At 40.1% G+C, this 133,983-nt stretch overlaps 2 protein-coding genes across 2 annotated transcripts in view; one reads left to right on the top strand and one right to left on the bottom strand.

The window, feature by feature from the left end:
- Window positions 1–3,963, top strand: part of GADL1 (glutamate decarboxylase like 1) — an 81,271-nt gene extending 77,308 nt beyond the window's left edge. Inside the window, exon 15 of the mRNA XM_017818044.1 lies at window positions 1,263–3,963. Within this exon, the coding sequence (XP_017673533.1) occupies window positions 1,263–1,436 (174 nt within the window). The 3' untranslated portion in view covers window positions 1,437–3,963. The remainder of the gene's footprint in view (window positions 1–1,262) is intronic.
- Window positions 3,964–18,698: 14,735 nt separating this feature from the next.
- TGFBR2 (transforming growth factor beta receptor 2) lies at window positions 18,699–77,266 on the bottom strand. The gene is made up of 7 exons (XM_017818047.1): window positions 77,156–77,266; window positions 49,314–49,485; window positions 47,451–47,641; window positions 33,735–34,534; window positions 32,212–32,353; window positions 24,547–24,674; window positions 18,699–20,188 (listed from the first exon to the last, which is right to left on the bottom strand). The coding sequence occupies exons 1-7, from the start codon at window positions 77,247–77,249 to the stop codon at window positions 20,009–20,011; spliced, it is 1,707 nt and encodes a 568-aa protein (XP_017673536.1). The 5' UTR covers window positions 77,250–77,266; the 3' UTR covers window positions 18,699–20,008.
- Window positions 77,267–133,983: the final 56,717 nt, after the last annotated feature.

Below are 133,983 nucleotides of genomic sequence, written 5' to 3'. Positions count from 1 at the left end.
TGAAACAACTGTAGTTTAGACATGTACCACTAAAGAAATATGGGAAAGCTAGGCTGTTAGTGTTGAAAACCTTACCTGTTTCTATCTAAGCAAATTGTACGGGACTTGCCTACTAATATATGCCATAAAAATAAATCTCTTAAGGTAAGGTTGGCATCATCATTTTCCTTTTGCAAATCAGGTGTTCCTTTTGCAAATCAGGTGATAGTATCTGGTCCAAACTTCTAGGTCACACGCCTATGTTCTTGGTTCAAAGTCAAACCATCACAGAAAGAAAAAAAGGAATACACTGTTCTGAAATACTGTGATGTTATTACTAATATATTAAATATACATAGAATATATTAAATATATAATATATTAAATATTTTAATAATATATTAAAATGCCAGACCTTTTAAAAAGTACTACTTCTGTCAAGTTACTTATTTGTTGAATTTGTTGAATTATGTCTTCCAAGGAATAGAGTACTTAGTCCAGCAATTCATTTCAGCTTATGACCTATTTCAAGCATGACAACGCAGAGCTACTCACACACCTAAAGTTAAGCACAGGATTAGTTGGCCAAAGTTTACAGCCCTGCTGGGATAAGATCAAGTGCTCAGCTATAAGGACCTGATTCTGCCAATCTCACTCACGTTTTTGTCTGCAGTAAGACACCTGTGAGATTTCATTCTGTGCAAGATTGGTATAGACAAATGCTACTTATGCCTAAATCTAAGAGATGAAATCTTAAGCTTCAGAATCAGACCTTCTCCCTTAATAGACTTCTTTGACAGATTAAGTTTCACAAAGGTACAATTGAGAATGTCCTCTAGGGGCAGCTGCTTTGCAGATGTGGTGGGAGAAGGGCCATCAAGGGAGAGAAGTCATTCTTAGCTTAATTAGTACAAGGAGACAGACCCTGCATTTAACTAGCTGTGACTGGGTTCAAACCTTTGATCTAAATCAGGAAGACTAGGGACCTTAACCCAGTCTTTCCCATGCCACAGATGAATGCCTCAAACAGCAGGCTTTTGAGGGGTTTAGATCTTGCTCTGATTCTTTCAGGAGTCCCAGAAGCTGAGGGTCTCAGTGCAGTTTGCCTCTAAATCTGCAGGCCTGAGCTTTGCTGTTACTTGGAGCAGGCAGTGGGAAGACAGGCAAGAGGTGCAAAACTCAGACACTTCAAAAAAAACATTTTAGGTCACAAAATACAGTTCTTGCCCAAAAATGCTATATTTCTGAGAGTGACATCAACCTTTTTTTGTGTCTACTTTCAGGTTGCTCCTATAATTAAAGAGAGGATGATGAAGAAGGGCAGCATGATGCTTGGGTACCAACCTCACCAGGGCAAAGTCAACTTCTTCCGTCAGGTGGTGATCAGCCCACAGGTTAGCCGAGAGGACATGGACTTCTTGCTGGATGAAATTGAACTTCTTGCTAAGGACTTGTAGCTGTAGATCGACAGCATCAGGTGCTGCTCATGTGTGATATTTATGGAGAGAGAGTGGCAGCAGCATTCTGGTCTTATTCTGTGAAAGGTAGTAAAAAGCTTGACATATAGTTTGGAAACTCGTATAGATTGAAGTTGAGAACTTTGCAGGTAGAACACCCCTTCACTGGAAAGTATTTGCTGATGGGGGCTGGGACAGGCTGGTGCTTGCAGCACCATTGCTGCCATTCTGAGAAGTGTTTCCTTGGGCGCACTTCTGCAAATGGTATCTATGTCCCAGGGAAGGCAGCTATTTTCTGGGCGCCTGTGCACAGTGTAGCTCAAACTGGTCACTTGTGTATGCAGGCAATATTCCTCTGAAATTGCTGTGAGGAGTGGTTTAGCTCAGTGAGCCTTAAGATGCTAGTTAATTATCTACTCTGTCAATATTTTAGTTTAGTTGGTAATTAAACTGATAAGACTGGAAATTTTGAACTTATATGAAGAGTTCCTCAAGGGCTCTAGCTAAGTGGATTGCCCAGGTTTTCTGCTGTGAGCACAGGCAGACTGGAATGAGGCTCACTGCAGTCACCACACTGGGAGGTTTGCAGGAACCTCCTGCACAAAGTCCTGAGTAACCAATATTGACCCTGCTTTGACCAGGTTAAACCAGGTGACTTATTAAGGTCTGTTCCAACCTACAGGATTTTGTGATTCTAGGAAACACAGTCATTGGGTCCAGTCAGTGTTTGCCAGTGTTGTGCACCCAAAATATCACCACAGCTTTAGCACAGCTGAGAATATTGGAATAACACTTAGAATTTCTTAACTCTTTGTTAACAAGAGTTACCTACCATTTCTGAACTACTGTTTACCTTCTTCTATTTTTAAAGTATAAAGATTTATTTAGAAGCTTTTAGATGCACTTTAAAATTATAACAGAGAAAAAATATATATTTACCCTAAAGATGCATATTTTTGTGCATAGTGACTATATATTAATAATATAGCAAAATTACTTATTTGTCATTATTTGTTTTGTATTTTGCTACAGATTTGAGATGACTCGATCTTATGTTATCAGTATATAATTTGTAATTTGACTCTGAAATTACAGTAGTAGTGATCAGAGAAGGTCTTCCTGTGATTTTAGGATACGAACAGCTTGAACATTTTTGGTCAATCTTAGGTTAGAAAACTAAGTTCTGCACTTTGTGTTTGTGTTAAGAGTTAAAGTATGTCTTTCGTCTGTTTTTATTCTATAAAAATGATCTATTTTATAAAGATAGAAATTTATTTCTTGGGATGAAGTTCTTGCAGCAAACTAATGGAAATAGCCATGTCTTTCACCTTGTAACCAACATCTGCTTAAGTCTAATGTTTTGATGTTTGTTCCTTATTCTGTATTTGAGGTAGCACTGACCAACATGAACGTTTCTACTATAATGTTTTCTGTCCTGAAAGCTGTCTTTAAACACAACACTTCCTCGTTTTCATTTCCTACACTGTACTAGGATCCAACATTGCATGAAATTCCTACTTCCAGTCTCCAAGACGATGGTGTGAAAAGTTTAGCAAGGCCATGATAACCAAGGAGGTCGCACTATCAGAGCAGTAGTTAGGAGCAAGAATCATCCTGCAGCCCCTGACAGATGCCTTTAACAGTGTCCTGGAGGTGAATACGCTTGTGCTATCATAGTGATCTAATGAAATTTAAACCAAATCCATGTTGATAGTAATATAAAAATGAGTATCATAATGTGGCCCCTGTATTTTGCCTTTTAATACTCACAAATCACTCAATCATTAATTGGCTTGTCTTCTGGCTGTACCAGCTACCAGGATCTTGGAAAGCCCATACCTAAATTCAGGGCCCGTGAGGCTTATTTTGCCTCCTGGTCACTCTGGGTGGAGTGCGAAGTACACAAGGAGTGCTGGATGGATGGGATGACTTTGCTGCTGCTTCCTGAGTTTGACAAGATTGTTATCCCTTCTCCTTCTTTTTTCTTTTTGACCTTGAAGGGAAAGACAATACAGTGTCAGGATGTTTTGTTTATGGTGAGTACTTGATTTTTGATTCATGAATAGGTTATGACACCTTTCATCAGCACCACCACTCTCAAAGAAGTGTTACTGTCTTGTTTCTCTTCATGTTTTTAGTGCATTTCTCTGTTTCCAGATACTGTAACACTTATGGCACATGTAAGACTGAAGTAACAACAGTTTGTTTCTGTAACAGTAGTGGCTATAGTATTTTTAAATGAGAGCAAGCTGGAACTTCTTTTGTGTTTGCAGAAAATAGGTCTCTGATCAACATGTGCACTGATTTCTTCAAAGCTATAGGTTAACCTTCCAGTGTGATGTGAGTACCTTATCTAATCTCCATATAATTTGTATTATTTCTGACCCTTTATCATGTCCCAGGTGCACAATATTTCAGGACTAATGTAATTTTCTTATTGTTGCTTATTTAGGATTAGTATGTACAAAATATCTATTTTGTAGCTGGTGATTTTAATAAAAAGTGAAGTAAATGACAGCCTTATAAATATAGTCTGTGTTTGTCATTTGTCAGTCTGAACTGCAGAGGTATATATATAAAGAAGGTAGCTATGAGCACTCCAGATAGATAGCACTTCAGCTTTAAAATGTGAAACCTGGTTTGACGCTGCTTCAGGATGTGGTTTATCTGTCTGCTGTGCCCATATCATCTTTAATAAACGCTGTGGATGAAAACATGTCACAATTTATCTTACTCTTGCTTTCAAATGCAGAAGATAAGTTGTCTGCGCAGAAATGCATTTAATTTTTTTTTTGTCCATTCTAGCTAGTTGAGATTAGCTCATGAACTCCTGCTCCGAATTACTGAGAAACACCAAATTCTGGAAGTAGTGAGGTACATGCATAAATCAGTGTAGAACCTGATCCATTGGTTGACTGTAATTTCTTGTCTACCCCTAATAATTTTTTCAATAGAAAAGGAAAGAAATACTTAGACAGAAGGGATGCTGAGGCAATTTTTACTCTTGGTTGTGTGGCTGCATCTTGGGAGACCTTTGGGCATTTTGTGATGGGCCCATGTGCAAAAAATCACTCACATAAATCAGTATGCCTAGAACCGGTAGACCCCGTCTTAGGACTTCTATTATGAGTTTCTGTGATTGATTAATACTAATCATTAGAGTGTGGTTATGTGTGATTTTAGTGCTTCTAACTCCCACTGGTGTAACTGGAAAACCTTCCTGAACTGGGCCCTGAGTTTTATGACTGGGATCTTCCATTTTAATACCAGCAGTTTTGCACTCTGAACATCTCAGTTTATCTAGTTGAGGTTTGTGCCCAGAGGTTTAGATACATCTTTATTTCTGTGAGACTGAATTGAAATGTATTTTCATTTGTATCCTTCAATGGTTCATTAGGATGCTTTTCAAATAGCATTTGACCTTGTCCCTAAAGGACAAGAAATGTCCTTTGAGAAAGGCATGGTAGAACTGGTAGAGTATGTAAAAACCTGTTATGTTGCCTGAGGCTTCCTCATATACACAGATCACAGCATTAATTCATGCTCAAGTAATTTTTACTTTTAAATCCTTGTACCTTTATAGGACTTACAAAACTGATATGAAATGTTGAAGGCAGAGGAGAATAATTCAGAAATATGAAATGTTAAGCTTGCTCTCTCTATTATGTCACATGTGAGCTCTGTGACAAGCCAAAAGTAAGCCGAAAGTGGCATTTGGGTCCCACTCTTTCAACAGTGCCAAAACTGCCCAGCCTCTTTTCCCCATTGGCTGCTTCCATGGGCTTTCAGCAGGCGAATAAAGCTTGTTCATCCTGGAAATCAGTTGCTGTAGGTAGGGCCAACTCATACCTGTCCTCCTTTCTGTGGTGTAACTAGTAAATGCTGATAGTTATTTGAGCTTATAAGCACTGTGTCTAGTTCAGTAACTGCTAAATATTACTACTGTTACATCCTGAAATAATGCAATTGCGCACGTTAATTTTGTCTTAATTGCTCATGCTAATTGCAGGTTAGATGCAATCAAAGCAGCACTGCCTGGCAAAAGCACTGTGAGCACAAGAAACGCTGGTGGAGGGGTTTTCTTTCTTTAAATTGAATCTAGTCTCCCACAATTACATGGTTTTGCTTCAGATGTACAATTAGATGTTATTACTCTAATTCTGTAACTACACAATAATCAGCCAAAAATTACTTTGAGAAACAAAACAAAACGAGGAAATTTGCACTGCAATAAGGGGAGTGTCAAAGGTTTCAAGGCAAACCCACAGAAGGAAAGAATGGTCGTGCGAGCGATTAACCTCAGCTAAATCTGTTGTACGTGGCTGTGCCTTGTGTCTGTGCTGCAGGGGTGGAGTGGGGAAACCGTACCAAGCAAAGGACTTACACATACCCTGGCGCTGCAGCAGTCTGCCCCAGCATGCCATGTCCATCCACTGTCCTAGAGAAGCCCTTTCAGAAAGCTGGACGCTTTGTACATGCTTACACATTAACGATTTTTGTATATATCAGGGTAAAGTTTAAAGCAGTCTCAATAATAAAAGTGACACTGAAGGGGTAATCTTTAAAAGGTCCAACAAAGATGACCACTTTCAGCCTTGGTAGCTCATGTGCAACTAAAAAACAATTGATCACATTTTTAAAATCTTTTTAAGAAAACCAGTAAAATTTTTATTTTATCAAGGATGAAGGCAAATAATAGAAAGTGAAGGATGGAGACTCTTAATAATTCTGTCAAACGCAGATATTCTGTTTTGATGGAGTAGTTTCTTTCAGGTAAGTAACTTGTACAAAACTACTTAAAAATAGAAAGTATGATGAAAGCACTTGCCATGAAATAGTACGGGCCCATGGAACGTAACATCTGCCTTTGGGACTGTGTAGTCGATATTGTCCTCTGCCCAGCACTGTTCTTCCAAGAGACTTTTACCCAGCTTGTCATTCTGGGAAGTGACTCCTTAAATCTGGCATGCACTGACATTGGCAGCTTTATCCATACGGATTTTATTCTTCCTCTGTTTCTGTGCCCTCTCTCATGCCTGTACATTTTTTCATAGGGATATTTTCAGTATTTGGAGCTACAGGGAAAGTGCAGCAAAAAGGGTAAGATTGAAAGCTGAAGCAAAAGCAGTGCCAGGTTGGTATATTGATGTGATGTTTTGCCCTCCTTTTCTCCTATCTAGATGCTCAGACGACAATCATTCACTTCTCTTGGAACTATGGAAACACCAAAATCGTGACTTCACGTGGGAGATCAGTTTAGCCTTGTGAAACTGAATAAGACAAAGAGTGGGAGAAAGAAATGTTAGTTGTTCTGTTTTACAGATGAATGATACACAAAGAACTTAAAACTTCTATTTTGTGAAAACTTGCACTGTGGCTTTAGGAAAATTGTTGAAGAAGTCACTACCAGGAGACAGTAGTGAGTGAAAAATGGGACATACTGAGATACAGGCTTAGCAGAGGGAAATGCTACTAGACTAGCCAGAGAGATTTCTGGGAATAGAAAAATTGATTTTCTAGACTGGACTCTTAAAGTATTTGCTGTTGTATCATTTGGGAAAACCTACATAAGATGGGAAGCAGGACTGAAAAGGTAAGGTAGGTAGGATTATCTAGTGAAAGATGAAAACAAATAATGGAGAAAGTTATACCTTGGTATTGATCCTGAGCTAATCTAACTTCATACTTTCATCGCTAACCCTTCCAGAAAGATCAGACGTATGTTCATGAAGTTTGCTGATGAAGCTATGCTGGAAATTTTAGAGTTTGACATGCATGAAGAACTAGGTGATTTTTAAGAACATGTGGCAGGGGAGACTAAGTCAAACAAAGTGCAAAATCTTTGAGGACTTGCAAAAAGCTGCAAGAACTTCTTGGTTAGAGGTAGATCATGTTAAACACGTGCAAAACAGAAAATTGTGGAGATAAGTATAATGATAGCATAAATGGCAGTGTATGAGCTAAGCCTAAATGACATGTAAATAAAGTCAACCATCCAAGAAATTCAGTGGTAAACATCAAAGCAGATCTAGCCTCTCATCTGGAGTATAGCAGGAAGGAAACGCTATGTGGGCAGCAGGCTCAGTGGCTGGTCCAGCTCTGTTATCTCAAGCTGTGAGCAGTGAACAGTGAGAATATTAATTGGTGCTACAGAGCTAAAGCACAGCACTGCAGAGTTGTGTGCTCCATCTACTGGTGTGTCCTCTGGTAACCAACTTGTTCCACACTCAGGATGTCTCTTCCAAAGAGCGCTCCTGGGTGTCTCACATGTGGCAGAGGAGGGAATTGGAAGTAAAATTTCTTGAGATTTTTCAGGCAAAAATGACCAGAATGTCAGAAAATATTGCTTTGATTTAGGCAGTCTCCTGTGAAAACATTGAATTTTAATAGATTTTAGGGAAATATATGCAGACCTGTGATTATTTCTTGTCATCCTGCCTAAATAGTGACCAGAATGTATTTCCATGCTATGTAACTCATGATGACACTGGGGTGTGTGTGGCATCCAAGCTGAGCAATGAAGAACTCAGGGCAACATAAAAAATTCACTTTCCCTATTTTGAGCCTCTCAGTTGAGCAGTAATTCCTTACCCTTTCTTTTTACCAAGGCTAAAAATGGAGTCAGGATCATACAAGCCTCTTGTATGGCCTCTGAGTGCTCAGTTTCCAGGCTTGATTTTTTCATAGAACCAATATACTGAGTTGGAAGGGATGCATCAGGATCACCAAGTCCAACTCCCAGCCCCACACAGGACACCCCCAAGAATCACATCATGTGCCTGAGAGCATTGTCCAAATACTTCCTGAACTCAGGCAGGCTTGCTGCTGTGATAACTTCCCTGGGGAGCCTTTTCCAGTGCCCAATCACCCTCTGGGTGAAAAAACTTGTCCTGATATCCAACCTAAACCTCCCCTAACTCAGCTTCATGCTGTTTCCTTGAGTCCTGTCATTGGTCATGAGAGTGAAGATATTGGTACCTGCCTTCCTCTTCCCCTGTACTCTGCAATGAGGTCTCCTCTCAGTCTCCTCTTCTACAGGCTGAAGAGACCAAGTACCCTCAGCCGCTCCTCATATGGCTTCCCCTCAAGACCCTTTACCATCTTCATTGCCCTGCTTTGGAAGCTTTCTAATAGCTTAATGTCTTTTTTATATCGTGGTGCCCAAAACTGCACACAGGACTCAAGGTGAGTCTGCACCGTTGCAGAGTAGAGTGGGATCTTTATTCTGAAGCAATCCAACTGTTGGGGTTTTTTGTTATAATTTCCTTTCCATGAGAGGTATCAAGTGTTCTACAGGGAGTTGCAAAAGAAGATGTCCTGCCTTTGTGCTCCAGCATATTTTGGAATTTCTCATAGAACAAAATTTCCAGCTTCTTGACCGCTCTGAACTCAGACCTTTGGAGGCACAGACTGAACAGAGACCTGCAACTCCTGCAGCAGGAAAACATCTCAAGATGTCATTGACAAGATATGACCTCATCCTGAGATAGGATCAGTGATGCACTAGAGAACTAGTGTCTAACCTTTGCCTAGTCTATGATTCATGACCAAAAATGCTGGACAACCTGCAGCCTTCCCATTATTTCATAATGGATAATCTAGATTTTTCCTTCTGTGCTTGATCTCCACCATGATTAGGACCAACATGTATTTTTCTTCTTTGTGACTTCTACATGTTCAAAGAATATAATCTTATTACCCTTTGTCTTCTTTTCTAGTCCTGCATTACAGTATTCCCATTATTTCATAATGGATAATCTAGATTTTTCCTTCTGTGCTTGATCTCCACCATGATTAGGACCAACATGTATTTTTCTTCTTTGTGACTTCTACATGTTCAAAGATTATAATCTTATTACCCTTTGTCTTCTTTTCTAGTCCTGCATTACAGTAATTTGTCCCATTTTACCTCGGAAGCTATATTTGAAAGTCTGCTGATTATTCTGCTGCCCAAAACAAGACAGAACAGTCCTCTGTAATCTCACCAGGTTTTAAGAGTGGCAGGATCACTTTGCACATCTCTTTATACATCACAGCGTGATGTTTGCCCTCTTTTGTAACAGCAAGATGTGATTGAGTCTTGTCAGGTTTGTGATCCACTCTGAGCACTAGCGCTTCTTTGGCCAACTGCTCTAAGTGGCTTTTCCCTATTAGATATTTGTACATTTAATTACTCCTTTTTAAGTGCTCCTACTAAAGAGGATAATATTTTTTTCAAAAAATTTGTTCAATCTGTCTAGAACAATTTGAATTGTCAATCAGTCCTGCAGCACACTTGCAGCCTCTCATAGCATGATGCAGTTTGTCCAAAGCATGTATTTTTGTCCATCACCTAGACCATTACTTAAAACACTGAATAGGAACTAGACTAGAGTGGCTGCAGAACCATACTCAATGCTGCCTGGGGGTCTGTATAGGAACTATTATGTCTTTCAAGCCAGTGCCCACTCTGCTTGAATTTAGACAGCATTTCCCTAGTTTGTGAACAAGAGTATCACTTGATGTGATGTTAAAAGCCTTACTAAGCTCAAGACATACAATGTTTATTGTATCTTCTTCATTTTATAAGAGCTACTGCTCTCTAGGGAAAAAAAATCATGATGAATCCATTTTGATTCCTACTCTCTTCTCATTGTTTTTCAGTTGTCTTCAAATAGTTTGATTCTTCCCACCCCTTGTAATTTTCAGAGACACAGGAAACTGAATGGGTTCTCCAGCTCCTTTTGCACCCTTTCAAATGGTAAGTGCCACCTCTGCCCCTTTGACAATGTAGGAGCAAGCTGTGCACCCTCAGAAATCCTCAGTGGGTCATGTTCCAGCTCAGAGGGTTTGGTCCTTTAGTGGCTGAACCTCAGGTTGGCTGTGGATGGAGCTGAGCCTGGAGGGTGCTGGAAGTCCTGTTGAGGCCATGTGCCTAGCTGCTAACTCTATGGGAAAGAAAGGGTCTGGGAGGGGAAGACGGTGGAGCACCTAGTCTTGCCTTGGTACAGAGTCATGGTGTTGCTGGGACATGCATTTGGATTTGGAGCCAGACGTGTACTCCCATTTTATGCAGGGAAGTCAGAATAGTCAAAGAGAAGCTTGAATAGATCTGAAATTGTGAGGATGAATTTCACCCAGATCAGTCAGGCTGAAACAACGCAATATACTAAGCATTTTCCACCCTTTTCTTATCCTGTGCTATTTCACAAATTAGGCTTTTATTGTTTGATCGTAGCTAGAGAGAAGTTTTTCCTGATGGGTTTAATTTTCTCTGTTTTTTTTCTTTTTCTTTTTTTCTTTGTTTATTTGGGGTTTGTTTGTTTGTTTGTTTGGGGTGTTTTGTTTTTGTTTTTAAAATGTTTTTCTTCATAAAACATACCTTTAGTTTGCCAGGTTTCTTTAGAACTGGAAGGCAAAGATAGTGCTCTGGTTCTGGAGTGTTGAGCCTGATGAGATAATCATGTAGGAGATATGACATTAAAAAAAAAAGGGCTACTTTCCCTTGCCTGATTAAGAACCCTTTCCCCATAATTATTGTCTTAATGAAAGCACAAGATGTGGCTCATAATACTTATGATTTCATTTTAATTTCTTCTGGAAAACAATTAAAGTAGTTATTTAAAAATGTAACTCTTTCCATAAAGTATAGCAAAATGGAGTCAGAAGCAGATGCAAGTTATTCTTCAGAGCATTTGATATCCTCAAGTTAATAATTTTATTATTGCCAAGATACGTGTCTCAAGCAAGAAGTGTGTTGCTATGAAGGTGAGAGGAGACATTCACTTGGTAGCATTCATACATTCCAATTGCTAATGTGTTGGCCCCACGTACAGAAAAGGAGATGAAAAAGATGAACATCATTGTTTGACCTGTCTGACCCCGTATCCGAAACTTCTTTCATGCATTTGTGCATGAAATAAATTTCCATCTCCTCTAGGAGCTAACATGATTGATTTTGCACATCAAGGCAAGTAGTGTAGAAATAGAGAGCTCCAGCCTAGCCATCATGTGTGGCAATCAGGCCTCAGCAAGGATTGTCAACATGTTCATTTGAAAATCGAAAGGCAAAAATTTCTTTGTAAAAATCCATTGTATTTCTTGCTTGGACTTTTGAACCAGATACTTTGTATTATTAGCACCAATGTAAAGGCACTTAAAGAAAAGAACAACCAGTCTTTAAGATAGTCTATGAGCACTCTCCATTTGTTGGTGGGAAAAGCACATCATCTGTACTAAAAATCTGGCTACAATAATAAGTCAAATTACTGAAGTCAAATCTACTGACCTCAGCAGTGTTACAGTGGAGTGAAGGGATGATCCTAATGTGAACCCATGAAAGCACATGGAGTAGGCTTCTTCTCTCCAAATTTCAGCTGTCTGACTGTTTGATGCCCATGCTCAGGCTCTCTCCTGGCTCCCTGTGCAGCCCCACTTCCGTGTGGCCCCGGGCAGACCCACTCTTGCCTGGCTGTAGGAGCCAACTTTAGGCCAAGCTGTTGATGTGGTGAAGATGGTGAGACTCTGCTGAATTGCTTGCTTGCTCTTGGGAGATTTTGAGACTGTTTTACATTAAAAAGTGAACCTTGCTCTGCCAAATAATAAAACTGAATTGGACTCTTCCTCAGATCAGGAATGAATTTTGTCTGGTTGTGTGTCATAGCTATAGTAAACAGTTTATACTTGGGCAAAGGCTGTGTTTAAGTATGACTGAATCCTGTTTGGTTTACTGTGATTAACCTAAACAATTTAGAAATGTTGAAATAAGTTAATTTAAATTCTTTCCTCCATTTCCTATGGCTTTTTTCAGGTTAGGTTCTTAAAGCAACTATTCCAGAAATCATTTCAAGGCAAGCAAGTTAATGTTAACATTCTTGTATTAAAATAAAATTGTTTTTTCCCTCACCCCCCATTATTTAATAAGGCTTACATGTTCTTTCCAGATGTACAGAAGCTAAGCAACCTGCTACTTAATAGGAGATGTCCTTTTGCTTAAAACAAGGGAACATTCCTCAATGCCATTCAAAGCATTACAAGAAATGGTCTAATCCCCTGCAAGTTGCTTCTGCAGACTTCTCCTCAGTGGTGAGGCTGAAGTGTTGGTGATGTCATGTCACAGAAAGACTGCTCCTGCTTCTCACATGGGGATTAGTTGAGCAAAAGGGGTTGAGCCAAAGCACATGAGCAAATCTGTGTAAAACTGTACAAGGCTTAACAACTGGAAAATTAAAAGCGTTGGTATGAGATTTATGTTCTGTCAAAACCTTTTAGCTAATTAAAGGTATGACCTACTTTCTTTTGCCTCCAGAAGCACTGGATGGTTTATGGAAAGCAAGTAAATTGCTTGAAGAGAATCGGTACCTTGGCTTTAATTTCACCAAAGGAGGAAACATCACCTTTCCAGAAATAAGTCTGGATTCAAATACTAGCAGTTATCATCTTTCACTTGCTAAGTGCCTCTCTTATGGATGGGCTGCACCTGAATATGTTGCCTGCTAACCCATGTGCTGCAAATTATAATTCTCCTTGGTGGCAGCACCGCATAGCTGTTTTTCTTGGTGGTGTGAGCAGATGGGCTTTGTGTTTTCTTGCACTGGATTCTTTCTCTGACAGCCTCTAGTTCAGTTTTGTTGGATCAAAGATGAAACACTGTTTTTGTCATTCCAGGCCCTGTGTAAAAAGCTTTGTTCTTTCAAAAAATAGTGCTTTACTTTAAATGATGCTCAAAAAATCACTGCGATAATGCGCTGAAAGAGCCCAAAGTAGGCTTTGTATTTCCATCTCATTCTCTCAGGCAACAACCCGTGGCACTTCTGGGTCTGGGGAGGCATTTCTTATACATTGCCAAACAATGTATTCCCAATTTAATACAGATATCTTTATAATCTTATTTTACTGGGTAGTCAGAGCATAGACAGCCTTGCTAGATGAGTGCAGTGATCCTGTCAGCATTCACATACACATATAAGGAAGTCAGATAAAGACCAGCCTTAAGAGCCAAACATTTGCAGCTACAGACAGACAGATGTTTATCTGAGGAGAAGTTTATACTGGCTTCTGTTTGAGAACTAGAAAGACAGTTTTCACCTTCAAGTGAAAGCAGGAATTAGATGCAATCCATACTTTCTGTAAAACATTTTCTAACTTTAAATGGTCTCCCGAAAGGTTGAATCATGAGGACCCTATTTCTAACAGAAGGAAATCTATTTCTGGAGCTTTTTGTGCGGCATGGAAAGCGGCGCTTTTGGGCTCTGTTGAGGTGGGGGGAAAGCTCCATTTCTATAGCTTGCCATACAGCTCTGATAACAGGACCTGCATCCAAAGTCAGTTTAGCTCATTCAAAATAAATAACTTCCCTATACCCCACACACATGCATCTGGGGCTGAAGCACTCTGCAAAAACGAAGACATTTCAAAGGTTCTTACGTTACAGTGGTGGGGGGATGAGCTGTACAATACAGAAACACCTGCTCACACAGGGCTGGAAATGTTAAAGGGGTGTTTTCATTCCTGGCTCAGTGGGTGGGATTCATGGGGAGGGGTAGAGTTGAAGGTGAAGTTGGTGGGGCTAACGTGAGTTGCTTATGTGAATAACAAACTGGAGGAAGCTTCACTTCAGGGGTGTCAGGAGGGAACAATGTGGTCGTCTTCTCCAGAAAGATAAGGAGACAACTATGGTCTGAGGAGCCTCACTCAACCACTCGTGGAGCGGAAAGACAGAAAGCCTGACTGGAAACGTGACCACCATCTCCATAAAAGCTGGTTAGAAACACATCTGATGTGTAGTTCTTTTTTGCTTACCTTTCTCTGCATTGCGCCTGCCCTAAATAAGCAGAGTGGCAGTGTGTTAAACAGGTGTATGCAATGGGTTTGTTTACTCAGGTGCTGTTTCTAGAGACGGACAGTCCCTGGTGGTCAGGGCAGTCCCTGTTGGGGTAAGAATGAGGCCGAGGGGCAGAGGGGTGCAGGTGGAAGGGCATGGCTCCAGCCTGAGCAGAAGCAATGGTGAGGTGCCCTTTAGGAGGTTGTGAAAGGCAAGCTCGGCTTTTAAACCCAAATATCTGGTTCAGGTCTTGCTTGGAGACGCAAACGCAATGAGAGAAAGACCAGCATCCCAGTCCAAAACCAGAGGCAGGAGGGAAGTCACTGCAGTCCCCATTTGGGCATCTAAAGGTGCTGAGGAAAAGGAGTGGCCAGGCGGGGGTGCTGACACTCTGGGCTTGAAGCCATGGATGGGTGAAAAAAGAATGCAAGGTGAATTGCTTTTTGTTTCTTCCATAGAAAGGCCTTGCTGCAATGGAGCAGAAAGAGGGGAAGTGTTTTCAGCTGTGAGTGCTCTCTCCTGTGACACGCATGAGATGATTAACCCTGGAAGAAATGCCAAGGGTCTTTGCTCCCCCTTGTTTCACATAGCAGTGTACTTGTGTAAGAGACATTTCAGCAGGGAGGGTTTAATCACGCCAACTCAATCAGGTGACCATCTAATTTTTTTAAGAGTTTAGCTACCTAAATGAAACTGTCTGAAGATATGGTTTTATCACCATTATAACTGAGCAAATAATTCACAATAAATAATTTATGAGCTGCCTTTTGCCTTTGCCTCTTCATGAAGTGATTAGATGGTGCTCAAAGCATTCATTAGTCAAGAATTGTAAGTCTATTTCCTGGGCTCGGTCCTCTCAAGAGCCTCACAATTTGGCTGTATTTCAGCAATCCACTGACTGTCTCCTCAGTTTTCTGCCCATGAGCAAGGCTGTTCAGCTGCCAGAGGTCAAAAACAGGTGAGATCTGCCAATAGATCAAGGCATGGTGAGGAAATGTGCTCAGGACAACCAGGCTGGGACACCTTGGGCTCAAGCCAACTCGGTCTTATGGGTCATGCTGGGAAATGTAACCCAGTAGGACACAGGTGCCTGAAAGTAAAAAAAATAATCAAGCACCAAAATCCTGCAATGAGGTGCATCACTTATACGGACCCTGAATGAAACTGGAATTTTTGCCATTTCCCCCAGCAAGAGCTTTCTCAACATGCACATGGTGTGCGCCGACTTGCAGGAATGTTTGCCAAGTAATAAACAGTGTGAAGGCAGCCAAACTGCCATTCATGAACAAGCAGACAGTCTGGAGCAGAAATCACTCATCTTCTCTGTGGCCAGAGGGAAAAATTGCCACAGGCAGCATTTTATTAGAAACATAATGCCAAAAGAAAAAGAAAAAGAAAAAGAAAAAGAAAAAGAAAAAGAAAAAGAAAAAGAAAAAGAAAAAGAAAAAGAAAAAGAAAAAGAAAAAGCAGGAGAGAGAGAAAGAGCTAAGGATCAGGAAATAAATTAATCAATGTTCTTCTGGAAGGAAAGGAAGCCCTTCGGCCCCAACACAGCTGGCTTGACAAGAGGACAATATTGCAGGTGCTCTCCATGTGGCCCAGTTTTTTCCAGGAGCATGCAGAATAACAGTGTCTTAATGCCTTTCTATTTCTTTTTTTTTTTTCTCTCCTCAGCAGCTGGGTCATAATTTTTTTCTCTTTTATCATTCGTGTCTATTTCAGTAGAATAAGGGGGTGAATGCCCCATTGTGCTGGAAATGACATGAACTGGTAACACAGAGGCAGGCTGCACCGGGAAACTTCACTATCCAGTATAGACCACTGCATGGTTCAGTAGTAAATCCAAGGTCTGCCTTCTGCATTGCACAGCTGAGCCTCCTTGCTGTGAACCCTGGTGATAAAATGCTGACTGACATGCTAATTAAGAGCTGCTTACAGCAGGATGTTGAATACAATATATAGGATAAGAAAGGTAGGCAAAAGCCTTAATTGAAAAAAAATTGTTAAAAGTATATAGTGTACTTAATTTCAAGGATATTGTGTACTTCAAGTCTGAAAGATCTGTGGAGTTTGCCTGCTACATTTTTAAAATTCATTTTATACTTGGTTTTGCAACACTTGCTGTGTTATGCCAAAAGGACTCAGACTTTGGGCCAGTGTAAACAGGACATCAGGGCTTGAATCTCTGCCGATACATGGCCAGCGGTGGGCACATGCTGGGGCCAACCACAATGATGCTGGGCTTGCCTAGACCTCAGCAGGGCGCTGTTGGAAACACAGAGGTGTGGGTAGTGAGGTTTGCATGCCTGTAGGGAAACTGAGAGCTGTTTCATACCTGACAGAGAGTAGCTAACTTGAAGAAAGAGCTGGTCACCTGCAGCTGTCTGCATGAGGGGCACCGAGTAAGGACCTTCTTCACAAAGGCCCCATTTTGACAATTATAGATTAAATGTGGCCGCTGTGCTTTGCACCACAGCTGACATTGGCTATGTGTTGCTCTGTTCAGAGAACCAGGTGCCCAGGGAGACTGTGAAATCATTAGCACTGAACATGCTTAAAATTCCACAAGGTCTTGAGCAACCTGATTCAAGCTTCATATTTTGATTATGACCCTGGACCACAGAACCGGCAAGGACAGGGACTGAACTGGATACCCCTGTCAGCCTCAGTTATTCTGTGATTTTGCTTGACTCATGAACAAAGACATGTGGGTGCCTCTTTAAGGCAGCCTTACTTGAAGGTTCAAAAGAAGATATTCAGTGCAGTCAAGCATGAACGCTAGAGGAGGTTTTGGCACCAAAATATAATCTGTGAAAAAAATGGCGTTGTCCAGAGTATACCAGATGCCCACTGGTGGACTGCACTCTATGTAAAGGCTTAGATTCAACCTAAGTCACACTCAAGACAATTTGAAGAGGGCAGAGGGAGGTATCTTGCTCTTTGTTTATGTGGTGCTTGTGTTCAGCACGTCTTCCATGGGAGGGGTAATAGCTTAGAAGGGTAAAAGCTCTGAGCGGAGAACAGAAGCTGTAAGGCACAAACACATTAATCATACACTTCTCAGTGACACAGATATAGTGGGCTGTCTTCTGGCTCATTTTAACATTAACATCAAAATGACTGAGGTCTAACTACTGCCCTATCACAGAACCACAGAATTCATTGGGTTGTAAAAGACCTTTAAGATCATGGAGTCCAACTGTTAACCCAAAACTGCCAAGTCCACCACTAAACCATGTCCCTAAGTGCCACATCCACACTGAGAACTGAGCGATCTGCAAGTAGGACAGCATCAGCTGTAAACACTTTTCTCCCTCCCCTCCTCTGAGACTAGTGAAGGGATAGCAGTGCAGGGGCTAAGGGGGCAGCAACATTGGGTATCTGCTACTGCTGTTCTGCTGAAGGGCGGTATGGTCGCTTGGAGAAGGAGTCATTAGCAAAGCAGGATATATGCACGTTGGACACACTTTAAGCATGACATTCAGGCCCCTGGTATGAAGGAATAGACTTCAATAATTTTAGGATAGGGTTCATTTTAGGAAGAACCCTCTCCCTATTCTGGATGCTTCAGAGATGAAAGACAAGCTTGACTTGGTGTTATTTTATTTGCTCCAATAAACGTTTGATTTATACAAAACACAACAAGACAGAAAAACCCCTCAAACAGTTTACAAATCAAGTTAAGTGTTTGAAACTTTTGATATACAAGAGTATATATTGCTCACATTCCTATTTCATACATGATGTACAGGTGAAATATTCCTTAAAAGAATAAAAATTTCCCTTTACATGTAGTGTTAAAAACCCCCATAAAAATGTCAGTATTGTCAGGAACTACCACATGCCATTCCTTGACTTTCGGTATGGATGGAGGAAGAGAAATGGGCCCTGACATTCCACCTGCCTGGATATGCCCCCACCTGCAGCCCCCACCTTTGCCTGTGGCCCTGTGAGTTTACAAGAACATTTCCCCCCTATAAAATTTGATATAGTATCCTCTGAATTCCACTGTAGATGTGGATATTTTGCCCTGCACTGTTTAAATATTTCTGAGTAGTTTTGTTAAAATGAAAAAAAAAAAGCAGTTACAAAACCATTTCAAATAAAATAAAATATTTTCCATCATAAATCTTAACTCCTATTTGAATACATGATTCCTATTGAGTTGCATGGCAACATCTTCTAGTGACATATTGATGTTTATCTGTCAAATGTATTTAAAAAATCACACCAGATACATCTGTCCAGGACTGGTTTGTGCTGGCTGAATTTCTGACTTCCAAGGCCTGATGACATCCCATGGGGAAAAGTGGCTAAATTACTGCAAAACACCTAAAGACAAAATTTTTAGCGCTCATTAAAAACATTATTAAAAACACTGCTGTCATTTTTATAGGCCCAATGTGATGTCAACTGTCTTAAACATTTTGGGGAACTGAAAGAATGTAAGCAATGTCCAAGGGATCCTGTTGAAAAAAGTCTTTCTTGGTTTTTGGTTGTGGTTTGTTTTTTTTTTTATTTCTTCTGTGCATTGCTGACGTGCTGAGACAGCCCTAAATGCTGTGGGCAGGATATGCCATTAACCTATTGCTACAGAGCTTTCCCTCACCTCCAAGGTCTTTTTGCAAAAGTAAAGGCACCAGCTGTTGTCTCTTACTTTCGAAAGTATGGAACACAGTCAGACTGTGGTGTATCAAGCAATTAGACATGCTGTACAGGGAAAAGAGAAGTTTGATCTTACAGCAACACAATCAAGGTAAAAGGAAGGGAAAAAAAATAGTACTGCCCACACTCAGAATGCACAGCAAATATAAAACATCTGCTTGGATTGTTGCTGGCTCTTGTGTTCTGTATGGTTTGGGCATGGGGATGGGAGGAGGGGAAAGCTCATCCTGCTCATATTTTGCAACCTGCTTGCAAACAGCATGAATTCAAAGCAAAACAAAAAAAAAAGTACAACAGTAACGACCTCTGTATCAAAACACACATGTGGGAAGGACCAAACCTCCTCACACTCCTGTTCTGGGACACTGTGAGGACGTTGGGGTTACGGTGAGAGGAAAAAGGCATCCCAAAACTTTCCACAATGTGCTGCAGACAGGACCATGTAGGTACAATTGCAAAGTCAAATTGGACTGTCTGCTGCGAGACTGCTCCTGCAACTGTGAACTGCAGGGCCCCAGCCAGGTGATCACAGCACATGCTTTGAAAGTCATCTTTTTATTGCATGTTATTCCTATCTTTTTGGCAGAGCGCTTAGTGCACAATTGCTGGTGTGGTGCTATACCAGTCCCCCCAGGCTCCTTCCCTAAGGGGAGGGATTTCTAATGCACTGGTCATTTCCTGGAAGCACTTTTTTCTTTCAGAGCATGAATGTTTATAGATATATAGATAGATATATATATATACATACACACATTTTTTATATATATGTATATATATATATATAAAAATAGCAATTTTGTAGTTATATACAGGCATTAATAAAGTGCATAATGTTATTGGCTATTTTCAAATCTCATTTCCTGAGGAAGTGCTAATATACATAGCTCCTCCTACGACATGATGCCGGCTGCCAGTGCTAGGGTAGGACAGCTACTCCCCAGCTTTTAATTCACAGAATACATCTCCCTGTTCAGAGCCTAAAGGGAGTAGTGACAGCCTCAGTCCTCCAGGAAGCAAGTCAAGGCACTGATCAAGACTTCTTCCTTTGCCAAGGCGAACACGTCTAGGAGTGACTTCCCTCCATTTTTGAGCTCTCAGGTACATACTACTTTGCAGTGGTCACAGAGCCATCTTCAGGGATCTTCTCCTCCGAACAGCTCCTTCCCGAGAGCCTGTCGTGGTGCTTGAGCTCGCTGAAGCGCTCTGCAACACACTGTGCTGTCAGCCGGGCCTCGGGGTCGTGGTCCCAGCACTCAATAAGAGTTTCACACACCATCTGGATGCCCTGCAGGGAGCACAGAGAGAACAGCCATGATGGGGCCAGTCACCACCAAAACCCACGTGTGAGAGCTGCTTTAGTGCCCTCAGAAGTTTAGGGGGTTACTCATGTGTGTCCTGGAGGTTCATTATGGTCTCTGCTGTGTCTGTCATGGGGGTATTGTTTTCTTTTTTTTTTTTTTCCCAAAAAGAAACCCTACTACAATATTTTCAGCACGTTAGTTGGCACTGTCATTTCTGGGCATGTGTTCTAAAACATTATAACAAGAACAATGATGCTTTGGACTAGTGCTATAGAATCAAGTAGGGGGTTTTCTTAATAAATATGATCAAAATTCTTCGATAACATGACTTCCTACTTAACCCATGCCTTTGAGTGCCTGAATTCTGTTTGGGTTTTTCATACAAAATTCTGATTGCCAGCAATATCAGACCGTACATCAGCTTTTTATGAATTCCTTGTGGACTATCTAAATCTATGTGCAAATATGGGCCACAGTCCCAGAAACACTTAAACACGTCATTCACAGTTATAACTATTTAACCTTCATTTCAATTCTGATTCACATGTTTACAGGAGCAAAAAACCAGTTGCATCTCTGTAATGCATTTTATAAACATGAGGTATTTGTCAGGAAACTGTGTGTTTTGCTTTATGACACTAAAAGCCCATTAAGTAGGATTTATCTTAAACTTCTCGTTTAAAAAAACCCAAAACATTTCACAACACTGCATTAATTGCATAATTTACCTAATTGGCGATGTTGACTGATGTCAATGTTAATAGCAGAATGTTATTGTCTGTATACAAATAACATTAGTTTTATGCTGTCATTGAAACTACTAGCAGTAAATTAAATTAAATATTAAACATTAACTTGAAATCAATAGTGCAGCAAATCTCATTAGGGGAGGGGTGGGGGTAATTGTAATATGTAAAGCCATTCCAGAATTTTATCACGATGAATAATGAGTTCATTACAAAAACAAGACTGCAGAGGAAGGAAATGAATATGAAAGAGCTACTACAGTAAGAGCAACTTCTATGGAGTTCAAAGCAGATCCTCAGCTGCTGCAAACTGTCACAGCCCTGAGGAAACTGATGCATCACTGCATTTTAGATAGCACAATGTGAAACACTGATGGGATTCAGGCAAAGGGAATTAAATCCACCTTCATTAAATGTCCTCTGCATGTGTTATCAGGCATCCACTCCCTGCATTCAGCTCTTAGCTGAACTCTTTTGGAGCCAGCTGTACCCACCTTGGTGACACACAAGCATAGGTTGATGTGATGCCTTGTACTGGGGGCAGACTAAGGTCTATCTTTTATACAGGGAAGATATCTGTGAAGTCGAATGCAGGATACCTATGTCCAAATCCATGATCTTTTTACTTGTTATACAAACCCCGAGGTGGTGAAATTCACAGTGTATTTTTGCGCTCTACTCCAGTACCTTGAGCTGCAGCCCTCCCCACACACAGCCTTGTTTCCATGAGAGCAGCCACTAGCCTGCCCCTATGCCTGAGCACCATGGGATCCTGAGCCCAGTGTTTCTCTAGCCGAGTGCCCTGGGTATGCTGGCACACATGAGCCTGCCATTACAGCTGGCTGTGCATGCAGTGAGCTCCTGGACACTTCTCTCCAAGGCCTGGCCAGCAAAGCAGTATTGCCTGGCTGTACTGCTGCGAAGTGCAATGCCCTGCAGTGCCTGCAGGAGTAGCCCTGTCCCCAGTCTAGACAAGTCTCTGAGCCACCTAACACTGCCCCAGGCCTGCTTTAGGTTCCAACGACTTTTAGGGGCCTTCCTCACCTTCTATTAGACATGCATCATCTGACTCTTAACAAACACAGAACAGAAATATTTGCTGACCACTTCTGCCCTTGCACTAGCATATTCAATATTTTTTTTTTATATCCAGCAGCATATCAGTACTAAGCTAGATTTCTTTTTGCTTTTGAGAAAATTCTGATTTTCCTCAAGTTTGCTGACCACAGATCTTCCTGTTGTTCTTCTGTTTCCTTAGCAGTTCTTTAACCCTCTTTACCTTTATTTTTTTCACAGGTGAGACCGTGTCTTTTAAATATCCTGAGAAATATCTCACACTGTTCCTAATTTTAAGAATTTTCTAATATTTAACTTTTTTACTCTCAAATGAAAAGCTCAGTTAATTGCTTTGTTAATTGAGCTCTTCTAAAGTACTATATATGTATTATCAGTTTGGACTTTGTTTTGCCTTTATGGAAAAAAAACAACTGCAGTCAGCTCATGATCCCTTTTACTAGCTTATTGACAATTTTGATAAAATTTCTGCAAAAAGTTATTTTTTCTGAAGATGAACAATAGTATAATCTCTCCTTCCCAGCTAAGCTGGTAATTTAGAAGATGGTTGTACCTATGGCTTCTAAAAATGTCAAGGGCTTTTAGTACTGGTAGTATCAGATATCCAGGTGTTCCTCAAAATATAGTTTACTCCCTCATTAAAACCCCCTCCTCAATAACCTTACTCTTCACAGCTGAGTACATAAGGAACAAGACCCTGGAGTGCAGGAAGGGGTCGCACTGTGCCATAGTCATCAGGTGGCAGGTGTTCATGGTTGGAAAGATAACTGATTTTGGCCACTCACTTGGCCTTTTTTAAGTAGATGTTAGACTATGATTTTAAGTTCCCAACTGGAATGAAAAAGGGAGTGTTACATTGCTCCTGATGGAAATACTAGGTGATCTTGCTTGCCTGGGCTTTTATAAATGTTTGTAATACTTTTGTTTTGTCTGTGAAGACCACTCAGCATATTTTATCGACAAGTGGAATGACCAACCATCATTTCCCTGATATGATTCACATTTTATCTCTACTGATAAAACTGCTGAGAGCAAAGGTGAAGAAATGCATGCCTTTGGCTTGTTTCCATTCTGTTTCACCTACTGAGAAATCTACTATTGCCCGGTGCTTGTGAATGGAGAAGGCTGACAAAGTGCTTCATGATACACAAGGGAAATGGACTGCTAATGCATAACCTGAAATAAAAAATCAGACTGGCTTGCTGAAGACTAATTTCCTATTTTCTTAAACCTGTCAACAGTTGGAATACAACTATGATTGGTCTCCATGATAATGTTATCTCTGCAAATAGGGCACTGTTCAAGTTGTTTTACCCCATTCCAGTCAGAGCATCCTGCTACAGACCCTTCAGCAAAGTTACCAGTGGTGAATGGAGAAAGGGGTCATGCTGCTCTTGGTGTTGAATAATGTTGAAACCAGTCTGACTCAAAGTCAAACATTCTGATAGTGAGATGAAGGTGTGGTAGACCTGGTAAAATACCCAATAAAGGAACAAACAAGTGATGCTACTAATAACTTATCTAAAGCTGCTGAACTGACACAGCTGGCTTGGAAACACCTGACTGACAGTCAATCACTTTATAATATAAAAGCCCAGTCCCACTTTTTAATGGCAGAGTCTTCTGACATAGCCCTTCTTGGAGTGTGTGTGGAGATACCTTCCCTTGAGTGGCCATTCCTCAAGGTTACTCCCCGAGGCTGAATGGAAGACATTTGCCTACAGTTGTTGGTTGGTATGAGTGGGTGACATCAGTCTCCACTTAATTGTTTTTGATAGATATAATATAATTGCTTCAATGTAATTGCTTCAGTATTGCTTCATAATGCCTCATACTATACTAGTACTTCTATTCTGTGTAATAAATAATTCTAAGATCTTTTTGTCTAGTCTTATCATAATAAATAGTTTACATTTATATAAATATACCTAGTTTGCCATCCTTGATCCTGCGGAACAAAGTTGTACAATGGTTCAATTACACCTACATAATCCTTTAAATATAAACTGTTGACAAAATCTGGGGCTAAGATTGGATCCAGCCACACTTACACTCCTCTCTGAGAAGGAGTTTAGAAAGCAAGGGGGTCCTTTCTGCTCCCCTGACTCAATGAGAGGGATTCTCTAATAAATTTTGTCTGAAGCTCCCATTCTGCCCACAACAGAGGCCCATGTATGAAGTTGTTCTCTTTGACCTTTTAGAGCCTACGCAGTGTGCTTTAAGGGTTTAATTATCCTGTGGCTCTCTGGATGATTGTTGGATTTCAGGCTTCCAACGTTTCTCTTTTGATCACTTTTAGATTACACTGGTGGGCAGCAGGAATCCCAGGGCTTTGGGGCAGGCATGGTGCAGGCACCGTGGTGCCTGAACCATGGCAGCACCTGTGTCACCATGTGACAGAGCTCTACCCCGTGCAAAAGAGAGGTCCAGCCTTTGGGCAGGACACTGAGTTAAGGCTCAGGCTTCAGGCAGCAGCTAAATGTATAGTGCAGCTCCCAGTCACTCACATGTGGTGCTCTTACCTGATGGTTCAACCAGGAGCTGGGGATCTCAGGTCGCCCTCTGTCTCTTAGGACGTTGTCCTTCATGCTTTCTACACAAGGGTGTTCTCGCACTTTGGAGCCGAATGGGGGCTCGTATTCTTTCACTTCTGACAAGAGAAAAAGAAAACACAAGGGTATTCAGCTGGGCTGTGCTGCTGCCAAGACTGAAGGGAGCTGGCTGTTCTCTGGAGGAGTAGGAGCTACTGATTAGCTGCTCAGTGCCACTGTTCTGCTTGACCAGCTCCAAACAAAGCAAAGCCAGTTGGCATTTTTAAAAATGTTTCAAATGTGTTTCTCCCACACTCCCCCTCCCTCCTCTTTTGTTTCCTAGCCAACAAAACAATTTTCATTTAAACCCTTTAGCACATAATCATATTAGCAACAGTTCAAGCAGCAGAGTAACCTATAATGGTTTGTGAGCCTTTCAATCTCTGCTGAAGTAAAACACACAGGATTCGTAAGGCGAGTTTTGCTTGAGCCAGGATTGCAAGAACTGGTCACCCTTAGGTTTCCTGGAGTCCACACACACTTACCAGGTGAAATATAAACTGAAATCTGTCTAGGTAATGATAGATGTGAATGTGCAGATTGCTAAGATGAAATAGTTGCTTGAAAAGGACAAAGATACAGTAAGGAGCAATGCTGGAAGCTGGCATACTACCCTTGTTTATTCCTGAGCCACATTCCTTTGTAAAAAGTAGTAGTCTGCTCTTATTTTAGACCTCTTTCCCAAAATGGGTCAGTTTTGGCTCATGATGCAGGGGCCACATCTTCTTGAAGGCGCTGATGCCATTCTAGTTTTTGTTTGCATGTTGCATATTTTCTTTGCTTTTCTTTGGAGAGAGAAAGGAAGAGGAGACATATGGGACCTTTGGAGAAAACTCAAGAAATCTCTGAGAGCGGAAATATTATAGTAGATGCTGACACAGTGTAGAAAATGCTGTGGTTTCTTTGGGAACAGATGGAGACTTTACTCCCAGGCCTAATGACTTGCTGGTATTAGATAAAGATTTATGAAGCTGGCCTGTTCTGTTGCCTCTTATTTCTTTCTAGGAATTAATTGAGGGCAAGAAAAACTGAAGTGTAATCTACAAAGCAGTCTGGAGAATGCATGTGAGTGCCTAGATGAAGTGTGAAGAGAGATGAACGAGTCGGGAGACACAGTACCATTGCATAATGCTACAACCAAAGTTCAACTGTAGTGTCCAGTGTTGCTCACTCCTCTCAAGGTGTAAAAAGAAGCTCTGAGAAAGGTGGTAATGATTAAAGGCCCAGAAGAAATAGAAAGAACCTCTAAAGCTTGGCTTTGTTTACTTTGAAGAGAAAGGTAAGGATGGGATCATATAAAACACTACTGAAAATAACTAATGATCAAGATAACACAGGTCAGATCCTTCTGTCATGTCCATGATAAAAGCAAGGTTGTACTGAAGATAACTAACTTCGGACTTTTCTCCAAAATCCTAGAGCCAAGTTACAATAACAAACATTTTGGAAGGGATATTAAACCTTGTGCTTCAAATGTTCCGCATTTAGACATTCAGCTGCAAATAACTGTGTGTGCAGCGCAGCAGATCACTCCACAGATGCCTCCTGCAGAGCTCTCCTTCCTTCTTTCTAACTGGTGCTGACCACTGTCCACACAATGCTCTGGAGAATGGTTGTAGTCTCCTATCTTCTCATACATAAATCACTTTCTTTAAGACTCAAGGGCCAAAGTCTGCTTTGCTTTCTTTCCTGCACAGGAAGGCATACCAGTTTCACCCACATTAATCTGAGTTTGAGATTACTTGGCCAAAGTAAATTTACAAGACTTTAGCCCTAAAAGTGAATTGGGAAGTTGCCATCTTGCTGGTCAGACCTGGGTTACTACACAGTGGATGCACAATGATTACAGTGCAGATATCTCTACTTTCAGAGCTAACCAAAATATTAACGTTTGCTGGGAAAATTTAAATAGCATGACCTAGATGGCCATTCCCTACACCATCTCCATCAGTCGTGGTTTAGTTGTGGTAGCGGTCATGGACACCAGCCAAGGCTCTGAGATCTTGCAATGTAAAAAGACAGAGGAGTCTGTATGTCCAACAGAGGGAAGCTGGTGCTGTGGTGCTGACTGGTGCCCTCTCATTGACTTAAATCTGAAGGTTCATGAGATGGTTCAAGTGGGGGAAGGGAAAGCCTTTCCTGGGAATTGACAGGTTCATAATACATTTTCCCTGCTTGAGGAATTGTTTGTATATTATGAACATTCCTCTTCCAAATATAAAGATTGAATAGGTTTTTCACGTTTGGGCTTTCTGTTTTGTTGTTGCTTTGTTTTTGGTTTTGGTAAATAAAGAAAAGCATGCAGCATCTTCTTGCTATTTATTACTTCTTCTTTCCCTTGGCAAGAAAAAAAAGCCCACTAAATCCTCACACAGTAAGTCATCCTTATGTTGTGGAATCTCAGGTGTCAGACACATTTTGCAGTAATAGCTGGAGTTGTTCATGGATCATGTTTACGTGCTACAGTAGATATAATAGATGTCAGTTTGAGGTAGGTTAAGATGTTTGGGCCTATGAGTGGCTGTATAGAGATGCTGATTCTATTTTTCATGTCTTGTATGTTTCTTTTGATTGGTTTTAGATCAGCTGGGCACTAAAAATGGCAACTGGATGAAGTACTGTAAATACGTCAGGTACCATGAACTACAGCACCTTTAGCATTCAATAATGGTAGAGGTCCTTCAACCTTAACTTCCAGCATTTAATCTTTATGGTTGAGAGCTGCCATGCACTACTAACTGCTATACCTCTAGTTTCCTTTGACATTGGCCTGGCTGAAACTCTCAGAAAGGCTGGGATGGGATTTTTAGCCCCAGAGACATTACTGAAAATCTATTTGTTTTGCGTGATGAAAGTTTGGCTCTCTCATGTGGTCTTTTTCTACTCCAAGCTTTCTGCAGTGAAATTCTCTTTCTTTGAGTCAGAAGAGCACACCCACAAACAGTGTTGATGCTCCCTCATGTGATCTATCTTGCTGATTTCTAAGGGACAACTTCTCATGCTGGATGTTGAAGAATCAAAGCAGGAGCGAGGTAAAAATCAACTGTGAGGCACAGCCCACAGTAGTGAGCTTTTGTTCAGGAACTTCACATCCCTTTGAAATGCCCCTCCCTTTAGAGTTAAGAGGGGACAGCTACAGAAGGGATAAATTAGTTGATGGCGGAGCTACTGTGACAGCTCATGCACACACACAGGTCGTGTCCTTCAGATAGTGTCTTTCTTCATATTAGAGCAATTTGGGTGTTGGATCTACTAGCTTGCACTAGTTGCACAAAGGGAAAATAATGCCTAAAGCGGAGGCTCAAAAGCTGTTTCAAGGCCAAGTTTAAGGAGCTGTCAAATGCTTACTTCACAAATTTCTCTAGGTTTCCCTCTTGAGGTGAAGGATGTATTGGGATGGGTGAACTCATTGTACTGTTTCCCTCCCACAGACATGTTTTAAGTGACTTCATATCTGATGATCAAAGACACAGGCACCCTTCTAAAGGTTTGGGAGTGCATGAGCTCTGCCACCAGTGTAGGGTTACAGGCTGCTTAGTCACTGTTTGTTGAATTCTGAGGTGGGAAATTAGTGGAACACAGAGCACATCAGTGCTTGACATGGACTGTAGTAACCTTATCTACTGCTACATGGGCTTGTTGAAGGATAGCACTTGCTACCTTACACATAGTACTGTGGTGACACTTTGAGAATTTCTAGGACATAGGTGACTGCCATGGGGTGAGGCTGTACTGTGTGGATCTACAGCCGGGGTTATACGCCACCAGAAGCCAGGGCAGTGCAGACATGCTCTAATTGGGCTCCACTTCACAGAAGGAGAAATTTAAATCAGACCCCAGCTGCAGCGACCTCAGGGCCCACTGTGCAGGCACAGCCCTACTGTACTGGCTATCTAATTGCTCCCTGCTGCCAGAAATGTCTCCTCTCCACATTGATATGAAGAAGGCTAAACATTTCGTGAGTTACAGGGTGCACAAGTGTTTAGATGCCAAACTGTGGCTTTTGGCTGACTCTCACTGAGTAAGCATAAGATTAATCCTGGTTTTATTCACATGAAACACAGCTCTGGTAAAGCAAGGCTGCCATTTCAAAAAAAGCCCTGCTACTATACTGAAGCCAGCCAGCACTCCAGGCAGTACAATACTGCACAAGCAACATCACCATTTTCTGAAGGGTTTCTCTTCTCCCTCTTCACCAAACCTGTGTATCCAGAAGTTCCCTTTCCTCTCTTTCTCCCTTGCCACCCCCAACAGTCCCTCACCTATAGCAGTTGAGATACAAAACAGATGGTTTTCTTTTCTTTCTAGGAGGCTGTCAGAGAAATTACACTTGTCTCAGTCACCAAAGCTGTGTCACTCTGAAAGCAAGTGGTTGAGATGAAAATTATATTTCTTGCAACGTGCAGCATCTGGTGCACAGCTGTTGTGCTGAATGAAATACCAAGTTAACAGCAGCGTGTAGCAATCGAAGTTCTCCCCAAAGTAGTATTTCTGAGTTTCTAAATATGCCTCTTAAATTATACTCTGGTGAAAAATCAGTCAAACTTGATCTTTGCCTGTCTCCCTTTCCCTCGTGCCCCATTTCTGCTTCTCCATATTTAGCACAACAAAGTAACAATGAACAGCATGGCCTTTCTCAAAAGCTGATCCCCACCTGCTTATTTACTACAGCAGCTTCACAGTATGGATTGTGCTGCTGGGTATTTTTGTTTAAATGTCTGCTGACTGAAAAGCCCTGGCATTGCTTGGAGACTGTGTTTGACAAAGCTGCTGTAGTGAAAGGACTTGCTCCATCACCTCCTACACTCACTGAACACCTGCATGCTGACAAATGAATCCCAAGAGCTCTCTTTGTAAAAGAAATAAGTCACTGTACCTTTACCTGGCTGAATGGCAATTAGCCTCCCTTCCTTGCATGCTTCCCTCCCTAACTAAAGTTGCTAATGCTGCTGCCTCTGCTTAGACTGCCACTCTTGCCCTCTAAATTGAAGCCAAGCCTGCCCTGCAAAGATGGTGCCTAGATCTTTTGGGCTCCTTTGAAAAGGCTATCTGCAATCAGGTCAGCCTACTCCAGCGTGTATGTGAAGTCATTTTTCTCATAGCCCAATAGTTTAGGAATTAAAGAGGGGTGTGTGTGAGCAGAGGCAGCTCCTTGGGAAGGCTGCAAGGAGAGGAGGGAGTCTCGTAAGTGACAGATGGGAGTGGGAAAGCAGAGGGGGAGCTGCAGTCATGAATCACTGTAAGGGTATTTCACCAGCTGGCTGCAAAGATAGCCAGACTGCACGAACCAGGGGAAAATCTAAGAAGGAAATGAGAGTAATGGTGCAATGCTGTTGCAGCTCAGTAATAGTGACAAGTCAAGGGAGCTACACCCTGGAACTTGTATATAACTGCTCTAGATGGAGATGCTAAGCCCGAGTTCCACCCCCTACAGATCTGCCCAAGTACTCCTCCTGGGGTTTTGCTGGGGACCTCACCTCTGAAAAGATTACTGAAATAGGGAAACAAAATTCAAGAAATTTGATTTTGGAGATGAGAATTACTGAGGGATGAAATGAATAGGGGAAAATCAGGATGTGGGTGGGGGTTAACTATCACCTTGAAAGCAAAGGGGATGCTGGGTTAGAGAAATCTTTACTTTTCCTGAAATAACTTCAGCTCTTCTTCCTAAGGTTAAAGTGGGTCAGTCTTTTCTAGCTAAACATGCTGGTGATTTTCCTTCCTTATGAAACTCCCTTTATATCCTCTTTTAGGCAGTTGCCTTCTGAGAACAGCAGCAATAAGGTTTGTTTTTGCCACCATCTCCATTTCACCATACTCAGCAAATATGAACAGGAAGGGACTCGGGCATCATCAAAGATAAAAGATTCGCAGTGAACAGCTCATATTTATATTAATAAGGTGAGTTTCTAAATGCAAGAAACAGAGAGAGCTCAAGAGACAGAGCAAAGTTCTTTTTTCTCAGGTTTTAAATCTCCTCAGCCACATTTACAAAGTGCTAATGAAAGGCTGAGGCTGTGCCAATGCTCTTAGAAACAGGCACGATCACGACTGTTAAATATGGATAGGTTTGCCTTGGAATATGTCAGACTGAGGTTCAGTTCCCGAAACACCACATGTTTTTTCACTGAAATGTTTGACTAGAAAAGATCTTTTTTTTCTCCATGCTTTTAGGCTAGCACTTTCTGCACACATACTCGCTTTGTAGCTTTCCTGGCAGGGTGCAAACAGGGGCAAATCTGTTGCCCACAATACAGCCCACCCAGCAAGACCAAACGTTGGTCAGGCATAGCGGGAGACTGAGATGGATGCATTCCTTCCTCCTGGCACATGGACATCGTGGTGCAGCCACACAGTCATTGTGCAGAGTGGCTTCAGAGACTTCCCTTGTGGTATCCCACAGATGTTGGTAGAGAAACAAGGAGCAGCTATGCACTTCCCAATATCCATTGGGATATTGGTTTCCCTCCTGTACACTGTGTTCCTCACAACATACTGCTCTAGCATGCAAGATTGTCCGGTCTCTGTGTCTATGGCAGCCCTTCAAGGTGGAACTGAGCGGGGCCTGATGAAAAGGGAGCCTTTGCGGTTTTGGAAGATGGCTAACAAATCTAATAAGAGTTGCATATCTTCTATAATATTCACATTAGTGTTATCTTTCACAGCCCCACTCCTTAGACTGCCTGTGTGAGCCCTGGATTGTGCAGCAATTTTTTAGAATGAATGTTAGACAATTCCAGCAGGCTGAAGAATTTTATATGTAACTTAGTCTTATTTTAGTTCCTGAAGTAAGGTGAAAATCTTCGAACATAGCATATGTAATGCAGATATCTCAACAGCAAGTCTTCTGATTTCTAGCACATACAACACTGGGAATTCTGGGGCAGCTTTAGGCAAAGGAGAAATCGAGATTTTGTTTCAGTGAACAAACTCTGAATATGAACAAGCATAGCAGCTTTTCCTGAAGCTGTTCTGATAGTCAGTTCCAATAATTTTTATTTTGTTACTACACTTAATACAGCAAACATCTCTTGATTTCTCATATGAGTGATCTCTTGTGACATCACAAAGCAGCAGCTGGTGATTTTGGGAAAGCAGGGAAGTTTCTATATCACTATGATGGCTCTTACTGAAATTATCAATTAGTAATTGTGACACTTAACTGGCCCTTACTACATTTGAGAATTAACATTCTATGAAAGTAAACATGAGGCAGTTATCGCTTCTTGGTTTAAACATTTCCTATTGATTTGTTTCAAATCATTTTGGGTGACATCAACTAGACTGAGTCAATCCATGACTACTCAGTATGTCAGAGGAAAACCAGACTTTAATAATCCTTAAAAGCGATTTACCTAATAGCAGATTTATCTTTACAGCAATTGAGGAGTAATTTTCTTGTGTGCTCAGGTGCTTGGCCTTCAAGCCTGCTCATGCACGTGTACATCTCATGCTCCTGAAGGATTGTTTATTTACAGCATCCAGATACACTAGAAAAACTGGTGAGATTTAAAAAGAATCACCCTCTGCCAGACAACCACAAGAGCATGTCTGTCTCAACATTCTTTTAGAGATAAGAAAACAGATGGCACTTACCTCCGACAGCATTACAGCGAGATGTCATTTCCCAGAGGACCAAAGCCATGGAGTACACATCTGTTTGTTTGAAGGACTCCATGTTCTCCAGGTTCATCCTGGACTCCAAAACCTCAGGGGCCATATACCTTGCTGTGCCAACCTACAGAAGAAGAGATCAAGGAGAGCTCATGAGCTGAAATTGTAGTTCATATTTTGGATTCTGCTGTGATTTAACTTCAGCTTTCAGGAAAATGGTGCCATTTGACATGTATCCAAAAATTCAGGCCGTAGTTGGCACAGGCCATATTTTCTGCTGCCAGGGGAATCTGGCATTGTCCTGACTACCAACTTACTTGCACCTCTCTTGGTAAGGAAAAACAGAAAGCAGCCCTTTTTAGTTCCTTAATCAAATAATTTTGACACTGACAAGTTTTCTCGCTCTTTGGCTATTCACAGATAAACTCTGCCCTTAGGGCCTGAAGCAATTGCTGCAGACCAAGTGTCTTTCAGATGAGCAATAAACATTTTGTATTGTTTTGCACTGCGTATTATAGTGTTAGCTGTTTCTTTTCTTGGTAGGCTTAAAAGGAAAGTACATGCAGGCCTGGGAGAAGAAACACACAGATACTGAATGCAGAAGCTGGTTTCGATTTGAATCGAAACCAGACTGAAGAGTTGCCCCTGAAAATGTTATAAACCAAAATATTAGTTCAATATGAGGCAAAAGTCAGTGTAAATGGACAGGCTTTTATGTGACCTATGTATAAAAATATGAATACAAAAATACACATATAAATACATGTATACTTTAATAATTAGGAATGAATTAAGTTAATAAATGGTCTGAATTTATACTATAGAAGTTTTCATTAGAAGAGAGAATCTTTAGAGATATACTTGAAATATGTAGTCTTGTAAGCATTCATAAACATCCCCCTGGCATCCCTGTCAAGTAGATGAGTATTATCCACGCTACCCAGTTGAAAAAACACAACAGGGCAACTATTTTCATTTGACATTCTTACATTTGCTTGCATGTAGAGAATGTACCATAATCTTAAAGAGTTTTTTTTTTTTTTTACTTTTAAAACTATTATCTATTACTACTTATCTGCTTAGACCTTTTGAGGATAGAAGACTGACTTCACATATACTGGGGTAAACCAGGAGTGGGTCTATTCACAAAAAAGCATAATGCCATCAGACATGAAAACTGTGTCAAAACCTCACAACGTGAAGCAGACCCTGAGTGTGTGTGTACGTGCACTGCAGCAGCACCATGAACAGTTACTAACAAGTTCACATGTGCTCACTATAAGTGAGAGGATGGCTGCATCATATACATATGCAGCTCTCTAATCATAACAAAACCTACATTGCACTTCTCTCAGTGTTGCTTTAATGTTTAGAGCCTCTTTGTTTATAAACCTGTTTGCATTAATTTTTAATGATTTTAAATAAAAGCTGCCATAGCATCTTATGTTTTTTTTTTCATCTTTTCAGCCCGGGAACCCTTCCACCCTTTCAAACTTCTAACTTACCTGCCCGCTGTTAGCCAGGTCATCCACAGACAGAGAAGGGTCCAGCCTCAGGGATAACCCAAAGTCACAGAGACAGCAGGTTAAATCATTTTTCACCAGGATGTTGGAACTCTTTAGGTCTCTGTGTACAATAGGGGTTTTGGGACGACCACAGGGTGTGTGATCACTATGCAGATGGGCAATCCCTCGGGCCAAGGACCCACCCAGTTTCCAGAGGTCCTCCCAGCTGATAATGTGCCGTGTGAGATATTCCTGCAAGTTTCCTTTAGCATGGAAGGCAGTGATCAACCAATACTGTTTACCAAGATCTGTCTTCCGCTCCTCTGCTGTCAAGAACTGGAGGATGTTCTCATGCTTGAGGTTTACATCTGAAAAAATGTCTTTCTCAGTTTTCCAGGAGGCATATTCTTCATAGGGGAAAATCTTGACTGCCACAGTTTCATACTGTTCTGATGTGTTTTGCTTCAATTTGGCTTTATACACTTCAGCAAACCTTCCTTTGCCAACAACAATGTCCAACTCAATGGGCAGCAACTCTGTGTTGTGGTTGATGTTGTTGGCACAGGTAGAGCTGATGTCTGAGCGGTCATCATCTAACATAATGGCACAAACATCACTGCAGTCCTTATGTTTCCTGGGCTTAACATTTTTTTCCCATGCCTTGTTGAGTTTCCTCTTCTTATGAGTGCGGTAGGCATAAAAGATAACAATGACAGCAACAGAAATCACCAGTAGTGGGACAAGACTTATGATTGTGACTTTGGAAATTTCGTCTTTCTCCTGTGGCTTTTGAGGGTCGTCTGTAAAGAACACAAGAAATACATTAAATTATATCATAGGTTTATATATAGAGGAGGCTGACAATAATTATAACTTTTATCCAGAATGCAATATATTATCTTCTCCACTAACAGTAAGTAATAAAAATTGTTACTGCCTTCTTGCTTCAAAATGTTATTTTGTATATAGGCCTCTGCTTACCAGGACTTCCCTGTCTGCTTATTTTATAAAAAGCCAGAGCTGAATGAGAAAGAACCTAATGTAATTTAGTAACTTTGCTCTTCTCTCAGGCTTTAATGCATTAGGGATGAAACCTCTTCTTTCCTGAATACAATAGACAAAGTTTCTGGCACTTACTCTGTCAGTGTGTTCCTGAAAGATCTGCTCATTTAACCAGTCATTATTAGAACACACTAATTTTCCAAGATAAATAAATAGAAAATGCAACTTGCGAACTCTCACTTTCCCGGTTATCACTCCAGATCTAGTACATTTTAATATATTTTAGTAGTAAAGTTATCTTCAGAAAGCCTGTTCACACAAAACTTGCCAATATATATGGCAATATTCAGGCACAGTATATATGCCTGCATACTTATCTGAAAAGAAAAAGCTCATTCTCATACTTTGATGTATGTGAAAGACTGTTGCTAGAACAAATTCAAACACCTGCATGTAAACAGGTATGTCCAGAACTGTCACCCCACCCCACGTACTTTTGCATGGATTTATGTATCTGAACACTTCCTCTGTTTGTCACTTGCTGACTGTACACTGGTTGTCCCGCTGTAAAGCAGTAGATGGTTCACTCCAAACTCCATGCCTGGTGCAGTGCACACACTAACACATTCTGGGGTGTAACATATAGGAAAGAGAAGAACAACAGGGACCTATTCTAGAATAGGGAGATATTCCAGGAAAAGCATGAATCATTATCCTAGAGATGGGAACTGCCCTGTCACCTCTAAAAATTACCTTCTAGTTCAGTATTTCTTAGGGAAGATAAACAGTTTAAAAGGGAACAGTTTTATTCCAAAAATAGATTAAAAGTGGGTCAGAGTTTATTTGAACCTGATTTGATCGAACACATGGAAATGTCTCAGTCTATTTCTTCCTTTTGAGTTGGATAAAATGTACTATATTGTCTTTGCATGAGGGAGGGGATTGACTGGAAGAAGTCCTGGGAGTTAAACCTGAATGGACTAAAACAACTGAAGCTGCAACTGCAGTAGAGCAAGCGGCTTTTGTTGGCAGCACGGCACTCTAGTGGATGCATACAGCCATGTCACTGACTCAGGTTCTGTGCATCAGGCCAAATAAGTCAATATGAAAAGGAAACGTTCAATAAGCTCTGAAGGGAAGCTGTCACTAACTACATTAGCCACAGGCCTCTATTTCCCCTACTCAGTGCCTCTCAAAATGAAGGTGAGCAATGCTAAAAGGGACGGGAGAAAAGAGTTTACAATTAGAACAAGGGGTACCTCTGACCCTCCAATTTCACTTGTAATCACTATTCTGTTTAAACCCAGTTGGCAAGCAGCAGGAAACATGAGCTATTCAAAGGCAGGTGACAGGACATCTGAAGAGTGTATTCTTTTTTTATTTGGAAAAAAGCTGAATCCTGAACCAGGATGTGCTTCCTCTGTTTAAAAGGTTCTCCAACCAGATGTAGATCGAATAATTAAATCCTAACCTCTCTCATAGGATTTCAGGGAAGAGGAAGTGCCTTTCTAGCACTGGCATTCCCAGTCTAGCACAGGTCAATGGCATGCACTAGCAGCATCTACAAACAAAGAATATATTTCCTCCATTTAAGCAAAAGATTATTTTAAGTCAATCTCTCCTTCCAGATCTATACAAACCACAAATCCTTGTTCTCCAGTGATTTCTCTTGGCAACAAGATGTTAGTAAATTTAAAAATTCTTAAATCTAAAATAAAAAAAAACCCAAACCTAAAAGTTCATCACAAGTTACAGGCACCATTTCTGCTTTTCAACTTGTTATAGAGGGGGAAAAAACCTCAGGTTTTTTATGGCCCTTACAGGAGGAACATATTTAGAAAGTCCAGTGTCACTGTCAGTAAACAGAAGATTAGCACTGCTTATTCCCATGTGCATTCTTTGTTTTCAGAAAATCTGCTTTATAAAGAACTTGGAAAACACCTCAGTGGAGTAGAACAGACTGCTTTGTGGGACAGTGGTTTTGGAGTTTTGGCTGCAAGCAGGCCACAACTATATGACACAACTGATCTGTAACAATGAGAGAAAATTATTTTTTTGAACATTCAGGGTTCTATTTTGTTGGGTTTGTTTTGGTTTTGTTTTTTATTGGCCACAGAAAAACATTCTTTGGGCTCTGCCCTTGGAACAGAGTAATATGTCATCTGTATCATGTGGTATACTCTTTTACAGAGATGAACATGTCTTTTTAGAGCCTTTTAAGCCCTTTTTCTTAGCCACAGGGCTGCAATATGTAGACCAGATATTTGAAATACAAATGTCTTTCTAAATGAGTGACAAACCCCCCAAGATGCATATTAGTTCTCTCAGATTTCTCCCCATGAGTCCAAGCAGTTGGAGGTAGCTGGAAGCATTTTCAGATTTGAGAAGTAACTCACCCAAAGCCCTCACTCCTTGATTGTTATGGCTACCTGCATGAGGATTTCCGATTGTTCCTATAAGGCCCTAGAGCAGGCTGTGTTATTTTGGCCTACATCTGAGAACTCTCCAGGAGACTTCACAGCCTCTTCAGCTCTTTCTCTTTTTGCACAAGAGAAAGCTCTGCTTGTGGTGCAGGGGGATTTCTGGGTGGAAGGGAAAAAATGTTGATGTTGCAAATGTTACTTGAAAAAGAATGAGAAAAAAATTTAATCAAAGCAGAAGCTGAGCAGTTTGGCCACTTCCCCTGAGCACTGTATCATGCTGCACCCCTGCTGCAAAGTGACACATCCGCTTTGGCACGGTCCCTTGGAGGAAGCAGGGGGTGAAAAGCATACAGCTACACATCCCCACCTAAAGCAGCAGGGATGAAGGCTCTGCTAATTTTCTGTATTTAATACACCAGGCAAGTCCCAGTCAAGGTTTGGGAAGTGCAAGAATGAGCACCCATCAGGGTGTCAGGACTGACAAGGCTGAAGTCTGAGCTTAGGAAGGGACTGAGCTTCCTGACAGCAGAATTAAAGGAGGTAGCAGGAGCAAAGAGCTGGTGGCACTGAGGTGTGGCCTCAGCAAGACACTTCTGGAACTGCCTTTGATTTTGACTGATGATACGAGAAGAATCAAATCAGCCATTCCAGCACAAGCTAAGGATGGGATACTTCTCTGTTGAATCTGTGTACAAAATCAGGACAGGATCAAAATTCAGAGCATAGCTGTATGTTTTCATAGTGGCTAGCCAACATTTTCTGGCTTGACTACAGGAATCTAAGAATAAATACATTCATTTGCTTATAAATAAATACACATGACTCAAACCCCATAATTTAAAAAATGGGTGTGCAGCTTCCTCTTTCTGAGCATGGAGTGAGCAAAACCCAGCTGCACAGGCAGGCAAGGAAATGGTTAAATGAAGCAGCCTTTCATGTTTTGCAAACATGCTCCTAAATAACTTTCCCCACCCAGAACTATTATTTAGTCAGATCAGTTCTTTCTTAAGCTTCAAAAGAGCCTATTAATATAGCATAACAATAGAGAAGTTGAGCTAAAAGAGAGCTTCCTGTATGCAGTTTAAACTAAGCAGGAGCCATCTGCACAACCCTTAATGTTACCTAAGCCTCGAGGGAACAGAACTCAAGTGCCAAGGAAAATGAAAACACTGTACAGCCCCTATTCAGTCATGAAGCTTCAAAGCACAAGAGCCTGTAAATTCTTTAGGTTGGATTAGGTGCCTTTGATTGAGCTTTAGTGTCACTGAACTTTGGAAACAAGAAATAAAACAATGGCAATGAAATGAGGACACACACTTGAATGCGCAGGGCAGCAGAATGCCCTGCCAGTACTGACAGAACTACTTCCTTGCTGTCTGCTGCTTTTGTGAGTTCTAAAGTTGCTTTCTATTGAACTGCTAGTGAAAGCCACAGAGTAGGGCAAGAATAAATTTCATATTAGCAGAATTCAGGTTATACATATCCATAGTGACGTATTGCGAGCTTGTCCAGTGTCTTAAAAATCCCCAGAAGCGCAAAGTCACAAAACTTGGTTCCAGACTCAGGACTGTGATCTAGTTATTTCGCAAACTCCCAAGACACAAAGCAGCCCTTTGAGCTGGAGGACAACTCCATTTTTATAGCAATTCTGAGGTTTCAAAGTTTGGTTTGAATTCCACACTGGAATAAAAACTAACACTTTCTGAATGTTTTTGCTTAAACAGAATTTCTGTTCAAATGTTGCAATTTGGCAAGAGGTGTATGTGAGTGCTGAATCCCCTCCAGTGAGAGAACTGCTATGGACTACGGGAGCTTCAAGTTCAAGACCTGCTCTTTTTGGTTCAGGAGAGAGCTTTGCATCCCTGAGTACTCTGAATTAGAAAAAATGTGAGTTTGAACCTTAGGTGTGTACTGATTTCTGAGCAAGGCACAAAGCAATAAAATATGGAAAAGCCTGCCCATCCCTTTAGTGCTTCTGGATGAAAGCTAGTTCCACAAAATGCCTCATTTTCAGTGAAATGAAATTTCCTCTGAGCAGCTGTTTGGGGTAACTTAATTTATCTCTATTGAAGAATCCTTAAGTGAAAATGAAATTCTGTCGCTGTATCTCCTGTACCTTCCTGATTTTGGTCTTTTTAGAATTAAAATTGCTTGTAAATCTTCAGTAAAGCATTTTTTTGATGGAAAACATTGATTTTTAAAAGAGAAACTCTGCTTCTGACATTCCTATACTTTTCCCTGAAACCCTTATCTTGATGAAGAAAGTGGTCTGAAAGTTGATCTAACTTTTAAAAACTTCTGCTAGTTTTACAGGCATCGTTTTGGAGGTTTTGTGAATGGGGATGGGGAGTTTTATAGGGGGTTGGGAGGGTGTTTCCTTAGGAAAACTGTTGATCGTGACTTAAAATACTTGACAATAATCAAATGCCGCACCTCAAACTAAACTGTAATTCTTTATCTTGATAGTTTCTTGGAAATATTTTAATTTTCCATACTTGCTGGAGATGAAGATATTGTTTTTTAATTTAATAGGAAATCAGTTCCACCCCTCACTCAGCTCTATGCTGAACCAACTGATGGCAGAAGACAGAGATTACTAAATTTGAAAATCAGAGTGGGTTCTGTCTTGCTATCCAATGGAATATAAACCCTGACATTTCTTGTAGTATTTCTTGAAAGTTAAATTCCTTCAGCAAATTCCTGAATTTTAAAAGAGCTTTTTTTGGATTAAGTAAACCAAGTCTGTCAAGGCCAGTAACTTGTGCTTGAGCTGCATGTCTTCATCTTTTAGTCTAAAAGGAATATTACCAGGTTATCCAAAACAGTATCTTGTCTCCTGGAGAGGCACTACCTCCGGTAGTTGATAGGTCAGCCTGGCCTACTACAGAATCATAGAATTGTTTAGGTTGGAAAAGACTTCTAAGATCATCGAGTCCAAGTGTTAAACCAGCACTGCCAAGTCCATCACTAAACCACGTCCCTAACTGCCACATCTGCACATCTTTTAAATATCTCCAGATATGGTCACTCAACCACTTCCACAGGCAACCTGTTCAAATGCTTAACAACCCTTTTGGTGAAGAATTTTTCCCAACTATCCAATCTAAACCTCAACTGCTGCAACTTGAGGCCATTTCCTCTTGTTCTATTCCTTCTTAACTGGGAGAAGAGGCTGACCCCCACCTCACTACAACCTCCTTTCAGATAGTTGTAGAGAGCGATAAGGTCACCCCTGAGCCTCGTTTTCCCCAGGATAAACTACCCTGGTTTCCTCAGCTGCTCCTCATCAGACTTGTGCTCCACACCCTTCACCAGTTCCTTGCCCTTCTCTGGACACACTGTATCACCTCAATGTCTTTCTTGTCATGAAATAACAGAAAACAGGACTCGAAGTGCGGCCTCACCAGTGCTGAGCACAGAGGGACGATCCCCAGGCAGCTCTCCAGCCAGTCATCCCCAAGCTTGTAGTACTGCATGGGGCTGCTGTGATCCAAGTGCAGGACCTGGCACTTCACCTTGTTGAACATCATACAATTGGCCTCAGCCTGTTCAGATCCCCCTGTTGAGCCTTCCTACGCTCCAGCAGTTCAACACTCCCACCCAACTTGGTGTCATCTGCAGACTGGCTGAGGGTGCACTCAATCCCCTTGTCCAGGTCATTGATAGAGATATTAAACAGGCCTGTCCCCAATACTGAGCCCTGGGGAACACAGCCTGTGACCGGCCACCAGCTGGATGTAATTCCATTCACCCACACGCTTTGGGCTAGACCATCCAGACAGTTTTCTACTCAGCAAAGGGTCCACTTGTCCAAATCATGAGCAGCTAGTTTCTCCAGCAGAAATGATGTCAAAAATTTTCTAGAGTCTAGGTAGACAATACGTATAGCCTTTCCCCCAAAGATAGTAGAAGTAGCAAGGTAAAGCAATCTCTAGAGCCTGTTTCTAAAGCTATCTTTCTAAAATACTGTCATCCACATGGTTCAGAATTTTTGCCCTAAGGATGTTTACTCAAAGGTATGGGAACTCATTCACTTGATCTTTTGGGTATTTGGCCACCTGAATGTTGCTCTGCAGTCAACAAATGGCTAGCAAACCAGATCCAGCTCTCAGAGCACTTAATGCATATCTTTGCCCAGTGCCACCACTAACATCTTTTCCTGACAAGTAGTAAGGCAAAAGCATGAGCAGTTTTGGAGACCTGTAGCGCACTCACTGCTGCTCTCCCCTGCAGGCCAGCAGTTTCGCCCTCGGCATGTGACTACCCAGGGTATCAGGACCCAAGACTTCTCTGTAATACCTAGGGAAAATCCCCAGTTACATGACCCAGTCATATGTGTTACATGTTGGAAGAGTCATGCATATACATCTGTCACCTGATGGGAATGGCTGCATCTTAGTCACAGGGGTGGGAGGCAGGCAACTTGATTGCCTCTGGGTGTCTTACTTCAGCGAAAAGGCTGGGCAGCAATGATGTAATGGATATTTCATCTATTGTAAGCAGAATTTCGTTTTTCAACTGATTGCCAAGCATGCTATTCAGCACCCAGGAGGTTTAAGAAACTCTTAAGCTCTAAGACAGAACAAATAGTTTGTTGCTGTTTTTATTCCCTCACTGCTGGCTAGAAAGTGTAATTCCTTGATTTGCTGGCACAGCACTCCTTTGCTTAAAATCTCCCACCCCCAGATGCATTCCCTTCTTATCTCTCCGATTCTAACAGATCATTTCACTGTGTCTACATGGCATCTCTCACACATTTTGACTTTTGTAGCTCAGCTTTCCTACTCAGTGATATGAGAGCCGACATATTCTAAATTTACATGATGTGACTGTTTTTCTGTGATACATGGCTAAGTTATACAGCTTGGGTGTCTGCTGCTGTTTGCTGGTGGTTTTCTGGAACAAATCAATCTCTCCAGTTTCAATATGTTCCAACAGATGCCACACATTAACCACTATTTTTATTCTCAGCCTGAGTTTCACCCCTCCAACCTTTCCCAAAATATTATGTTGCCAGTGTTAGTTACAGTTTGTTTCTGTCTGTAATTATTAAAGTCTCTTCCATGACAACCTGATAAAAGGTTGGCCACATTCCCACACTTATTAAGCTCTCAAGTGATGCAAATTGTAACAAATATGCCAACCAGACTGGAAGAGTGCTGCCTAGTTTGTTTTTATACAAATTTGTAACCAAGCTGGAATGGTTATTTTCCTAGGAAGCAAACAATATAAATAATACAGAGCAAACCAAAATTTTGGCTTCTTTAGCCTCTTTCCATTCTATTTCCTTTCTATCCCACTAAGTGATTCAGACATTCAGCATTAGACAGCCTCTCCTTTGGTTACACACAGCTGCAGGCACTGGGTGGGACTCTTGTGCCTGCAAATACCTAAGAGGAAACATGGAGAACAAAGCCAATATACAAGCGGTGAGAGGCTGTGTGACACGTTATGTAATGCTACTGACCTCTTTTATGGGGCAGCTGGAAGACAGTTACCTTCTGAACATGTTAGTTGGATAACAGAAAAAGAGATTAATGAAAGCCTTTGTTAAAATCCACTTGGAAGCAGTCCAGCTGTAATCATCTCCCTTCTGTTGTTCCTTGAGCACCGGACAACTCATCACATAAGTATTTATGGTCTCATGACTGTGCACAGATCTTAAGTCTGCTCTTAAGTTTGAGATCCTTCTATGTAGTCAAGTAAAATCACTAACACTTTGACTCTAGTAAGGAGAGGAAGAGGAGAGAAAGAAAGGAAAAGACGGGCAACATGTTAGAGACAAGTGAGAGATATCAAGTTAAGGAAACTCTAAAACATCATCCATATCTCCTGTGATCTGGGCATAGGACAAGGCATTGCACAGGCATGCTTGCAGTGCTTCAGGCAGCAGAACAATATTAGCTCTCCCAGGTAACAACCATACACAGTGAGCAACCACAGCACTTGACACACTGCAAATCCATAGACTGTAATTTGTTCAGGCAAATGACTCACCCACAATTGATTAATCAAATACTTACATCTCTTACACTCTCAATTAGACAGTTTTGTGAAACCATGATCAATGTGAAGATTGTTAGCAGCACAACACTCTCCCTTCCTTGGCACACTTCCCCAGTTAGCTTCATTATTCTCATAAACTCTTGTTGACCTGCTGTTCATGTCTATCACTGAAGTTTTGATACTCCAAGGCAACTATTTGGATGATTCAGAATTTGTACACATTGTTGCTGCTACAGATTTCTCCCGTATTTGGGTGAGGTGGGAATGCCCAAAATAATGACCTCATCTTGCAGGACATGAGCAATAAACATAGTCTACCTGAACAATCCCACAGACACCTTGGTTTCAAGCTGCATGAAGATCAGCATACCATGGCAAGACAGGTGATGATAGAATATTACCGCCATGTAAGTTATTAGAATGAAACAACTGTAAACCAAATAGAGCTGTGTTAAAATCCTGTTTCCAGATTTTGAGTACTCTGCATTGTTTCTTGGATTTGTATTTGATGCCCAGGATAACAACTGCATATATACTGACAACAGTACTTAAAGGATTTGTTTTCCTGTTTGCAATGTCCAGTGCTGGGTCACCCTTTTGCACATCACTGAATGAAAGTGCCTGAATGAGCTGCATAAAAGGAAGAAGTTGCATGGCATAGCAGGCAGGTCACGCACTTTGTAGCCAAGGAAATGAGATTCCTGCATATTACTAAGATTGCCTAGTCATCTCTGCCTGTGGAAAATGGGTGAGATGTGGGACTGGAAAGGGCCCTGTCCTGCTTGGTCCTTTTGGGTAAACAAGCCTTGACCTCAGTCAAGAAACTCAGGATTGTTAATAAAAAACAACTTTGTTAGACAGTTGTCATGCTTGCACTGGCTGATGAATAGAGGCTGGAAGATGGTGTGGCAAAGGGAAGGCTGAGGAACAGAGCTTCCCAAACATCAAGGGAGGACTGAGACTGTGCAAACAACTACAGATAGACCTGGTTCATCACAGTAGGTCAAAGCATAAGAAAGTAAAGCAAGATGTAGAAGATCCACTAGACACAACCAGACATCAGGGAGGAAAAAACCCTGGTAGTCTAGCGCTCATTTTTTCCATGACAGTAGGGCCAGGCCTCTGTCTGGTGCCTAGTCAACCTCTAGCCACCCAGGGCCTTTTCACCCTGATTTTAGTTAATCTTTTCCAGTGGTTTTGCTCCCTGGCTTTGCCTTCGGGTAACACTGACATTAGACTTTTGAATAAATAATAATTACAACACACTGGCATTGAGTTTTGCTGTGAGAAGCATTTTTCCACCACAGGGCTGTAAGTCGCTTGCCAGTGATTCACAATTTTGTTTGGCAAAAAGGGGATGTATTAACAAACAAATACACAGTAGTCAGATTTACAATGGTTACCTGTCTCCTTTATATTATTTCTCCAAGAACTATAGAACATTGTTTGGAGTGATTCTGCACACAGTATTTTCGACGAGGTGCCTGTGGCCTGAAACACCAGGGATCTGAATCAGGGTCAGCCCCCTGATACAGCAGAACTACAGGCATGTTTAGGTGCATATCTGACTGTGTCTTTCTTATTTTGCAGAATGGCCATTTAAATGGAAGTCCATACAAGAAATAGGCATTTAAATTGGATGTAACTATTTCAAACATTTCTAAAGCCACGCTTGGGTGAGTCACAACACCTCCCAGTACCCAAAACCTTTAGGTGTTTGTGTCTAAAAATGGAGTCATGAGATTTGCCCTTCACATTCAAGATTGATATGAGCCAACAGTGCTATAAACCAATTCTTCCATAAGCAATAACAGCCCAGCTGTGAATCACTAAAACAGTGACTAACATCAGGTGGAAATTAGAACTTGTTGCCTTACCCATAATTTTCTTTCTTACCTCAGAAAAACCAGAAACAAATTAAATCTGGTCTGTCTCAAGTGTGTATGCAGGAAGAAGAGGTAGAACACTAATCATTCATAGCAACAGCTTGAAAGGAAAGGCTGTGATTAACAGGTGAAAAATTACAATCTTTTTTATCATCTCAATTTCTGATAATAAATGAATAAAATCACTGTTTGATCAGGCTTTTTTAGAGTAGCTTTTGTCTGCTCTCTAAAACTACAGAATATGCAAAACCACTGCAAAAAATTCTTGCTCTGGTGGACAAGAAATGTAGAGTAAAAAAAAAAGGCAAGAACAATGTATGGAATAGATTTGGATGACAGTCATTCCAAAGGCAAAATTATTACAGGCTATTATCTAGTTGTCTGGAGGAGCCATGGACCAGCTGGCTGTGATGTTCTGCTCAAAGTTAAACACAGACAGGAAACCGCATGTCTGATACTGTAAAAATCGTTTGTCTTCCTGCCATGGCTAACCAGGCAAGCAACCCAATGGGGCTGTTTTCATTTAAAAGAAACACTAATCCACAACAATAAAAAAAGGAATGACAAAGCCTCAATTCTCCCCCCTTCCGACTGGAGTTAATGCCTGTGTTTGTGAATGAACTGGAAATGTTACAAAGTGAAGTTTTACATTATTTTAATTTTTGTCTGTAGTTATTCACTTAATACATATGAATGTAGCACATGGTTTTCATGAGTCACCTATGGTGCTTACAGCACATGACCTAGAAGGAAAAGCTCCACTTAGAGGAGTGAAAGGAATTAGGGCAAAAAGACTGGGTTTAAATTTATACTACTCCTTTTAGGCTACTCTGGAGATATGAGCGAGGCTGCAGAGTTGCTGGGAATTAAGGCACTTGGTGTTGAATTTCTAGAACAGTTTTCATAAACATACACACTGAAGACACACATTTATCACGGTGATTGCCTTCAGCTATACAGCTCCAGGAGAAACAGCTATAAGATGACTAATTCATAACAAATTAGCCAAAATCCACAAGGGTGTGGTTCATGCTGTACAAAAACACTAGACAGCTAACACAGAGTAAGATCTATTCACTGGGAATACATTCTCTTAAAAAAAAATCTAGGCAATCTGTTAGAATTAGGTCCTGGATGTACCCCCTGTGCTCACATCAATACCAGTATATACTCCAAACTCTTTAAAGCTCACCCACGTAAGGGTTGGTCACACAACCACAGATCGGCAATCAGGTTGTCTGGTTTCAAATCAGGCTTGGGGAGGGAATAAGGAAGAGCATGGGACCAGATATGGATAGACTGGGCCAAGACTTGCTAGCTTTCTCTTGGCTAATTTGTTGTGGTTTTGTGACCTAAACTAGTTCGCCTTCTTGGAGGACTGGGAAGTGAGAGCTGGAAGTCACTCACACAGTTGTCCACCTCAGTGCAGTCACGGACCATGTTTTCCAGGAGTAGAAACAGTGTCCCAACCCTTTGTTATCTCAGGTAACGAGGATCTAATTATATCCTGTTCTGAGGAACCTACAGGCAATGAAGATAGGTTCTGTGTGCTGCAATCCTTTAGAAGTGTGTGCACACAAATTTCTCCTCAGAAGGCCTCAAAATTGCCTGCAAGAGACCTGACTTTGTCTCAGTAAAAGCATCACTATGGGATCCAGCAGGCAGGAGAAAATAAAGCAAGGAGTGTGTGTGCGGACCCATGCACATTCTTGTGTGCAGCATGAGGTCCACCAGCCCTATACACACCTGCACTGCCTTTACTATGTTTGCAGTGGGCTGAAGCAGAATGGGGACAGGTCGTGATTTGGTCTATAGTCAGATTTCCCTGGTTTAACTGAACCCACATACACTTCCTTTTGCCATAGTAAGAGCGAGGTAACACATCCCCCTGAGAAGGAACCTTCTAGCTACTTCATGCCCACCACAGAACAAGGGCAGGTGGTCAGTTACAACAGAGAATCTGACTTAAACTTCACATTCTATCAAGTTATCAGTAGCATTTATATAGCAGATGACACACTATGGCAATACAGCCTTTTAGAAGAGGCAAGACCTTAAATACAGAATTTGCCTCTAGTTTAGGTATTATAATGTAATTAGCATATGTTGCATTTTGGTCTGTTAACAGAACAAATGTAAACGTCTTGCTTTCCTCTTTAATCAGCTTTAAGTGCAATGTCTCGGGCTGACTATCAGACTTATTTCAAAAGGAGGACAGCCTGGCAGAAAGAAATATCCTCTGAACGCACAAAAAGAAGGTTGAGATTTTGCAAGATTCAAAAGAGACCAAAAGAGCTCCTGCCACTAGAAGTTTTCCTCCACAAAATGCAAGTCCAAAGTACATTGGTATTACACAGTTGCAAGGAATGTAGGAATGCAAGGTAAATTATTAAACCTACCTGATGTAAAAATGAGCATATCATTGCATTCTTCACTTGTACAGGAACACATGAACATCAATCCCCCATCTTCCTTCTTTTCCCTCATCAAACACTTCTTTGAGTTGTAGTCATCCAAAACATGACCATAAAGTGGTTTTTGGGGATCATGGCAAATTGTTTCTAAGGTCACATTTTCATCATTCTGTCTCCTGAAAATGAAAAGGAGAAAACTGAAATCAAAGAAGGAATATTTTACAAAGGGAGCAGACAGGACTGCACCTGCCCAAAATTTGCCTCTTTTGAAAACATAAATAGCATTTAAAGAGTATCATGTATTCTTTTCTGTCTTTCCTGAATGGGGCAGATTTGGCTGTGTCTGGACTCCTCACATTTGTACAATGGCACAGCTATTCCTGTATCATATTACCACAAAGCTCAGAAGAGTGCCTTTGGAAATCTCATCCAGAATTATTCAAGCTAGTGTTCAATGAACTGCTGTGAACTTTGGAACATACTTTTGGTTTTTGTGGTCACTGAGCAGACAGTAAAAATCTGTGTGAAATTATGATAAAAAGAGAATTATTTCCTCAAAATCTGAGGAATTTCTATTGAGTTGGCCTTTTATTTATTTTTTAAGCCTACAATCAGCAAAATTTCTGCACTGCACTGAAGGAGTTATCTTTATATTTTAAAAAAACCTAAACAAATAGAAAGCAAACCCCACCCCAATACCAATAATAAAACTGATGCAAGCTAGAGTTGCCTCACTATCAGCTGACAATCTGAAACATATTCCTGTATTCTGTCCTGGTCCATAGATTTCATTTCAGTGACAAAAGACTGAAAGGCAAAGAACCCTTTAAATACAGTTCTTAACTCATTTGCCTTTTGAATAAACGACCATGAAAAACCTGGAACATATCTTAAATTGCACTATATCTTAAAAATCCCTTTTTATGGCAATAATAGACACTGATCACTTATTAAAGAAGCACAGGACGAATATAGAACAGCACACTGGAACTGGAAATCAAATGTCTACTTCCAATTACGCTGAACATCTCTTCAAGTCAATGGACACAACTAATCCCTCAATAAGTGAATTAATTATGTCTCTGGGTAAGGGCTTCTAATTATTCTCCTAAATCAGCAGCAATGCTGCAAACACACATTTCTGTTCCTTTTGTCCAGTTATGAATTCATTAAGAGTGTTTCTTGTTTTCCTTGGTAGGATTGGATTCCCATTTATGGAAGGGCAAAACCTCAGTTTTTAGACTGGAACACAAGTTTAGAGTCAAGAAGTCCTAAAGAACTCATTTTCATAAACTCTTGATTTCTTTGAATCAAGACATAGGCTGTATAAAAGGCATCATGCCTACATCGAAGTCACTGAATACACAGAATTTTGTTTAACATTCAGAGAAAGTATTTCTACCTGGAAATTTACATGGCCATAAGCCTCCTGTTCTATCTACATAATAGCCTCCTCCTATCTACATAATTTAGTTCACTTTGAAATCTACCAGAGAATTGTCTTTCTTCAGCAAATGTCACCACAATACTCTCTCGAGTCTCAAATCTGTTTCTACTCTGAGTGCTGTGGGTGGATGCAGCTTACTGGTTTGAGCAAAACCATGCCTCTTTTCCAATAACAGCATAAGCTGCAACAGAACTGTTTTAGAAGAAAAAAGTCCCCAGAATATTTCATATCAGAATTGTTAACCTCAAACAACTCTCAGTATGCTGACCACAGATATGAGCGGGAAAGGAGAGAGCAAAGCCTGGTGAGGGAGCAGGGACATTGTGAATATCAGAGCAGGAAAGTACTAATGGTGAATTAGAGTGTGCTCCCATCCCCACCTGTATGACGAAATAACTTACCATATAGCAACACAGACTTCACTAGTTTTCTCACAGATAGAAGTGATGTTGCAGTTGCTCTTGCACTGATGTTGATTTGAGCAGGTTGTTACTTTAATGTCACAAAATTTGCACAGGTTTGGCATTTTCAATCCACTTTCCTTATTTCTGTCTACAGGTGACATAAATTCCGCTTAAGAAAAAAAAAAGAGAAGGAAACTCAATAACGGTAAATTATCAGATTGCATTATTGCTTATTAAAAAGATAAGGTTTTCAGCAGCAGCTAACATTTCCTCCCACCTTAAATTAGAAAATTTTTGATCTTTCACAGCTACCAATTTTCTTTACAACAAGGCAAGTGCCACAGTGTCAAGACCAGGTTAATTAAAGTGAATTTGAAAAGTGAAATAAGCTTCTATTGACTTCAGAGGGAGCAAAAGTTGCTTTGTAATTTGCAGAATCAACTTTTTCCAAGACCAGTTTGCACTAAATAGTTCTCTGCTGGCATTATTCACAGGCAGCATATCCCCACATATAAAATTGCCAAATTTGATATAATTTGGCACTGTGTGCCAAAGTGACTGTGGATAGCTTAGTGAGAATGCACATTAGCTGTGTGATGAATTTTGCAAGTTTGTCTTTACTAACCTAAGGCATAACATAGGTGTCATCCCTAGTCTGACTACTGTTCACACAGAAAAACACAGAACTGGAACTGCCTTTCAGCTTAAGGTAGATGGTCGCAGGTGAAACTCAAGCCGGATATGCAACAGGGCATCTCTGCCTCTCATGTAATCTACTACAGGAGTCTTACTGGGCTAACTCAAGGGGACTTGAACTCAGACTAACTTGCAATGACAGCCTGTCTTGTAGAAGTCTACTTTGACCCAACAGCTACATTTCTGCACCCAGGCATTGAATAATCACTTGCTTACTGATTCTGAGTCTTAGTACTCACCATCTGCTTCAGTGTGGCAGCAGTAAGGAAAGAGGTATTTTTTGTACCACTGTATGAATTTCAGGAAACTTACTTTTAGCTCAAAAACTATTTTGAAAAGCCAGTGTGACTGTAAGGAAGAGAAAATGCTGACACAAACTTCTTTCTAAAGCTAAAATGAACATGCAACTATCTGAAGTGGAGCAGACAACCAACAACAGTTTCAGTCTGACTCATTTTTTAATATAATTTGAAAAGTAGGTTGGATGACTTTAGGAGATACTGGGCTTCATACAGCACAGGCCTTCTCTTGTAGCCACCTGCGTGTTAAAACTATGTTCATACTGCTTTCTGTGGCCAAATGTTGCTAGTCAACCAGTAACAGGCAACCGGGGATTTGTAATTTCCCCCTCTCTCCTCAATTAGCTGAGAAATCAATTTTTTCCTTCTAGAACTTCGCTCTTTACTACCATTAGAATATTTTATTACAGGAAATAAATATACTTGATTTTTCCAGAATGAAATAAAAAGGCCTCTTGCTAACATTTTCAATGGATTTCTGAGCCATTGTGAGGGACTGAAAGAAAAGTTTTCCCCTTCCATCCAATCACACATCTTTCTCATCACTAGCATGCTCTGGTACTGATATAAAGTCTCTGCCATTGGAATCAATGGCAAAACTCCCAACTATTTTAATGGCATAGAAGAAGGTCCTATGCAGAAGGGATGGTTAGGGTGAGCTCACCGGGTGTGGCAGTGCACTTCCCCCCACCCCCCACCCCTGTTTTTGGCTTAAGCAATAGCTAACAGCAGTGGCTGTGATGGCTGCACCTGGCTTAAGTTGGACTCTCAGAAGACAGATAATAACACAATAGCTAAGGGCCATAAAACTTACTCAACAGCACAGGGCTAGTTGAGCATGCGCCAACCAAAATACAGCTGGTATGCAAGTATTATTGCAAGTATTATTGTAAGTCAATCATCTTACTCCATAAATAGGGAACGGCCCAGGGTCCGCTGAGCTCTCCTGTGCGGCAGTGGGCTGCACGCCAGGATCTCCCCTTGAATAGGGAAGCCCCTCAAGGTTACTCTCTGAGGTTGAAGGAATCCTTATTGCATTAAATACTCAGTAAGTGCATTGGGAATAAGCACACTGAAACTTATCTTAGCTAAGTGAGATAAAGTATTGCTTGTGCACATATAATCCTTTAGACATAAACCACTGACGAAGCCTAGAACTAGGTCTGGATTCAGCCACACATAGAAACCCCTCAGAAAGGGGTTTAAAATACAAGGAGGTCCTTTATGAACCTCATGACTCAACTGAAGGGTCTCTCTGACAGTTTTGTCTCACTTTGCCCTCTGTGCAGTAAATAATCAAGTGTACCTTGCCATCAAAATTTGTTAAAGCACTGTCACATTTACTATTAAACCTTGCTAAAACTCTGGTTTATGTCAATAAACATTGCTACCTCTTACAAGGGAGGTGTGTCACTCCATTCACGACACTGGGAGCACTTAGATGGGTGGAGAATGTTGGTACTATATTATGGTCTTGCAGAATTTTAAGCCCCAGGTAAACATTTCTTGTTCTTAATTATATGTGTTGCAACAACTCTCAGAAGCCACGAAGAGGAACAAAGCCTCACTGAAGTAGGTGTGGTAGGATCTCAAAAGGTCTTGAATCTAGCGCTCTATGAAATATATGTTAACATAATCATCATTATGGCAAATTGTTCATCTCTTCTGGATGGTACCTGTTATTCAGCACAAGCTGAAGAGAAACTAATAGCTGTATCAAAGTTATCTAGGCTACAGTAATGATTGAAACAACCTGATAGTGAAGGACTATCCCTCTGCCCAGAAAGAAACAAATCTATGGTCTTAAAAGCCTGGATGAACAATACAGACCAAAATTGAGGGAGAGATGAAGTGACTCACCCAAATTTACACAGAAAACCTGTGGCAGGATGCACTACTGGCATAGGGGAAAGACATCTGCTGCTCAAACTGCAAAGACTTTTGCTGCATCTACACTGCTTTCAGCTCTGAGTTCACATGGTTCTGTACTTCACTGGCAGCTGTGTCGTGATGGATGCCTCTGCCATAACCATGACTCAGTTCTCTCTAGTGCCTGCAGCACTGGAGCCAAAAGCCACATGAAGGTGGGTCCTTAGGTGAATTGGTTCAAGCACATTGTATTTGTTGAGAGGCAGGGCTTGTCACTATGCTGTTCCTGGCTATGCCAGGTTCTGCCAAGACTCACCCACTGGAACAAATGGATGAAAAGATGTTTGGACCTCTTCCAAGGAGGAAAAAATAAAAAGCCCCCTGGAAATCAGCAATCTACTGTGAGGTCACAAACCTCACAAACCTTAAGTTTCTAAGTTAGTGTGGTAGATCTTAATTTAATCACTAGCAACAGTAGCAAAATCTGGGCACTTAGGGCCAAGTAATTTCTGATCAGGTTAAATTACTGGCAAAAGTTAATGGGGTTCTGGGACTTCCAGAACTGACTACACCCATATTTTCTCCCCAGAATTCTTGTAACAGAGGCTGACAGTTCAGTGCCTCTCTATTCATGCCTCTGGGCAGTTCAAGGTAATGGATAAACAGCCCAAGTAGACAAACTTTATTCCATGTTTCAACATTTGATTTAAAGTGAGACTGCAGTTTACCTTTCCTAATATTAACATAATGCTCTAACAGGTGTTGGTGTGCTTTTCATCACTACAGCTTGGCCATACCCACTGTGATAACCCATCTAGTTCTAAACTAAAGTTGAGTTTGACTTTTTCTATCTGATGCTGAAACCAAACACTGCAAAGGGCCTGAGAAGAAATTTGGAGTCAGATGTGAACCTCATTATCACTCCTCTGATCACAGTCTGGTACTAGACTGAGCATTTAGAAATCCTGAAAACTTGGTCTCCTTCCAAGTCACATGAACTCACCCCTATCTCTAATCAACAAAATCCTGCCTGGAGAATGACAAGTTGGTAGGGTTCCTCCCTAGGAAAGTGTATTTACTCATTCCTCCAGGGGCCCACAAGCAAGGAGTGACTCACTACCAGCAGGGCTGCTCTTCTTCTTGTAGTCACTTAAATGTTCATTTCTCAAAATATTTGACTATCCTGCTGCTCACTTCATACCCCATGAGCAAACTCCTCAAGATTTTCTGCTGTTAAGACAACCAAAGTCAAACACCACGGACAGTAGCAACCTCTGATTTTGCATTAAAAAAATAGTGGATATAATGGAAAAGTCAACAGATTTGAACATGTGAAGGAAGCCATCCTACAATGTGTGCTTGTCTCCAAAAATTTGAATTTGCCATCTACTGTCTAATGTTAGTTTTCTTATTTTGACATCTACAGGAAGCTTAATTCTAGCTTTCCTTGCTTCTTTGTCCATGGAGAGGGCACCAAATAAAGACTGCAGTTTCTTGGCTATGAGGCTTTCAGCCAACCAGTTCTGCATAGATCAGTCACCATGGTTAAAATGCATGGAACATGCAAGCCAACATGTGGCCTTGATATTATGGAAGAGACACTAGAACGGACACATAAGAAATATCTACTCCATGGACTGTGGTGGAGCCAGGCTTGCAGGACAACAATTCTGCTCTATAGTTCACATCTTTATTTATGATTTCTCAGAACATTATAACAGTACACCTCATCCAAAGTCTATTGACTGTCCTGAAGTTGTTTGCTTTGCCTCTGTTGTTTTTTAGATATGTAACTTTCATTGAGGCTTAAGGCAATAGTTTACTTTCCTATTATATTTTAGTATCATTACAGAATTCTCACAAGCTAACAACATTTAAATAAAGCCCAAACCCAGATACTGTCTTTTTGGGAATATCTATACTGGAAAACTTTTTCTGTCTTAGGATGCATTTCAGAAACAGCAGCCAATGTCTCTTACTCCTATCTTGTAAAATGCTGTCACCCCACTTCTATTCTCTCACCCAGTGCCTCTGGCACATGTATACTTATAAAATAATATTGCTGAGCAGACAGATCCCATCTCTTAAAAAAAATTAAAAGAAAATTGCTGAGAGAGATATTGGGATGGGAACTCAGCTAACTCAGCAGCTGTGAAATAATTCCACCTGATGGGAGAGACTTGAATTTAAGACTTCACTACATCATGGAAATCTGCAAGGAGGACAATGTCTTTGTCAGAGAATCTTGAAGCAGATTGCCCTTGTTCTCCCAAAGACCACAGCTCCATGACATCATAATCTCAGTGACTGAAAAGCAAGTAGCAGCTATGAAGAAAATCGAAACTGTATTACCTTCTCATTCAACAAAAAGACATCAGGTTTTGCCAGGAACAGTACTAAGCATAGCATGATTTACATTTTGACTACCATCCCCAGTACACGATCTATAACCTCAACAAACTTTGACAGTGATGGAGACACACCAAAGTGGAGAGATGATGGTTCAAAAGTACATTCTTTGCCTTAAAGATATTGATGAATTAATTGCAGGAGTGAAGGAGTCAAGGAAAATGTATGATCCAAGCTTTGCTTTTAAGACCTGGATATATCCTGATGGCTATTCTTAATTATACTGATTATGTTCAGTGCTGTAATACATGGAAAAAAAGACGGAACCATGATCAATCCTGAAGATAAAAAAAATTATGAGTTACAAAATCACAAGACTAGCCAGAAAGATTATGGAAATAAAGGAAGGGGAAAAAAACAACAAAAAAGCCCCGAGCAATCAAAAAACAACTGCTGGGTTCTCCTTTACTTGCTGTTGCTGGCTGTACTCTAAGAGTGTTTTTTGAGACATGTTTTAAAACTTTGGCCATAAACAGAAGGGTTGGAATTACTGTCTAACTAAAAAAATGAAAAGATAAAAAGAAAAATAAATCACTGGAATCCACGAGGTTGATCTTCAAGAAATATGTCAGCTATTGTATTATTCATCATACAATCACAGGAGCTGGCAACACTGCAGATCACCTAGTAACTCCCATCATAACACCTTTGGGGTAACCCTATGAAATATGTGTTTTCAATTTTTCAGTTACAGTTGCAAGTTCTAAGCTTAATGCCATTTGAGTTGAAATGTAGTGTCACTGGTACATACTCCCATGCTTGCTATGTGAGTATGAGCTCACGTAGTTCATACTGCCTTTGACACTGCTTTGGGCTGCAGTACCTTGTCTCAACTATGAGTTACTCCAGCAGGATTACCATGGATACAGGACTTTCATGATTTTGTGACTGTTTCTATTAAGATTAACAGCAATGATTATCAACAGTGCTGAAACAGCCTCTGTAAAGCCAAAGAGCTATCTTTTACGTACAACTAAAATACATCAGAGGAAAACAGGTTCCATGAATGTTTAACCCACCAGATATTTAATTATCTCTGTGGTAGTACTCCAGTACTGCAGTAAACCACATTCCTACAGATTGTTTTACAGAATCTTTCAGCCTCGATTTTAGTTACAGATCAGTGATGACCAGGGAGCACAACAGTTGCCTTAGCCAGTACTTACAGATGTGCCTTTAAGTGTACCAGTTGAACTTTTGTTTGCAAAGCGGGACCTTTGTGTTGCTTTCGTGCATGATCAGACCACATCAGGGCTGATAAAAGCCAAAATAATTTCCTTTTTGTAAACACATTTCTTTGCAAAGTACTTGGAGGAGATGCATGTCATTGCTTCACCCTGTCACATAATGGCTTTTGCTCATCATATGAAAAAAATGCAAGTAACACCTATCAAATGACAAGAGTACAACTGTGAATGCAACGAGATGCACGTACAGCCCTGAAACCCATCCTATCACAAAGCAGCCCCAATGAGTTGAGCAAAAAGAATGATTCAGCAGGGCCCACAGGCTTTTTTCATGTTTGTGTGAGCTATGACATACTTTTTAGCCATGACTGAGAAGTCTGCTAGGAAAGAAGAGGGTAGACTAGGTAACCCCTTTCTACCAGCTAGACTCAGCCAGCAGCAGTTTGGCCACCCCCAGCTGAAGGAAGGCCAAAGCAGAAAAACTGGTTCACAGCAGAAAGACACTGATGGACTGCACCGAATTTGGGAAACCACCACTTCCCACCTACCAGCAGATAAGGCACAGGGGAAGCTATGTGCAGAGGGAGAAGACAAAAGGAAAAGGAGCAGGAGTTGGAAAACTTCATTTAACCTGCAGTGGAAGTGCCTGACTTTTAACAGCAAGTGGAACTGGCAAAACTTTGCTTTAGGGATTGCTGCAGGCACTGACACAGAAACAGAATCAAATTTGGCAGGAGCTGGGGGGAGGGACACGTTCAGAGAAAACAGAGAGGGAACAGCATACTAAGCTGGAGATCTTGAAGATAAAAATAATTTTTGTATTTAAATAATTGAAATAACACTATTTTTATCTGCTGTTTCCAAAATGAGCTATCATTAGCAGTTTTAATCATGGGCTGGGCTCTTCTCTCTGGTACAGGGCACAGCAGTGATCTGCCTCAAACATGCCTAAGAACAGAGCTCGCTGCCATGACTCCTGACTGACAGTAGTCCAGGTCAGAGGAGACTCATAGTCCAGGTCATAGAAGCATGATCACATTCTGAAAACAGGGAATAAAAATAACATTATTGTGATACCTCAAATAATGAGATGGATTTTTACCTATGGATTTTTACCTTGCAGCTCTCTTCCACATTTTCTGGCCACTGTTTAGCACTCCATGGTAGGCGGAACAAAAGAATACTGTCTCTGGGCAAAGAGGCTGAAAAAAATCTAAATGATGGCTTCCCATAGGGCTCTTAAATGGACATTTCATCTTCCCTGACTTTAACCCGCAGCCTCCCTAACACAGCTGGTAAACAGCACACAGCACTGCAGAATCGTAAGTGATATAACATGAAGATCAATTTATTCAACTATGACCACAGGGTCTAGCGTTTTTTTTTTCCTGCATAATGCATTAAATTGGGAATTTACTGGAAGTTGTGTTTACTGTTTAACCTGTCCTGTGTCTTCAGATATACAGTGAATATTGAATACATCAATGCTCCTCTGATTCTCAAAATAAGCAAAACTAGCTTTCCTACTTTGTTGGAATAAGCATGATTCATGGTTCAGAACTGACATTTGCATAACTAATTCTGACCTGTACAATAAAAAGCATATCTTGCATCTTCACCTCCTTTTGTATTCTCATCTGCTCAATGAAAGCTGCCATTACTTCACTTGAAACAGAGCTCAAAGAGCATAAACACTTCAGCTTTATACAAACATTATTTTTCCAACTTATAGGGTCTGAAAAGAGACAGCAGTGATTCAAGCATTATACAATTATTTCTGTGGCACTTTTTCATGACAAATGAGTCTCTGTGAAAAACCCCCCAACATTTAAAACATACATAAGTAGGAACAATTCTGACTCAGAAAAACATAAATGTGTCTCCACTCTCTGCTACAGAACCTCAACAATACAAACCCATGCAATTGCATCTTCTAAGCAGTTTGAATGGAGTTTCTGAGCCCATTGTGCCTCTTCCTTCAGCCAGTTAAGAAAGTCTGTTTATAGTAACATGCTTCTCTTCACTCCTGCTCCCTTGACACTCACATCACCAACAATCTATTTCAAAATATGATAGGGCTCTTCATTCTTCGTAATAGCGATGGGGAAGGTGAATCATTTGTCCTGATGGAGGCATATATTCTCTCCAACAGCTTAATTTATATTTCTTCTCTTTATCTCTCTTACTACAAGAGTAACAAGGAACATCCACCTTAAAGAGTCATTTGACCCTATTTTCAAGGGTCTATTTATTAAACTCCCAGTTTCCAACAGGGAAATTCAGGAGTCCACCCAGTACAGGTGGGACAGAGCTTTAGAACATTTTCTAATAACATTATGGTTAAGCTATTTCTATTAGCTGTTAACTATTCCATAGAGATACATCCTGGCACTTCAGTTTATCTGCAAGACTACTGAATGTGCTCAATGTCAAACTCAAAAATTCAAGAGGTCATAAAAAAATTAATCATATTCTTAACATATCAGTGGTGCTTATCCAAAGGCATTCCTTTCTTACTTACTAGCAGTCCTAAATGTCTGTCTTGTGATATCTGCTTAATGCAAATGCAATCTTGTCTGCCTTTTTAGGTGCACTCTTAGTAGAGATGCTACAAGTGGGATGAAAGCAGAGAAGTTTTGAAGTCTCAGGGCATCTTCTGCTAAACCTCTGGGCAGCAGAACAGATTAGGATCTATGGTAGAGGCAAAAAGGCTGATTTCAAAAGTGTTAGGAGCTTCCTGCTACATTGTATTGCCAAACCCTCCCGTCCTTCCCATGGGGAATTGCAGCTGTGGTACTTGTGATGGACAGAGTAGGTGGGCACATGGGTACAGTTCCCATTTTTCCCTTACACAGACGGCTGTTGTGCTGGCTCATCATCTGTAACACCACAGCACGCTGTGCAGATGGAGCCTGGCCCTCAGCTCCCACAGACCACTGCGCAACCAAAGACACACAGAAATCAAAAATAGTAACATGCTTGGCCAAACACTCACAAATGACACTCTTATGGGGTTTTACTCATATTTAGTATACGGTCTCATCCTGCTTAACTTTCCAAATAGCTTCAAGTAACTAAGTGCTGGCCTGGTATACACACACAAGTTTAATGCATTAAATCAAAGGGGTGAAGGTTTTAAAGTTTTGCATGTGGATCCTTCAAATCCTTTTAAAGCTGATTTACCTTGATACAGGTTGCATTAGGAAGAAGTCTAGTCAGTCTCAAAGTTGAGAATTACAGCACACAAATTTGTAGTGGTTTACTCAATTACTTTTAAATCAACTATAAGCTGAAGAGGTCTGAATTCTGTATGTGAAAAAAAGCTTGACTATCTACCTGCAGCGTTTTCAACAATAATAAGGAAGGCTGGAGAGATAGAAAAAAATCATTGCTTCCAAATGCAAAATGGAAATTATTTGAAGACTGTTCTCTACACTGGCAGCATGCAGCAACTCAGGTGGCAAAAAGCCAAATCTTTCTCCTGAAAATACAGTTAACTCCTACTAAAGTTAACCCTTGCTACAGTTAAACTCTTGCCAAATGTATGTCCTTCATTGTATTCAAAAGAGCAGACTATGGTAACTAAAACATAGAGAAAACTGTGTAAATAATATCTAAAAGCAGCTGCTGTGCATTACAAAGAGTTATTACAGACGAGTAGATGTTTATCAATACTGTTTGTTCACTGAGGAGACAGGCAAACACTAGCAAACCCTCTCTGGTCTCAGAGAAACCTCCAGGAAAGATTATGAAATATGTTAGTTTAGGGGCAGACTTTTGCTTGCTTTTTAAAGTAGTGAAAATGAAGCATAGACATTAAGACTGTGACAAATCACACAAAACAGGAAATTTAAAGTTATGCCTGACTCCCCCAGGTTCCCTTTGATACAGATAGGTTATTTGGTGAATCAGAAAAAGTATCACTCTTGTATTTGCCATTTTATGCTTTTAATTTTAATTTTTATTTGCTTTACAAATATCCCCTTAAAACTACCAACATACACTTTCCTCACAGGTTTGGAAGTCAGAAAATCATACCCATCCTCCCTTTTGAAAGGCTCCTGCCACATGTAGCTTTCTAGAGCCCTCAGTAGATCCCTCCTTTGTGGATGCCATGGCAGAGCCCCCCTCACACTCACACACCTTTTCTGAAATCTTATTTTTAAAGTTGTTCCTTTTTGATGCAAGAAAACATATATTTTGAGAACAACAATTGTCTGCCTCATGGAGAAGTCTTCAGACCATTTTAGGAAAAATCACTGATTTGTTTCTTAAGCAGCGTGAACACAAAAGATCTTCCCTTTTCTCCTTCTGTCTGGTGAGGCCGTAGAGAAATATTTGCACAAACAGTTCCAGTTTGCAAAAAACAGCAGTCATGCCCCCCTGCTCATTATTTGTTCACATCCCTCATTGCACTTTCTCTTCCCTCACAGAGGAATCAAACTGCACCTTACCACACCTCCCTCCCCCTCTAAAGGCCAACTTGACCCAGAAGAGTTCTCCAGTCTAGACGTCTATCTGACAACACAAACACAATGAAGAATGTGGTATGAGGAGCGGCAACCCACAGCTAGGGTAATGAAAAACTGCATATTTCAGCAGCAGTAGCACTGCTCAAGGCACAGAAAAGTCTCTGTGGATCCATGGCTGCAGTTACTTCTGGGGCAAGATCGCGCTGCCCAGCGCACCAGGGACATGGGGGAACCTGTTGTTTGCTGCTATCTCCAATCCTACAGTCTAGTTTAACATGTTACTTGCCCTGAGACAGGAGATGTCACAGCCCTTCCAGGAGAGGAAACAGGGGCTCAGTAGTTAGTCTGTTCTGCCAGGCATCATCACTGCAAGGGCAGACGGGACTTGCTTAGGACTCATCCGAATGGGTTATACTTTGGGCAGCACTCCAAGGATCGATGTTTCTCCCCAGAAATATTTGCAGAAGCCCCTCAGGCCTGATAGCTGTTTAAATCCACTTTGAAACAAGATTGTAGGTTATTTTGACTTCAAAGTATAGAAAAAGGACTTCTGGTGTTTCAAGTCATAGACACCTGAGACATCTGAGAGGACAGGTACTACTCTCTGTGGCTGTTTCTTCAGCTGTACAGAGACCGAGGAGATGCCTCCTCTTCACAGGATGCTGAAAGAGTCAGAAAGAGTCTTGTTTTTAGAATATAATTTTTTCAAGAGGAAAATTTTAGAATATAATTTTTTTTTTAGAATAGAATTTTTTCAAGAGGAGAGACACAGAATGGACAGGGAGTACTGTGAAGCACCTCTGATGCAAAACATCTGATTTTGCTGCAGTTCTGTACTGTGAACACAAAAAATAAAATTCAACCAGTCACCTCAATTCTGCATTGGGGAAAAAATCTGACTAACGTTTACCTGACACTACCACTACTCTCAGGAAATGCTCTGCAAAACCACACAAAAATTTCGTCTTTTGCTCTGAAACTTCTGCTGAGCTGCAACTTGTATCTCTGTTTTCAAAGAGTCTGATTCTGCAATTTTTTTTCTGAAAACTGGAAACAAAATCCTGTGGACCAAAGAACAAAACTTTAGTCAAACAGAGCCAAACCTAAATAATAGACTTGGAATTAAAAAAACCAAACACACAAGGCAAAAATAAATCAAAAGCAGTCTTAAAATATAACACAGTAATTGGAATGGGCTGCATCTGTTCAAATATCGGTTTAAGTGTCACATTCACAAGTAGGAAATACTTCATAATTATGAAGCATAAGGGGCACAAATGGTATAAGTAAGACATAATAAGATTTTAGGTACAATGGCATGGTTTGGAGCATATAAATTCCAGGACTGCTCTTCAGTGTTTTAATTTTACCTGGACAGAGGAATTCGAACTGAGGTTCCCCACTCTTTTTCCATGCACAACTTCATATTGAACCTCTGTATTGGCCCTTCACAAGTATACCTTTTGTGTCAACTGCTGGAGCACATTCAAGTCATGAGTTAGGGGGTGCTTTGTGCCTCAAACCAGAACCCACATTCTTTCAGCATGATTTCAGCAACGTACACAGCCAGGACTGGAAGTGACTGAGCAAACTGGCTTCAGCCTCAGCTCTTAAGGCCACCATAAGCAAGGATGAGGTCTGCATGGCAAGAGTCTCTATCCCGTACAACAAAAAACTGTATGTGTGTACACCGGTGCTACTGAACCAAACCAGAATTTCCATGGCATTTTATAACACACCAGTAAGTACGGGGAGAAGCTGTGTGCACACAAAGACTCACAGCTGCCCAATCAAAATAAGCATTTAAATGGATTAACCAGACAACTGTGCTTTCAAACTTGCAATCGTTACACAGTTACATGATTCAGAGGGATTTATAAATATTTGTTTTTCCAGATAAAAGGAGGATACTGGCAGGATTTTTTAAAGTGCATTCACTGCCACTATCTGTCCCTCCCAGCTATAAACAAACAAATAAGGAAACAAAACAAAAACAAGGATGTTATGCACGCAAAATTTTTAGTCACAATTTAAGATTTGGGGATTTTGGTTTAAGCTTAATATAAAAAGACAACTTACTAATGTAAGGAGCATAAAAGGCCTAAATTTGTTTAGCTTTTTGAAGATGTCCAAACTTGAGGAATATTTGAGAGATCTGGATTTAAGTTAAGGTATATCCTCTGACCAGAGGATATTCCGACTATGGTACTAGTTTACAAAATAATCTAGAGATTCTGGTAAAACAGAATTCCATGCAATTTCTTTCTCTAGACCTGAATATAATCCACCCTTCCTAGTCTATTTGAAATACTGTTTCAAGGTAAAAAGTCTCATTTAACAAGTCCACATCCTTAACATATACAGAGGCTCCTCTGTCAGTCACTGATGGGCAAACATGTTTATGTGGAAGCTCTGTTCAGAGCTCCTTTTTACTGTGAGAAGCCATTTTCCTCCAAGAAAATAATGTTTATGAACCATTCTGTCCCCACACAGCAAGTTTTGAATGACAGATTCAGGAAAACAGTATTAAAAAGAAATTACTCTTTCATAATCCATCAGCTCAGCTAAAATAGTAAACCAGAGGAAAGTTAGACTCGAATGTAATCCCTTAGGAGTAGAATCACTTTGAATAGATTTAAGGAAAAATACACATCCTTCTCAAATTCAGTACCTTGGATGGTTATATTTGTCTCTGTCAAGTTACATGCAAAGAAGTAGAATAAGAGAATTTAATACCCTGGGGATATGTTATCTTCATAGATGTATCTAACTTCCACAACTGTTAATGGGACTTGTATACTGAGCATTGAGAAAAGGGCGTATGCATAAAAACACACACTTCTAATGATATTCAACCTCAGGAAAGCTTTCTTTTGCTGACTTCTGTTGCAGAAATCCTACTGCTGTGGCTTGCTGCTAGTGAGTTATCAGATTTCTTGGTAAAGAAGTATCTCTCCCAACAAAGCAACATCTCCTTTATCTGCCAAATTTGCTAACGTATCCCCACGGGTATTAGCTGTTCCTTTTAAAGCATTTGCAAATGACTCCCTCCAGTTACCTTTGAGACTGTGAATCACTAGCTGGCAATACCATCCTGCTAAAATAAGGGAACAAATAATTGGCTCCCTCATTTCTACTTGAGGCTGAAATTTTACTGGACTTAAGGTGAAATAAAAGCCATGGGTGAAACCTGCCCATTCTGAAATAAGTAGCTGTTTTACCCCTAAATCTGTCTCCTGATAGTTCACTGAAAGGTCCTTATCTTTGCCATTATTCCTAAATCACATGCAAACAATCAATTCATTATACTATAAAACTGAGTATTTTAAAGACAATTGCTTCTATCTGTGTGCATGGTCCAGCAGGTAAGCCCCCACATTAAAAAATTAACCTGGACACTAAAAAACTTGCATGTAGGAATATAACAGTTCTCACTCCATACAAAAATGCATTACTCACTGCTTGCAGCAGCCAGCCCCCAGCAGGGCTGGCATTACAATCTAAGGTGAAGACATTCCCACATCAGGTGCTGCTCAGCAGGAAGGGACTTGCCAGTCTAAAATGTTTAGTCTACCTGCCTGAAGATGTGTGAGAGACTGCAGGCTCTTATACTTTGTTTATGATGAGGCAAAATAAAATTGTAAATTTGAAATGTACACATGGAGTTGGTTTTCTAGGGTTTTCCCCTCCCAGTTGCTTTAGATACATGGGTAACGTAAACTTGGGTAGAGACCTTTCTCAAATCTTTCTTTGCGAAGCCCAGCCATGATGCTTCAGATACAGTCGTTATTACTGTAAATCCCCTATTTCAGTTCTCAAGCTGTATCTTTAGTCATTCTTAAGACCATAATCTTTCACCAGGACTTCAGGACAGCATATATACTTAAAAGCTTTTTTAGAAAAACTAATTTAAGTGTCTACAAAACAATTCCTTCTACTGAAAAGAAAGCTGGGAAGAGATAAGACCGAAACAGAAGAGCAAGGATATCAAGCAGCAGCTCAGAACCTACCACTGCCTCTTGATTTTCATCCAAATATCTCAAACTTCATCCAATTACTTCAACCATTTTTTTTCTAACAACTGAGAACTATGAAAAGCAAAATATGATGACACTTCATAAACTTTTAAATGGTGAAGTTCATTTCTGTCACAACGTAATGTTCCTCATTCTGCTACTGCAGGATAGAAGATGTTTACTGTCACATATACTAGTTAAATTTAATAGGATAAGACCTTCAGCAGATGCTAATCTGTGATTTCTGAGTGTTGCTATGTCAAATTATACTCGTTGATGTTTAACAGTTTAGAGTCATTGAATGTTTCTGGATTTTGGTCATAGCACATCATCATCCTTCATCTGGAGGGCACTTATTCAACTGTAGAAATCAGTGATAGTCTGCAGGATGTCTAAAGCCTTCTACAATATGCCTTGATCATTTTAATCAAATGCAAAGTGGATTAGTAATTATGTCATGAAAATACTACTTCAACAACTGTCATTGCGGAGGCTGTGCATAACATGGTCATAGCAGCTGAACCACTCAGCATCCCTTTAAACACCAAGAGCCAGTTGCATGTTTTGTTATGGTTTCTGGTGTAACTGTTCAGTAACATGGGCAGCTCATTCTCTAAAGCTGTCACTTCGGCATTTTTCACAAATACTGCACTCATGTAGAACACAGCATGTTTCTAAAAGTGTTCTCATAAAAGAAAATAGAAGCTTTCCAATCACAGTAGTAGCTTAGGATATACCAGAGGAAAGTGTTCCATAGGAATAGAGACATTTTTTTGATTCCTTGGATGTAAAATTTTATAAGCCAGCTCGAAACTTGCACACTCGTGCATATTTGAAATATCTCTGTACAGCATTAGTTAGCAGAGCAGCTTAACTGTTTGTTATTTCTGGAGATGCTAGTCTTAATTCTGAGAGGGATGTGAGTGATACCATCCTGGTGGTGGTAACCTGCTGTATCACATACTCATAGGTTACAGGACCTCTGTGACTCTATGGATGATATTCCCAGTCTGGCCTTCTGCAAGTGAAGCTATTCCACTCAGTTAGTTTTGCAAAGCCCTAACTTACCTGGGTATATGTTTAACAAGCAAACCCCTGTCTTGATTTAGAGATTCACATTGGAAAGTCCATCACATCCCTTGGCAGGGCTCTAATAACAAAAGTATCCTATTTGTTAAAAATGCACACTTTGTTTCTGGAGTGGTTTCATTCACCTACAGCTTTCATTTGTTGGAAAGGATCTTCACCTTTCGTAATATCCTCCCCCAGAGAGTCTAACGTATCAAGTTAGCACAGCTTAACATGTTGCTTTTCGTCAACTAACAGCAGTAAACTTCCACGTGAGCTCCCCTACCCACAGTTTAGCATACTGGCAGAGCAGATTTAGCTAGGTTGCACTACCTTACCCTTTCCTTGAGGCAAAGGCTCCCAGTTACTGGTGTTTGTTATTTGTAGTATCTTATTAAAGCATGGCAAAGTGCCTGCATATCTGACCAAAACTGTACCCAGCCACAGAATAGCAGCTGTAGTGACTATTCCTAATTCTTTTGTTCTTCATATGCTGAAAACCACAACAGTCCATCATTTTGAAAAGGCAGGCAATCCTTAACATTAAACTGTTATCAGAAAATGCTAAAAAGACAGCATGGTTCCCTAAACAAACAAGACCTCCTCCTTCCCTACCATCTGCAGAGCTAAGGACAATAGATCCCTGGTAAAAGCAAACTACATCTCAGTTTCAAAAGCACAAAATGGAAACTTAAATCAAAACCCACCTTTTGAAGGGAGAAGTAGTGATTCTATGGGTAGTCTAACTACTTATGTTAAGCAACAGCTTGGAAAAGCAGGTGTCAGTGTTTTCTATTTCTAGGAATGTGGTAATGATAGTGGTAAATGTGCCTTGTCATTAACTTTCAAGGGTAAGATATTTCAAATAATTAGTGGTTTGCTTCTAGCATTTGTTACCCACCTTCACCCATGAGAAGGCCAGCATATTTCTGACTTCAAACCACCAGTAGGTATGTGCCTGATAATCATACTACAAGTCACCAGAACAAAAAATCCTAGTTAGGGAACGTACAAATTTGTTGAACCATGAATAATACATATGTGGACAACTGAGGAAAGAGTTAGGCCTTAAATGGTCAAAGAGTGGCAAGTTATGAAAGCTTCCTTGCACCTCACCAATTTCATAGCACACAGCCTCTTAACCTGAGAAAAATAGGGGAGAAAAAAAGTGCTAATGTCTTATTGAACTTGACAGGGTGTTTGAGACTGATGAGAATTTCTGGATGCATTGAGGACTTTAATCCAGAATTTCTTTTCAGAAAGAACAGTGGTTATGACACTCTTTGAACCTCAATTTCCAAATCACAATAGAGAAGTATTGAAACAATCTCTGTTCATTAGCCACAAGTTTTATAACTGTCTATAGAAACTGTAATTAACACATCATAGCATTATTATTTGCCACCTTAAGCAGCACTAGTTGAAATTGTGAAAATCCTAATATAAATAACTGTACTGAAGTTTAATGGTGGCATCCAAAATACAATGGATGAAACTGTTTGGGTCTCCGGAGAGTAAGAGGCTTCTCATTTCCTAGCTCATTGCTTTAACTATAGGCCAAGATGCAAAAGCTGTAGTTATAAGTGACCAACAAATCTTGTCTCCTCCTCCCATGCAAAAGAAGGAGCCTCTAATCACCTCCAGTCTGTATAGGAGGAGCTTTCATGTCTAATACAGATACTTTGAAAAATTGCATATTTTTAAACAATTCAGTGGGATATGCCCAAGTTCTCATTCTGAATCCCAGTTCAGGAATATTGGTGATTTAATTTGAATCACATTTTTATTTTCCTTTATACACATTAAAGGCAGGGAACATATACATACAAGAAGCCCTAGGCTTCTTCTTGCACTAATATTCATGATATCACTGTGGCTTCAGGGAAGAGTGGGAACAGCAAAGCCCTCAGCCAGGCAGAAACCTCAAGGTAAAGGTATCAAATGTGGGAAGTAAGGAGTGTGTGAACAAGAAGTTGATGGAGAAAGAAAAACGAAAATAAAGAAGCACGTTTTGATTGTATTTTCTTTTCCAGAGTAGTTTATCAATCTCTTCCTGCTGAATGTTTTCCTATATCTATCATCCAGAGCAAAGATAGGGCAGATATGGCTTTAGTTAGAATCAGACAATGTAGTATTCCTGTTTATGTGCAAACTTGAGCTATGATAGCTTTGAAAGCCTGATGGTCTGGTACTGTATATACCAGATGAAAATACTACAAATGCAATAAAAGGATCAGCTTCCCAGATTTTTTACTTAAGGCATTCCTTTGTGGTAAAGCTGGGTGAGGAAATGGAAGAATAGACTGAGGGGAAGAAGGAAAATTCAATAGCCCAGAAGCATGTATCACTGACCTAGTTACTTTGTGAAAGCTTAAATAAAGAGGCTTACGAAGTCATGACTATTACATGGTCCCCTCTGATCTTTTCATGGGGATGAGAAACGGTTGTTTTCAGTTTAGAAAGGAAAAAAAGATTCTGTATGTAAAGTCTCTCTTTGTTGTGCTATGAACTCCCTGGAGAGAATATCAGCCACCCTGCAGGGGCTGGAATAATGAATGAATCCATCAGGGAACAGGCTTTCTTCTCCTGTGACATGCTTTGGGGGACCACCCACACACGTCAGCCTTTTCTCTGCAAAGTGCTGCCTCTAAAGTCCTGTCTTAGCCAGCAAGGATCCTTCATTCCAGAGCCCTTCATTGAAGGGGTTTAGCTACTCTCAGGCTGAGGAGTGACATGACCATGGGTCTCCCACTTTCAGGGCAAAAGCTCTAACCACTGTAGGAAAAGAAGGCAAGGCAACCATGAAAATCGGTAATGGGAGCTGTGGGGAGGTAGAAGGGACACAGCAGGGCAGCTGGCCAATTGCCACAGCACAGTCACTGCAGAATCATAGATTTCCTTGTATGCTAGAGACAAATGAGAAGGGTAATTGCTGCATGCTTTCAGGCAGAGCCAGTCAAAGGAAATAAAAGATCAACCACCACCTGCAAATGACAGCTCTTCTCTTGAAATCTTCATTGGTTCCTGACTGTAGATTGACAAATCTCTGCTGTTCAAAATCTCATTAAATTCTTCCCATTAGTGAAACACGCAAAGATTTACTTCTTCATTCCTGCACTCTCTCTATAAGTTACTCAAGAAGAATGGGACACCCTGAAATCACTACTCAGTCATGTTACAGGAAAGCTTAAGATAGCTATGGAGCTGAGAGTGAAGCATCTGAAGTGGAGCCTGAGTTTGCACAGTGGACTAACTGCACAGTGAGGAATATTTTAAGAGACTATACAGTTGGAGAAAAAAACTGGAAAGGGAAAAAGATGTAATTCCATCTATCCTATTTCCCCAAGCATGCACTTTAATGGACAGAAATTATTCACACACTCTACCATCCTGCAGTACTTGAAGGTACGCTGATGTAACTATGACTTCAGATTTGCTCCAGCCACAGAGTTCCTAAACGCTATGGAAGTTGGTCAGGACAGCCAAGTAACATTAAAAGCGGGGGAGCAGCCACAATGGTAAGAAATTTTGTCTCCTTTTGAGCACTAAGACCTTTCTGAAACTATTGCTGAAGCTGTGCTATCCAAACTGCTGCTGTACTGCAACTTCATATAACGAGTTGTCAGTAGTATCTAAGCTAGTAATTAGACTCAGGGATCAGACCAGATCCGTATCTCAAGACACACATGAATCCCAGACAGGTGCTTCTGCTTCCTTCCCTGAAAATAACCAGAAGTGATAAACCATTAGTAATCATCTGTGGTCTGCTTCAAAGTTCAGCTTCTTGTACAGCAACATTAAAGATGTGCTTATATTAGTTACTGAGATGAAATCTACAAAATTGCCATATTATCATCCAAAAGCCCCAGGCACCACCTAACCATGCCAATAGGTGACGTATACCCATGATAAATTTAATTCCATTCTGGGCGGCAGAATCCACAGCAGGATTAAAAACAGAGGGAGCTGGCTGACCTGTATCTCACATCTAAAATATTTAGACCCAGAAGAACTACAGGTCAACACTCGGTAAACCTAACCGAACCCCCTTTTCTTTCTAAGTCAATACAATGAATACCAGCTCACTTACGCCCCGTCTGGGTGAAATGTTAAACAAAATTAAAAACCATGTCCATGTTCTGAGGAGGTGTTTGCCCCTTGGTCCTCATTTCCCATTCTCCACTTTTCTTCTTTATTAACTACACCAGCACTAGAAGCTTAGCAGTGATGAGAGAGCTTCACTTGAGGCAGTTGACAGCTTAGGAAATGTATAGAAGTGTTTTTAAAGGAAAGGCCTGGTCTCAGTGAGAACCTTACATATTTATTTTTTTTTGGGACTACCTATCCCAAATCAATTCATCTGCATCCTCCAAAATTCTCTTCCTGTGACTCTGTCTGGGCAAAAATACTTAACGATACCTTACAAGAAGTTTAGAGTCATCCTTTTTTCCTTTACTGTCTGAAATCTCCTATTCCTAATGTTCTGAGGACTTCAAAAAACTGCAGGCAAATTACTCTTTTGCTCCAAGAAAGAGAACCAGATCACTCTGGCTCTTGCAAGACTGATACCACAAAAGCCCTCTCGAGGGAATTACAGCCTCATAACATACAGTTGCCTATTATTTATTCTGTGGCCAGATTCTCAGATGGTATAAATCAGGGCAGGTTCCTTGCCTTCAACAGGGTAAGCTGATTTATGCCAGCTGACAGTCTGGCCCTGCATGAGTTCCGCTTGCACAATGCTATGTTTTAAAGAGACCTGTTAAAGTGCCCCAGGCACGTAAGAACCACGCTTGGGTCTTTACTTGGAAAATGTTGCTCTGAGGAGTAAATCTGTGAGACCTTCCCGCTGCCCTCTGAGTGTACTGTTCAAATTCACTTTTCTAACAGAAGGAAGTCTCAAAGCCCTGACAGAGCCACCACAGCCTTGGGAACAAAATATAGGTTTTCTAATATCTCCTGCATAGACCATTTTTTTTAACTGAGCTTAAATCCTGCATTAAATGAAGCTCACAGGCAATGTTTTGGAGGAACTGATCAGCTGCACAGAGGGCAGAGGTGATCTTTCAAAACTTGTATTAATGGTCCCTATAAACAAGCTATAAAAAATGTGGTGTGATTTTCAAATCACTGGCTGAACTTATGGCTTTGTCTACTTGATAAATCTTTCCTTTTTACCTTAAAACCTTGGAGAAGAGCAACAGCTTGTTTGAGGGTGTGGGCTGTGGGGTACAAACGGAGGATAGTAGGAAACAGAAGACAGCTTTCTAATGCCTCTGGTTTCAGATTGCCAGATTCAAAGGCACAATGTTAATCCAGGTGTCATTGTAGTGATGTACCTGCTGTGTTGTAAGCTGGAGGATGTTTTAGAGGAAGCAGACTCTTCCATCTGTTCCTGAAATCTACTAATTTCAATCAAATTTTTGAAAAAATACCACTTTAGGTGAGCAGAGAACTGGAATCCTGGAATCAGACTGCGAGGACTGTTAGTAATCAAAACTGTGGTTACTTTGCATGACAGAAATTTCTGAATACAGCTTGTTATTATGATATGAAACAAAGACTAGAAGACACCAATCATTCAGAGCACTGCCATTCCCACCCAACAAGGAGAAAATGAACCCATGGCTACAGGTCAGCTTTAAAAACGCTGCCAGGAAAATGTTTTTCCTACCCTACAGAGTGCTTCAACATTTCATACATTTTCATATTCACAACCAGAGTGAAACCAAAATCATTTGAAGTGGTGGGTGTGGGGATGTCTGTGCATGCATGCACAGCAGGAGAGTGAAAGCCCTCCAACATCCTGGGGAGAGTGGGTAGGGGGAGCTCCAGTTTCAACTGTGAATTCTGTGAGTCAGACCACGCACTTGAGCCTGCCTTTCTTCCATTGACCAGTGATTACTCTAATTATTGATTAATGATTATTGCTTTTTTTCTGTCTATCTTTCTATATCAGAAATTCCGCTGTGGACTATGAAAGAAAAAAAAAAGAAAAAGAAAAAAAAAAGAAAAGGTTTCCTGATGAAAGTTTAATGGAAACTGGTACATTTCCACAAATTGTTTCAGTTTTGACAAATCAGCATTTTCCCATGAAAAACAGTGTCAAAAACTCTCAACCAACTCTAATTCTAACCAGATTAACTCAGGGATGAATGCCAGCAGGAAGTTCTTTCTAAATACCAGTTGTTTGAGCAAAGGAAAACTCCTCCTTCCCCAGACAATCTTCCCAGAGGTGAAAAGGCTTAAAAACCCATATGAAAAAAAGATAGGTAGTTCCAGCTGTAACAATTACAACGGCATTCACAGTAAGAGAAAGAGCAAGGAAATGGCATATTAAAAAAAAATACACACAAACATGGATGAACCAACAACTAGTATTTCCCCTGACACTGCCAATGTTACTGTTTCTTAAAATCTAAAACAGTTGCTAAACTTTGCAGCAATGCAAACTAATGGACATTAATCTGTATGAACTGCAGGGCAGACCTCTTAATACACGCTTCAATTTAAATTCTGCTTAAATCCCTAGAAGCTGATGGAGACACACAAATGATGGCATGTGATATAAATGGTTGTACTCAACCAATGCCAGTGCTACTGCTGCGTCATTATGTCATATGAAGACATAATATGAAAAACAACTGTTGAAGACTCAGATGGGTCACTGAGAACCCAATTCTGCAAATATTTAACAGACTCAGATGGGTCACTGAGAACCCAATTCTGCAAATATTTAGTACTGACTCATTGCTTACAGTGGCACACAGATCAGTAGCTTTTGCCTTAACTACAATGCTCTGTCCCAGTGTGTATGCCCACTCCTTGCTGTAAAATCCCCTGTAGTAAGAAGTTTCTCCACTGTTTCTTAATATAATACTTATCACTTCTACCTGCCAGTGAAGTTAAACTTCAAAAGGACTTTGTTTGTCAAAACTAAAGCATACTCTATGATTCATTTTAGTCTATTTTAACCTTCCAGAATTAGATTTCATAAAAAAGCACAAGTATTTTGTTATCACCTTTTATTTTATTCTTGATTTAAGAGTTTAAAAAACAGTCCTCATTATCCTGTAGGAAAAAAAAAAAAAAGAAACAGAAACCCTTCTAACACCAAGAAGATTTAAGGTTAAAGACCCAGTAAGTAAACCAAAATCTCAGCACTAAGTCTCTTTGACTAGGACTCAGCCAGTTTTGTTTTTTTTTTAATCAGGGCTGGCTCTCCACTACTTCATGGTGGAAATCCCTTGTACTCTCCAACATCTGCACAGACTGGTTGATCTCTTAGTCAATTTTACTGAGTTTGCAACACTCTGGCAACACAAACTATCTAATCTCCCTGGGATGTACCTATCTGGATATTTCCTCCAAGTCAAAAGGCTCCTATGTGGCAAAGGAGGTGACGCACTACTGGTCTCCCATCTGCCTCACAACATCCTTTCATTCCTCAGCTCACCAGGTGCCAGAAGGGCTGTGGGAACCATGGGCAGATCTGGAATGTAACAGCTCACCTGCCTCCTGCTGATCCCAGGAACACAAAGGTGGTTGGTAGCCTTGCCTTTCACTGTACCACCAAGTCTTGACTGTGGCCATGCCAGTGTGGAGATTGCATGGATCACTTTCAGATCAAAATCTGTCACCGCACTTGTGATAATATTTCATACCTAGCTGATACAAGTGCACCCTGCTACACAGAATCCAAGAGTAACAGGTTAGGCCCCACTAGTTGGTTTTGCTCGTTCTAGCTATACAGAAAGTAAGATACAGCTCTTCTAAGATGTGACAGAGAAGGCTAGAAAAGTACATACAGCCCATACATACATTATTGACAAAAAAGTTCCTATGCTATAAACGCAAGAAATATCACCTTAAAAATATCTTGCAGAGGAAATATAAGCATCGGAAACTCCAAAAACTGGTGCTACTGGAATACTATGCTTTTTTCCTTCCCCTTGAAAGAGCAACTCCTGCCTAAAAGCCTTTGAAAAAAACAAGCCCACAAAGAAACCCCACAAACTAAACCATCAGGAATTTTTCTTCTGGTAAGAACCTGACACCATATTTGCTCCTAAATTCTGAGTTAACCTTGTCACAGTGACAACTTTTACCAGGGACCATTATAGGACTCTGTATCTTTGAAACTAACAATTCATCCCAGAAAGGAGCATTTAACTTTGAAGCAATGTTGTTTGGCTAAATGTAGGTTATCTAATAGTAAGTATTCACAAAATGTAAGTGAAAAAATATTACAAATATGAAAAAATCTGAATTATCTCATTACCCTTTTTTCTGAAATTACTTCTGAAACTGTTTCAGGAAACCTGTTATAACTCTATGTAACTCTACTAATGCTAATGGAAATATATTCATTTGCAGCAGCTTAAGATCCAGCTCATCATTTTTTAATAGAAACCATTCCTATATGGATTCACCACCTGAATATTATAGAAGCATGTTAATGCCAAGGACCTAAAAATAGCAATTAAATAAAAGTGTTTTTCAAAGTCTTAGGTATAAAAGCCTTAAAATTCAAAGATAGCCCATAAATAGAAGAAAATGAAATAATATCTCTGATCTATTCCTACTTACCTCCTGAAATACCTGAAAAATTGCCAGTTTTAATGGGGGGCAGGAATGCATTTTAGACTTAATCGTGTTATAAACATGTTCCATCATGTTATGAAATGTTTTTTCTCCTACTTCCCTCTTGCAAATAACTGAAACTTTAAATTTGATTTTCACACTATAAAATTAACTAATTATGATATAGCTTTAAAAAAATTAGAGACACTAAGGCACATAGAGTTTGGCTGAATGGAAAAATTAAGTTCCTGATGTTCAGAGATGAAAAATTATTACACAGATGATTCCAAGAAACAAATTTCTGCTTATGATAATCTAAATACAAATTACAGATTGAACACAGCAGCATCAATTTTTTATGTGGGTTACTGCTGTTTTGCACTGCCATTTATTGATTAAATGCTCAATATACTATTCGCAGTCATTCAAAAAAATCACACCTTGTCCCTTTACTCTATGGAAAAAAACTTTAATTTTTTGTTTGTAGTACAGGACATGAGAGCATCTTTTTCAAAGAAGATTATTCCTATTAAGCCTGTTCATGAACTTGTGGGTTTGTCCAGAGTCTTTATGGGAATGTGACATTCCTGTTTAATATTTTTCTGTGAAGAACATTAAAATGAAATTTTGGCTGGGGCTTTATTAACCTATCTAACAAAAGTCAGCTGGTCAGTAGGCTTACCTGGGAATTGAGCTCTTCTGAGACTGATGTCTCTCCTTTTTCAACCTCACTGAACTGCTGAGCTACTACGAAGTAAGTAGCTCTTTTTTTTTGTTTGTTTGTTTTGTTTTCCCAAAAACATTTGGCAGCTATAGTTTTCATTTCAATGTCAAATGACTACCAACCAAACCTCATGCTTTCTGTCCCACAGAACTGCTGTTTTCTGACCAACTCTGCCCGTCATAATCACAATAGAATCCTATGGTGATTATTAGAACAACTTTTGGAGCTATAGGATAGATTATTTGACAACAGGTCTGCTCAGTTTTGGTTATTGTACAGTGCAAATTAAGATCAGTATGAAAAATTCTGAATTGTAGCCAGTCTACATACTTTTTCCTCACAGGACCTACGACAAGAAAGAAGAACAACCTTTTAAGCTATGTCCACTTTTAAAAATCTACCTGTAGTTTGAGACTGTCTATAACTGGTTGACTGGGGGGAAAAAAAAGTACAATAATAAATAACACAAGATTAACAAAAGTGGAGTATATTCATTTAAAGTTTTTTTGCAATAGGAATCTGTAAAAATTTGGGTCTGAGGTAAAATAAAAGTAATCACTAGTTGAAGCTGCACACCTCAAATTAAAAAAAAAATATAATTTTGGGCCCTGGGACACCATAGTGTCTTATTCTTACACTGTTTTTTTCTTCTGCCCTAAGCTTTGATTCAAAGGAATTGACTGACAAACAGATTGTCCTCCAAAGTATCTTTATTAACACATTGGTGGAGAGGACACAGGGTTAACTCCACAAATGTACCTCTGCTTTTTCACATTTTTGGTGGGCTTATATAGCAATTTTTTCATAAATGTAATACACTCTTACATTTTTGTGGTTAGTAGCTGATAAACTAAATGGTTAAGCACACATTACAATAGCATTTTATTTTACTTAGGTGTAAGACATATTTTCTGGCTTTCTTGTTAACACTTGTCTACGTGCCTAAAAGGAACAGTTAGTTACCTATCTGTTCCTCCAAGCTTGCTTTTGTATTTTTAAAGCAACAGTTAGTTAACTATCTGTCTCTCTTAAAAGAGCAGTTCCTTATTCACAGCTAGCAGTTGAATATTCGGTTAAATTTTCTAATTTGCTAAGTCACACTAAACCAGACCTGCTTATGCTTATCCCAGTTACAACATAAAGTTGACAATTCTTCATCTCAGCTTCCATGAATAACTTTGCAGGTATGTAAAACCTGTTGACTTTGACAGGATTATCAATGAAGCATGAAGTTATTCATAACTGTACATAGCTAATGGCAGCAGTTATACAAGGGTTACCTGCTTTATGTTATTATGTTTCAGCCACTATTTTGAGATCAGTATGGACCACGAATGGACCACAAGGGAGAATCAGAGGGCACAGAGCAAAACTGGTAGCAGCCCTGTTGTCTGCGTATCTTACCTGAAGACTAAAACTAGATGTGATATCACAAGACATCTCAGAAATCTACTTAATTCTTCAAAGGTGTTTCAGATGCAGTTTTGCTGCAATCTGCTGTTCTCTCTTTAGGTTCACCATTGTGCTGCAACATGATTTAGGGCCTAACCTTGCTGTTAGGTTAGTTCACAGATGAGGGTAACTACTGGTAGGACAGAGAAGGAAAGCTCCTCAGGGCAGGGATCTTGTTTTTACAGCAGAATTTTAAGCTCTTAGTACATTATAAATTATGATATGAAGAATACTGCAAGCCACAGCCTCAAAAACCTATCTAAGGATGCCTTGGTAAAAGCAGAGTAAGGAATGTAAAGTGTCATTAAGAGTGAGTCAACATGCGCAGTCAGTGCTACAGGAATGACTGCTACTCAGTCCGACTGCTCACAGTGACCGGCTAAGCTCCGCTGTTGGCAGAAACTCACACGAAACCCAAGCTTTTGGTAACCAACTGCAGATCCACGAGGAGCGGGCTCTCTGGCCACGCACAGGCCCTCGGCTTGGAGAGCCGGCACGCAGCGGCTCAAGCCATGTCCACCCGAGGCACCTTCCAGCCCTGTCCCCGTGGCTGTGCAGGGAGAGCTGCTCCGAAGGGCTCAGGAGGCGCGGGCCGCGGGTCCCGCCGTCCCGCCGCCTGCGGGCACACGGTGCGGGCCGGCACCAGGTGCGGGAGCTGCCGCAGCAGCTGCAGGCAGGGCCGGGCGGTCGTTCCCCCGGCGACAGCAGGCAGCTCCCGAGATGCCCTTTCCGGGCTTCTCCGGCCCGAACAGACCCTGCTGATTTCCTGCCAAATCCGCACTTTTCTCCCCCCTCTTCCCTCCACGGACGGACCTCAGCTTTGGCCGCGAAACCCCGAGATTCCGAGTCCTTTCTTCCCCGCTTACTTTCCCTCAGGGCCATCAACAAACAAGCTCACCCCTCCCGAAATGCTTCCAGCCTCAAAACTTAGCAACCGTGTCCCCCGCCTCCCGCGGCGGACTCCTGTCGCTTGTCCCTCGCCTCCTGCCCCCCTCCCGCCCCGCTCCGCTGCTGCCTCCGGCCCCAGCAGCTGTCAAAGGCAGCCCGGGCCGGCGTGCACTTACCCCGGAGCACAGCGGGGACCGAACTGCCCATGAGGACCCAGAGGGAAAGGCGCAGCAGCAGCCGCCGCAGGCTCCTCGGCAGCCGGGGAGTCATCGCGGAGCCGGATCGGCACGGCCGGCGAGCCGCGGGCGGGGCGCGGGGGCGGCGAGGAGGCCGCGGCGGCGGTGGCGGGGCCGGCGGGGAGCGGGGCTGCGCGGCTCCGCTGCTCGGGACCGCGGGTGACTCACTGAAAACTTCACTTCGGCGCTGCAGGGGAAACAGGAAATCTTAAACTTCGCAAACAGCTGGGCAGGACTTTCTTACTCTTACAGTAGTTCCTTCTCCCCCTTCCCACAGTCACCCCCTCCCCTGCGCTCGCCCTTTTTCTTTTTTCTTTCTTTCTTTTTTTTTTTTTTTTTCATTTAACATGAAACCTCACCCAGTTTGATGTCAATCATCTGCTAGAGGCCAGCCCCTCTCAGGTCTGGCTCTCCCACCACAAGCGCGCCGGGGCCAGCCCCGACGTGCAGCCCGGATCCCTGCGCCTGCCTCCCGCTGAGGCGGGGACCGGCCACAGCCACCCACCCGCTCTGCCGGGCCCCGGAGCTGCACCGGGGCTGGGGACAAGGCTCAAGGTCGAGAGGAAACGGCCAGCTCGGAGGGCTCCGTCTCCCTACCAGTTGAAAGAAGACCCAGTCATATCGTCTGGGGCACGGGGACTTTCCAGAGCTCCTGCTGGCATCCGTATCCCTGATCTTAACGATGCTGCTGCAGCCGGTTTCCCCCTCTACGGAACTGGAATCGGAAAGAAGGACGTAATCCCCAGATGGACTAAAGCAGGGAGCAGGGGAGGTTGAAGTCAGGGTAATAGTAGGAAACCTTCACACAGACTAGCTGGGCACTCGGCTTGCAGATGTTGAAGCTGGCTGGAGCAACTTGTCAGCTGCTTCTTATTTTGCACTTACCCCCAAATCGGCTGGATGTGCAATACTTGGTCTCAAATGCTATGTATGTGACACAGATTAAGTTCTTCTCCAGCCCTCCCCAAAGCAGTTTTTACCAGAGATTTTGCCTTCTCTGGGAACAAAAAATTGCACCTATGATTCAGGGGCAGGACCACACTGATGATGCTAGCTTTGTATAGCCCAGTCAGAGATTGTAAGAACCATTAGACTTTCAATCTGAATAAGTCTTGAACTTTCTGCCAGTATAAATCCAGCCATTGCATAGCCAGCAGTTGTCTTGAGACTCATTTTTGGCTCACAGTCTCCCTTCCTCTCTGAGTTAAATGGCTGAGTATTGATGGAAGGGCGAACTGATGCACATGGGGATAATTTGAAGGTGTTTGTGTGAACTGAGGTGGTTTGCTTTTGTCTCGGCTACAGCACTAGAGATACAGATCTGGGTATTTCAGAAAATGGCCTAAGGCCTCAGGGAAATATATGTAATCATGCTCTGACTGTCCCAAATCAACTCTGCTTGAATTTGGAAATGTTTGTATAAAGAATTTAATTGGCCTATAACAGACATAAAAAAAAATGTGATTTTATGTAAATTGAGTTTTAAAAACTCCCTAAATGCATATTTTCACCATGCCATCTCAGTTGATGGTGTAAAATCTCATAAAACTCTCCAAGAGCATTTTCCTCTCCCTCACCCTCTTTAAATACAGTCAAGATTCACTCAAGCACAGTCTCTACCTTCCAGAGGTAAGAAAAATTTTGGACTCCCTTTGAGCACAGACTGGAGTGTTCTTATCAGTTCCTGTGCACTAGCTCTGTGCTTGACTGTTTTCAGTATCCACTTAAACAAAAGCATTTCTCAACCTCCGTTAGTATATAAGGAGTGCTGTACATTGCTGTCTCCTTGGAGCTGTCAAGCTACAGGTGCCAAAGAGCTGCGGTTTGCTTAGAAAGTTGGCTGTGTACGCTGAAATTTCCTATTAGTTTTTAGTGACGAACTTCCAACATAAAAAAGAAGTTTAAAAGCCAATAAATACAGATTTAATGCTACTATTCAAACCTGTCACAATCCAGGTGTGACTTGGCAAGCTGGCCTTTGCCTCACTTGCATCTCTCTCCCTCACATGAGTTCCATGGCTCTTCTCTCGCATGGGCACATTCTGACCAGTCTCTCTCATCTAGAGTCTGGCATTAGGAGAGGCACTTGCAGGAGAGGGAGACCTTGGGAAGGGCTGTATTCAGGTCTCCAACAGTCTCACAGCCTTGAGTACAGCATGGCATCACAGCTCCTCTCTCTCACATGAGGTAAAATCGCACCTGTTACCCAGTAAGTGAGGAGTCTATGGCAAATGGACTTCAGAAGTCTGATATTTCCATGTAAACATTGCTTTTATTTTCACAAATACATCATGCAGTGAGGACTGTGCTACAGCAGCACTTCGGATGTTCAGAGAACCCCTGAGAGTGCTAGGTGCTACTAGAAAGTTTTTGGGTGGAAGGAAGGTAGATATCCTCAGTGGAGGAGTACTGACTTTGTCACCTATAGCCTGTGTGGAAGTTGAAGTAACCCTGATTTGGTTCACAGATTTGTCCCGGACAGGCTTATTAGTAAAATCTCATGTTCTACCTTTGAATACTGTAAGTCTCCCTATTAGGGCCCAAATGCAGCTTAATCAGGTTTTCCTACACAACCAAAATACATAAAATAAGACTAAGCTAGTCATTTCTTTCCATTTCCTTGTTCATAGTTCCCAGTTCCCTATTTGCAGATAGCAGTTTATTACTTACTTCTAGATTGAAACTCTGAGCATTGAACCTCAGTCGAATACTTAACTGAGGTAGAGAAAGAGCCCCCTTTGAAGAGGAGCAGATTAAAGACCTAAATAATCAACTCCAACCTGACAGGGTAAGAAAGAGGCAGCTAATTTCAGTTCCTCACTCAGAAAGGCAAAATATTGAAACACAGAATATTATATATTCTTTCTTAGCCTTAGAAGGTTATACCCAGAACACAGTCTGGTACCTCTTGAATCTCAGGGCCTCCTAGTGAAGACGAACTAAGTTCTTCTTGCTGTAGTTTTAGGTACAGCTTTTAAAATAGTCCATAAAAACTACTGAGTATAAATTATCTCTCTTTGTTATTACAACAATTTTTTAGCTTTCAGTATAGTACTTTTGTCAAAATCCCATGAGAACTACAACATTATTCTCACAGAAGGACACTTTCAACCTTCTACAAAACTTGCAGTGGTACTAAAAAACTGTTGTTTCACTCTACTTAACATACGCTCCACTCAAAACCATTCTACACACAGTCAAGAACTGCTAATGCATTCAATAAAGCAATTCTTTTGATTAGTTTATTAACTTCAGTGTTGTTTTGTTTAAAAATCCCAGAACAAGATAATTCTGAGACCCACTGACTCAGAATTAGGCTTATACTGTTTTACTAACATAATATAATATTCATGCCTATAAAAAGCTTATATATGTGATGTAGGGTGAAGACATCTCACCTTACTTAGGCTGTCTAAAAGTTAGCCTTGGAGCGAAGTTCCAAGAGATGATTGAAACAACCCACCACCTTTCCTGCCATCTAAAGGAGCAGTCTCGTTTTTTTGGCTGTAGTGGGATAGTCCCAGATCAGGTTCAAGAAGGAAAGGTTGGAGGACAAATGCTGGATGAACAGAACTGTCATTATGATCACAGCAGGCTATTAGATCAACTATATTCCCTCAGTCATCCAAGGATGGAAAGGAGTCCAGATATTTTAAAAAACTTCTAGACACATGAGCTGATGATAGAGAGCAGAGTTAGCCCAGACATCTACTTTTTAGGTATCTGATGTTAGATGACATGAATCCTGAAGAAAATGCTCTTTGAATCATATACATCATATAAAGTAAGCTACAAGATGCTTTACCGACTGGTGATCATTGGAGCTACTTCCTGTGATTTTTGTTTGGAATGACACAAGGCAATCAGATACATAGTATGTTGATATTACCTTGACAAAATTATTAATGACAAAAAAAAAAAACTGGACTAAGTAGTTTGACCCAAATAAAAGCATTGATGACTGAATAAATTTTGTCATAACTACTTTCAAAATAAAATAGGAAATCTGTTTGAAAAATTGACACATCCCTTTTCAGTGTTTTTGTTATGATACAGTTCGGGTTTTGTTTTGAAGCAGACAACTAGTTTTGATTTTTTTTTTGTTCTCTCCACGTTATATATTTTAAAAAACGGACATGGGAACAACATACAACACTTTAATTTCACTGCAGTGAAAGTTTATTTTTTAGGGAAATTTTGGCATTTCAGTTCAAATCAAAGTCAAATTTTGCAAGCCTGTATCATTAGAAACTCAAAACCTCTGTTCCCTGCAGCCCTTTGTTCACAAAACTAACATTTACCTGCTAATTTTTAAATTGAGGGTGCTTGGCATGGAGTATTGGCCTTTAAGCATTCTTGATAAAAGCTCTGCCTGTCATGTGTATCATTCCTCTTTGGACTACTGTCAAACTGTTTTGTCTTGTATCACTGCTTGCATCGTATTTTTCTCTTAATTTAGGTTATCATAGAGCACAGAATTATAACTACACTTAAATGCAGTTTTCTTCTTTTGCATAATCACTGGTTTTAACTTGTTAATAATGATTTGCACCATTATGAGAACAAAAGCACCCTCAAGCAAGGACATTTCTAAAGGTTGCATTTGTTGTAAAATATTTTGAAAAACTCATAAAAAGTGTTTGGACTTAACACAGCATTATGCTTATCTCACAGTTATAATCAAATTAAAACATCTGTTGTGTGTAATCATCTGTCAGAAGCAGGAAATCAGCTCGTTATCAACTCCTGCATACATCAGAGGCAACAAGAATAATGTTATCTTCAAGATTTATCTTAGTAAAGCTTTCTGTACAAACCTCCTGAATGACACTTAGCAAAAGAAAAGTTTGAAATATTATTCTAATTAGCACTAGATTCTCAGGGCACTGCTCTTCACATGATCTCTGACTTTTAGCTATAATGCAAATCAGCCATTTTTAAGCTTCACCAAATTGACTTGTTCTGTATTTACTGTGTATGTAAAAATACCCCCCAACAGTGAAAGCAGAAGTACATGGGTGCCAGAGGAGACATCCTTCTGCAGTGCTTCTGGCAGGAAGGACCACTAATCTCACCACACAACCTTTTAAAGGAAAACTTCCATTCTACTTTTTCAAAAGCAAAGGACATTTGGAGACTTTATACTGTCTTCTTCAGCTTCTTGTACTTCTCACAATGGGTGTCTGAGCTGGGGGGAAACCTTGCACATCTCCATAAATGTGTTGTATCTTTTGTCTTGAATCTTTTACGTGTACAAAGAACTAGTAAAATTAAGTCTAGATGATGTGGCATTTTTAAAAGACATGGAAGCAAATTATTACAGATATACTATGAAGATAGTTTAAATTACTCAAAAGTATGGTTACCCATGGAACCTGTCTCCATTACCACATAATTTGTAGTATTCATTATCATCAAAGCTTGTTTTTACAGGCTCTTCATTGGAAAGAATTTGAACATTGGATGCCAAGCCTCAGAAAATATCTGAAACTATCAACGAACTTCAGTAGTATAACAGAGGCCCTTCTGTTTCATTTTTCCCACAGGAACAGAAGGGAGCTGTTAATCTATGATAGAGTATATCCCTAGATCTAATCTGAAAGAATCTCAATACTTCAACCACAAAGCTCCAGAACTGAGGAAAGTATCCTCCCACCCCACCAAGCAGAAGATCATGTCTGTGTTATTCAGGAATGCGGCACACTGATGATGTTAAACTGGCTCATTTGACCGGATCTTTAAACAAATTTATTTGTGATACCACAGCTGTTCCTCTCAGAAAGGAAATGCATGGTTGTATAATTTTTATCTGCAAGGCAACTTTATGGTCTGTGGTCACAGGAGGTGGCTACTGTGCTTTAGATGTCAGAAGCAAGCAGTTCAGGAGGATCCAGAATGCCTTGGGAGTTGGATGTTGTTCCAACAGTGCTGACCCTGTAACAAATGAGCTAACTGTGGTTTTCAAATAACTTGGCTGATAAAATTCACTTTTGTTATTTTCCTCCTCTCTGACTAAGACCTTCATCAAACTAGCCTGTGAGCCCCCTTTTTGGTTTGTACATACACAGTCTCCCACATCTTCCAGTTGGTGTAACATCTCCTCAGTTGGGAAGCTATTTCCCTTCACAACTCAGGCCAGACTTGCTACCATCAATAGTTTCAATTCCTGGCTGTAGCAGTCTAATACAGAGCAGTGCAAATTACATACTCCTCACCTGAAACTCTCAGGTGTGAAGGATTCCTACTCCATCCCGTAAATGTGGACAAACCCTGGGGGCATTAAAGACCTCTGCAAGGATCAGGGAGAGATTGTTAATTCACAGCTTCAGTGATATTCACTGGTCCTTGCATCACTAGAACAGTATAGGGACTATTAGAGAAAAAACTTTAGTGCAATTTGCACCCATTTTGTTACCATTTTTTCAATATTAAAGTGTTAAAAGTTGTCCTTCACTGAGAATTAGATGCTTTGAAGCTAATAAAAGATGTAAGATTGACTCCACTGTCTATGAAGAAAGAACACATGCATTTTCTGTCAATTTGGCAATTCTGGAGTGTCAATTTCCCGAGTTCTATGCCCAGATACTGACTTCAGTGAGGGAACAAATGCACATTGCTGGCTCAAAGTCAGTTTTTCCTTCCATAGAAAGATGTATAACATTTCTTGCTCAACTTTGCCCTGTCTGTAAGAATATTTTTATGTATCTGGTGACCTATGGCTGGAGAAAGTGATTTGGTAATTCTCCTGCCTATCACAAATTGAGGTACAATTGAGAATGATGAAGGATGAGAATGTGAGTGAATATTTGGTGTCTCTTCACATGATTTGAAGTGCAGATAAAGGCACATCTTGTCCAGTGCTGCTACAGTTTGGTCTCTGAATCATGCAGCAATTGGAACCCTCCTGTCCTGAAGGACGTCTGCCCATCTAATATTAAAAGAATGCTTAGAAATTGAGGAATTTGTTGACTTTGTGGTGAGGTAAACACGACAGCCAGGCAGCAGAGTGGGATGTACAGAGAAGTGTAGTGGTGCTCCTTAGGAAGTGAGAAGATCATGTTGAAGTCAGACCAAATTTTGTGAAGAGCTTTTATAGCACTTGCTATTTGATGCATGTATTTGCTTGCCTTAAGTATTAGCTGAGTTTTCATCTTTTCTTTCTTTGATGATTTTTTACTGTGATTCAAAAATAAGAAAAGAACAAAAAATCAACTTCAGTAATCTCCATCACAAATGAAAAATAATTTACAGCTGTCTGCATGACATTACTCTTTTATGATTTAAATGTTTTTCCTTTAAAGGGCATGCTGTTCTGAATTAGCGTGTCTTTCTTTTCTTCATTTTGTTTCCTTTTTTTGCCTCTATTCTTTGTTTTCCTTTCTCTTATTTCCCCTATTCTCTATTACATCTTTCTTTCTTTTCTTTCAGTTTATTTGTTATGAGTGTTTTAATCTGTCCCCATTGACTTTTCCTCTGGGTGTCAATTACAGACTGCCACTAAAAATTATTTTTTTGACATCTTTGCTATTAGTGCTATTTCAAACTATGGTAATGTTAGACTTAACAAACTGCTTCTTCAGAAGTGTGTTTGTGTGTGCACATTAATGACTGATTCAGAAAAAATCGTGACTATTAGTTTCACAGCTAGCAACCAGTACACTCAGTTAATTTATCAGTGGTAAAACTTTTGTGTCTCGTATAGTGCCTTTGAGTCAAAGCCCTGAATAAAGGGCACAGTGAAATGGGAGTGGCATAACATACTTCACAGCTCATTTATTTGCCCTGTTAACCACAATGAAGTGTCCCAGCTCAGGCTGGTCTCCATTCCTTTACTGCCCAACAATTTCTAGGTATTCTCAGATGTGGCGATAAGCTGATATGTAAAGCCCTGGAAAAACACCCTGGCACTAAGGTTCCACTTTTTCTAAGAGTGCAATCACTGATGTGTGGGTGGTGCCGGCAGGGTATAGCTGAACTGGAGTTGGTGTTGCACAGTGGGCTTGACCTCCTGTACAGAACCTGTTTCCACTCCTCTCTGATCTTCTTATGAAGCTTAGTGGCATATTGGGGAGCATAGATCCTATTTTCACTGAAAAAATGTGCTTGATTTGCAGCAAGAACACAAACTGACCCATGAGAGCGGTGAATGTCTGCTGGTGCTGTCCCACAGTTTGCCCATCTGTGAGCTCTTCCATCCTTTACGGGGACTGGATCATTTTCTCAGATGAATGCTGTGCTGTGATCCACTCTCAGACTTGGCACATTATGCTGGAAGATTCAGAGGGGACAAAGGTAGATTAGGCTGATTTATGCACCAAGATCCAGATTACCAGAGCCTATGCTGACTGCAGTGAAGACCTATCTTCCATGTAACTAAACGGGAAGCTAAAACACCAGCAGACTATTACCATAACCCAGAACTGTAGCAGGATGTTTCAGTGTCAGAGCATCTCCTTTCTGTCCTGCCTTCCCCTCTGCCATCAGTGCATCATCTCACCTGCTCCTTTACTCCTTTCAGTTCCCGAGTCCTTGTTCACAGTCTCCCTGCAGCTATTTCTAGCCCTTCTCTGAGTTCCTGCCAGCTGCCACAGCCTGCTCAGCCCACTCAGCACAATGTGTGGCTCACAGGACAGCAGCCCCTGGGGCTGGCAGGGTTTGACATACTTGCTTTGTGTTGTTGTGCCCTTCAGAGATATGCTGGGGTACATGTCCCAGCCCATCTCTGTGCCTCTTGTGGAAGACTTTACTTGTTATTTCCTGTAAAGTTTCTTAAATCCAATAAAGATTCAAGGAAAAAAGTAATCTGAAACACCTATTAGGTCATTGTTTAATTTCTTTCCTTATATAACTGCAGCGGGCAAGAGGATTTAAAAGGCAAACATGATTTTTAGCACTTTTATACTGTGATTAAAGTTTGCTGCTGCCATAGTCATATATTGTCAATAATCATTGACAAGAGGCTTTTCATCACGGACTTTTTACCTAGAAAATTGTGGAGTAAGTGCTGTCTTGGACTCTCTAAGAACTGGGATATCTAGCTGCTTCTTATTGATCGGTTTTGATATTGTTCATCCTCTTGGGTGTTGGTGAGAACAATAAGAATCTGTCAAAGAATGAATTTACACAGGCAGTTCAAATATTGTTCCTTCTCTTCACCACATCAAGGCCGACATGGCTGTCAGCCCAATCATTTAGAACACAGGCTCCAAAAAACTTTAGTCACACAGAACATCTTCTGAAAGTCACAATTCCTTCCCCATGCTGTGACAAATGGTGTCAACTGTAGTAGTATTGCATGATTTTTAGAGCATAGAGCCAAGCTTTGCTGCTTTCCTCTTTTCTGCTCGCTGTACACCCATGTCAAGGCAAAGGAAGCTATGCCTTTGAAGTGGTTTTGTTGGCGACAAGAAGGCAGGCAGGTCATGGAGGTGATGAAAGGAGCAACGTACTATTTTGCCTTTTCTACATAGACGTGTAGACCTCTCTCTTACTGAATCTCAAGTCAAATAGACATAACTCATAATCTTCCACTGGAGTAATCACTAGAGAAACGTCTTTTTTTTTCCCCTGCTAATTTTTGCAAAAATCTTTTATGTTTTGCAGTGGAATAAAGGACTTAAGGTACAAATTATCACAGTTGCATTATTCATGACACCAGCCTACTCTTCTCTTCAGCTTTAAAAGTTTTCTAAGAATTACAGAAAACCCAATGATTCTCACAGATGAAGAGATACACCACTTCCTGTGAAGTGCTCAAAGATTCTCAGCTGGAATGTATGGTGTGGGAAAAGATGCTTGGGAAGCACAGGTAAATTTCTTTTCTCATGGTGAACATTACGACCTAAAAAAAAAATGTTGCTTTGCTTATAGCACTTAGAAGACTTTTAAAGAAGAAAGTATATTCTTATTTCTGTTGTTTACTTTTGTGTGTGGCACACGAAGGAGACAAATTGGGGGATAACTCATACCTCTATGGATGTATTTTCTCCCGTGCAATATGGAAGTAATAATTACTACCCCACAATGTGGATAAGATTTATCTGTTAGTGTATATAAGTCAGACTTCACTTCCCAGGTGTAAAACACCATAAATGATATATGTACTTTATAACTCTAGTATGTTTTCTTCTACATTGCCTTTCAGGTGCAAACACCGTTCTCTTTACAGTCTTCGTGTTGATGGCTCTTAACCAGACATCTGCAGTATCAAATGCGATTCATCTAAGGCATGCTAACATTACCACTTACTGCTTGTAGCTCAGTACCAATCATACACTGGCAACGTGAGCTTCCAGGTGTGAAAGAAGTGGTGACAACTGAGAACTGCAGGTGCTGATTGAGTGTGTAAGTCAATATGCGATAAGCAGGAACCAGTGTGAACTTTGGTTTCAAAGCCTAACAAGTATTTTGCAAAGGTTGCATTTGCAGCCCTAGACAGGAATTAGAGGTTGTTTTGCAGCACCCACAGAATAACCTTCTGCTGTTGCTCTACAAAGGATGCACACTACTTTCAGCTTTTGCAAAACAGTTTACCACAGAGACTGCTTTGTGGGCTCCCTGCTGCCGTGCTGGTGCTATTGTACACAGGCAGCTAGGCTGCTCAGAGCACACAGCTGGTAGGGGGCTTGCTGCCTCCTTCCACAGCAGGCAGCCATTTCTGGCCTTCATGTACACCATTAGGAGATGGGCCCCAAGTTGTAAAGTCTGAATCTGGATCCAAACAAAATTTTCTTCAGCATTCACAGGAGATCTTATCCTAGGTTTGGGCTTACTCCTTTCAAATCAAAGACCAGTTGCAAAACTTGTCTTTCAGCAAAAACTTCCTCAAAGCTTTGGGGTCTGGGGTTGCAGATTTGGTTTAGATTAATTTCTAGCTATTTTTGAAAATTCCGCATGTAGAAATTTAAGGCCGGACGTTTTTCTCACTGAAGTCAGTAGGGTCTTGCTTTCTTGACATTGATTTAAAAAAGGCACTTAGATTTGTAGAAATCTCCATTTTGTGATCTCAGTTTATTACATTAGACTCGTGGCCATCTCTGTTTATCATTAACTCAGGATACATGTCCAAAAGAAAGTCCTTGTTTAGCTTGACCTCATACATTCTAATAGTTGCTTTTGGGGTGATGGGTTGTCTCCTCCAGAAATTTAGTGCCGAGATGAGAGGGGATCACCAAGCCGTCACAAGGCAATGATTTTTATGTTTCTGCCATTGCGTAAAGCTCAAGTTTGACCCAGGAAGATGAGAGCTGGTGGTGCACTGAATGGCTCAGAACACCTGTTGTCCAAAGGAAAGGACAGCACTGCAAGCAGAGTACAGCACTTACCAGGCTCACACAGGAGTTTTTAGAAGAGTTTTTGCTCTTAGCTCTATGTTGGAAAGAGTTTTTGCAAATATCTTGCTCTAGGAAAAAGAGTCTTCCTAAAGTGTATGTTATTAGTTATCTTTGTTTGTTTGTTTGTAACGAAATTAAAATTGAATGGGTTCTGCTCACTGAGCAGCACAGAAACAGCAGTTGGTTTGAAATGAAATGAGCTCAACTTGAAAAAACCCTCAGCTTCTGATACATGTTAGGCAATTTCCTGGTAAAAGTGTGATAAAGATTATTTGTATAAACAGTTGCTTCTCCAGCCATGTAGAAAGAAATGCTATTAATAGCAGGGGGTGGCTGTGGTCACAGTTAAGCAGTTCTCTGTGACCTTAGGTTACTAGCCTAGCGCTCCTCCACAACACTGCAGGTTGCTCCTGGGCTGTTGTCAGCCTCTGAAACACATCAGCGGTCTCTGTTCTGTCTCTGTGTGAAACTTCATTGTGTTGGATGAAGGAAGTTTTCATACATCTGAATTTCATTTCAGAGGCCTGATAATGACAGCTGTTTTTTAAGTGCTTAGAAAAGCAGCCAGAGCAAAAAGACTCTATCAGATTTTAGAGATCAGAACAGAGCCCTAGGAAAATTTGCAGTTGCAGCAGCACCTGTCATGTCAAACTACTATGCTGTTAGGCTGTGTAAAGAAGGAAAGAAGAATAAATTTCTGTTGTTACTTATGGTCACATCTCAGTTCTGTTCCTGCTCTTATCAGATGAGTATAGGCAAGAGATTAAGATTTCAATATACCAAAAAAATGGTTGTGTAAGGAACAAGCTACTAAGTGTCCATGTTGCTGGAAAATTAGACCCTTAGAATGCTTTCACATTTTTGAAAGGGGCAGGAAGCATTTTTTGTGGGGCCAGCTTCACAGTACAACAGTGTCGTGAAGCTCACATAACTGTGGGATGCTTCCCAGCACTGGAACTTGGGCAGACAAGTACCTGCATAAAGTGTTACCAAGGTCACATTTTTAACTCTTTCCACATGTCAACTTTTCTATAAACAGAAATTCCATAACACTGTGCCATAGTGAAATGCTTTGGGCTTTTTTTTCCAGAGAACAGCTTTATTATAAATGCATAAATGATGTAAATATTTATCACAGTACATGAGGACCTGTGTGACTCTCTTTGACATTCAAGGGACTAGTATATTCTGTCTAGATGAATCAGTCCTTCCTTTAATAAGGGAATAATTGAATTTCATAGAAAACCATGATGGTGAATTGTTACCTCAAGAGAAACAGCAGCATATCCGTTCCAAAGCCATCAGAATAGTCCTCTGGACAACCTCTGCAAAACAACCCACCAGCACCACACGGCAGAGGGAGAGGTGAGCCCCATTTGAGTCAGTGAATCTTGTCCTTCAGTTGTACGTTGCCTTTTCCTGGACAGTTAGTGTCTCTACCATTTTCTACAGGAAAAAGATTACTCAAGCTGATGGCAATGCTTCTGCATGAATATGCATGCAATTAATGGGAAAATCTTTCCCTACCTTAAAATCGAAAGGAAAAATAATATTTTGAAGTTTTGTGAGCTGCTGGATATTTGGACACAAGCTGATATTTAGCTCATTTTCTTTCACAAACCACACCTTGTCCAGCCTTTTACATAGTATGACTTCTCCTTCCTGTACAGTACCTTCCAAATGTGCTTGAAGACTCTTAGTATGTATAATTTCTTTCAGTAAAGTAAGTTCAGGCAAAAAAATCTACGGTGTAATTGTTTTAATTAAATAGTTGTTGAAGAGATTGCCAAGGGAATTGAGGGAAAAAGTGCCACCCTTTTTAACTGAGTAGAAAGATGTTCTTGGAGAGTTATGTGCTGGGAATTCATTTGTATCATAATATATTGGCACTGTACAATATTTTGTTTGATTGCTGTGGCAGCAAACTTAGCTACAATGGTTTCACAGAGGGATTAAAGCAAGGTAAGCAATTTTTACTGTGGAAAATTACTAAAAAGTGCCTTACTAGTGACAAAAAGCAGCTCTTCAGGGAGTACCAGTTTACACACAGATTAGCAGAGTTAGCAAGAATTTTTGCAACAGTGCCACCTGGCCTTCCTTTGGAGGAGGAAAGTGCTGTACACGTCTTGTTCAGGTGGAGCACGGCACAAATGCATTTTTAAAAACGACTGACATTTGTAATGAGGTTAATGTTCAAGTTCAAGCACTTTTGCAAAATGGTTTGCACAGTTAATTCCACAGGTGACTGAGTCTACCTCTGAGCTGTAGCCAAGAATAAAATATAGGCAGTAAAATTCAAAGGTATCCAACCTTCTTCTTTGAACAAACCATGACATTCTCTGAGGTTCTTGACTTGTAATCAGAATCAATTAAATTAAATCGGTGAGAGAGAGATCTGTGGATTTCTTTACCTTTGCTAATGTCGATCTACCTTGGACAATCAGGATTCAGTGTGAATCATCTGGAAAGGGTGATAAGCTCACCTGATAAGGTGCTGCTTTTAATACTATAGCAAAATAGTAAACCTTTTCCTGGGAACTATAACTGTTTTACTGCTATTTACTCTGAATGCTTTTATAATTTCCAATGCAACTGTTCCTAAACTACTTAAGTCTTACTGGATAAGAAGAACTCGTGCTGGAAGAATAAGCAATTCATATTGCTCAGTTGATCAGGAATGTTGTTTTTCTTCAGTGTGAGCTATAGTCATCGGATCCATGTATTCATTTTTGTGACACCCCTGAGAAATTACTCCTCTGTGTTTCTGCTCCACAAAGGAAGGAAAACAGGGAAGCAGCAAATATAGCAGCTTTCCCTGAACTGAGGAAGTTGCACAAGAAACATTCTTTATGATTTCCCTAAGAGGATCTGTTGGATAAACCAGTTTAGTTCCTTATTCCCCAGGAGTTCTCCTTATTCATGACATTAGAAAGGACTAAGATTTGGTGAAGAATTTTTAGAAAATCTAAAGATATACTCATTGTCTAAAGTTTGAAAGGGAACAACATCGCATTCCCTAAGTACACTCCCTTAAAATATTTTTAAAATACTTAGAGTTTTCACAAGTGTTTATCTTGCTGTTTTTACTGCCACTCCTCTTCCCCCTGTACACCCCATTTTGCCCCTAAAATGATCAAATGAAAGAATAATTAGAAAAACACTAAAGTTTAATTTCAGACTGCCCTGCTAAATCTTCTCCAGATTAGAGTAACAATAATAAAAAAAATTATAATCTTCAAAATAATACAAATTTCTCATTAAAGAAAACATGCAATTTATTTTTTTCATTAACTTTTTGGGCTTTAGAAGCACTGGCAATAACTATGGTGACTGTTATTGCTACCCTGTTACAAAGAACACAGCAGCTTTTGTGGCGGGGTTCAAAAACTAATCAGAACAGCTGGTGATGGAAAGAATGACATAGATAACTGTAAAAAAGTTGCCACATTAGCTTGTTTTTCTTGTTGAAGTTTTCCACATACAATAAAAATTATCTTATGTATATGAAAATTATAGCCAGTAGTAGATTTGAAGAACTTAGAAACCCTTGGAACTGCCCTATATTTCCACCTGCAGAGACTAAGGAGAGTGGCATTTCCTTGTTCTCATCAGCTTTCTCATCAGTTATTAGTGTTAACTGTTTCAAAAACACACAGATGAGATAAGGACATTTTTGTACAATAGCTATTGCACAAAAATAAATGTAAGTACAACGAAAGTACATCTATAACTCTTTTGGATGACAAAAGGGTTGTAGTCTTACAAGGCTGGATGAATGGCGAGGGACAGAATGACATGCCTATGTTCATACATTAGCTGTATTGCAGTAAGGTCCTATGTCTCTACAGAAGGCTGGTGATGGGGGAGAGTTTTCTGTAGTAAATAAAATGTAAAATTAAAATGGATTATTTGAGTTCAACCAATGCTGTGTCTCCATGGACACTGTTAGACAGCTTTACTCCTAGCGTGTGTTACCACAGATCAACTAAGGTGGGAAGTCACCCTCACAAGTAGGAGATGGCTATCTAGAATAAGACTGAGATGTGTCCATTAATTATGCTCATCTGGAAAAAATAGCAGGAAAAAAAATCATACGTAATAAAAGACCAGAAACCTAAAGGACATGCCGCCAAAATGACATACTTTCTTTTAAAATTTGGAAGGATGACAGATCATTGGGAAAAAACATGGTCCAGATGGTGGTAGATTCTGTATTTCTTGATGTCTTCAGATTGAGGAAATGTGTTGCAACTAAATACAAGTTACTGGACTGCTTCAGAATTAAAAAAAAAAATTGATCAGACTAAATTAATTAACAGTCTTTTCTGGCCATAAATTCCAGGAATCTTTGAAACAGAATAGTAGGAAAAGTGTGGGCAGAAGCTCTATCTGTCTAGCTCCAGCTGCTTCTTTTCATTGGCTGTGGATTCAGGAAAGAAAAATGCTCCAATCCATGGCTACTAGGAGAGTGAGAATCTTTAGCGTTCTTGGTTTGTCTTTCTCTCTGAGATTCTCTGCCATTTGCACCAGGCTCTTTCTACATGTATAAATCTGTATTTCTTGTGGAAATTCCTCCTTGCGTGGCAGGAAGGAAGAGCCATGGCTTCAGCTTCATGGGGTCTGTGTTGGGGAAAACATCCCTGCCTTCAGTCTGACAGAAATGTAGAAATTTATGCTGAAATATTTGTGTAAATGTTATTAATTAACCTCACACCAAATGCCTTGTGCAAACTCTGTGGGTTGCCCACTCTCCCCAGCAATAATCACTATGAATGGCTCCTACAAGCAACACCTGTGTTGGATGTGCCTGCCTGTCCACCTACCCAGCTTTCCTACAAGAATGTCAGTTTGGAATTACCATTTCTCTTATTCTTGCAACTGTGCCGTACATGAGGTAGAGCAAACCATTCATTTCTTTATGGAATCACAGAATAGCCCAGGCTAGAAGTGACCTCAAAAGATCATCTAGCTCAACTCACTGAAAGCACAGAACCAAAAGGCAGGCTCTATTCCCAAAACACTGACAGTCATAATAAATACCTATTTTCTGCCAGCCTTTATTTCTTCTAATTTGTGAACTAGTTGCATTCATCAGGTATAGAGTTTAGGCAGTGAGGTTGTCCCAAACCATAGTGAGACATTTGCCAGTGTATGTCTTTTAGCTAGCAATGAATGCAGCCAGAACAGTGATGGAAAGAGAAATTGGGGGAGAGCTTTATAGACACACAACTGCCCTCTTGCTATATGAACAACCAATGCAACAACCCCTGATTGGTGTGAGTGAGCTTTTAATCTTCTTTCCCACAGAAATCTGTGTTAGCCACAGATTTACAGCTGGCTTTGTGTCATACGAGTTTCAGTCAGGTCTGTATCTCGGTTTAATTTGAAGCAGTTCCCTAATTCCCAACTGGTGCTCCATAACTTAGGCTCAAGTACATCTCCAAAATCTGAGTCTGGTCCATACAGTCTGGTAAAACATTTGGCCATTAACCTCTTAGATCTACAAGATATTCTAAAATAAAAAGGTTGTAGGCAAGCCAGTTTGCCTATGAATTTTTCTTGTGATAGGGGTGATTAATATTTTGAAAACCAAAGGCATTTTTGCTATGCAGTTTACTTATGCTTGCACGCATTTTGGCCTCAGTGTAGTAACAGTCTGCGTATCCTCATTTCCATCTAAGATTTCTCTGTCAACCCTTACTGCTCTGCTTTTCCAAAGAAAAATGTGCATTTTGATGAAGTATTCCTTCCACTTTAGTTTACTTTTATTCACATTCATTGCAATCATATGAAAACCACTCTCTCTGCAGTGGTTTAACCTGTACTCCCTTGTATTTAGTCACTTGTCAAAATAAACCTAAATATTAAACTATTTCACTGTTTTAGAAGCAAATTCTAAATACTACCTCCTTCAACCCTCCTGTGTTTTCATTCTAAATGAAACTGTTGCTTTACTTGACTAATTCCAACAGTTTTGTTATCACATCAGAAATACAATATCCTAATGACCTCAAATTGAGTTTGAAGCAACGGAGAACTTCTCAGTATTTAGGCAGAAACAAATTGTATTCCACAGATAGCTAAGTGAATAAGCCACATGAACTGACTTGTGTACTCAGAAGGTCTCACTCATGGAACATCAGAATTCAAATTGTTTTAAAACCCGGAGTACCTGAAAACCTTTATGGCCTCCCTTGAAATAAAAGTAACAGAAGTTGGAAAGAGCCTGAAGATAAAAAAATGAGCTATTAAGACTTAAATCCTAAACAGAACAAGGTCCTATCCGAATTTCTTCCACAGGACATCAAAAGCAATAATAAAGTCCTTGGTTGTCTCTGCATATGGCCTGTGGGATCAGCAGTCACTAATTTATGGGGTTTGGTTTGTTCAGGGTTTATTTTGTTTGGTTGTTTTTTTTGGTGGGGGAAAGGAGGAAGGGATTATGGAATAAAAAGAGCTGTTGAATTGTGTCATATGTGGAAATAAGCTCCTCCCCTCCCCCACCCAAGCACATAGGGAAAACTTTAATATTTCTTCAAGATATTTAGAATCCAACAGAGCATTCCACAGCAGGATTACCTTGGCAAGAGGTGCAGACATCTCAAAGCAAAACCAGATTCATACTGCAAATGGTTCTCAAGCATTTTTTTCTGACCCCCCTGATCTAAAGCAGAGGTATGCAGCTCTCTCTGACGTTTCTTCAGTTACTTTGAAAATTATGGCCGAGGCTGTAAACAGGCACTGAGAGAAAGCGGAAGCCTGCTGAGGGACTTCAGTTCAGACATATGGTGCTCAAAGCACCTCACACTATGGAAAAAGTCAGCAGTTAACTTCTGGATCTACTCACAGATTTCAGATTCCACTCCTGTAACAGGAGTTCAGGGTGGAGGTGACAACTGCATGAATCACTGGGACGACATGTCCATCCACAAGGAAATGACGGAGTTTCCTAGTGAGCTGAAGGTGAGAGAAAGTATTTCTGGGAATTGCTGCAAATTTGATCATCCATATCTAATGAGGAGTTGGCCAAAATTTTGATCAATAAGGGCTATATATCTTTGAGGAAAGGTGGTGACAATGTTTTGGCCAACTCTTCAAAGTGTTTTGCCTTTCAGGCAGACACACTTTGATCTTGCCTGGATTCAGTCTGAGCTGACTGTGTTTTATCTACATAGTTCCTATTAGGCATTTTAGAATGGTATAAGTGATGGTGGTTGCATTGTTCAACAGTGGGTGTACGGGAAGACAAAGAAGACGACGTAAGTTTGGGTGGATATGGCAACTGTGAGGTAACTTACATTAAGGCAGAAATCTCTTTAGGTATTTCAGTAATACCTCAGCAAAATGAGTAGCCTTGCCATGTGCTCTGAAATTTAGCAAAAGGTACCATCCCGCATCTCCTGGTAGGAGCTCATCTGTCAAGACTGAACTGAATTGGCACACCCTTCTAGTGTAGACCTTTTGTATAATGCCTCATGACACAAGGTACATCAGAAGACTCCCTTTACTTTGACATAGCTATGCCTAACCTGTGTTGCTGGTAGGTTATTAACATGCTGTGCTGGCTATATGAACAGTCCTATATGAATATGTATGCAAATCTCTGCAGTATGACTTTGCCATTCAGAGAGGCTGAACATCTCAAATAAATGACCACATTTTAAAAGCCCCAGAACTCACGCAGGAACTAGAAAGAAGTTTCCAAACTGAATAAACTAAAACCCACTTTGGTGCCAGTGAGAGCAATAGGAATCTTGAACAATTTGTGACTGAGATAGTCCAAAGGAACTGAGCTCCAAGAACATATCTCTGAACAGGGCTGCTAAATCTTTCCAGAATACATCCTTTATTGCTGCAGTCTCATCCTTTGGTATGGCAAAATCACCATGAGACGCCTTTAGATATTTATATATGATATTAATGAAACCAGTGGATTCTCAGATTGCAAATCTGAAACTGCCATCTGCTCAGTGTTCCTGCTTTCTGAGCGCTTGTGTGCTCTTCTTTGATTCTGCCTAACACATAATTCTTGCTGCGGTTGAAGTCAAGAGGGGTTTATTGTTTAAGGTGGCCATGGAGAAAGTACCAGCAGAAGATGGTAAATTGAGCAACCATAGTGCAAAGATGCATCATAATAAATCAAAGAAGAAAATCAAGGTTTAAGAACAACAAAACATATGCTGGTCAATATTCCTCTGCGTTATACTATTACCAAGAGGATGAAATACATGTGAACTATGTAATGCTGTTATGTGAAATACATATAACAGCATTCAAGAATGCTGAATAAATTCTTCTTTTGCTTTAGCTGAAGAATTACAAACTGAAAATAATGTCCCTTTTGTGTGAGGAAAAATGCTCTGATTTGGAACAGTTCAAGAAAATCTGCTCAAACTTAAACTATTCACAAAGACAGAGAGCAAGTCACTGCAGAATTTGTCCCTAAAATCACTATGCTGATTGCACTTGCCTTCTACATCATTTTCCCTTCCTGCAGTTCATCCACAGTCTTCAAACTTGCTGTGCCAGGATAATCAGAGTTTCCTTCTCAAGAAACTGCTCGTTTACAGTGCATGCAAGCAGTATGCTCTGTGAGACTTAGGAATATGCTGAAAAAAGCAAGCTGTCCATTCAGCTGAAAATGGTGGGCTGAGAGTTTGTCAATGGCTGCTGCGCACTTGGAAGTTTCCCTTCTGTCTTTGCTTCACAACACAGCCTGGAATTACTGGATTTGAATGGGTGTCCATACTTTATGTGTTGTTAAAGAACAGTTTAATACTTAAAGCTGAGACATCCAAACCCTAAGACAAAGAGCTCTACTTTTTTTTTTTTTAATGGATAGATTTTTTCCAATATCAGATAATATAAACTGCGAACTACAACTGTACTGTATCAGTAAGTTTTTTTACTTGTTGTTTAATACATATATAAGCAAGAAAGAAAAGGAGATGGGCGGGATTGGACAGTTGATTGGGACTTTAAAACATCTGTTACATTTCCAGAATTCCTTTCCCGGTAAGACTTTGAAATGTCACAGCTGCTGCCCTTTTGCTTGCATGATTATTTCTCCAGCTGTGTGGAAATGCTGCAAAACCATTTTGTGACCTGTCACAGAAAATATTTTGACTCAACAATCAATAACATAGAAGTTCCTGCTGAATGATATTATGTAACTCTGGTGTTAGAGTGGATAAAAAAATATTGTTGATTCTTAATCATTGTATTTGGAGCTGAGGCGTTTAGAATGCATTTTCCCAGCAAAGTTGCATTCTGTGTCCTTTTAAGGTTTCTTCATATCTCCTCTATGCTTTAAAGCCCAAGTTAAAGAAGGGGTTACCAGGCAGTTAAGGGGGAGACTTTATCCTTCACTGGAGACTTTGTACTATGTGCAGGGATAAAACTCCTGCAAATCAGAAAGAATTTTTTTGAGCAATAGACTTCAGAAGTGGTTATCCAATACCTGAGAAAATGAAGATGGACAAGAGGGAAAAGTAATCTAAGAGAGCTGTGAGGCTGGAAAATTCTGGGAAAGCACTATAGGGAAGTTATTCCTATTGTTTTATAAATGTTTCCCCTGGTGGTTCTGCGTTCTTTTGCAAAATGTCTCAGTTATCAAACCCTGCAAAGAGACACACTTTTGCCTTTTCTCAGACAGGGCTGACCTACTGCTGACAACCTAACAAACTGAGGAGATGCTCTGATAGCGAGTGGTTGCTGAGCTGCCAAGTAAGGCCAGTGGTCTGCAGCAAAATGAGGAACAAAAGGAGGCTCACTTCACCTTCCTATGTTGCTGTGAGAGGTTGGTCAGAGCCCTATCCAACCTCACCTTGAACAATTCTAGGGATGGGACATCCACAGATTCTTGAGCAACCTGTTCCAGTGTCTCACTACTCTCACAGTAAAGAATTTCTTCCTAACATCTAATCGAAACTTACTGTTTTTCAGTTCAGAGCCATTCCCCCTTGTCCTGTCACAACATACCCTCGTGAATACTCTGTCTCCATCTTTCTTGTAGTGTTCCTCCAAGTACTGAAAGGTCACAATAAGTTTACCCCAAGGCCTTCTCTTCTCCAGGCTGAACAAAACCAACCTCTTAACTCTTTCCTCAGAAGAGAGGTGCTCCATCCCTCTAATCATCTTGGTGGCCCTGCTCTGGACTGCTCCAACGGGTTGATGTCCTTCCTGTGCTAGGGCCCCCAGAGCTGGATGCAGCACTCCAGGTGGGGTCTCATCAGAGAGGAGATCAGATAGGGACAGAATCATCTTCCTTGACTTGCTGGCAATGCTGCTTTTGATGCAGCCCAGGATACAAGTGGCTTTCTGGGCTGCAAGTGCACACTGCCAGCTCAGGTCCAGTCTCTCATCCATCAGCACCTCCAAATCCTTCTCAGCAAGGCTGGCTCTTGATCTGTTCATCTGTTCATCAACAGGCTGTGTTGGTACGGGGGGTTGACCCAACCCACATACCTTGGTCTTGTTAAACCTCATGAGATTCTCATGAGCTCTCTTCTTGTCCAGGTCCCTAACAGTAGGTTGTTATGTTAAAAAAAAATAATCTCTACTTTCTTATGCTTCCCCTGTGTCAGCACAAGCTAAAAGAGCCAAGCTCCCAGACTCCCTAGCATAAATGTGTATCATGGGCCTTGACAATGCCCATGATTACTCCTTCGCAATTACATAAAAAAGGAAAAAAAAAAAAGAAAGAAACCTAGAAGGAAGCATGACTGCTTGTCTCCACAGCCAGGGGTTTGTTTCTACCATCTTGTGATACTGTCCCACAAGACCAGACTATGGCCTAAAAATGTCCCTTCAGTCAATCTTCAGCGGAAAAGCTAACGGCTGGAGTGATCAAGAGGGAATCCTGTCACACACACAATATTATACACCTGGCTGATTGTACATACCTGGCTAATAACATTATACACTTGGCATCGTTCATTATCTTAACTTATATCTCGAATTGTTAGCTATGTCTGAAAGCTGGAAGCTTTTTTTTTGAGAGGAAATTAGCCAAAACTACTGCTGGTAACAACTGTCCACAGATTTCCTGGCCTGTCTTTACAAACATATTGAGGAGGAGATACAAAATTTGGCAAAAGAACTGATTTTCACATAGATGCTTTCCCACTTCAGTTAAAAAATATCTTTAGGAAGCACCATTCAACCCACTCAGAAAACTCATGTTTTCTGGCTTTTGTTTCCCACAAGAAGGGGCTCTCAAGGGTCAACTCTTTTGACTCCTTCCAGTAATACTTGTACATGTAAAAAAATCCCAGGATGACAGATTATAGATTACATTCTACATTGGATTAATTTCTTAGAAAAACATTGCATTTTCTGTAATTTGTTTCATAATCTGACACTTAAGGTCAAATATTTACCCTGAAAAGAAAAGAAAAAAGGCAACCACATTCATGGAAGACTTACATTGAGTTCATCTGGGTTTTGCAAGATATTAGCGAGTGCAGAATTCAGCTATTGCCACCATTTCCAAAACCCTATTTATTTGAAACAGTGTTGAGCTTCGCAGTTACTCTCTAGGCTCTGTATGGAGTTAGGGTTTAGAACAATAAAAAAGGTATCAGAATCTGAAGTTGCGTTGCACTTGTTCAGTCTTTCAGATTTGCACTCAGAACTCCTGACTGGGCTGCATTTTCACAAGAACTCATGTGGGAAATGTAAAATGAAACAGGGTTATCAGAGACTAGGAAGGGAAAATCACAAACTGAGAAATAAGGATTTAGTGCTACAAGTTGGATATAATCCTGAATGCATTTCCTTCTGTCAAGCTTCCTATGAAAAGTATAGTTAGATAAACCAGGATGTAGATTCAAGTATGGGTGATAATTTGTCTGTCTTGAATATCCTTGTGATAAACATGGTTTATCAAGGGATAAACCTTGATGTGATAGAGTGACTTATTCATTTTTCTAGAACTCTTTCAGTATCAGAACTTGATACTGTGAAAAAATTTTCAAGGGGAACAACAACTGGAGCTTCCCAGGAAATATATATGCCGGAGAGGAGACATTTGACAGGCTGTTTGGTGCCTGCAGACTGTGTATTTCTCACAGAGAACAAGGTTTGCCAGAAAAGAGGAAGAGGGTCTAAAAGGAAGCAATTCAGTTACCTAAACATGACTTTGTCATCACCAAGTGACACAGGCCCTATGGAAGATTTCAAGGAAGACAACTGAAGGCCCTAAAGAATACCCTAAGGCATTGAAATGTCTCTGGACACCTGTATTTACATGAGTGAATCCCACCCCCACAACCAAATGAAGTGGTGGAAGGGTTCTGGTGAGCAGAGAGATGTTTGAGATGGAAGGACAAGCCCTTGAGGAGACAGAGCATATCTGTGAAATTCTCTTTTAGAAAACCCGTGGGCTTAAACAGCTTATTATAGAAAAGGAAAGACAAGCTAAAAGTGGAGATGAAAAGTGGAAAAAAGAGAAAAACTTTGTTAAGAATATGGGCAATATACACAGGGCAAAAACAGGCACTAGAGAAACATGCTGGAAAGGGGATATGAAGAGTGAGAAGCAAAGAAGGAGGGTAATTCTAATTTGGAGAAACATCCAACAACTTCAAAATATGTAAAGTAATACACTCTGCTCCATAAAAGTAGTTTCAGGTACATTTTAAACAATTTCCCCTGAAAATGGTAAATCACTAGTTTCTGAAGCAATGCAGAAGATGCTTTCTTAAAACTTTGCCCAATTCTTCCATAAGATTTCAGAAACACTCAATTTTTCTTTTTTACTTCCATACCACAGCTAGCATGTTCCCATACAATTAACTTAAAAGGATATGAACCTGACAGTCTCTAGGATGAAGGAATAAACCACACGAGAGGGAAATGGACAAAAAATTTACAGGTTTTCATTTTTTCCCCTAAACAATCCAGTGGGCAAAAGTCTCTCAGGAGTCCTCTCTCCAAAGTAAGGAGAATTGCAGTGCTGTAATTAAGACAGAAAGATTACTAGGTGCCTCTAATTACATTTTGATTTCTACTATTTTTATGGTTCATTTTTCCTTGGAAAGCTATTACTCACTGGAATGAGCCTGAACAGCTGTGAGCCTTTCTTGGTGATATGGGTTAGGAAATACTGTCATTTGAACTGATTGAGTGTGCACATTCCACTTGTCTTTATCTCATTAAATTGTAACACAGAATACACTGTACAGACTGAAAAACACATGGATCACATACGTACTTGCAGGAGACAAGCACTTGATAACCAGAGACACTAGGCTTGCCTAAAGGCCCCCCGGGATTAATTCCCACATTGCACAATACATATCAGTTTAACAGACCTCATAAAACTATGATTAAGATTTCAGCTCCATATTAAGGTATGTGACATATTTTCAACTGTTTTAAAAATGAAAGAGAGAGCAAAGAAAATTTTCTTAGAAGAAAATGTGGGGAACAATTTACTTTCCAAAACGAGTATTTTGCTCGGTGCTCCATGTCAGAAGGCAGCAAACTACCTGAAAAGGTTGCATCAGGATGTAATTTTCTTCCCCTAAAATAGAGATTAAAACTTGCCTAGTAAAACCACACCAGAATCCAGGACATGTTGCACCTCCAAGAGAGAATCTTTTACTGAAGGCATTTCAATTCTTAATGAGACAATGGTTTCCAGTGAAGTTTAAATTTAAACAGAAGCAGGGAGGTGTTGCCTGTTACAGATCTCTCTTTTACGATGTTGCTCCTACCTCTAGACCACATAGCATGAAAGAGTACCTGTGTGCCATCTTTTGCTTTCCTACCTTTCTTGCTGATCCCTGTTGTGGACTTTTGCAGCTCTTAGATGTATTCTTGGTAAACGCAATGACTGAGAATAAAGTTTTACTATGCACTGTATGTTTCCTATATGAGTAACAAAATGACAAACTCCTGTTACACCCCATATCCCTTATGGCATTCGATGCTCGGTTTGCTAAAGTGATAGGGACTAGTCAAATATTAACAATTTTTAGAACCTTTGCAAATGCCAAAGCTGTTTTGCCTCAGGTCAGAAATTATGCAAAGACATTTTATTAATGAAAAAAATACTTTAAAAGCGTGATTGAGTGCCACATATATATGGGCATCAGGTTATTCTCTAGTGAACTGCAATGAAAACCTCAGAGTCTTATTTAGTAATGTCCGGTCTGCCTCTCTTAGCCTGGGTCAGTTGCCATGGCATCTGCACAGCTCTTTAAAAAGAACCCAAAGCCAACTACATCTGAGCCAGCTCAGTGCCTGATCTAACAAAAACACTGTTGCCTAAAATTGGGTGCTCCTACTAGATTTTACCTGAAACATACCAGTTTAATCCAGACAATAACAATAATAAGAAAATACAATGCACGCAACAGTTACGAGCAATAAAATAATTCATTTTGCCACTTGACAAAGAATTAGAAGGTGCCTCTGTGTCATAACACCGGGTGTCAGAGAAGCTGGTAACTAAGGACAAAATAACACACTAATGCTCAAACAAGCACCTAGTACCCAGAGTAAAAGGACTTGACAGGGTTTTCTTTTCTCTTGGGCAAAGATTAAAACTTCAGTTTTGTCTTTGTTTTGATGTTTCCAAAAATGCACAGATAGGAAACACAGGTTTGCTGGGAAGGAAGGGGGTGACACAGACAGTGGTCACACAATTTTTGCTGATGTGGCACATTTACCTCCAGCAAAGTCATGGAGAGGTGCTTGTTCAGGAGATGACCATGCTCACCTCTAAAGAGACATCTGGGGTCTCTCTATTATCTGTTCACTTCTCAGCATGTATGGAATCTCATTCAATGCCCAGGTTTATTATAAATCTTGTGAGGGTAGGAAAAACAGCATGAGAAACAGAGGCCAAAATTTTTTTTTCTCGTCTCTGATCAGCCCCTGTCAAACTCCTTTTCCTGCCAATAAAGGCAAAAGAGTGTAGTGCTCGAGTATGTAATAGTGGGATTCAGAATTCATAAACACATGAAGAAATTCCTGCTAAAATTTTAGGAGATACTAAAGATTTTGACCACCACATTTCATGCAAAATATTGGACATCTCGTATGTCAGCACAACACACTATTTCTTCCTAAAGTAGTCACTGTTAAACCTTTTTTGCAGTGTGTGAAAGAGAAGGGGAGTTTTGTCTTGTAAATTTTTTTTTTTACAGTATCATGAAGGTTTGTTTGTTTGGGTTTTTTTTGTGTTTTGGGGGTTTTTTTTGCACCTGAACAAATGCATGTTTCTTCAGTCATTTACAACTTCTACAAAAATAATAAAAAGTGTACGTGTTTACTACATGGAAGTAGTAGGGAGTGTCTTGGGTCGTTTGTCCATGTTCCAGACTCCAGTTTTAAAAAGCAGGGACTGGGCACGTCCTGCTGCTAATTCTGATTTTCTTACCATTTGTGTCTAGAGAGCTAGAAGTGAGTGACTGAGTCTGGTAATGGGCTTTCTTTTGCTCCCCAAACACTTGAAACCTCAGAAAATGCTCCTAGCCTTACAGCCAGGGCTCAGGAGGGGAAAGTGTCTCAGATACAATCTAACAGTTTCCTAATCTAGGACAAAGATATGCACATCAGGTGAACCAAGCACTGCCCATTAGACTCTGTGACATCCAAGCCTTCTGCATGTCTGTTAATGGAAAAAGCACACATGCAGACACGTGCAGGTTCCTTTGGAACATTCTGCCCACTGGAAGAGGAGAAATCTGCCTTTCACATGAAGTCATTTTGCCAGTGTTTTGAATAGTATTTTCCGCATGTTTTTTCTATGAGATCAGCAGTCATGCCCTACTGTTCCACATTATCAGCCTTTTTTTTTCCACTCTGTGTTTTACATTAGCAAATCAGCCAGCTCTGAGATCTTATTACGTAAGTTTCTTGTTTTATTTTTTCAATTTCTGTGTTTCTCTAATTAATAGGAAGTGGCTCTCCATTATGGCCTAGAGATGACGAATGGCTTCCTTTCCTCATTTGTGCACAGCTCAGATGTGAACCCATTGTTCCTTGAGCTGCTCTTTCCAAGTGCTGCCAGCCCCAGGGTTGTTGTGCTTCACAGGGCAAGAACCACTCCAGGGGCAGGACAGCCATGTCCTGACTACATTTGTCCCTCACCAGCCAGATGCCCTTGTGGCAAAGGACTGTCTGCATAATACAAACTTGCACACAATAAACTCTGACCTCTAATTTTGGCCCTCCTCTAAGGAGGATTCATCTCACTTAACATTAACCTACTCAAAGATAATTTAGCTATTAAGCTAGTTACTGAGGCTTCCTCTGTAATCAGTGGGGAGAAGTATTCAACTCATCTGAGGTGGATGAGGTTTTTCAGGAAGTTCCTGCTTACCACTGGCTACAGAACATACTGAGGCTGCTACCAAATTAAATATTTGCTTTCCAGATGACTGAAGTGATACGATATGAATTCCATCTTACATGTTTTTCTGCATCAGTTGAAGCTTGACCTGTGTACAGAAATTTCTTCTTTACATTGTAGTCTAAGACATTCAACACTACCTCTGTTTTCTATTTTGAAGCTGTTGTATGGCTTTCCTTTCTTCTCTCTCTCTCCCTCTCTCTCTCTCTTCTTCTCTCTCTCTCATTAATAGAACCAGTAAATAATTCGCAACAAATCATGCACTTGAATCAAATGAAAATTTTGGAAACAAATAGCAAGCACCTTCAATTTTTCTCCAATGCATATGCTTTTCAAAGTTCAGTGACTGCATCTTTTGCAGACAGTTGAGTGAGTATTGAATATTGAAAACTCTTAGACTGTGGGCTAGACTGGTTTGGGTACATTGACCATAGAGTAATTTTTCCTGTTCTGTGGCGTAATAACAACTAATGGTTATATGCAGTAACTAATTTGACTCTACTTGGCACTGGTTTAAAAGCATGGTGATGGTCTGTTACAATGACTCAGTTGTATGGCAACAATTTTCTGTTGGGATGGAATTATTTCAGCTGCTGAAACATGATTATCTTGTCTAAAAATTAGGTTTTATGAGTTGAAAATTTATTTTCTGCAGATGAACCCTAATATGTACTTAAAATTCATAGTTTCTAAGAAAGCTTTAGTGAATTTATTTGCTGTAATATTCCTGAAAAAAATATATAAAGCAGAAGGATATATTGGAAATACATTTGCTAGTTTTATTCAGCATGTTAGAAGCTGAGAATTAACACAGAACCAATAACTGACTGGAAAAAAAAAAGAAACATTGAATAGTTATTGCCTTATAATAATTACATTTCTTCTCAAAGAAAACATTGACAATCATTTACTATGTCTGGCATTTAAGATGTTACAAGGGAGTGGTCATTTCAAGTCTAGCACTTCTTGCTTGTATATAGAAGTTTGAAGATAATTTCAGATTTTGACTTGGGAAACAAATGCTTGGGTCCTGCTTGGGTTCTTTTTGAAAGAGGGCTGGAATAGTTAGAACTAGGTAGTGTCACAGAAAAGAACACATACATAACAACTGTTAAAATGACATGTCATGTTGACAAAGCTTAGGAGACAACAGCCTGTAAGAAATCAGTCTGTGTTATACACATGGTCTTCCATTAGTGTCTTCACTGAGAGTCCTTTCCTGAGAGTCCTGGCCACAGCACCCTTCCAAAGAATCTCGAATCTCTTTTGCCTTCCTAGCCTTGTCCTCATGTCTTGCTAGAAAGTGCATTGCCTTCCAATAGGCAGTTCTAATGTGTTACTTTGCTGTTCTTCCTATGTTTCAATCTTGTTATTCCATATTGCTGTCTTGCATGGGCTGGGATTTCAAAATCTGCCTTCTTTGCAATGGAACAGACTAATCAGCCAGCTCTTAGTGCTTTCTATTTTCTACAGGAAAATGTCCACTGAATTATTGTTATGCACCTTGCACTCAACAGAGGAAAACATGGGGATTTCTTTGCAGTCAGACCAGTTGATTTAATACTGAATCCTTGTTGGCAATTTGGCAGTCTTTCATATAAACTCCCACAAATTTCAAAAGTGACTATTCAAAGAAGATGACAGGCATTAGCACGCTTGGCAAAAAAAGCCCCCATACTGAAAACTCAGCACATTCTTCCCTGTTTTCTTTGTCATGTTCTCTGGAAGAAGCATGATGTAACCATACTCACAGAAATTCCATTTTGGTTGCAAGACCTTTGCCCACACTAGATAAACTATGCCAGCATTGCAGTGAAGTTACCTCCAGAACTGTAAGGAAAATAAAATATTGAGGAAAACTCCTCTTTCAAAAAATATCTGTAAGAGTGATAGTCAGTGTTCTCTCAGTTTTAGAAAAGCTCTGACAATTTCTGTTGCAGTTTCCAAAGCTCTGTCTCCAAGGACCTGTTTGACTGATGCAAATCTGTGAGTGAGGTTACATATGTTTAAATATTTTCCTTAAAAAACCCACACCAATAATGCACTCTCCCCAACAGGAGCACTTACTCTCTAAAAGTAATAGCTTTCAGCAAACCCCAGAAATGAAAGGTTAGTTGTTTGAAAATATTTACCCATTCCAAATTAGTAGGGAACCAAAAATTCCTTATTCCCTTGAACAGATATGTCCCTCAGCATGACAATTACTCAGATGCAGCAGATCCAACTTCGGTTGAGTAGTCCAGAGAGTTACAGGATTAATAAAGTAATTCTGAGGTTTTTAGGTCACTAGACTACACCAGGCCTACTTTGGTAGTGACTAAAAAGTATTATCATCACTGAAAGTGATTGTGTTCACATTGAGGTCCACGGTGGGTTTATGCAATTTGCATGGACTAATTTTTTTATTTTTGATTGGAAAATGGTGATGGTCTTAATCCATTATCAGATACAACATAAAGAAATCCAGTCAAACAAGAAATATGATCATAAGTCAGAATGGAAAAGCCCAGTCATCAGGAGCATATGAGATCTGTGGCAAGGCAAATGAATATTCTCTAGGTTTGTCAGTCTAGTATCTTTCAAAACAGTAACAAAAGTAAAAAACAAAAAGGAAAGGGAGGCTGGGAACTTTTCTATCCTTATATTGTAAGCTTTGCACAACACCTGGAAATGCTTAGGATTCCAATAATGTCTCAGAATATAGCTTGCTTTTTTTTTTTTTTTACAAGCAGTACTAGTATTATTCACTCTATTTTTATTCTGAGCAGCATAGACTGGCAAGTAAGATAAACATTTCTGGAGATATTCACTCACATTTTGCTTCACTCAGACTTAAAGCATTTCTATTTATTTTCTTGGATTACTCTCTTCCCTGGGGACAGAGCCAGTGTCAGAGTAAATGTCACCCTCTGAAAATATTAAATGATTGATAACTAGGTTATGTCTACAAAGCAAGAGAAAAGGACATTTAGCTAATGTGACTTTAATGCCCCAATACTACTCAAGTATCTATGTGCACCACCAAGAAGTAGTTTTATAAGTCAGACGCCAAAACTAGGAATAGAATACCTGATTCTCCTGGGTCAGCTGCACAGTTTCTTTGTTTCATTTTTCTTTGTTTCATTTTCAAAAGAGTTACTACACAAATTAATAGACACAATCTGTTAAGGACTTACTAGAAAGAAGGTACTGTAGACTCTCACCCACAATATGGTATTTAAGCATCTTATCTGAGCTGGGCTCCCCTGAAGTGATCACTTGTGCTTTGTTTTAGACAGTTTTTCTTATAAAGTCTACTGAAAACTTTTGTTTGCTGCAATGCTCATAATGGCACAGTGCAACAAGAGTGGGGCTGCTAAGATCTACCATGCCACCCTATGGTGTTTGGTTGTGTGCTCGTGCTCTCCTGCTCATTCACCCTTTACACCTGGGGAAGGGTTTGTCTGATGCCAGGCTGCCTGTGTTAGTGTTGTGTTTGCACAGTGCTCTCCCTTCCACTTATACAATAAAGACGAGGAAAATTAATGGAAATAGTCACATACAAAATATTCACAAGAGGAGAGCTTTGAAGTTAGTTTTGAAGACAGGCGGAGTCACAACTCACTGGAGAAGCCGAGCCCCTAGAAAAGAGACTTTCTCTAGCTCAGGCCAAGGTGAATTTTGAGTGGGAAACAGGACAGGCTCAGTGAAACAGGAAGATTGGCAGTTACAGATGACAAAGAAAGGTCCTTGCCAGTCCATACATGTCATAGCCAGACCAGCTGGATTTGATGGTAGCCTGCTCCAAGAATCTGAAAATTCTTGCCAGATAATTTCAATAGAGATATGAAGATTTTTACAAAATGAAACAGAAAAAAAATCACCACCCACTCTGCTTGTCTTCCTGCAGTATTTACCATACAATATTGTTGTTTGCAGCTCACAGAGTACTACAGGTTTCTGTGTCTATGCCAGCTTCCAGAAGTTATGAATGAGAGAGATGAAGGTGTTATTACATCACTATATAGCCATGGGGCAAGTGAGTACGAGGATGAGTAAGTTTGTGAGTATGAAGGCAATACGGATTTGTGTCATGTGCACAGAAACAGCTCAAGTGAAATGAGTGGCAGTATGGATGCTTACACTTTCTTCAATGGTGAAAGGTTCTGAAGTGATTGGAGCAGGTCACACCTGAAACTTCTGCATTAGATTGTCTACGTGTCCAGGAAAAATGCAAGTGGTTTGGTTTGACACAGTTTTGTTTTGTTTTGTTTTGTTTTGTTGTTTTTTCTTTTCTTTATAACTAAGAGCTAGAACTGGATTTGATATGAAAGCCCTCACTTTGGAAAAGAGTTTTGTGCCTGTAGAGCATCCTCCATAGCCTGTGCCAAGGCTGCATGAGTGCAGGTCACCTGCAGCTGCATCTCTGCTATTAGACTACTAAGAAACAATCAAACATGCTGTGACCATGTCTTTGAACAGGTCTTATTTCAGCATAGCATTAAAGTTTAAATTTCAAAACGGCATATCCCTCAGTTAATGTTTTGTTTAGCCTTTGATGTCTGTTTACTGTTCTACATACCTGTTTCTATTTTAGGTCAGAGAGCTATGTAGGTAAGAGTATACATATCAGAGAGACTGTTTCTGAAGGGATAATACAGAGGGTAGTTTTAGGTCCAGGACACATACTGAGAAGTGGACAAGCTGCCAGAAGGATTATAAAATCAGTCCTGTGTTTTTCAAATCTAAAGGACAGGTTTCAATTAAGAAAAGCTAGGTTCAGCTGTAACAAAAATCAGTGCCAGTTAGACAAGGCTTCTCTAATCCCTCTCCTGCCTCATTCACCCCTCCCATTTTGTTCTTTTGGCTAGCTGTGAAATGAACATATGCTTTGAACTCACACAAACCCTTGCAGGATGACAGTCTTTTGAAAAGAGTTCTAAGGTGAAAGGTTTCTATATAGCTGAAAGACTAGATTGGTCCAAGAGGTATGTCAGAGGCTGGCCCATCGCCAGGAAGATAACCTTCCAGTTGGTATTCTGTAACTCACTTGCATTAAACAGAAAGGAAGATGCTGTATTTTGCCATTGTATACGTATAAGCTCCCAAAATGAACACACAGTGCAGCATCATCGCTGGTCTACTCTGGCCTCCAATCAGAAGTTCTGGAGACACACAATCCATAACGCTGCTACTTCCTTTGGGAACGCACGCAGGATCACTCTTGAGGAGAAAAGACAACGCAGAAGGAATTGTATCTTGACAATACCATCCAAGGAGTCTTTCCGCTGTGCCTTTTGCAACTGGACTTGTCTATCTCTCATTGGCCTCTTTAGCCACCAGCATGCTTGTAGCAAATATGGGTAGAGCCCTTCCCAAATCTTTGTTCATGAAGCCTAGCCATGATAGGTATAAGCTCCTGAAATGAATGCACAGTGCAGCATCTAAAACACTGTGCTGTCCCAACTGTGGTAAAAGGAAAACACTTCTTTCCCTGTTGCTATGTACTTTGGCAGATATCCCACCCAAAGAATTGTGCTCAAAGTACTCTGGAAACACCTGCCAGGAGACTACTTGGGAATGTTGTTTAAACAAGCGTACCTGCCAACTTTCCAGCACTGTTGACTCCGCAGTACCAAAAACGCGTCCTATTTTAAAACAGACTTGATGGATAACAGGAACTGGGACATAAGGATGAAGCACAGAATGTGCTTAAAATTTTCTTGTAATTTTTGAAGCTGCTCAAAGTAACTGTCTAATGTACAGACATTTCAATACATAGCAGTACACATGGTTGGACTTGAGACAGGAACAGATATGTAATAATGATATGTGCTGATGTTGTGTGAGGAGAGGAAGGATATGTTTTTCCTACAATAATTTACTCTAAAAGGGCTTCCACATATTTTATTCTGATAAGACATCTTTTTAAGTGTGTGTACAATATTTTGGTAGAGCTATAAAAATTTGCAAGGCAAAGCTTTCACATATGTGTTTGTTCTCAGGAGAGGTCATGCAAACACAGAAGTATAAAGACAGTAAACTCCTGCCAGATTTGTCCACTGAAGGGAAGAGAAGGTGCAGAAAGATAAAAAAAAATCCTTTTTTACACACACAGTCTTAGCAGGCACACATACACTGGCATGGTCAGAGTTACCAGGCGGTGATGAAAATAGAGTCTGCTTCTTTAACATTAGTCAGTGCATGACATATACCAGATCTTCTAATAGGAAAACTGAATTTCCTTCAATCCCCACCATGCACATACTTCTATTTCCTCATAGAGTGCGTTTATTTCTAGATGTAGGTAGCTCAGTGGCCATTTAGTTCAATTCCCTCTGTTCTCTTTGAGGATTTCAGAGATCTGTTTGTGTCTTTGTTCTTGGCCCACTCCTAACATGTTCTTGTGCTGGAGAACTTGAATCCCATAGCAATTTTCTGGGTGTGAAGATCTGTGAGGTTCTTCCACCCCCCTTCACTAGTTCTAGTAATAGCTTTACTTCATAAATTTAATCTCTGCAGGAAATGTGAGCAAATACAGCAAATGGCTCTCTAAAGGATCCTTTCAGGCACAAGGAGGAGGATCAGCCTCTCTGAATCGATCATCCACACTTTGCCAGTTCAGTCATGCAATAACTCCAAGAAAGGCTGCATCAGAGTTTTGCTGACACATGGGTGTGCCAAAATGCTAAAATCTAAAGCTGCAGTTAACCCTCAAGAACATGCAGCCATTCAGTGAATGTCCATCCACACGGCAAATGGCAAGTACTTTCAGCTCAAAACTTTCCCAGTTTCACATTGACCCACAGCAGTGAGGAATACATCTGCCTCCTGTAATGCAGTATGTTATGAATTTTAAAACTCTGCTCTAACCAGCTAAAATCAAGAAGCTGTCTGAAATGCTCTTTATGTCCAGATAAAAAGAAACTGTCTGCTGTGTCAGCACAAGTATATAACTCTATCCTGAAATATTTACAGCCTTACTGGGCTGCATTTTCCTCCATCTGAAGCCAAAGTAGTATTGCCCGAAGACTACTGACTTTGTAGGTCTATTTATATCCAGCTTCTCTTGAATGTCAAAGGAAAGATTCTTGTTGACTTCAGTGGGAGCTGGATCAATGATCATATCATTGAAGTCATAATTCATGAGAAAAAAGGCTCACAAAATTTAGCTGCAGCTATTCTGTCACTAATCAATAGGTAACATTTTTTGCCGATCTTTCCACTGCAAAGGCACCTGTGACATCAGAACAGTCTCAGTTGTTATTCAACAGTTTAGAAAACATTTACAAATATTAGACATTTTTTCTTCTTGCAAACTGGTCTGGCTTTATCACTCCATTTTACCTGCGGAACAGGCATAGATATCCCTAACAAATAGAGGAGGCTGAGTACTGTACAATCCAGCCCCATGGAAAAGACGAAATGCAGAGCTCTAAGCTTGGCTTGGGGACACTTAGCATTTTTTTTTGCAAGCATGCATTTTTCGCATGCAGTATACTGTCAAGAACAGAGTTTATATCCCCAAGCAAGCGGCAGACCCATGAAAATGCAAAAGTCTGTCATATCCCTAATCAACCACTGAAATCCATAGATGTGTGGTAGGGACAAGTAAAGCCAATAGAATGCATGTGTATGCTTTGGTTATTTTTTTTATTCTATGTAGTGGGATTGATTTAGTTTTACATCTAGTTTCCCTTTCCTAATGTGGTGTATGTGATTCCCTCCACTGCCATTACAGTCTGATAGCTTAGTACATCTTAGCCTACAGTGGTTTTTGTTTGTTTATTAATTTATTTCTCTACAGGAACACTACCGCATTTTCTTTATTTTCTGGCTTCCACTACACCATAAATTCTTTTCTTCTTTTGAACAATACAGAAACCAAAACCAAAATTGTGTCTATTAAAATATTTTTTGGAGGAATAGCGCTCTAAGGTATTTATTTTTAAAAGCCTTTATGGTATTTAAAAATATTTAGTTTAGTGCACAGAAAATATATGCAGTACTTTGATATTCCTGCAAGGTTCAGATCTCTGACTTCATGAGAGGAAATTTCGTTTTAGTTATTATAAGGTCTTTTATCCATTGTCTAATTCTTGTTTCCTGTATTTTTAAGCACAGGAGACTGAAGAATTAAGCTGATTAAAATCAGAAAAATGTTATTTTAAAAAGCTAAACATAATTTCTGAGGTGAACTGTCCTATACATAACATTCTTAAGCAGCACTCTGACATTGAAATGCTTTCTATTATAAGGTATCATCCTTACAGACTCTGAAAGATGCTTGAGATACTTGCCTCAGGTGATCTTTTACGTGCAATGAAATCTTTTAGCCAAAATGGTAACAGATACTAAATTATTTCAGCAAATATGAGTGAGAGGTGGAAGCTGTATTCTGTGCTGTTTGTGGTGGTGTCTTATGCTTATCAAGAACTCGAACAGCTCTTGTGTTTCCCATTTAAATCTTACATTTAAAGTTCTCTTTTCTATGTCTGAACCTACAGAGTAGCATTCATATGTAAAGTCCTTTCCCTAAAATTGGTGCCTTTTTTTCCCAGAGGAACAATGTTTTGCAAGCAGTTGCTGAATGCAGCTGTAATCTTGATAATTTAGTCAGGAAAACTTTAGTCTTTCACATAGCAACACAGAATTTTCTGATTAGGATCTTGAAGAAACAGGATTATGAAAACTGAAGATTTCTAACCAAAAAGCCTTTCTAACCTTACCGCAGATTTGAGGAGACCAGATTAAACATTAGGAAAAGTTTCTTCCCATTATTTTTGGTTTGACAGTGTCGTTCCATCATGAATGCTTTAATTTTCCTTCCCTCTTCCTTCTCTCCCTCTCTAGTACTTGAGATGGAGCTACAAAGGCCTAGTCACTTCACTCAAGCAGCAACTGGACCCTAGTTGCTTGTAGAATTGACTGTACTTGACAACAGCTGCAAACTGTAGGCCTTAAATGTTGGTTGTGCTTGGCAACTTTGAAACCCTAATAATAGGAAAAAACAGATTCAGCTAGGAATTGCAGAGCAAGTTGCTGGAACTTCACCAAAAATAGTGTCAGACCTGTCTGTGCTGGGCAACTGTCACTGCAAGAGACTGTAGAGGACTTTGTGGTAAATGGGTCAGAGAAGGGTTGCTGTCAGTCTAGTGAGAACTGATACCTTTATGACAACTTGCTCAGCATGGCAAGAGGGAATAAATACGGAGAGAAGCATGAAGAAGTGTGACATATTGCTGATGCACAGGCTTTCCTAATCCTAAAAGGAAACTGTTGGAGTTGCTCCAAGGTATACTATTGTTTAGTGTCTAATGTTCACTCAATGGCATTTGACAAATCTTTGAAGGACAGGAAAAATCTGCACCGGACTTCATATCTCCATACGAGATAAAGAATTAAAATGAGTGGGTGTAAGAACCATCTATCTTGATCTTATGCCATTTGGGGACTTCTGGATATTATGCATAATTTTGACTGGACAGCTTGAGTCAATTCCAGCCCCCTCAGTAATAAAAAAGAAAAAGAGCAGTGGAAGAGAACCTGCCAGTGTATTTATTAGCAATAATAATAACGAAAAAGTGGTATGCAATGAGATGGTGGCATGCAAAAAAAATGGTGTGCCCATAGAAGTACAGTCATAAACAGCGGGGAACTGTATGTACACAGCAAAAGTAACTCTTTCCTACACTATTACTGACCTAGGATTTTTCTATTGAGGCCAAGAAGCAAAGGAGCGAAGCATCAGGCCCAAACCAAAGCAGACATATAAGAAGTATTCTGGGACAAGAGTAATACCTCCAGCCAGCCAAATCACGTGAAAAGACCCCATATGTGAAGGGACCTGCTCTCCCTCCCCTCTCCACGTGCTGTGCTTCTGCCCATCACCTGCCCCTGCTGCTGGTTGTGATCATGGCAGTGTGGCTGTGGCATCGCTACATGGCCGGAGAAAAGAGAGGGAAAGGGAGAAGAGGAACATGGAGCTGTACCAGCAGGAGAGGTCCTGTGAGTCCAGGACTTTCCAAATGGCATCTAGATAGGGCACTCCCATCTCTCTGATTGTGGCATACAGCCCAGGTGACATTTTGGTGACTTTTTATACGTCTGAGTAGTGTTAAAGGCTTTTGTTGAAGTCACAACAGTTTGTTCTTCTTTTGAAAAGTGCTAATCACATTCTTCTCCAGCAACTAGCTCCAACAACATTGGCAATCATCTTTTCATTTATGGCCACTAACCTGCTTTCGTAAAGTACACTTTACTTAGCAACCTGCTGTTTTGTAATGGTGTTTGTTCCATTTTGATACAGGTGCAGATGCAAAATCTAACAGTTCTATTAATTCACAGATTTTACATCTTTGGCACTTTTGCTATTTGCTACATTCTGACAGGCAATGTTATCACAGTTTACTGGGCATAAAATACCAGTCTTGAAAAAATTCTGCTCTTTTTTTTTTTGCCTTTTTTTTTAATGAAGATACTAATGAATGTGGAAAATGTCTCAAGTTAATTGGTTCCTCTCAGAGGGACTGGAATGGGAAAAGGAAATGGCAAGGGAAATAGTTATAAAAATAAACCATTCTTGTGCTCTAAATTTCCTGATCCCCTGGAGCTTTTCATAAGCTGAAGTAAAGGAAAAACCTCACAGCTGGTGAATTTTTGCATTTTAGATGCATATGAATAGGAATATTTATGCTTTAAAATACCAACATAATTTTAAACCACCATTTTCTAATTGCAGCTGATATATGCTTCATGTGTTTCTTGGCAGCTTCATTTGGAAAAGACACAGGGACCTCAAAAGGTGTAGGGTTTCACTAGGAAAAAAAAGTAGCACAGACTGCTGTATATATTGAGGAGCTTGCCAAGGCTATGGGAAATCAGAGGAACAGATAGGCCAGCCTCCTTTCCCCAAGCTCCATCTCTATGAACCAAACCCAGGAACATTTTCTGCCTGGGACAGGACTACTTTATTGAAGAAAGTCTTATGTGCCTAGGTAAAAAAGAACAGTATGTGCTTAGGCTAAGCCAATTGCCCAAACTCATTTTCCATAAACAAGGCTCTGCTACAGAGACATAGCTGTTTTTAATCCTGTCGGGATGACTTCATTTGCTAAGCACTCCAGAGCTTGCCATAGACCATGTGATTCACCCAGCTCCATTCACTCTGGAAAGTGGCTCTGCCTTCGACTCTGAAGTAGCAAAAAAGTCATTTTATCAAAGTAGTAGAATTAATACTTGTCCCACTGGATCATGAATACCCTACAAGGTATATCTCTCTTTCAAAGGCAAAGTCTTTCCAAACCATTGTATTTCTTTGATTTTTTGTCCTTTTTCCTTTGTTTTAAAATAACCTCAAGCCACTTCCAACATGGATTCACAGTTATTTAACAATTCCAGCTACTGGACACCATGGTGAAAATTTTAATCCTGAATATAAAAGAAATCCATGTTTTGATTTCTTATCAATGTTATATTTTAGTTGCATATTATATAACTGCTCCATGCAGCAAATAAATTTTAATTAATTTTCATGCATTTCTTCTTTCCTCCTCCACTACATGGAAGAGGTTTGCCTGACCATGACAGGAGGGTTGGAACTAGATGTTCTTTGAGGTCCCTTCCAACCCAAACTGTTTTATGATTCTATGATTCCACGTCCAGTAGCAAAGCAGAACAAGCTGGATTTTGAGTCCCTCTATGCCTTATGTGGTAACTCTATGTAAACCAGTTCTAGCATGCAGACAACTGAGAGGTTACAACTGACTTGAGGACAGTGCAGGTTTTGGCCCTGAAGGTGAGGTTTTCAAAGCTGCCAACAAATGTGAGGTGCAACACGATTTTCTCAGGCTGAACTTCTGTCCACCATATCCTTGAGCTAGAAAAGCAGGCCAGGGAGCAAAAATCCCTAGAGTCTAGTTAAAAGATCCTGGCTTGTTGTGTGGGAAATGCGTCCATTATGAATAACGCTTGCTGCATGGAACAATCTGTTCTCAAAATACAAAATGGATGTGCTGATTGTAAACTGGAGATCTGTTTTAATTTTATTTTTACTGAACTAAGGAGCATTTGACTTCATGGTTATGAACAGGGATGGGGCAAACCTCTAGAACTCTTCAAAAGTGGGCTCCAGGAGTAATCAGTGGGCAGAGACTATTAGTGTGGAAAGAAATCTGACCTGGATCGTAGTTGATGTGGACCTCAGCAAAATCTTCAAAGCCTGAATTTGTCATTGCTGTATAACAGTGTGCAGTGCAGGGGGCCCAGATCTGGAACAGAACAGAGTAGATCAGAAATATCCATCATGATACTGCACCAAATGCTGCTTTGGATGACTTGATTGCATTTTGTTTATATAAATTAATTCATGTTCACAGTTTAGACCAAGAGGCCTTGAACAAGTTTCCTGTTAGTCCTAATCCATTGTCAGATTCTTTTAACAGATCAGGAAACCAAAACAGATACCATCCCTTAAATCTGGAAAACCTGTGATCTCTTTCAAGTAGGAGGTACCGAAACCCAGCCTGAAACAGTTTGCTATTCTCACACTTGGACCACAAGTTCCTGGAACTGAAAAACATTTTCCAATTAAAATTTTGTCATGAATGACGCATTATCCTTAAAAAAAATCTAGTTTCAGTAGTTTAGGTTTTCTTTGACCAAAAAGAAAAGAAAAAACAAACAAACAAAAAAACCCCCAGTAGAATATTCCAAACCACTGTGTAAGAGCTGACTGGACTGTGTGGATTTGGAGGCCAAAGGAGGGATGAAGATGACAAGCAAATACAGGCATTGACTACTAGAAATAATTGAAGAGAAACAAGGTCCAGTATGTAAGGTGCTTTACAAAATACTGAGATATGGTCAGCCAGTGCTAAGGAGGTCTTGTATCATAATGTATATTCATGTTAGATCTTCAGAGATGTAAAGGAATTTTCTTATGAGGTATGGTATGCTGTAGCTTACCCCAGAGTTTTGTTGTTTCTCTTGTTGGCTTTGTATTATATAGCTTTCAGAATGGTTTTCAGTTTTTTATGATCCCAAGTATTGTAAGCTCTGTTGGCTTTTGTTTGTTTGTTTATTGCTGCTCAGTTGAACTGACCAAAATTCTGGGGCAGTGTCTCTTGCAGAGAGATGAGTATCTCATTTCTGCATTGCCTCCTTTTGTAGACTTGGCTTTTATTCCACTTGCTAATCTCACTTAGATTGCCTGTAAATCATTCCCATCGGGACTGTTTTTCTCATTTTCTTCTTTTGTTTCTAGAGTATTTTACTGGCTGCCTTCCTCTAAGGAACAATTCTCACAGCCAGGCCAAAGAGCTTCTTCAAGAGGAACTTATTTAAATGCCTCCAAAAAATTGAAAAGAAGATAACAAAATATCGAAACTTGAAAGCGTTGTACTCAACCCAGAAATAAGTAAAGGAAATGAGAAGTGTAGATGCCTCAAGAACTAAGCAGCACCACCACAGGTTCCTACTCAATCTCACAGCACAATAGCCCTAATGCCCTTGTACAGGTTGGCAGGCAAGGAAGTACTTAGTTATTCAGCTGCCAACTCTCCTTCAGTGTCACAATAGCCAACTTTCTTTTCAGATTTTACAATGCAGATATCAGTCTTTTTAGATGAAAAGCACCATGTTCTCTAACACACTAGAATTACACGCATATACATATATGTATACATATGTATGCTTGCACTGCATATACTTTTGATGACAAATGCTGATACCAAAATTATTAGAAACAGCTACAGATTGGAAAGAAAGATATATTCCATACTAAAATATGAATTATGTACTAAATCTATTTCATGTTGCATGACTACTCAGAAGAGTTTCCCACCCACAGTGTTAAAGGCTGAGTGTATTCTGTGCAGAAAGATGGTTTTTAATCAGATTTTGCAGGGGGAAAAAAAAAGCCAATAAAATCTGTTTGTCTTTTTCATGCCTCAAAAAAATGAAATCTCTTAAAAAATTTTAATAACAGATGGAAAAATAAAAGACCAGATTTTTGAAGCTAATAAAAAATAGTTACCATTCCCAGTTAACCCTGTATTGCAGTGACAAATATCAGACTTGCTTAGGCATTTTGAAACTCCCAGCTAAAAATGCTACAAAAAAATATGAGCTACAAGCAAGTCATCATCACAAAAGGATATTAGGAAGAGAGGAAAGAGAATTAGATTATTTTTTAATAATTAAACCATTTTTTAGCAGCTTAATTAAAGATACTGAGTTGGACCTTGAAGGACTTGCAATAAAAACTCTAACGGTTTGTCCCCCAATTAACACTTCTAAATGTGTTGTCCAAAAACCAAAATTTAAGAACTTGGTCTACATTATAGATCATTTTTTCTCCTATCAAGCTGATCTTACTACTAGAATAAGAAAAAGAAAGCAACAGTCACTCTTTAAGCTAATGATATGCCTTTACGTTAAAGATGGAAGGAGAAAGACCTACATCTTGATTAAAATTTACCTGTCACTGGACTTGTCTCTCTGCAACTCTTTTGAGTCTACCGTAAATCAGTCCACTTAAAATATCACAGTATACATCTTGTTCCTTTCTAGTGCCATGACATTTTGACTTCTGAAAGAATAATGTCAACTCCTGTCAGCTTGGTTTGTGTGGTAATATCTTTTTTCCTTTTTGGCCTGTGTTTCTCACTTTCCCAGTGAGTGTCTTACTGACAGAAGCTCTTGTACTTTTGTCTTTTCCCCTAATATTTCCTGTAAGTCTCTTTTTTAAATGACAGTTGATGTTGCAAAATAAATGAGAAAAGGATATACAGTAAATACCATATTTCAGTTAAAATCATGTTTCTGGGAAGAGGTAGCACCATTCCATATGAAAAGTGAAACTGTCCCAGTCCCATAGTTGGACTGAATATTGATGAGACACAAAGCTTTCAGCAATTGCTGGGGTAAAATGAGGTATGGTTCCTTGAAATTTTCCTAGAAAACTAGAATGAACAGCATTGTAAGTGAGAGGACACATGTGCTCCCCCCTTACCTTTCCAGTTGCTTCATCGAAAACTAATCTGTGTCCACAACACAAGGCTTTTATCAAGAGGACTGAACAGAGACAGGGTGGGGATCCTGTTATGGCAGGGTGTGGTTTTTCTGTAGTTGTAAAGACTCATCCCTCCATTGTATTAACAGGAAAAGAAAATCAATCTTATGAGCATGTCCTCATCCTAACCCAGTTGCTGCACACACAGATAAGAATGAAATTCAAATTCCCCACCTATCCTAGGCTTCATCTAATTGACTATAAACCTCTAGATCTGCCACCTAGTCTAATCCTGAGATATTACTTGTAGGTTGGTAAGAGAATTCTCAAGGAAGCAAGATCTTTATAAAGTCATGGATAAATCTGGATCAAAGTATTACAACAGATTTTGAAACAGGTAATTGAAGTAGGTAATAGTAGAAATCTTTTTAGCTCCTAGACACTATTGAAGGCCAATAAGTTAAAAAAAATCAGCCCCCTGCAGTAAGTTTTAGTCTAAATCTGAATAATCCTTACTAGAATCATGGAAAGCCGTATCATCTTCAAATCTGCTCCTCCTGATCAGCTTTGACACTAGATTCATGCGCAGACCTTTCTGTTCCAGAGTTTTTCTTAGCTTCCTGCTATAGATGCAGTGGAAGAGCCTTGAGAGCTGCATGGCAGAGGACAGGGAGGAAGGATTATACCCTGGGACAAAGCTGCAAGGGGGTATTAAATATGCAGCCCAGGTTAACCCTCTGGTAAATTTTTTACTTCTAAAAAGAATAAAAATTGACAAGCTGATCCCAGTTTGTCCATAGACTATATCTCCAAAGTACCTCATTCCTGCTCCACCAGATTTCTTCCTCCTCAAATGTCACTCTAATGGGAGGAATCACATTCTATTTGCCAGCCAGGGCAAGGAGGACAAGAGGACTCCTCTAGTGGTGACAGGGCTTTCTGCTGTGCCCCCACAGCATGAGCTGGGCTGAAGGGTTGGCACACCACCAAGAGCCCAGTGTGGCTCAGCAGCTACAACACTAGGCTACATGCCTGCAGAGTGCTGCTCAGATTTGAAAAGGCAGCTTGATTTCTGGATTTCATGTGGCTTGGCCCACAGAAAACCTGTCATGGGGGCCCAAACTGCACACGCTTACAAAGAAGCAGAAACAAGATAAATACAGAAAGACCAGTATGATTCTTATTCTACAGAAGCTGCAAGAATACAGTTCTCCTGGACTATTCATACAGCCATTACAGCACAGGATTAAGAGAACTCCTTACTGACAAATTTTCCTGTCTTTAGGCTTGTGATTTTAGGGTGCTAAAAGTAGTTTCAATAAAAAAAATAAGTTTTAAAGTGTTCTTAGCTTATCCATAATATTTAAAAAGTTATTAGAGATTTTATTTTCTTTTTACAGACAAGGAAACTAAAGAGAGTGATGCAGGTATTTTTCTTAAAATGGTGGAAGAATTATGAGGAAATAGCTTATATAAAATATGTAATGGTACATGTATCATCGGAGGTATGGAATAATGCAGATAGATATGACCATTTTGGACAGGATATTTTGGGAAAAAAAAGTTGTATCCATATTTTCTTTTTTTTATTAGTAAAATTATGCCTTTTTCATATGGTCCCTCTTCCTTTTCCAAAATGAATGATTTTGATCAAAATGTGCTTTTTGGTCAAAAGACATCTTTGCTTCTGTTGAGAAAGGGTTTTGCAAACACCCTCAGAATAGCTCCAGTCAAGAAGTTGGTTTCATTCATTACAGTTAATACTACCTCGTTATTTCCCCTTACATAGACTGAGTACAACCATTAACAGTGTGTTAGGCTATATGGGGGGCCTCTAGTGGTCTAGTGGTTAGGGTGCAGGACTCTCACCGCTTCGACCCGGGTTCGATTCCTGGCCCCCTGGGCAGATGGAGCTCATTAGCCCTGTGAGGCAATCCATCTAAGAGAAGGTCTCTAAGAGAAGGTCACTCTAAACAAACCTACGTACTGAGACCCTCACTGCCACTGTCCAAGTTTGCTTGGCCCCGGCAGATGAACCTCAGGATTAAAGGGTGGGCTCAGTTCAGCGCACGCTGTGTCTCACCTAAAAAATCCACTGCGCAGGCTCGAAGGGTCAATGACCTTTCCCAAATCTTCGCTCGCGAAGACTGGCCATTATTATATTTATATATATAGGCTATATGGAAGATATATATACCATTTCATAAAGCAGCATTCCTTATCAAAACCTTACTATCCAGAATATTAGCAATTAAGGCAAGAGAAGCTAGAAGCAGCCAGGTAACTGCTATAGAGGCAGAGAACAAAGCTGGGAGGACTTTTTTTCCTGATGTACAGTGCAGATGGAGGACAGGCAATGTGCTTGGCAGAAATGAAGTGGCCGCATTTTTTAAAGTGTAGGAGGAAGCTTGTGTGAAGGTACACAGCCATAAGGGGAATGAGAAGATGGAGGGAGTTGTTCTAGGGAACAAATATGCCTGAAAGCTTTTAGCAGCACTGCCTGACTTGCAAACTCAGCAGCCCACTGGTTACTCCATCTCTAGTGCATCTAACAGCACTGGTGTATACATTAGTGACAGCCCGTGGAATACATTCCCTTTTTTGCTCTGCTATCATGTTAAGTTACCGGATGGACATGTTTGCATAAAAAGATTAAAAGACAGCATTGAAAACACGCAGTATTTACCAGTAACTGTCAGCTTTCTATCTCCTACAGCCATTTTGCTTCCTCACATATAGATGTATTTACATAATTTTCAAAATGCGTATTATTAAGCTGACTGTTATGGTACCTCTGGAGTGGTTACCGTCTATTATGTAAACATATCACTGCTACAATTTATAACACTCCTGTTATTTACCCAACAGAATGTGTAACTGTTCCAAGTGAGCCATTACTGTCTGCCATGTAAAGTAAATTCATCTTCAGCCGCTTTTGCAAGCATGAGTTATAATGAAGCTTAACATTTCAACAGTGCCATACACGTTGGAAGACCTCAGTGACCCTTATAAACATTAATGAATGAATTTAGAATTAAAGGAAGTCCCGCGTGGCAGGAATTAGAACTAACCCGATAATTCACAACGAGGCTTAATCGCAGGCACCAACTTCAGTGTGGTTACTTATGTGTCGGAAGCTTCATACGTGTCCAAGTTCCCAGGTGACTATGAATCTACAGGGTCCATGGCATTCATTTTTCATCTCTTTCTGTTTGCAGAACACGATCAGCTTACAATCTTAACACAGGAGGTCTCTCTGCAAACCAGTCTTAATTCTGTAAGACATTTGGTTTGAATTTCATACACACACACTCCCTCCAGCCACACAGTGAGTTCATTCTTTTCAGGTTCCTTGTATTTTGTGCTAACTCTTCCCAGAAGAGCGCTTCACCCGTTAGTCACCCCACTGCATGGTGTTCTTAGAAGTGCTGGAGGGAGGCAGATGGTAAAGTTAAGCAGAGCTTTTCCCAGCTGGGCAGCAAGGACACAGCTCTGCAATCAGACATTCTGCTTGCTGAGGGTTTGGATTCTTGAAAGTTGTTAGCAGGGAGAAAAGCTGCAGATGTCCTGACTAGAATGTTAAAAACCAACACGTGTCCAATGCAGAACAGTGACATGCTAGGCAATGGTAAACAAAAGTCACCTCCAGTTACTGACTATTTTTCATTTGAAATCCAAGTTTTTGAAATACTAAGATACACCATGAACAAATGGTATTGCTCTGAATGTATTTTCTCATGACAGCTCATCAGAGAATAAGGGAAATGGAAATGAAATTTCATATTAACTTCACTATAAACATACATTAAAAAAGTTAGATTGTCCTCTTAATTTCACTGGATGTTGGAACAATAAAAATAATGGAGTTACAGCAGCACAAATAATAAGAAAAATTCTGTCTTTTTATTTAAATTAACTAAAAAGTCCAAAAGTCTCAATAAATTTTTCTAATAATTACAGTCCCTATGATAAATAGTAATAAATTCATTTAAAAGAACCTATAAGAGGTATAAATTTTTTAAAGATACTGTTGATGGATATCTATTCATTCTCCTGTAACTGTGGGATGAGGTGGTATGACCTATGCATGACAGCATTTCTCCATGAGAGAAGGCCACATGAAGTGAGTCAAGTCTTTGTACTTTAACAAATAGTATAAGTACTTAAGCTCTAAAAACTAACCAAGTTGATAGTTATGAGTTATATTGAACTATATTATGTTCTGCCAATCTGTTTCTAAACTGCATCAAAAGCATGCAAATATTCTCTAGAGCATATATACTGCACAACTACTCTAAGCATTAGACAGTGTATAAGCCTCTTCTGATCATGGACACATTTTAGAACTGAAACTCGGGACCAAAGAGGTTTTCAGAAGCAAATTACTACACAAGTTGTGCACAGCTATCAGATGATTTACCGTGTTTCTACAGATCCCAGACCACTGAAAGTCTCTATGAACAACATTTCAGACTCATATGCAATTGTGCCTTCTTAGATGGTATGTGGAAGCCGGATTGCATGTGTGCAATGCATCCAGAAAACACTGGTTGGAGAATTGATAGATGTGCTGAAACTGATTGTCTTGCAATAACTTGCCGTACTTTGGGCTGGCAAACCAACTGCAGGGTAAAGCAATGCGTGGCAGGAAAACAACTCACAGGAAGGTTACAGCTAACCTCCCCACCTACTTTATCCCCCCTGCTTACAGTTTCCCATTCACCCTGCAATGATATAGAAGAATGCAACATCTGGAAAATTGCTGGAAGTGACTCCCATAACATTTACTGAACCTTGTTCTTGTCTGGCAGCTGTTTGACCTTGCTGCACCTCCATTTAAATCCATGAAATCAAAATAATTTTGATTAACACTTATGTAACTACAAGAGCATAATTTCCATATCATTTCCACAGCTTCTCACAGCTGATACTTAATTTTCTGTGGTGACCGAACAGAGACTTCCACAGAAGTAGGACTCCTTTCTTTATAAGCTAAATTCTGGGTTCCATGAAGCTGATGACAAGATGCTTACTGCTTCTGAATTTTTTTTCTGGCTTTTCAAGGATATCTAAGCAATTTAGAATGGACAAGACAAGTGCACAGTCTTACAGTACAGAGTAATGTTGACATGACAGATATATACTCAACAAATAGAGAACTTTGAATATCCCTTCTTCTGTAGATTTAATTTGTCAGATCCTTCAATATTTTATGGATATGGTTTATATTAAAGAGTTTGAGAACAATCCCTAAGTAGCAAGTTGAACACTTTATCACTCAAAAATGTAATACAAAAATGAGTTAAAAAACACAAGATATGGAAGACCTGAGAAAAAAAATTAATGGTCATGCTCTCTTAGCTCCTAATGATAAATGATGTCTCACACGCAGATTGAAAATCACTTGCCTTTTGCTTATGATGAGTTTTTCCATTTTATATTACTGAAATAGAAGAAGAGGACTTAAAATATTTCTAATTACAGGGACATTCTGATCTGGAACATATATCTAATTTCTTTATGCCTCTTATTGGTTTTCTGAGAGATATGTTAAGTGCCAATTTGAAATTCAGCAGGTGCAGATGGATTCCAATGCTTTCCACACAGTTGAGGTTTGTATGCAGCTGAGCCCTGTATATTAGTAAACAGAGTTACCTGAAACCTAAATGTATAGGTCCTTTGTACTATCTTGTTGAATACAGCAAAAGATGTAAAAAAGGTTTACATTTGATCTTTCAGCATGAAAGGTACAGGGGGACTAGGTGAAGGAACGTCCCCTATCAGCACAGGTTGTGGGTGGGAATGACCCTATTACAGTTCTTCTCTCAGCTCTCTCTGAAATGACAGTCCTCTAAAATGGGAATGAAGACACAGGCATAGTAGAGAATGCAAAATCTGTATTTTCTTTCTCATGACCCATTAACAAAACATACTTTAGAGAGGTCTCAATTTACAGTGGGAGCCAGGCAGACCTAAGAGCATAAAAATACAGGAAAATCAAAGGGTTGGTTTAAAAATCTCTCTCTTTGACACTAACTACATTGACTGAAATCAAAGAACACAGTTTATTGCACTGCCAGTGAAGATTTTGAAGTTAGAAATTCTGAAAGTTTTTTTTAGCCTTTTCTGAGCAGCAGTTTAATCGGAATAACTTCCAAGGGTCTATTCCCAATTAGTTTTTTTCTATGCTCCTATGTTGATTATATAACACTAGATCTACCAGTGAAAAGAACCAAGTGACTTCAGATTTTCAGAGCTTTTCATCCATTTTATATTTTGGAACAAAATGTATTTGTTCCAATATATATGAACACAATATATTTGGAGCAAAGGGGAGGTAAAGTTCAAATGAGAAGATACAGATTAGAATGACTTTCAAATAACCAGCTTCCAGAAAACTGACCTCTTACATGTGTTTCCATCATAGTGGAGAGATTTGCAGAGTCTATTTTCCTTCCTCTTGCAATTGTAAAACTTCACACTTATCACTCAGGCATCTCTGAGTGGTTCCTTCCCATTTCATTCTTTCCCAAATGCCTTTCAGTCCTCAGAGCAGTTTAACTGCTTCTTTTAGCCATGTAGTTTTGCAGGCTTGCTTCCCAACACCATTCTGCTCTTCAGAAATAGGTTGTGTTTCTGGATGAAGAAATTTCAAGGACATGTCACATGCACTGTGCTTTCCACACCCACTTTTGGACACTATGAGATTTGCCTCTTGACTACATGTAGTTGGCTTTTGATATCCTCCTGGAAGGTCTATAGTTGGCTTTATTTCCATCCAAATCCAGACATTTAAGTGAGGACCCAGAATATTTACCACCTGTATTAGGTTGATGGCCTTCTGGTAGTCCATAACCACCTCCACAGACAGAACCTTACTTAGGTGCAATGTGTCAGTCAGTAAAGAAACTGCAAGTTTAGGTTTGATTATCAATTTGAAGGAAATGTAATGGAGATAATAATTCCATGTGACTACTCAGAGGCTTGCAATTAAGTTTATTTGTGTGTTTTACAGGATCAGAGTGCTTGAAATTTAACAAGACTAGTACTGAGCGTTTCAGGGGGTAGCATTTTTCTTCCTTTTCTGTTGCTGCACAACTACTGAGAGTAACAAAACTAATGTTTATTTACCAGAATTTGGATTTCTTATTCCTAATAGTCATGCTGTACCAGTATAAGGTGCAATTGTTTGTACTGAACCATGCACACATTAGCCTATCAGCCTTGCTCATTTAAACACAATACTGATTTTTTTCTACTAAAACATTTACTTTATCAGTATACATTAAATCAACGTGCTTTGGATGTGCTGCCTGTAGTCTTGGCTTGAAAGCATAGATTGAGCTTCGATCAGTTCCATTTCTTTTCACATCAAATTAACTAGGGTGAATAGAGGGACATGAGGTAATCACTGAATATGAGGTTTGGCCAAAAACTCATAAATGGTCCAAGCACTCCATACAGTTGCAGAGAATGTCTATATGACAGTTTTCTTTCTGTCTGAATGGAGATGCTTGTAAGAAGAAGTAGCTTCCTAGCAAATCTAAGCAAAGGCCGAAGTCTAATGAGTTCATATTTGTAGAAGTGACTTCAGGAAAATTTATTGTTAAAAGCCTCAGTTTAATTATTGCAGTTACAGACTTTTCTAAGTAAAAGAGAAATAAAATGACAGACTGGAATAACCAATTTTTTTTTGGGGGGAGGGGAAACACCTGCTTCAAAATATCTAGATTAAGGAGTACCCAGAAATTACTGTTGTGGGTTTTGAGGCTCCTGGAAAGTGGTTAGATGCCTGTGAGATGCAGAGCAGGCTCTACTTACGTACTGAAATGAGTCAGTCCGCAGTTCTTATAAAGAATGAAGGAAAGGATCTTCTGATGGAATCTGCAAAGCTGCATCTTTTTCCAATAAATGTTCCTACTGTGTATTTACTGGAAATGTTTTTGCAGGGTCTCATGGCTATGTGGCAATGAGATCCTCTTCAGAAAGAGCATCCCATACAGGAACTCTGCATAAGGGATCTCCACACAATTTGAAGAGCCACTGTTCCCCAGCTCACTTTAGGGTAAGGCCACACCATGGAAATACTTTTGGAAACTTAAAGACCCCCCTCAAAGTTCTCATCATATTTCACTGGTCTTGAGAACGAAGTTCATGTCATAATATTTTCTTATAAACTAGAACAATAAACAAGGGATTGGTCCTACAAAGTACAAGCCACTTTGTGTCCCACTAGTTCCATCAACATGGAGGATGCTCTTGAGGCTTTATTACAACTGTAAATTGCTCCAACCATATTGCATTTTCCACTAGGATTCCCAGGATTAAGCTATCCAAACCTCCTCGTGGAAAAAAGATCCCCACTTTCCCTTCTTTATCAGAGTCACCATAGACACGGTATTGCATAGCCACTGAGTCTGGCTTTGCTTTACAGCACATCTCCTGGAACACTGCTCTAGTGTTGATTACTGCAGCTCTAGGGCCCTTTGCAATATATGGATAAATGCTTTGCATTTTATTTCTGCGTAATGTAGAGAACTCTTTACAGATTGTACAATATAACTGGAGATATATATATATATATATATATATAATTAGAAGGGAGTCATCATCCTGCAGGGATCCTGCCAACTGTCTCTGTATCCCCTTTTTTTCTCTTTAGTGCTTCTGAGAAAAACAGATCAAATAATAGGAAGAGGGGATGGGGGAAAATCTAGGGTTTCACTTTGGGAAACAGGGCCCATCTCACCTAGCTTTAGCTACCTTGAGGACTGTCAATCCAAGACAATCGCACAGGACTACTCATCCTCTCCTAAGAGAGATGGGTTGAACTAGTCTCAGGAGCTGCCTGTCTTTGTTCCTCTGTCTCTGGAGAGAACTGAAGATAATTCCTGTAGATTAAGGAGCTAGACTTAAGACGGCTGAGGTCAAGATGTAATTAATATGATCCATGTACTGAAGCCCTCTTCTTGCATGAGAGAAAAAAAAAAGTAAATTCCAGTGAGAAAGTGACAGGCTGTGTTTTCCTTTTAATGAAGGATACAATTTCAAACAGCTTTTTGTACTCGCTTTGTCTAATCCATGATTTAAATGATGAATTCTTGCTTCCTTGCTTACCTAGTAGATTTTGCTCTTATTTACAAACTGAAAAGTCGTATGCTTGGTCCTAATATTTTGTAAACATAAAGACATTATTATACATGTGAATAAACATGAGAGAACCAGCCTTCAGGCTGGAAGGAAAATGAAGCTCTGCAGGGCTAAAGGAGTATGGCCTGATGACTGAAACAAGACAAAAGAGAAGACAATCTTAAAGATGCCAGCTGATAAATACTTTTGTGACCCTGTTAAGCAATCTTACTCACTCTGGAGTAAGATTTCTGCAAGTACAAATCTAGAAAAAATGCCAACAAAAATTGTTGCATTTTGGGGAATTGTTTCTCATGCAGAACACTAAAAATTTAAAGGACCCCCTCTCCAGCTTTCTATTTTCTGTTTGTCTGGCATCTTTATAGAAAGGACTACAATATGATGGTAGTGGTGTTTTTTTGTAGCCATTACCAATACTAATTACTGTAAGTCTGTCTGATGCTTTTTCCTGAGACCATAAGAAAGGTTTGTATGTATGAAGTCTTGTCTCTGTTCTCCAAGTGTTTCAGCTGCAAATAATGGCCACTCCCTTCAAGTTTGTAGTTATTTTCAAAGAGCGCATGCAGACACCTTTAGTGTCAAAGGTTACTGGAAAAGACCAGTATCAATGCTTCCCTGCAACAAAGGCCTAGCAAGAACTGAATGTGTGTTTCAGTCTCACAAGCAAAGAGGCAAAAGCAGTGCTGGGCAACACAACAGCAAGCATGGAATGTGAAGAGGACTTTGGGAATAACACCCAGCACCTGCAGCCTCACCAGCAGACAAATATTCAGTGCTCTGCAAAAATGACTCATACTAATTTGGAAGTGTAGAGGAAAAGCTTTGGCAGCACAGCGAAAGAGGCAACTCTCCTTCCATGGAACCAAAAGGCTGTTCTTTAGAAAACAGCATATTCAATGTAATTTTAATCTCACTGGGATCATTTCCCAAGACTGAGAAAGGAAAGAATCTGTGGGTGATTGGCCAATCAACATCCCCTTGCTAACAAGTACTGTAGAAGGGGTACAGTGTCACTCACTATAAACAGATAACAAATCTGATAAACAGATTTGTTAAAAAGCTGTAATTATTCCAAGTCATTTATGGAGGGTAAAGGGTGGCAGAGGTTATTTTCTGCAATTTCCGAGAGAAATGCTATTTCTTAATAGTACTAACAGTAGAAAAATCCCAGAGAACAACAAAAGATATGGGCAAGGTTTGGCAGTACAGGTGATTGCATCCAAAACTCGCACCTCTTAGGATTTGCAGGCAAGTCTGCATCCTTATATTCACTACAGCTAGAGCTTACTGTCAAAGTATTAGCACTCTGCTGTTCCCAGATAAAAATAAAATGACATCACAGAAAATGACCACTTCAGATTGCCTCCAGCTACTCTATCCAGCTTCTATTGCTCCTAAGGCTGCAATACTGTGGCATCTAGCAAGGATATTCCTGAGAACACCACATTAAAAGTTGACATTTCTTCTCCGTAGGAAATTTTAGACTGTTTTTTTTCCCTTCTTTGGAATAAAAATATAGACATTTCAAGAGTTTCCTCATGAAAATGAGTAGTTCCCAAATATTTTGTTTCGAAATAGCTAAAATGATACTGAAACAGGAGAGCGTGACAGACTCTTGCTTAATGCCCAGCTCCTAGTGTAGCAACAGGGAGTCGAAGCCCCAAGAGTTCATGAGTGAGGCAGAAGGCGGGGAGTACGGGAATCAGCATTCTGGCTCATTGGCAAAGGTGTCCAGAGAAAGGTTTTCACATAGAGCAGGCTTTTCAGTTGGCTTAAGTCCTGCTTTCTACATGAGCAGATCATCAAAAACTAGAAAATGTTTCAACATTTCTTTCTCCCAGATATGGAAGGAAGACTGCTCTGGGCAGAATGAAATGCTGGAGTTTGAGAATTTGTGATGGGTTTTGGTTTTTTTAAGCTTTAAATTTAGGTCAATTTAAGAAAGAAATGCGTTGGCTCTTTTTTTTCACTCAAAGTGTCTGTAAATTACTTGTACGGATATAAACAGCTATTTTTCACAAAAAAAAAAAAAGGCAACTGTGTCTACAGGAAAGCCCTGAGTGAGACTCCCAGTGTGAGCTCTCAGCTGCACAACAGTGGGCCAAACTCCAAGTGGACCCAAAGCTCCTTGGGCTTCTGGCCTCCAAATGCCTGTGAGAGATCCTGACAGCTATAAAAACCCATAGAAGTCCTGTGGTGCTGAAGAAGTGACTGTTGCTGGGGTCTACAACCTCCTGCCAGGGAAACAGCATGAAATGATGAAAACCTCCTTGCAGTTCTCTCTCAATTTGCTAAACTGACAGGGTTCCACAAATCATTCCAGATGTGGTGAGTCACCATTTTCTGACAAAGGAAAAAAAAAAAAAAAGGGATGGTTTGAAAGAATATCCAACCCATTCTATTCTTGGGATGGTTAGAAATTCTGTTGTACTGGACTTCCTCTTGTTCTTTGACCTACAACAAAACATGGCCATAGCTGACAGAGCCCAGAGCAGCATGCTCCAGTCAGTTAGGCCTCCAAGCACATTTCCCACAAGTCTCTCATTTCAAGGAGTTTCAAGATAAAAGCACCTTCAGCACTGCCACACAAATGTGCTATCCTTTTCACTGTGACTGCCAAAAATTTTTGCTCTCAGAAACAGCGCTAAAGAGCAGAGATAACAGAAAAAACAGTTTATATTGAGAATTTTTCCAAGTGCAGTTTACTTTTCAGAATGACTGATTTTTTTTAAACATCCCTAAATTTGCTCTACAATTGAATTTTGGCAGATGGAGAGGCATGTATTAGAGACTTACTTACTGTAAACAGGGAGAAAGTTAACAATCCCTTGACGATCAGGTATGTCCTGAAATGTGAGTTTGACTAGCCTAGCTGCGAGCGACACTGTTTTCTACACTTGTTAGTAAGGTACCTACCCTCCTGTGACTTGTTAAATGTTGTGCTTATCTGTCCATTCAGTTCCAAATAACATGCTCAAGCAAGCATGGCAGTGAGACGGCAGTTTCAGAGACATTAAGGTCCTAGTAGTTCCATGAAGGCTAGGTAGAGTCAGACTATCAGTGCGTCCCCAGGAGGGAAAAAAATGCAGTGTTTATTGGATACCAGAAAGTCTGCAATATCAAAAGCCTCACTAAATGACTCCACTGTTGGTAAGACTTAAGCGAAACCTCACATCTTAGGCCATGCAGTCAATGACCAAAGAAATTAATAGGGAAGTAAGTTTCCTTCCCTTTAATGCTTACAGAAAAATGGGATTTTTCTAATAGAGGAAAGCAAGGCAATGTTATTAGGAGATGTAATTTTGATTAACTTTAAGCAAGCCAGTCTTGGTCATTTGATGCTTCTTCTATAGTACAAGGGCTAATGCAATTAGGAGTTTGCCAGTTTTGGATAGTTACAGACTTGGAGTCAGACTGGCTGTGATTGTGTGAGACAAAGTGAAAACAGCTTGCAGAGGCAAGAACTTGGTTATCTTTTAACAACTCTATCAGTCAGTCTAACAAGATATGTAACACCTCCATACAGAGAATGCTTCATCAGTCATTACATTGGCATAGCTTCCAATGGATTTGAAGGAAGCTTCGTAAAAACAGGAGATGGCAGAATAACTGTAGGATTTTGTGCTAACAGCAAAATTGTCACCCCTGTTGACTCTGGTTTTGGTAAACTAGGAAATCATGTGAAAAATGAACATTTTTGTCGTTTTATGAGAGATCACTGTCATAAAGTCCCCTCCGTATTTTAGGTGAAGTGACGGACATACTCATGCCTTGTACAAAGGAGAAATAACAAAATGTGGAACCTCTTGTAGCAAGCAAAAAGAGGCCGGAGTAGATATTGAAAATACTATTATTTAAATAATTTTATCTAATTTGAAGAGTAGAATGTTTGAATTGCTAAATGTTAAGAAAGAATGCAAACCATGCCAGGATCCTTAAGTGAATCATTGACACATAGTGTAAAATCTGCAAGGACTCAGCAGCAGTGTAAATTTGCATTTCCATAGTCATCCCTGCTGAGATGATCTCAGATGAAACAGTGGGATCCACATAAGTAATTTAGTGCAGGAACTATTCAAGCTTGTTCTACTGAAATGTATAGTATATTTAATTAGTTTTATGCATCCTTATTTGCCAAGTGCTGATGTTCCTTAAAAAAAAGTTCTAACCAATTTAGTTTCATTCCTGCCAGGAAATTAGTATGAAATAAAACCCGGCTCTTTAAGAAGTATTATCTTGACTATTCTGATGTGTTTAGCAGGATGATGCAGTGCAGCAGATGCTGTTAGGACGAAAGCAAAGAAAAGAAAGTAACAAAATGGGGACTCTGACCTTATGTTCTTGTTTAAATCCTTCCTGGTTTCGCAGAATGTTTAAACACCTGCCTTGCTGACTCAAGGGCCACTGTGTATCTAATACTTGATTGCACAACTCTCTTTTTTAATGTCTAAGTGCCTCTTGAAATATTCACTTCACAAGACACATGTAAGTGAAATATTCATTCTGTCATGGGGAAATGAAGTGTATGTTTCTCATTTTTGTGTTTTCCACCCATGTCTGGGCCCTTTGCCTTAGCCAAGGTGTCCACAGTAGCCCATGTTGTCACTGATTTTGCCTGCCCACACCCAGCACCAGTCACTCAATTCCACATTGCACATCACTTAATGCAAACCCTGACTCCATGGCTGTCTCATGCACCTCCATTTGTCTTTTTTTAAAAGGCATTTCTAGCTCCTGGTTCTAGCACAATACTTGTCGCCCTGTGCTCATCATGGCAGTTTCTTGTCTTGAACCTCAGTATAAATCACATTCAGTTTAAATGCTGGTTTTAAACTCTAGATGAAACCACTCCATATCCCTGTAGATGACCAATATCAGTCATGAACTCTCCTATCTCACATGGCATAGCTTCAGGAACATTGATATA

Source organism: Lepidothrix coronata, unplaced genomic scaffold (genome assembly GCF_001604755.1).
Source record: "Lepidothrix coronata isolate B3197 unplaced genomic scaffold, Lepidothrix_coronata-1.0 Scaffold64, whole genome shotgun sequence".
Lineage (NCBI taxonomy): Eukaryota > Metazoa > Chordata > Aves > Passeriformes > Pipridae > Lepidothrix > Lepidothrix coronata.
The sequence above is the reverse complement of the archived record's forward strand: the minus strand, read 5'-3'. Positions and strand labels throughout refer to the sequence as shown.

Excerpts from the sequence above, each read along its gene's own strand:
- TGFBR2 (XM_017818047.1), bottom strand. The coding sequence starts at position 77,249 with ATGACTCCCCGGCTGCCGAGGAGCCTGCGGCGGCTGCTGCTGCGCCTT. Across the intron at positions 49,486-77,155 it reads GGTCCCCGCTGTGCTCCGGG|CGGAATTTATGTCACCTGTA; the intron begins GTAAGTGCACGC and ends TTTTTTCTTAAG. Across the intron at positions 24,675-32,211 it reads TCGCTGTAATGCTGTCGGAG|AAGTGAAAGAATACGAGCCC; the intron begins GTAAGTGCCATC and ends TTCTCTTGTCAG.